General features: G+C 47.6%; 1 long non-coding RNA gene across 1 annotated transcript; it reads right to left on the bottom strand.

Moving 5' to 3' along the window:
• Window positions 1-22,573: 22,573 nt before the first annotated feature.
• LOC138294166 (uncharacterized) lies at window positions 22,574-126,333 on the bottom strand. Its single transcript, XR_011203235.1, has 3 exons — window positions 126,239-126,333; window positions 34,389-34,458; window positions 22,574-22,637 (listed from the first exon to the last, which is right to left on the bottom strand). It is a non-coding gene; the product is annotated as an uncharacterized lncRNA (long non-coding RNA).
• Between the last annotated feature and the right edge of the window lie 17,846 nt (window positions 126,334-144,179).

The following is a 144,179-nucleotide window of genomic DNA, read 5'->3' as shown; positions in this document are numbered from 1 at the left end:
GGGGACTCTGGGTACCCCAACCTGTCGTGGCTACTGACCCCAGTAAGGAATCCCCGGACCAGGGCAGAGGAACGGTACAATGAGGCCCATGGGCGTACTAGGAGGGTGATCAAACGCACCTTCGGCCTCCTAAAGGCCAGGTTTCGGTGCCTGCATATGACAGGTGGATCCCTAATGTACTCACCTAAGAAGGTGTGTCACATCATCGTGGCCTGCTGCATGCTTCACAACCTGGCTTTGCGCCGCCAGGTGCCTTTCCTGCAGGAGGATGGTCCAGATGGTGGTGTTGTGGCAGCTGTGGAACCTGTGGAGAGTGAAGAGGAGGAAGACGACGGGGATGAAACAGACAACAGGGACAGAATCATTGCACAGTACTTCCAATAGGACACAGGTAACAATTCAAACATAATTTTGTTAATGTAAACTACTCTCCTGCATCTCTGCTGCCTGTCTATTTGCCCCAGTGTATGATGACTGAGTTCTGGCTTTTCCCTCCCTATTTCAGATCTGGGGTCCCCACTACGAGTCCTGTGCTTCGTTTCCCCATGGACTACAGCTTTGTGGCAGCTGTTTGTTGACTTCACTATGTACAAGGACATATTTGCACTGTCATGTCAATTACAATATTTTGAATTCACAGCCAGACTCCAGATAGTTTTGTGCAAAATAGGTGTTTATTTCAGTGCTCAAAATGGGATGGGTGGTTTCAAGTGGGTGGGGGCTATGGTGAAGGAATGTCCATGGCAGAGTCCAGAGTAACAGTCACACAGGTGCATTGTCCATAGGCCTGTGGAGAGATGGAGCATGGGCAGTTCAAGGATGGACAGGGTGACAATGTGGGACAGTGGGATGACATCAGGTGGTATCCTTTGCTGGCGGGGGTCTTGACATCCTACTCTGTCTTCTTGCGAGATCTCAGGGCCCTCTTGCGGGGTGGTTCTTCTCCTGCAGGAGGTGGGGGTCTGGTGGGCTGCTGTTGTGCGGGGGCCTCCTGTCCACTAGCGCCGGCGGAGGTGGTTGGCTGTTCTTGGTCCAGGCTAGTGGCAGGGGCCCTTTGTTGTTGTTGAGTGTCCGTCCTGGTGTTGATGAGTTCCTGCAGCAGCCCTACCATGGTAACCAGGGTGGAGGTGAGGGCTCTGATGTCCTCCCTGTACCCCCGATAGTGTTCCTCCTGCAGTACCTGGATCTCCTGGAACCGGGCCAGTACCGTCGCCATCGTCTCCTGGGAGCGGTTGTATGCTCCCATGATGGTGGTGAGGGCCTCGTGGAGAGTGGGTTCCCTGGGCCCGTCCCCCCCCCTGTCGCACAGCTGCCCTCCGAGTTGCCCTGTTTCCCTGGGCCTCTGCCCCCTGGCCGGTGTGCCCACTACCACTGCCCCCAGGTCCCTGTTGTTGTTGGGGTGGTGGGTTATCCTGGGTGCCCTGTAGTGGTAGACACACCGCAGATTGACGCGCCCTGGAGACAGAGGCATGGGCCCGCTGGGTGGGAGCTGTGCTGGTGTTCCCAGAGGGGTTTGGGTCTGTAGTGGCCTGTGCCTGTGTGAGGGGAACCGACTGTCCAGAGGTCCCCGATGGTCCGGGCTGGTCATCAGTGTCCAGGTCGACAGAGCTGCTGTCATCGCTGACGGCCTCTTGGGTGGGGGGTGTGGAGAATTCTGGGCCCTCCGTGGCGGTGTGTTGGCGGTCGGGTCCTGCAGGGGTATAGAGGTATGGTTATAGTTTCAATGTGTGCCATATGGGTGTATCTGTGGGTTCCCGTGTCCCCAAGTGCTGGCATTCGTGTGTGGGGGCTTTGGTGAGGGTGGCTTGTGGGGGGGATGTGTATATGCATTGGGCATGCTTTGGTGATGGGTGTCCATGCTTAGTGGACGCATGCAGGCCTAGGTTTTGGGATGTGTGGGTTGTGATGGTGAGACATTGGCAGGGAATAGGTGTGCTGGGGGTGGGGGTGAGGATGGTGGTGGGGGTGAGGATGGTGGTGGGGTGAGGATGGTGGTGGGGGTGAGGGTGGGGGTGAGGATGGGGGTGAGGGTGGGGGTTCGAGGATGGGGGTGAGGGTTGGGGTATGATTTGGCATGCAGGTGGGGGGGAAGCAGTAGTGAAGCTTCAACTTACCAGAATCCATTCCTCCGCCGACTCCTGCGAGGCCGTCAGGATGCAGGATGTTCAAGACTTCCTCCTCCCATGTTGTAAATTGTGGGGGTTGAGGTGGGGGTCCTCCGCCAGTCTTCTGCACGGCGATGTTGTGCCTGGATACCATGGAACGCACCTTCCCCCCGTAGGTCGTTCCATCGCTTCCTGATGTCTTCCCGATTTCTGGGGTGCTGTCCCACAGCATTGACCCTGTCGACAATCCTCTGCCATAGCTCCGTCCTCCGGGCAATGCTGGTGTATTGGATCTGTGTGCCGAAGAGCTGGGGCTCTACCCGAACGATTTCCTCCACCATGACCCTGAGTTCTTCGTCTGAGAAGCGGGGGTGTCTTTGGGGTGCCATGGAGTGAACTGCCTGGCTGCCCAAAGGACTCACACAGACTGCTTTTCTGTAAAAGACTGCTGCCTTGCTGTTGCCCTGCTGCCTTGCTGCTTTCTGGCTGTGCTGAGAAGTGCTCTCCAAGGGCTTGGATAGAGCTTACCTCCTGTTCCCCGAAGTCTCAGGACCAAAAATACTTCATTCCTGCAAAAGAACTCCTTGTGCTGCAAAAATCGATGCTCAGCCTACAAGAAACGATGAACAGCCTGCATCACGATGAGATAATCACTGAATGCCGAACCGGAACGACGCAGCCCGACTTCGCAAGGAGAAGAACGATGCAGCGCCAGCGTTGCGACCGGAAATTCGACTCACGGCTCCCTGGATCGATGCAAAGCCGAGCCGGAATGATGCAGCCCGACTTCCTGAGAGGAACAGACGTAGCGCATGCCATGCGGTAGAAATTTCCACGCTTAGCCCACCGGATCGACGCAGCCCCATCCTGCACGCCCAGGATTTTGACGCATGATCCCGGGGCATCCGAAAACCCCGCAACCCGAAGAGGATCCCAGTCTCCGCGCCGGAAATCGACGCAAAGCCTGCCACGGGTGAAAACTCAATGACGCATCATCTGTGTGCACCGGAAAAAATCGAGACGCACAGCTCCTCGTTTTCCACGCGACTCCTCCTCTGCGGTCCCTTGCCCGGAATTTGAACGCAAACCAGGTACTTTGTGCTTGCAAGAGACAATTGTTGCTTTTTAAAAGACTAAAGACAACTTATATCATTTTTACAGTTTAATATAACGTATACCTATTGAATCTTGATCGTTTTGACCTGCATCTTACCAGATAAATATTATATATTTTTCTAAACACTGTGGTGTATTTTTGTGGTGTTCTACTGTGTTATTGCATGATTTGTTGCACAAATACCTTACACATTGCTTTCTGAGGTAAGCCTGACTGCTCAGTGCCAAGCTACCAGAGGGTGGGCACAGGTTAATTTGGATTGTGTGTGACTTACCCTGACTAGAGTGAGCATCCTTGCTTGGACAGAGGGTAGCCTGACTGCCAACCAAAGACCCAATTTCTAACACAGGGTATGTGACAATCTGTCAGGGCCAACACTTAATTACAATGGTGATCGCGTCGTGGAGTCCACATTCCGGGAGGAATTAGCCACAAAAAAGCATAGGAGGGCGAGAGAGGCAGGGTAGCAGTAACCCTGGCCCAGTGTATTTTGAATTATAATGGTGCAGGGGGAAGGTACATAGACCAGGGTATCATTCCCACCCTGCACCAAACAAAAACCTGGTGGTCTAGTGCTGGTGCCCCAACCCAGGGAAGATCATCCAAAAACATTAATATCTCGGGTGGGGGCTGTTTAACCCAAAGCCCAACACACAATAATTAATAAGAGAGCAGCAAATGTATGACCTGATCTAGTTGTGCTCCCCAATCCACCCCACCCTACCCCACCAGGTAATATTGTTTTTTTTAAAACAGCCAATCCATCCTCAAGGGAAGTTGAAACCATGGCCAAGTATGTTTTGAATAGTAATAGTGCAGGGGGTGGTAACCATCTGGCAGACTGCTACTCTCTCTTTGCACCAGACAAAAACCTGGGACCTGATGTACAACCATTTCATTTTGTGAGTCTCTAATTGTGATTCATTGTGAATCACAATTAGAAACTCACAAAATGAAATGTACAAATGTGCCTCAGACATATTGAGCGATTCCTAATGGGGTCGCAAATGACCTACCTCATTAATATTCACGAGGTAGGTTGCAATTTGTGACCCCATTGGGAATGGCCGCACTCACAGGGATGGTCACCTGCTGGGTTCAGCAAAACACCATGGGGGTCATTACAACATTGGCGGTAAAAGCCGCTTACCGTCGTGCAGAAGACCGCCAATACACCGCCGCGGCTGCGGAATTCCGCCACAGCTATTATGACCCACATCTCGGAATCCGCCAAAATTCAGACACCCACACAACTCCGCCACACCAAAGGTCAGTGATAAACTGGCGATAACAAAACCTCCACCGTCACCCCAACAAAAACACGCCCATGCTATTACGACCCACGAATCCACGCGGCGGTCTTTCAACCGCGGTATTCCATTGGCGGTACACACCGCCGCGCTCAATATACACACACATCTCCAAAACACGGCCACATTGGACAATTCGAATTACACACACCTGATACACATACAAACACCACTCCAACACACCCAACACAATATAAAACACACACCCACATCACCCACAAACCGCTACGACCAAAAATGAGAGACGAAGGCCAGAGAGACACTACAGCAATAGATAATCCCCCCCACAGAGGCACACAACACCATCACCCATACAACATCCACGTTCAAAACACCCCACATCACCACACTCATCAACACATACACCACCCCATACATCACCTACACCACCCCATGTCACGCCAAAGACACCCCAGGTTTTCCGAGGAAGAGCTCAGGGTCATGGTGGAGGAAATCCTACGGGTAGAGCCACAGCTATTTGGAGCACAGGTGCAGCACACCTCCATAGCCAGGAAGATGGAGCTATGGCGGAGAATCATCAACGGGGTCAACGCTGTGGGACAGCATCCAAGAAATCGGGAGGACATCCGGAAGAGGTGGAACTACCTACGGGGGAAGGTGCGTTCCGTGGTCTCCAGGCACAAAATCGCAATTCAGCGGACTGGCGGCGGACCCCCACCTCCTCCCCCACAACTAACAACATGGGAGGAGCAGGTCTTGACCATCATGCATCCAGAGGGCCTCGGAGGAGTCGGTGGAGGAATGGACACTGGTAAGTCAAATCTTAACTATCATATCCCCCACCCTACCTGCATGCTATCACCCCCCCCACCCTCACCCCCTCCCCTATCAATCCAACTCCTCACTAATGTACTAATAACACAAACCACACATCCAAACACCAAGCCCTGCATGACACAACTAAGCATGGACACCCAGCACTAAAGCATACCCACTGCACATACCCATAACATTCCCCCAACCATCATCATACAAGCCCCCACACAGGAATGCTTGCACTGGGGTACACGCACACCCACCCATTGAACACCATGACACACACACATGCAATAATCATGCTCTTATACCCCTGCAGGACAACTACGTAAAGTCACCACACAGGACGGTCCAGACATCTCCACTCCACCCACAGAAGAGGCCCACAGTGACGACAGCAGCTCTGTCCAACTGGATCAAGATGACCAGCCCGGACCATCGTGGGCCTCGGGACAGTCGGTTCCTCTTGCACAGGCACAGGCCACCACAGACCTTCCACCTTCTGGTAACACCAGCACAGCACCCACCCAGCGGGCCCATACCTCCTTCCCCAGGACACGTCAATCAGCGGTGTGTCCACCACTATAGAGAACCCAGGGTAACCCACCACCCCAACAACAACAGGGACCTGGGGGCAGTGGTAGTGGGCACACGGTCCAGGGGACAGAGGCACAGGAACACAACTGGGAGGGCAGCTGTGCGACAGGGGGCGGACAGGCCAAGGGAACCCACCCTCCACGAGGCCCTCTCCTCCATCATGGGAGCATACCACCACTCCCAGGAGACGATGGCTACAGTCCTGGCCAAGTTTCAGGAGACCCAGCGCCTGCAGGACGAACAGTATTTGGGGTTCAGGGAGGAGCTCAGAACCATCAGCTCCGCCCTGGGCACCATCGTAGGAGTGCTGAAGGACATACAAAAGACCATGAGGGACACCGTAGCACTCCAAGGGGCCCCTGACACTAGCCTGGACGATGAACTGCCCACCACCTCCGCCGGCGCTAGTGGACAGGACGCCCCACCACAGGACCACCACACCATCAAACCACCCCCTGCAGACGGAGAACCACCCCGCAGGCGGTCCCTGAGATCCAGGAACAGGACAGAGCAAGATGGCAAGACCCCCGCCAGGAAATGAGACCACCCTGATTGTCCTCCCACTGTCCCACTTTGTTACCCTGTCCACATTGGAACTTCCCAAGCTCCACTTCCCATGCCCATATTGTATTGTATTGTAATCGTATTTATATAGCGCTTACTACCCCTGACGAGGCATCGAAGCGCTTTTCGATGAGTAGTACGCTACTCCAGAGCCTAACAAGAATAAGTGATGGATTAGTATCATTTAATAATGAGTACAGTTTTAGTATTATTATGAGTTAATGTGAGCCGCGGATATGAGAGTTTGTTAGTTAGAATGACTGGCGTAATGGAGGGGTGGAGGAGGAAAGAACTCCAGAAGTGTTAATTGGGAGTATATCCTTCATTTACTCAACCCAAAGGCTTGGGATGAATAAAGGGGGGCGGAGGGGGAAGAGTATGTGGAAGGGTTAGGGAGAGCATAGTAGCAGGGTGAGATGAATGCAGGAGAATTTAGTGGGGTTGTGTGGGAGGTCACAGAGGTAGAGTGAGGTTTGGTGAGTTAGATCTGGAGGTGGAGGGAAGAGCTTAGGCAGAGATATTTAGGAGGTGAAGGTGGTAGAAGAGATTTGGGATGAGTCAGAGTGAGAACGGATGATAGTTTGATAGAGACATGACATAAGAGTGATGAGTAGATAAGTGTGATAAGATGAGAGCTGGAATTCATAGATATCTAGTATAACAACCCCAAAAACCAGGAGCCATGCAATGATCCACGAACATGCCAAGCACAGAAACAACATATACACATACATACACATATATATATATATACACACACACACACACACACACAGAGGAATATACACACATATGCACATACAATACATAATTAGAATCATGGGTAAAAAAAATACTTAGACAGGTTTAAAGAGTGTATTTTATTGTTATGACAGTAGCAATACATATTTTCCAAAGAAACTATAAATAATTATAAATATACATATAATCTGAAAAAAATATTTATCCACATAGGCATATGCAGTTCATAGTTGTTTGAAAAGGGTGGTTATGAAGGAAAGAGCCAACTCTTGAGTAGTTTTCTGAAGACAAGAAAGTTATCTGTGGCTCTTATAGTTGGGGGTAATGAATTCCATAGTTTGGCTGCTTGGACGGAGAAGGATGTACCACCTACAGTCTTTTTCTTGTATGGTGGTGTTCTAAGGCGGGGTGCCAGTCTTGAGCAGAGGGTTCTTTGTTGGATGTATTTGGTAATTTTCTTTCTGATAAAAAGCGGTCCTGTTCCATGTATAGCTTTGTGGGTGATACAAAGCAGCTTGAAAGTGCATCTTCTGGCAACGGGTAACCAGTGTAGTGCTCTCAAGGCAGGGGAGATGTGGGCTTGCGGCTTTATATGTAGTAGTAGCCTGGCTGCGGAATTCTGGATACGTTGTAGTTTTTTCATAACAGATAGAGATGATCCATGGTAGAGGCTATTGGCATAATCCAGTTTGGATAGCACAAGTGAGATAGTAGCTTGCACCTTGTGTGGAAATCCGAGGTGGGGGAAGATGCGTCGTAAAGTCTTTAAGGTGATGAAGCTTGTGCGTGCTAATTTGTCTACTTGGGCATTCATAGTTAGCTTGGAATCCATGGTGATTCCTCGGTTTTTCACTTCCTTGGATAATTGAGGAGGTGGTCCGAGATCGTCAGGCCAGAAGCACAGAGGGTCATAATTTTTCCAGTCACCACATATGAGTATTTCTGTTTTGGAGGTATTTAGTTTGAGATGGCTCCAGGTCATCCACTGATCAATGGCTCTGAGGCAACTGAAGATTTGTGAATTTTCAATGTTTTTGGGGTCTTCTAATTTAAGTAGTATTTGTGTGTCATCTGCATAGTTGTAGCATGTGAGATGGAAATCATTGATCAGTTCTGGTAAAGATATCATGTAGATGTTGAAAAGCAAAGGTGAGATGATTGACCCTTGGGGGACCCCTGCTTTTGTGAGGTAGGGTTTGGACGAGAAGGGGGGCGAGTGGATGATATTCGCTCTTTTTTGGAGATAGGAAGTAATCCAGTCGAGAGCAGTCCCTTGTATGCCGGCTTTGTGGAGTCTTTGAGTTAGGGTGTCATGGTCAACCGTATCAAAGGCAGCTGAGAGGTCCAAGAGAAGTAGTGCAGCAACTCCATTTCGGTCGACTGTGTTTTTAAGATCGTCCCAGATTGCCATGAGTGCTGATTCAGTGCTTCTTCCTGGGCGGAATCCAGTTTGGAAGTCTGAAAGTATAGAATTGTCTTCAATGAATTGGGACATCTGGGCGAATGCTGCTCTTTCTATCAATTTGCCCAGGAAAGGTCCATTTGTGATAGGTCTGTAGTTGTCGGGGTCTTGCGGGTCTAGGTTTGTTTTCTTTAATAATGGTCGTATGTATGCCTTTTTCAGGTCTGCAGGAAAGGTTCCTGAAGTTAAAGAGTTGTTGATGATTCTTCTTACAGGTGTGGCAGCAGAAGTAGATAGCAGGATGTTCTTGAAGATTTGTGGTGGGCAAGGGTCAGAAGGGCAACCAGAAGGTCTGCTTGCTTTGACCAAATCCATAAATTCATCCTGGGATATTTGTTTGAAGGACTGTAGAGGTTGGGATGGTTTATTCAAGGGTATTTCAGTAAAGGGGTTGGTGCTGATGGTTTTCTTCTGTTTTAAATAGGAGTCCAATGTGTCTGCCTTGGTAGTGTAGTGAGTTGCCAATTTGTTTGTGAAATCTTGAGTGGTGGGATGACTTCCTTCCATGCATGTCGGTTTTCGAAATTCATTGAGAATTTTATAGAATTCCTTGGTTGTAGATTGAGCATTTAGAATTCTGTCTGAGTAGTATCTTTTTTTAGCTTTTTTGATTGATGATTTGTATATCCTGTTAAGTTTGTGTAGCTGCAGTTTGTCTTGACTGTTGTTTGTTTTGAGCCAGGTCCGCTGCAACTTTCTGATTTGTTGCTTTATCTTTTTAAGTTCTGTGTTTCTCCAAGGTGTTGGACAGTGCACCTGTGAGACTAATAGACTGGACTCTGCCATGGACATTCCTCCACCATCACCCCTCACCATTTTGCCACCCCCTCCAATAATTAGTACTTAAATAAACACCCTTGAACCACAAAACAATCTGGAGTCAGTCTGTGATTTTGAAAATGTGTATTAGCAATGACAGTGCCAAAATGCGTTTTCTAATGTAATTCCAACAATCCTATGTCACACATCACAAGTCCATGAAGGATGCAAGCAGATGACACACGTTGATAAACACACCTGTGAAACAGTAATGGAAATGTACAACTCAGTTAACAAATACTGCTACTAATTGACAGACAGGAGAGAGGTAGAAGTGTGAAAGTAAATGTAAAAGTACAAAAAATAATTCACCTGTGTGTCACTGGAAATGTTGCTGTATGACTGACTCCCTGTTATGTATGTCTTCTTCCTCAGCTTCCTCCTCATCACTGTCCACAGGCTCCACAGCTGCCACAACACAGTCATCTGGACCATCCTCCTGCAGAACAAATGGAGCAAAGAAATCCCTTAGATTTCTTTGCGCCATTTTTTGTGACCCTCCTAACTGGGGAAGACCACCCTTGCATACATTATCCCAGGCGCAGGCATAATGTGGCGCAATGGGTTACAAAGTGGTGCAATGCATGCATTGCATCACTTTGTAAATATGGCACAGGGAAAAGGCCACCTTAACACCGCCTTATCATAAAAAAAATGACGCTATGGCAGTGCTAATGTGGCGCAAGGGGCTCTGAAATCTGCCCTTTGGTCCACACACAAGTCAAGCTGCCAGCACCTGCTTTTTCTATATAAAAACCATTTGCAACACTGTTCCTTATACGAATAACAGCCATCACGTTGCCATTGTAAATGCTCTTATCCAGTCATGCATAAACTATATTAATTCCATTCTAATGTTAGCTCCAGTGAAGACTATAAACCAACTTCAGATGATTCAAAATGCTGTACCACGCCTAGTCACTGGCTTTTCCAAATGTCAACATATTTCCCCCAGACGTGGGCCATCCATTAGGGCGGAGGGGCTGCGCCCCCCCTACCTTTTGCCCCTCATGAAGAGTGCCTGTCAGGCTGAGCAAAAGTCAGCTTGTCAGACACTCTTCATTTTCAGATCAGGCAGCCAGGAGAGAGACTTGCGCGATGTGCGCAGACTCCTGGCTGCCTGAGCTGAACTTTGCTGGGCTGAAGAGGTCACAGCTCCTATGGGCGTGACTTCCTCAGCTCGGCAAAGTTGCCTCAAGGCCCTTCCCCTTGGTGACCAGGGAAGCGTCCCCAATTGAATCCGACCTGGGCGCTTCAGGTTTAAGTCCTGAAGCGTCCAGGGCGAGTGTCAATCAGTGACACCTCGTCACAGTGTGGGGTAGGGTCAGCAGTCTAACTGACCCCATCCCACTCTGTGACGAAGCTGGGACTGCTGTCTTTCATCATTGGCTAAGGTCAGCCAGTGAGGGAAGGCAGCAGTCCCAACCTTCCTGGGACCTCTAAGGCAGAGCTAAAGGCAAGTGTGTGTGTGTTTTTTTAAATGAATGTTTTGTGCATGCGTGTATGTTTGAATATTTAATGAGTGTTGTGAATGGGTGTGCGCGAGTGTGTGAATGAATAAGTGCGAGTGTGCTTCCCACCCGCCCCCTCCCTCCTAAAATTATCGGCCACCACCTATTTCCCCATTCTAAAATAATTACATGGACTCCCTGTACGTTAAAGGGTAACATTAAAAGCAGTGACGATAGTCCATTGGGCAATTAATCACCAGTCGCCTGATTTTATAGCCCCCAAATTCAAATGGCATAAAATGTCCTGCATGCTGAGATATCATTATTTATTGATGTTAAGCATTCCCATAACTAGAGCAGGTACTTTCGGTGACCACTCTTTTTCGCTTGACGCTGCAAAAATATGTAATCTATTGGCACTATCTATCTGGAAAGAGTCATCTATTTTGTGCTTCAGATGGCAACTAAAACATTTCTATTACCAAAGTAATTCATTTACTTCATTTAATCAAATTTTAGATACCTCAGTGGCAAGAAACTTTGGTGTGCGAATGAGCAATAAGTATAAATAACATAACATAAGATAACATAGTATTTCCAAAAAGAGGGAATTGTGGAGTCAGAGAACAAAGATTATGCATTGTTACTAGAAGTTGAGCAGCAATACCAGATGGGGCAATGGGGGTTAGGACCTAGGAAGGCACGCTATCATCAGATCAGAATAAATAGAAACTAAATAAAGGTCGTGGCGGAATCTGGATCTCCCTGTACTTTGATAGGGAAGGAGGAGTTTATTCCACAAACTGTGGTGAAAGAACTATGCATTAAAATATTTGTCTGCTTGAGACCACAAGCCGCAGATTCCTTACCTTAAAATATTCCCAGGCATCAGACTGCATCTGTAAATTTCGAGTTCTTCTCTTGTGCGCTGGTAGGTGGCATTGTTTGGATGTGTGTGGCATTGTTAGCGCTGTCTACACCGAAATGACTAGCAAAGTATCTATATAGGTGCCATCCCAGCACGCTGATCTCAGTTCCTTCTTTTCCAAGCCATCAGTGCAGATCTGGATCACGCTCCCCTGGGTCACTTTTTGACTACTTATTTAGACGTTCTGCCGAAGTTTTGTGTGCCTTTTTCACATCTATTTTCAGAGATGTCCCTGAAGAAACCCATTGGATTCTGCCAGCACCGTCCTTGACAGATGTCGGTGACATACATCCACTTTGTGTGTCTGTGGTGCCTGGAGAGGGACCACAACTCTGCATCATGTGCAAAGTGCAAGACTGTTAGAAATTAGGTCTTTAACTGGCAGTCAGTTTACACTCTTTCCAAGCATCGACCCTTACTCTAGTGTGGGTAAGGGAGTTACAGTCCTAAGACAACCCCTGCCCACCCTCTTGGTAGCTTGGCACAAGCAGTCAGGCTTATCTCAAAGGCAATGTGTGAAGTATTTGTACCAAAACACGCACAGTAATACAGTGAAAACACTACATAATGGACACCATACCTGTTTAGTAAAATAGGCAATATTTATTTAAATCAAACAAGACCAAAATGACAAAAACCCAACATACACAAGTCAAGTTATCAATTTTTTCCATAGAAAACAATGGAAATGTTGTTGTTACACAAAGTACCTGGTTTGCATAAAAAAATAAAGCTGCACGGGCAAGCGTGCTGCAGAAAAGTCAGCGATTCATCGATTCCTTACTTGCAAGTGAGGCCGTGCGTCATTCCTTCTACGGTCGGGTAGGCGATGCGTCGTTTTTCTCTCCTGCAAGAAAGCGAAGCCTCAATTTCCGGACAGGGCACCTCGGATCGTTGCAGGTTCATAGTGATTTTGACGCCCATTGAGGATGCATGAGAAATCCAGCACCACAGTGATGGAAAACTGTGCTGAGTGGGGTTCGTGTCAATTTTAAGAGCCGCAAGAGGGTGTTGTGCCAAAATGTTCCTCACATGGCTTCCTATGCGTGGATTTCAGTCCTGGATAGGGCCCCACTTGGCAGGCCAGGAGTCTCAGCAGAGAGTCCAAGTGCAGGCAGAGGAAGTCTTTGATGGCCCTGACTTCAAAACAGGAGGCGAGCTCAATCCAAGCCTTTGGAGATTCTTCACAAGCGGAAATATATGACAAAGTCCAGTCAAAGGCAGAAGCAGCAACTGCAGGCCAACCCAGTAAAGCACACTCACAGCCAAAGGGGCAGTACTGCTCCTTCAGCTCTTCAGCTCTTCTCCTTGACAGAGGCTCTTCTGGGTTCTAGAAGTAATCTGAAATCTGGGGTTTTGGGTCCTCTACTTATACCCCTTTCTGCCTTTGAAGTAGGCAAACTTCAAAGGCATGCCTCTGCTGTTCACTAGATCCTGCTTTGCCCAGGCTTGGCTCCAGACTCACACCGGGGGGTTGGAGACTGCATTGTGTGAGGGCAGGCGCAGTCCATTCAGGTATAAGTGACCACTTCTCCCTCCACTCCAGCCCAGATGGCACGTCAGGATATATAGGCTACACCCCAGCTCTCTTTGTATCACTGTCTAGAGGGGATTCACAAACAGCCCAACTGTCAGTCTGATCCAGACAGGGAATACACAAGCAGGCAGAGTCACAGAATGGTTTAAGCACTTTCTAAAAGTGGTGTTTTTAGACAATTTAAAAACCAATTTTACCAAAAGAGGTATGTTTAAATTGTGAGTTCAGATACCCCAAAACTTTAGATCTCTAACTGCTCCCAAGGGGAAACTGCACTTTAAGGTTAACCTATGAGAGCTAGGCCTTGCAACAGTGAAAAACTAATTTGGCAGTATTTTACTGTTAGGACATGTAAAACACATCAGTACATGTCCCACATTTAACATACACTGCACCCTGCTCATGGGGCTACCTCTGGCCTACCTCAGGGGTGTCTTGCATGTATAAATAGGGAAGGTTTGGGCCTGGCAAGTGGGTGCACTTGCCAAGTCGAATTGGCAGCTTAAAACTGCACACACAGTGTCAAAGCCCAGCTCACCTGAGTCCTTGTTCAGTTCTGATGGAGGTTGAAGACAATCCGACCCCACCCTGAAACTGCTTGTTCCAGCACACTAGTTTTTAAAACAGTGCACTAAGAACAGAAGCTCAAGGGAAGGGGGGAAGTGGATAAAATAAAATAAAGAGACAACAGCGTTCTTGCGTTTCCACTGTTGAAGTGATGCACAAATCTGCGGCCCTCTCTGACTTCGGTAGAAACTGGTGCCTAATGAAACATAAACAAAGAACAGATAAGTACATCCTATTCCTAACTGGGTTCCTGACTATCCCTTTATTTATTAGAAATTTTCTTCTAAAAGTACCTCTTGGATCCTGGTCTCTAGTTTCCAGGTTTGGAATGTGTTACTGCTCTGGGATGTGCTTTCTATTAATCTAAAGCTTCTAAAACATTAAACAAATACCTTTATCAGAATTATCAATATCAAACATTCATCTTAATATAACTAAAGCCTAAATTGCCAATAGCAGACTCACTTTTCCCATATTTCCAGAATCTTTTATAAAACAAATACTGTACTTTTACGTCAAAATACAGCATGTAATTTGTGCAAGTCCTTGATTTACTGTTTGCCTTGCTGTTAATGGTTTCCACGGTTCGATTCTTAAAAGTTCCATAAAAAAATGTTTGCTTCACAAAGTTCCGCAAAGTATTGTTGTAACAAAGAGTTTGAATCACAATGTTCGTGGAAGGTATCTTGTTTCAAATTGTCTATACACGAATCCAGAAATTGTTGTCAAAGTTCTTTCAGGTAATAAAAGTTTTGCACTTACTTGTTGCTGGCAAGAGATACTGATCAGTCTAACCTTGTCTTCTTTCTCTTTTGCAGGTTGCTTGTAGGAGAGAGGCTGAGGCAAGGAGGAACCGGAAACCGGAAGAAGGAAGAGCCAGCAGCTGCGCCCATTGAAGCCAATGAAAGTCTGTAGAGAGCAGGAGTGCCAGCACCGAGGGATCTGTCCTCAGGTAAGCGGGAGGTAGACGAGCACAAGCACTGGGCGAGGCTCGAGGGCTGCCTTTTATAGACAGGGCTGGGTGTGGTCCTCACATGCTGCACATGTTCTTGAAAGGTGTGCAGAGCTGGGTGTGGTTTGAAGAGCTGGGTGTGGTCCTCACATGCTGTACATGTTCTTGAAAGGAGTGCAGAGTTTCAGTTATTATGCAAATGAGTTAAATTAACACATGGCCTAGAGAGGAGTGTTTTAAAGAAGCCTTGGTAAAAGCAAGGCCCAATGTGTAAACAAAACAGCACATTAAACAACATACACAGAAGCCTGGGGGGGGGGAAGGTGAGATAACAAGAAAGGCTTTCAATAGTAAGTTTAAAAGGGAGCTATTACAGAACCCACTAGTGCAGTGAGAGGGGACATGCTCTTTGCTGTGCACAAACCCTAACAGTTGCCCCCCTCAAAGGCCCTCCTACAGGACGGGGTTTTCCTGGATTTTTTAAATAAAACCGTCTAATCAGCTCTGGGGCATGTACATATGATGCTGGTTCCCATGAATTCTCAGATTCATCATATCCTTTCCATTCTACTAAATAAAACAGACGTCCACTAATTCTTTTTGAGTCTTTTATGCTTTTCACTTCATATTCTAGATTTCCCTTAATTGGTATGGGTGGAGGTGGTGGTTCAGGTCGGGTTTTTGGATTGTACGGCTTAAGCAAGGACACATGGAATGTAGTATGTACTGGATATTCTTTTGGTAAATCTAATTTTACTGTTACCGGGTTTACTATGGCAGTTATACTAAAGGGTCCAATGAAACGTGGTTGCAGCTTTCGGGATCCCTCTATGTTTAGGTTCTTTGTGGAGAGCCATACCTTGGCACCGATTTTATATATTGGGGCCTCAGATCTGTGTTTGTCTGCTTGTCTTTTCATGCTTTCCTTGTACTTTAATAAATGTTTCCTGGCTTTGTCTTGTATGTCACCTAACCTTGTTAGTCTATCCGTTACTGTAGGTAGCAGAGAATCTTCCAACAAAATGGGTATAGCTCTTGGATGATACCCCTGCAAGAAATAGAATGGTGAGCAAAGTAGAGCTGAATGCTCAGTATTATTATAAACAAACTCCGCTACAGGGAGAGCTTCCAACCATTCACTAGAATAATCAGCCAATAAACAACGTAGCGTTTGAAGTAAGGTTTGGTTCAGTCGTTCAGTCTGTCCATCTGTCTCTGGGTGGAAAGCAGTGGATAATGCCACATCTATTTTTCAGTTTTTTACATAATTTTTTCAAAAATTTTGAGTTGAACTGGCTCCCTCGGTCTGACACCACTTTGCTTGGCAAACCATGTAAACGCACAATTTCCCTTATAAAAATATCAGCAAATTCTGCTGCCGTGGGTAATTTCCGTAATGGTACAAAATGTGCCATTTTAGATAAAAAAATCCACTATAACCAACACTGTTGTGAAAGATTTTACAGGTGGTAAACCTACAATAAAGTCTACGCTCACAGTGTGCCAAGGTTGCTTGGGTGTTGGCATTGGTATTAACAAACCATCAGAGAAGATTTATGTCTTGCACAAATTGGACAGGTAGTGACAAATTGCTTAATGTCCTTTCTTATAGTGTCCCACCAAAAGTGTTTTTGCACATTTTCCAGGGTTTTTACCCAACCAGGATGACCTGCCAACGGTGAGGCATGATGCCAAATTATCACCTGTGTTTGTAATTCAGAGGTGGGCACTAACAGCATGTTGTCGTGATACAATAAACCTCGTTGTATTGTGTTATGGGAATCTTTTAACCAATCCTGAGGTGCTATTTGCATGTGTGCATTATATAGATCTGTGATGAAATCCTTCTGTTGTACTGGTGCCAAAAACTTTTGGGGAGGAATAATGGTTTCTCCTATTTTATCTTGTTTCATGTCTGAAGTATGTCCGTATCTAGATAACACATCAGATTGAATTTGTTGTGCACCTGGTCTATAGGTTATTACAAAGTCAAATGTGCTAAAAAAAATTAACCAGCGCATCTGACGTGGTGTTAGTGCTTTAAGTGATCCAAAAAACTGTAGGTTCCTATGGTCAGAAAAGATTGTAACTGGGTACTTGGCTCCCATTAAATGGTGCCTCCATTCTGAAAAGGCTACTTTGATAGCTAGTAGTTCCCTTTCAGCCACAGTGTAATTTTGTTCAGCTGGTAATAACTTTTTGGAATAGAAGGCTATAGGATGTAACTGGCCATCTACTGCATCTCGTTGAGAGAGAACTCCTCCTAAAGCTACTTGTGAAGCATCCGCTTCAACAAAAAAAGGCAAGTCAGGATCAGGATGTTTCAGAATTGGGGCTGAAGTGAACTTTTGTTTTAGGAGTTGAAAGGCGTGTGCCGCCTCATCAGTCCAAAGAAATCGTTGCCCTTTCCGCAACAAGGTAGTTATTGGGGCCGCAATGTCTGCGAAATGTGCAATAAACCTCCTATAAAAATTGGCGAAACCCAGAAATTTCTGAATATCTTTTACAGAGGATGGTTCTGGCCAATCAGCAATAGCACTGATTTTCTTTACATCCATAGTTATTCCTTAAGGTGACAGGCAGTATCCTAAAAAGTCCACCTTGCTGACATTAAAAGTACACTTTTCTAACTTAGCAAAAAGATGATTTTCTTTTAACTTTCATAATATTGCACGAACATGTTGGGTATGTTCTTCTGAGTTCTTAGAGTAAATGAGGATGTCGTCTATTTATACTATGACACAAACGTCCAGGAATTTGTGTAGGACCTCATTTATAAAGAACTGAAAGGCCGCAGGGGCATTACATAACCCAAAGGGCATTACTGTGTACTCAAATAAACCAAACTTTGTCTTGAAAGCTGTCTTCCACTCATCCCCCTCTTTTACTCGGACCAGGTGGTAAGCTTCCCGCAGATCTAGTTTAGTGTATACAGTAGAATGTCTTAACTGATCCAACAACACAGGTATTAGAGGAAGAGGATATTTATTCTTTATTGTAGCCTTATTTAGTCCTCTATAATCGATACACGCGCGCAGGGATTTATCCGGCTTCGGGATAAAAAAGAGTGGAGATGACACCGGAGATGTGGAATGACGGATGAACCCAGACTGTAGTAGGTCATCTAGGTAGGTTCTTAAGTATTTGGTTTCTTCGTCAGTCAAAGCATATTCTGTTATTAGGTAAAGGGGCCCCTGGGATAAGATCTATACGACAGTCATAAGACCTATGTGGGGGCAGCACACTAGCCTTTACTGGATCAAAGACGTCTTTAAAGTCAGAATATTCAGGAGGGAGACTTGGTTCATCTTGTATAACACTAGCACAGTGTAATACTGTGCTCTGTTCTGTACCTGCTTCTTGATAGCAATTGGTTCTACAGAAAGAGGAATCCAAAGTAACATTTCTATTCACCCAATCAATTTTTGGGTTATGAGTTGTTAACCAGGGAACCCCGAAATCAAACCAAAATTAGGAGTATCTATCAGATCAAAGCTAATCACCTCTGTGTGCCCGTTCTGACAGACCATAACAAGTGGACTTGTATGTTTTGTGATTAATCCAGAGGTCAATTCTGACCCATCCACTGCACATACTGCTTCAGGACAAGGCTTTAGGCACATAGGAAGTCCTAAGTTTTCAGCTAACTTATTATCCACAAAATTTCCTGTCGCGCCTGAGGCCAGTAGGACAGGGAGAGAATGCCTCACTTGGGTAGTAACAATTAAAACGACCTGAATTATGAAATGTCTAGGTATGTGCGGTACCATGAAGGCTGCAGCATTAGAGGTTTGATTAAGATGTTTTCTCGAACAAGTAACCTCTCCCCTTGTCGAGCTTAATCGTTTCCCGATTCAGTTGAGGAGGTGGAGGAAACAGCACCCTTTCGTGGATTTTTAGGCTTTACTGGACATTCTCTGGCAAAGTGACCTGCCCTTCCACAATATAAACATAATTGAAGTTTTCTCCTTCTTTCTTTTTCCTCTGATGTGAGTGAACCTCTGAGTGTCCCTATTTGCATAGGCTCAGGTTCAGGGAGTTTATTATCTGGGTCTTTCTTCTCGTGTCTAATACAAGTTAACCGTGATTCCAGTTTGTATTTATCTCCCTTTCTTTCTCCTAGTCTATGTTCTAATTTCACAACTAAATCTACAAAGTCCGAATAGTCTTCTGGCAAATCAACGATATGAGCCAGCGCGTCTTTTAACTCGTCTCTCAAACCTTTATAGAAAAGGGAGATACGCTTTTCTTCTGGCCAGTGTGTCTCGGTGAGTAAACGATTAAAACTAGTGAGATAGGTCAATAAATCCTTGTTACCTTGTTTAAGATTTAAAAGCTCATTATCACTTGCCTGCATGAAAGTGTGTTTTGCAAAAAGGCTGGTCATGGTACGTTTAAATTGATTCCAATTATGGAGGATGGTATCATCTCTCTCCACGAAAGGAATTGACCAATTGGCTGCTGTGCCACCCAAATAAGACAAGACGAATGCCACTTTCGTAGCATCAGTAGGGAACTGTTGTGGCGTACAAACGAAGTGTAATTGACATTGATTGATAAAAACATGGAATTTGTTACTATCTCCATGAAAACGTTCAGGTGCTGCTAAGGGCACAGCATTAGGAACATTAACAGTGACCTCAACTGGGGGAGGCAAAGTTGTATGTTTTGATGGCGCCCCTGTCTCTGAGGAGGTTTTAAACAAAGGCGTAAAAGCTGTGTTCCACTGAGATACCCTAAATTTATACCTGCATAAATCCTGTTTTAAAGAGGTATTCTCCATCTTTAATCTCTCTATTTCCTCTTGCATATGTTGCAAGATGCCAGACACTGATTCATTATGAGCCAAGTCCTCATTTAGGGCCTGCGCCATATCCGTGACGTCAATGCCCTCTATTTCTTCCCCGATATTCATCGTCCACCAGAACTGAATTTTTTTTATTTTATTTAAGGCTTGTGCTTCTGTCAAAGCCCAGCTCACCTGAGTCCTTGTTCAGTTCTGATGGAGGTTGAAGACAATCCGACCCCACCCTGAAACTGCTTGTTCCAGCACACTAGTTTTTAAAACAGTGCACTAAGAACAGAAGCTCAAGGGAAGGGGGGAAGTGGATAAAATAAAATAAAGAGACAACAGCGTTCTTGCGTTTCCACTGTTGAAGTGCTGCACAAATCTGCGGCCCTCTCTGACTTCGGTAGAAACTGGTGCCTAATGAAACATAAACAAAGAACAGATAAGTACATCCTATTCCTAACTGGGTTCCTGACTATCCCTTTATTTATTAGAAATTTTCTTCTAAAAGTACCTCTTGGATCCTGGTCTCTAGTTTCCAGGTTTGGAATGTGTTACTGCTCTGGGATGTGCTTTCTATTACTCTAAAGCTTCTAAAACATTAAACAAATACCGTTATCAGAATTATCAATATCAAACATTCATCTTAATATAACTAAAGCCTAAATTGCCAATAGCAGACTCACTTTTCCCATATTTCCAAAATCTTTTATAAAACAAATACTGTACTTTTACGTCAAAATACAGCATGTAATTTGTGCAAGTCCTTGATTTACTGTTTGCCTTGCTGTTAATGGTTTCCACGGTTCGATTCTTAAAAGTTCCATAAAAAAATGTTTGCTTCACAAAGTTCCGCAAAGTATTGTTGTAACAAAGAGTTTGAATCACAATGTTCGTGGAAGGTATATTGTTTCAAATTGTCTATACACGAATCCAGAAATTGTTGTCAAAGTTCTTTCAGGTAATAAAAGTTTTGCACTTACTTGTTGCTGGCAAGAGATACTGATCAGTCTAACCTTGTCTTCTTTCTCTTTTGCAGGTTGCTTGTAGGAGAGAGGCTGAGGCAAGGAGGAACCGGAAACCGGAAGAAGGAAGAGCCAGCAGCTGCGCCCATTGAAGCCAATGAAAGTCTGTAGAGAGCAGGAGTGCCAGCGCCGAGGGATCTGTCCTCAGGTAAGCGGGAGGTAGACAAGCACAAGCACTGGGCGAGGCTCGAGGGCTGCCTTTTATAGACAGGGCTGGGTGTGGTCCTCACATGCTGCACATGTTCTTGAAAGGTGTGCAGAGCTGGGTGTGGTTTGAAGAGCTGGGTGTGGTCCTCACATGCTGCACATGTTCTTGAAAGGTGTGCAGAGTTTCAGTTATTATGCAAATGAGTTAAATTAACACATGGCCTAGAGAGGAGTGGTTTAAAGAAGCCTTGGTAAAAGCAAGGCCCAATGTGTAAACAAAACAGCACATTAAACAACATACACAGAAGCCTAGGGGGGGGGGGAAGGTGAGATAACAAGAAAGGCTTTCAATAGTAAGTTTAAAAGGGAGCTATTACAGAACCCACTAATGCAGTGAGAGGGGACATGCTCTTTGCTGTGCACAAACCCTAACACACAGACACTGCAGTGGCAGGTCTGAGATATGTTTACAGGGCTACTCATGTGGGTGGGTCAACCAATGCTGCAGACCCACTAGTAGCATTTGATTTACAGGTCCTGGGCAGCTCTAGTGCACTTTGCTAGGGACTTACTAGGAAATCAAAATTGCTAGTCAAGGAAAAGCCAATTACACATACAATTTACACAGGGAGCACCTGCACTTTACCAATGGTCAGCAGTGGTAAAGTGCCCAAAGTACCAACAACAGCAAAAAAAAAGTCAAGTACACAGTCAAAACATGGGAAGCAGAGGCAAAAAAGATAGGTGAGACCACGCCAAGAATGCCACGTCTAAAAATGAATATGAACCCATAGGCCATGAAGCTCCTGGCTGCTCGCCATGTGACTCCATGCTGCTCCAGGTCTCGTTTACGTGGGAGGTCTCGGGACTGCTCCTAGAGTGGCTCAGATCAGTCCTCACCACTCTCTTGGAGTTGTTCAGGTATGTCCCTTTAAAATAAGAACAAGAAGTTTAAACACTCATCAACCTCTCTGCATCGCTCCCATTCCTCAGATGATTCAAGAAAATGACGCATCAAATCTCAACCTCACTCGCAGGTGGTTTCTGTCTAGCAAACGTTGGAAACTGGATCTGCTCTGCGCTTCCCCAAATTTCCTGAAGCCGGAGCAACCTCCGCCCAGCTCCAAGAGTTTTTTGAGGCAATGAGCTTGGCAGTCAAGCCCCTGGGAACTGTCATGGCCACCCAGTTTACAGAGTCAGATGTTTCACAGAATATCCCAGGGACTTGGTATTTTTGGGTACATTTATGAAGATGCAAAAAGATGGTTCGCAAAGCTTTGTGGGTGGGGGTGAGTCACATGTGTTAAAATGTAATAGAACTGTAACAAGAAAACATGATTTAAGACTGTTGGTAAAAGGAAACATGGTTGTCAACAAATCTCTTATATAAATGGACTTTAAAAGCACATTGCAATATATCTTGAACAATCCCAAAGTTTCTGGAACAAGCCAGAAGGCTCAGGAACAAACCAGCAGGTTCTGGAACAAGCCAATTAAACAGAACCTTACAACACATGGCATTCTATCTGGAACAAGTCAGAAGTTTCTGAAAACTGCCATGTGATGGTGGCAGCCATCTTTGTTTTCAGAAGGGTATAAATACCACTCCCTTGGACCACACCCTTCCCTATGCAATCAGATGTCCAGTGAAGACATCACCTGTGTTTCTCCTGCTGACCCAGCTTACCTGCGCAGGTAGGAAATCTTCCTCTGTGAACTTTTTGCTTCCTGGAGAGTGTGCTTGATGATCTGCAAGAGACAGAAAAGACAAGAGAAAGCTAAGTACATTTAGGGATAGATTTATGAAAAGTGCAGCACCACTTTTGTAGCGCCCCTTAGAGCCCCCCTAATGCCACCATGGTAGCACCCTATTTAAAACACGGCGCACCATGGTGGTAGTTTCTGTGACTAGCATCATAATTTTTTATACTAGTCCAGCACTTTGCAGGATTAGCGTAAAAATGATTAGGCTAATCCTGCAAAGCACCCAGTGGCCCTTTGTTATCAATGGGAGCCTCTTTTTAACAACTGCACTTAGCCGGCATTACAAACTGCAGATAAAAATGGCGCAAAGGAATCTCAAAGATTCCTTTGCGCCATTTTTATGGGCTTCCTACCGCCAGAACACCCCCTTGCACACATTATGCCTGGCCCGAGCATACAATGGCGCAAGGGGGTACAAAGTGGCGCAATGTAAGCTTTGCTCCACTTTGTTAATATGGTGAGGCGCTTTTCCCCTTCAAATGCCGCATTAATGTAAAAAAAATGACACCAATGTAGCATTGGAACGGCGCAATGCCAGCATAAATCTGGCCCTTAATGTTTAGTCCTTTTATTGTGTGTGCAAGTCAGAAATTTGAGACAAAGAAATCATGATTGAGCATCAGTAAAATAACTTGTTGGACACAAATTCAAGATACTAGATTATTTTCAAGGTACTTAATTATTATTCTGTGAATCGTGCAATCTGCACCAACCAGAGAGGGGCATTAAAGAAACCACACAGCAAGTGCCAAATCCAGAGGCTAGTTCTGTTCTAGTGAAGAACAAAACTAGAAAAAAAAACTAATGTTTAAAGGGATTCTCATGCAAATTCACAGGCATATTGAGTCTAGATTGAGAGAGACAATGTAAATGATTTAAACTGTAAAGCAAAAACTGTAACCTTTTTTTATTTATTTTTTTAGAAAAAATTAAATATTTTGTTGTTGTTGTTGTTCAGACACTTGCACACTGAGAAGCAAATGACAGATGAACCTGAATGGTGACACAGTCATTGGTTGGCTATTTTCTTATTTTGTCCCATTCCCCCATTCTACTTGGTGTTACTCCAGAATGGGTGCTGTGTACAACTCACTTGGTTGAGTATCAGGGGGAGTGGAAGGACAAGCATCACTGCTGCCGAACTGCTTATCATAGGCTAGTCACTGTCTGTTTAGTAACTGTGATATCTGACAGTCACATGCAGCACCACTTTTCTTAAATCTGCCCCCTAGTTCCACTTTGCTGCCCTGCTTGCCCATAGATGCTACTTGCTGTTCTCTGTGGGGCAGGAGCATTATCAGTTTGCTGTGCTCCCTTTTTGCCTCACCAGTGCCCCTCGGGTGTTCACCAAGGTGGTGGCACAGTTGCAGCACATCTGCAGAGGCCCGGGGTTTGAGTATTCCCCTACCTTGACAATTGGTTGTGGCTTGACCCAGGCAGTCATCTCCCATTTTCATATTACGGCAGACTTCCTGCATTCGCTGGGATTAACTACCAATGTGCAGAATTCACACCTGACTCCCTCTAAGACACTCCCTTTCATCGAGCTGTTCTGGACACAGTGCAGTTTTGGGCTTATCCCCTGGAACAGAGAGTCCAAGATACTCAGGCTATGATTCTGATGTTTCAGCTTTTATCCTAGATTTCAGTGAGGTTGACTCGGCGGCTGCTCGGTCTCATTGCCTCCTGTCTCCTGTAGGTAAAATATTTCGGTTGACATATGTGAGCTCTGCAGTGGGACTTGAAAATCCAGAGGGCACAGCTTCAGGGAAATCTCTCCGACCTTGAGGGAAATGCAAATGACTTCAAATGGGTCAACAGCAGATCTCTCTCTTTTCCCCACCCAGAGTTCACAGTGGTGAAAGATGCCTCACTCCTGAGCTGGGGCAGCAATCTGGGAATGGTAGCAATCAGAGGACTCTAGTGTCCAGTGGAATCTGGGCTTCCCCTTAACCTGCTGGAGCTCTGGGGGATCCGGTTCGCATTGAAAGCCTTTCTTTCTTCGATAAAGGGAAAGCTAGTGCAGGAGTTCACAGACAACACCACCGCCATGTGGTACTGCGACAGACAGGGCAGTTGGGGTTGTGGGCCCTTTGTCAAGATGTTCTGCACCTCTGGACATGGCTGGAACATCAGGGCATTTCCCTGGTGGTTCAACACCTGGCAGGCTCTCTAAACGCCAGAGCATACAAACACAGCCATCAAAGCCTGGGGGATCCCAAATGATGTCTTCATCTGGAGGTGGTGCAAGGTCTCTTCCGAGATTGGGGTGAGCCTTGGTTAGATCTGTTCACTACTGCTGAGAACGTGTAATGTCAGTACTTCTGAGAACTGGAGTTTCCAAGATGGCTCTTGCTCAGAGATGCATTTTGTCTCAAGGGGAGCCTAGGATTCCTATATGGCTTTCCGCCTATGCCACTCCTGTCCAGAGTTCTCAAGAAGATCAAAAACGACTAGGTCCATGTCATCTTAGTGGCTCCAGACTGGGCATGGAGAGTATGGTATACCGAACTCCTGAGCATAAGCATCTGTCCTCCAGTCAGACTGCCATTCATAACGATCTTCTGTTGCAGGAACAGGACAGGGTACTGCACCTGAACATGTCCACTCTACTTTAATGCAAGGAGACTGAGCGGTGACAGTTGAGGGTGTTTGATCTCCCTCCCAAAGTATGTGATGCTATTCTGAAAGCCAGGTATTCTTCTGCCAAAGACATCTATGCCTGCTGTCTGCACCCTAGTCCGAAGTTATCCTTTTCATTCTTTCCTTGGCCAGGCAAGGCTTTGCTTTGGAACAATAAAAAAATACCTGTATGCCATGTCTGCTTTCTGAGAGTTGTCAAATCAACTTTCCCTGTTTGAGTCACCTGTGTATCTAGATTCCTCAAATGTTTACTGCATATACTTCCTCCCACTCACTTCATTATGCTCCAATGGGAAATTGAATTTAGTTCTCACCTTCCTCATGTGTTTTCCTTTTGAGCCGATGAATAGCTACCCTTTACGGTTCCTAACAATCAAAACTGTCTTCCTTGTGGCAAGAATATCTGCCAGGAGGGTTAGCAAATTGTAGACACTTTTGATAAATCCTCCATACACTTCCTTCTTCCCAAACAAGCTGGTTCTTAGAACCCTGACCTCCTTTTTGCTAAAGGTGGTCACCCCTTTTCACTTCGGACAAAACATCACCTTGCCTACCTTTTTTTCTCCTCCTCATCCTTCTAAAGAAGAGGAGAGTCTCCATCGTCTGAATCCAAATAGTGTTATTGTTCAATATGTATTGTACCAAAGAATTCTGGGTGGATGATCAACTCTTTGTTGGATTTGCGGGGGCAGAGAAAGGGCCAGCAATTCAAAAGAGAACCATCTCTCTATGTATCATTCATTACAGTAAGATCTGCTACGCAGTGGCCAAGACGCAAGCCCCTGAGGGCTTAAGAGCTCACTCCACCAGAGCTACAGCTGCAACCACTGTGTAAACTAAGAGTCCCAGCTCTGGACATCTGTCAAGCAGCTACATGGGCATCACTGCGCATGTTTGCCAAACACTACTGCCTCAACAGCACTTTTCCTGTTCCGTCCTCCACAACCTTTTAGTCTAAAACAGTCCGCGGACCCACCTCTGAGGAGAGATTGATTTAGTAGCTATACTAAAGTAAGGAGTCTTTGGCTAGAAGTCTCTATCAGATGAACAAGTTACTTACCTTTGGTAATGCCTTATCTGGTAGGCACTCTATCTACCAGACTTAGTGACCCTCCCATCTGCCCGGTTCTGCATCACATTAAGAGATCCTCTGGGACCTCACTCTTGGCACACTAGTCATTTATCCTCAGCTTGGCTCCATGCTTCTGATGCAGAAAAACAGTCTAGAACTGAGATCAGGGTGCTGGGGTGTCATCTATGTAGGCACCACACACATCACTTCTGGCGCGGATGACACCACACGGAGCTGAACGAAGCCACCTACCAGCATGCAAGGAGATTGTTAAAAAAAATTCAGATTCAGTCTGATGTCTGGAACAGTTCTAAGGTAAGGGATCTGGGGCTAGATAAAGTCCAGAAAGAGACCAGAAATGGCCTTACCAAGGGTCAGTAACTTGTTCAGCTATGGGACAGGCACATAGAAGTATTGGAGATATTTGAGGAAGTGGCTATTGAAGGAAGTGTAGCGAAAGGAATAGTGCTATGTAGTGAAGAATGGAGGCTGTCTGTTACTTTGGGAGGAGCAAGGAGAATTGAATATGGTGTTAGGCCTCAATCATCCAGACAAAGTACTATCCAGGTGACGAAAGTTCTCATTCAACTAGGTAGGAATTGGAGAAGCTGGATAAAGAATTACCCATAGTTATTCAGTGATAGTCTTGAAAAGCTAAGAAGATTCAGCCATAAAAATATCTTGAAAGAAGGCACTAATCCGGTTGTAAAGAAGATTTGTAAGGTACCCTGGGTTTGAGAAAAGAATTAAAAGCTTAGTGCGAAGAAGTTTTGCAAATTAGACATCATTTAAAAAAAGGGATTCAGTATGGATGGTGCCAGTGGTTGTGTTACAGAAGCTGGGCAAACAGTTAAGATTATAAGTCGATTTGCATGACCTAAATCAAAATATTTGAGTAGCTTGCCAACCACTTCTGAACATTACAGATATGCTGCTCACGTTAAAGGATCCTGGGTTATTCAACTCACTGGAAATGTCATCAGGTTATTGGTGGACCTGGCCCTTTTTGCAGGGTCATCCCCAAATGGTTTGCCTCCTTCTTCCTATTTTTCTGACATGGTTTTGTTGGCTTTAGGACTTTGGGCACTTTACCACTGCTAACCAGTGCTAAAGTGCATATGGTCTCTGTCTACATTGTATTGGTGATTGGTTTATCCATGATTGACATATTTGATTTACTAGTAAGTCCCTAGTATAGTTCACCATGTGTGACCAGGGCCGGTAAACCAAATACTACTATGGCCTGCAGCACTGATTGTGCCACCCACATGAGTAGCTGTGTAAACATGTCTCAGACTTGCCCTTGCAGTGTCTGTGTGTCATGTTGACCTGGGGAGTGCACCGACGTGCCAGGCTCAAACCTTTGCCCTCTTAGTACATGTAAAGCACCCCTAAGGTAGGCCCAGGGTAGCCCCATGGGCAGTGTGTAGTGTATTTAAAAGGTAGGACATGTACTGGGGTATTGTACATGTCCTGATAGTGAAAACTGCAAAATGTGTTTTTCATTATTGTAAGGCCTATCTCTCCCATAGGTTAACATGGGATTGCCTTGAAATATCTTTTAAGCGTAATTTCCCATTGGGAGCAGATAGAGATATAGAGTTTGGGATCTCTGAACTCACAATTTAAATATACATCTTCTAGTGAAGGTGGTTTTTAAAATGCATGTTTGAAAATGCCACTTTTAGAACGTGTGCATTTTCTTGCTTAACCATTCTGTGCCTCTATCTGGCTTTGGAATACACATCTGGATCAGGATGACAGTTGGGCTGGTTGTGAATTCACTCTAGACAGTCACACAAAGGGAACTGAGGTGTTTCCTGCATATACTGATGGGTCTTCCTGGGACGGAGTGGTGGAAGAAGCTGACACTTGCTCCTGGATAAACCTGTCCCTTTCCTTACACAATACAGTCTCCAATTGCCTGGAGTGTGTCTGGGACCAGGACAGAAAAGGCAGGGTCTTGTGCACTACAAAAACTTTCCTTTGAAGTTTGCCTATTTTAAAGGCAGAAATGAGTATAAGTATTGGACCCAGAACCCTAGACTTTTAGAACACTTCTGGATCAAGAGGAGACTATGACAAGGAGAAGAGCTGAGGAGCTGTGAGGAGGAGTACTGCCCCTTTGCTGTGTGTGCTGTGCTGGGTTGGCCTGCAGTTGCTGCTTCTACTTTGGAGAGGACAAAGACTGGACTTTGCTGTGTATCCTACTTGTGAAGTTTCTCCAAGAGCTTATACTGAGCTTGCCTCCTGTTAAGAAGTCTCAGAGATATAAAAGACTTCACTTCCCAGCCTCTGGGTTCTCCTTTTGAGGACCCTGACATGCCAAGTGGTGCCCACTCCAGTTCCTGGGCCCTTGGGAGTGAAAGCTGGCCTAAAAACAAGAAGAACCAGGCACTTTGACTCTGGACGACCCCAGAACCGGTGCCGCTTCTCGACTACGCACAGCTGCTTGCACCCAAAGTCATGGTCCCCGCTGAAGTGCAGCGACGGATGCCCCTGGCCCGACACTGCCGCAGCACCATTGAAGTCCTGCAACATTGTGAGTCCTGTGTGCCGTGTCACGTACGTCCGTGCCACCCAACTCTGCCGCAGCACCTGCGACCCCGTGGTGTGACAGCGACCCTGTGAAGTCCCCTCATCACGTCTTGATCCACTGGACTCATCGACCCCGGTGGATCGTGAGGAACCGACTCCTCACCTCCCTAAGGAAACGACGCATCACCTCCTGCGTAGCAGCATGAAACCGATGCTGGACTTGCTCCAGCGATGCTTTACCTCCCCAATTCCATGCTACGCCTTTGACTCTGCTTTGTTTCTATGGTACTGTACTTGAGGTCTGTGCGACTCGGTGACGGGTACTGCACTCCCTCGTGAGTGACATCAGACTGTTGGGAATGACTCCGTCATTACACCGTGATAGCACCAGTTGAAGCTATTGTGTTTCTATGGGCTTTATTGGGATTTACTTTTTAAAAATTAATATCTTTGCTTGTGTGTGTTGGATTTTGTCATTTCGGTCTTGTTTTACTTAGATAAATATTGTCTATTTTTCTAAACTGGTGTGGTGTTCATTTGAAGTGTTTTCACTGTGTTACTATGTGTGGGTACAAATATTGAACACATTGCCTTTGATGTAAGCCTGGCTCCTCATGGCAAGCTACCAAAGGGGTGAGCAGGGGTTATCTTAGGAGTGTGACTCCCTTATCCTGACTAGAGTTAGGGTCCCTTCTTGGACAGGGTGTAAACTGACTGCCAACTAGAGACCCCATTTCTAACAGCTTTGATCTAAAATAGAGTTGTATTGCCATTCTTGACATCTCACTTCATTTGTTACCACTTTGGGTGCCTATCGCAACAAGCATATGCCATTCATTTTGGCACCTGCATCTACAGTGTTTCAAAAAATGATAAGCACACTCCTTAATAGTGGGACTGGGATGGCCTTCTTCCAAGATGATATCCTGGAGTAGAGGGCTGATATGGAATAGTATAATTTGAGACTAAAGGTTGCAAAGATATTTTTAAGAAATGTTGGATGATGCCGAAAAAAGGGAAGCAGCAGTTTGATGAAGATGGGGTAGATTACCTTGGACATCACATATCACAAACTGCAAAAGAATCCAAAGGAAGTTTGTTGAGAATGATTGAGGAAGCTCCATGCCCAACAAATAAGGATTAATTATGGTCCTTTCTAAGGCTAGCAGAGTATTGTGCTAAATTGGTTCCTCTCTTTGTAAGTGAGACATCAGCCCTACATAGAGTTATAGAAAAGAATGTGAGATCCGGAAGGAGTGTGGAATGTGAGGATGCCTTAAAGACGTAAAGAAATGGATAGTCACTGCTCAACCCCTAAAACCTTCTAATACCTATGATTTAAGCTTCAGTATTACAGTTACGAGTTGTTTTTGACTGGATGCTGTTTGGATGTGGAAGAAGAAGAAGAACAGGCGTGAAGAAATAGTAACGCTTTCATACAGAGCTGTATGAGGGTCTGAATTGCCTTATTGGTAATAAAAAAGAGTGGTGCTTGCAATGTGGTGGGGAGTGCAATATTCCAAAGCATATCTACAGGGTATGAAATTCAAATATGGATCATAAACCTCTTGTGGATTTATTCAGTACTAAAGTGGAGGAAGTGCAACTCCACGCATAGTTAAATGGCAATATAGACTGCAAGAGTTTCTGTAGCACCTGGAATATGTTCCAGTAGCAAGAAATTTTGCTGTAGATTTGTGGTCACGGCTGCCACTGTGTATGAGTGAGCTCACTGATTATGTGGACGAGGAAATAGTATGCGATTTGAGCCAAATCAATGCTGTGCAAGACAGAAGCCTTCTAGAGGGAGAATGGAGGAAATGTGTAGATGGAGACAAAGTTGTTTTGTGATTCAATTATTGCACAGTTATAGGGATGCCTGTGACCGGGAGTGTAGAAGTAGGGGCGGGCAAAATATTCCTTTCCGTTGGCAGAATTAGCAGAATTTTGCAGACTCTGCTCTTTGCTTGTAACCTGGAATTTTGGCAAAATACCGCCAATCGCTGTGCGGCAGAAGTGTTTCTCACACACAGCTCCAAAACGGTAAGTTGGGAAGTTGGGAGCGAGATTTGGCATTCTCAAGCATGATTTTCAGTTGTTAGGAGGACATCCGGTGAGATTTTTCCAACATGTGCGGATGCGGGAGTCGTGACCATTCGAGGTAGGAAGGCTGCTGCTCAAGTAGAGATCTATTTAAGCGGCAGCAAAATCAACTCAAGTATTTGCACTATTCTGGTGCATTATGTGGGGCTGTTTGCACTAATTTTTCAGCGTGGAACTCACTCCAGGTGTTAAATCAGAGTGTGAGCAGCGCAAAATGTCTTTTTCCGTCCGTTGGCAAATCTCTGAGGAATCTCGCCGAGTTTTTGGGGTAAGTCTGTGGAATTCAGCCCACTCCTGATTAGAAGGTGAACTGTGGGCAGTTAAATGTGTATGTTGAAAGTGTAGATTCTGTAATACAAAGGTTGTTAGTTTGGTGAAAATTGGCAGTTCCACATATTACGTATGCCTATTAACCAGCCTCTAATTTTTTTCACCAGATCGGTGCAAATCTGACAGTCAGTACTTCAGTGGAGTAGAGCAGTATGTTTCATTACTCCAAAACCCTATATTATGCTATCAGTGAAATCCATAAAACCAGATCTCTTTATTAAGAAAGGAAAAAGAATTTGTTTCTCAACATTTTTGAATACATGGAAAACGAGCAAGCATGTTCACGCTTTTTCTGCTCATAAATGTTGCTTGTAAATGGAAGAAGAAACTCAAAGTGTGGGGATCACTACATATTGTTGCACATTCATCAAATCGTCTCCTCTTCTAGTTCCATATAGTACTGGCTGGACTGCACAGCATGTTCATGGTATGTTAGTTAACAACACATTTTTAGTTACTGCTGCGTCCTTCACCGATCCATCAACTTGTTAGAATTGGCAGATTGTGCGGCAAGAGGCCTGGTGCTGCTGACGCATGTGCACAAATTTGGCTGGCATAGGACCTTGGGCTCCGAGGAAGAGCCCCCCTCTTCCCCCTCCCCGTACCCCTCCGCCAATGCACTTGTTTCTAGAAGGAATTAAAAACAAGAAAACATTTTAAGGCGCAGAGATGCTCAGGAGGCTATTCTCTATCGAGGCACTTTTGAGTAGTTAAAGAGCGACAGATGCAGCCGCTGCCCACTTGGGTTCCGATATAAAGCATTTTCCTGTCCTTGAAGGCGGTTTTATTCCCAGATCCATTTCTTCACATTCATTCTCCTCCGTTCCTGTATTCCCTCTGTAGCCTAAGTGCTGTAGGCGTGCCCACCTCCACAGAGCGCAGCGGCTGTGGCTGCCCAGAACTAAGGGGCTCCTGGGCACATACTTGGCACCAGAAGTACTGTGGAATAGGCCACTATCAAGCGCGTTTTTTGCTCACAGATAAATAACTAAGGGGCAGGAAACTCAGAGGGGAGCAAAGGAAAATAACGAGCTGTCATCTGCAAAAAAAGCTGGCACGTATGCTCGTTAAAAGAGACTCTACAAGCATGGAGCCCGGGAGCTACTGTTAGCAGTTCTGCATGGTGCGATGGAAACAAGGTAGCGTCCACTTCATAGGCCTGCGCGGTGGTGCTTCGAAGTGTTTGCTGCAGCTGGAGTGTCGCGACAATATACGTTTATGTCTATCTTCCTAATCGAAAAGTTCATAATATATGAAGAACTCTTTTTTACTTTTTTTGAGGCAGTAGGAAATCTCTAAATCATTCTTACATCGCAGCTGGAAAGCCATCAATCCCAGTTGGGAGCCCCACAATCCCCTCTGTTATCTCGTCAATCGTGAACGGCTGTACCAAGAATTGCCACTGAGCATCTCTCAGCCATGCCAGTGCGATATCTTTCAAATATAAGGAGATCTGGTTATTAGTACGGGACCCCACAGAACAGTAAAGCGTAACAAATTGGTCTGTAAATACCACTAGGATCCGTAGTGTCAGTTATGGCTGTGATAATATTTTCTGCCCAAGGACGTCTGGTTTATCAGCTAACATCTTCCTGGGTCGTTACCCCTCTCCATATAATCGAGCCTTGGCGTAACAATGCTGGAATATTCTGTAAATTTGTCTGCGTATGAGCCACTGCTGTGGTGGAGGGATTTTGTGTGTAATCATGCACTAGGTGTTTGGTTTATATTTCCAGACTTGCTAACTGTGACTGTAATTGTGTGGCCCCATTTTGCTTGGCAATGCAAATGCTCTTGTTACTGCCTTAGAAGCCTCCCACCCGCTACCACACACCCCACCAATCCCACATTCAGTTTAAAATATTCAATAATGTTGGTCTGTATATTGTTGCATGATGACGTATCCGATAGGGCTTCTGGACATATCCACCGGTGTCTGGAGCCAAGCCTGTGCAGTCAGTTTAAGTAATACAGGTGAGGGGCCTGTTAGTGTTCAGGACACATTTTGTACCCCTTGTGTGGTTAACCAATCTTCAGGTCTTGACTACATATTGTGGGGAAAATTAACACAAAAATGGACAAAGAGGGGGGATAGAAAAACAGAATTTGTTTCTCAACAATGACACCATAAATTGCAAATGCATGCACATAAGTTTGCAAAATTAATTATGTATATTGTAGGTACAGAATTAGAAGTTAGGCTCCAACACCATCAACCAAAAGATCAATAAAATGATGCAGTTTATTAAAAAAAAGAATGGTAAAACACATCTCTGTGGTGTACCAAGTTCCTTGTGACTTCCAATTAAATAGTTGTTGTCACCAGTTTTTTTTGGGTGCAAAATTCACCTGAAGGTAGTCCGTATTACGCTGAGGAAAAAGTGCCAAAAATGCTACGTAGACTTCCGGCTAATCCTGTTCTACAATTGCTGGAATTTATAGGACTCCTCCCAAGGCTGTCAGCGTGTTTCGGCCTCTGCTTATTTAGGCCTTGCCAGGACGAGGGAAGACAAGGAATACTCCTAAATCCTACAAACATTCAAAAAACAACCATCAAAACTGGTTATGGAACTAAGATGAGCTACTATCAATGTGGAAAAGCACTTATTCCTGTGCCATAGCACCCCCACTCAATGTCGCCATTGTACTGTGATGTGTTATTCGTGCATATATCGTGTTCAGGGCAAGCCAACAATTCCTACATATCTGAATTACCCTCCAAATGCACACACCATGCTCGGATGTAGTCATGCTGGCTTGCTTATATGGTGATGGAACCATGAACCAAAATACGATGTCAGGCATAGGTGACAGTAATCATGTTGAAGTGTAGAAAGGCATCATCATGCAAGTCAGTACCTGCAAACTTCTTATTCGGGGGAAAAAACACCCATAAACGTTTCACATGGATATTGATATATTATCATATAATCTACGGGGCCAGCTTTGTATCAAAAACAAAAAAAAACACATAGACATTCATGTACAAGAACACATACCAAAAAGGATGCGATTAGTGAGTGGCCTGATTTAGTATTCCCGCTAATTACCTTCTGTGGGCTCCTGGGAACAAATGGATTTCCAGAGCTAAACGGGTGCACACCTCTATTTGTATGGCTCCTAAAACAGAACAATCACAAGAAATTAGCAAGCGTGCCAACCACTAATGCAAAACTTAATCCAAAAGTTTACCAGCACCACTGCTGTCTACTTCCAGTCGGGGATTCGCACATAGGTCAGAATGCCATATAATTCAGGCACCGAGTGCCGATGTATGTTTAAGATGCCAACGGTGGTGTGATCCAGCTAAATACTAAAAATGGGAAAAAGCCCAGCTGGCATACTAAACATAGCGACCAACTTAACCTACGATCAGGGCCCTTTACATCCTTTTTGTGGCTGTGTAGGATGCATTGAGGAACGGCAAACGTGGCCTTCTTAGGCGGAATGTGGTCCCAAGTGGGGGAGAGCCATAAAGCAAACCATGTCTATGGTTCAAACCGTAGAGGGGATGTTATGCTTCATGCAGGAAAACAAACATCAAGAACAAGTGTATACTTCAAATATCCAGTTTTATTTCTAGAAAAGGACTCACGACTTGTCTCTAACAACAGAATCATACGAATGGTGGTTTCTCCTCTCATTACATTGTAAATTACGCATATTCAACAATGTCATGTTTGCATTCCATATGAACATTCTAACTCTAGGTATCTCTAAGTAAACGTATATCTATCTCTAAGTGTCTCTAAGAAAACTTACAAGAAACATACATACTTAAATGCATGTATAACATCATCTTCCTTTTTTAAACAAACAAACAAACAAAACAAACAATATATTATTACATGACATAATCCCTAAATCTAATAGGAATAGTTCGTACTCGCATTTCTTTTATCATCCACATCTATCAAACATCATCACATTTCTACCATCTGACTCTTCTGTCACTTCCGTTCTCTGAGTTGCACGTTCATCCCCTTGTCCTGCTTCTTTTCTCACAACCATTTGTGCATCATCAAAACCCTCCTTCAGCACATCCAAATGAAACCAATCTCTCTCATAACCACCAGCCTCATTTTCCCAATTATTTTTAAGCGTATTCCTAATTACATCAGCTTGCTCTTTACTAAGAGTAACAATATGATGTTTATTCCACCATCCTTTGTTTTACAACAAAACAGTTCTTCTATACACCATTTTCACTTTAATGAGAATAGAGAGCTTAGATTATCCTTTCATGACTTTTATAGTTTTTTTAACCAATACCCAATCACCCGGCACACTATTCTCCTTAACAAGTCTTACTTAGTCAAAGTTTACCTTAACCACTTTCTGATTGTTATTAATCCTCACACGTACTTCTTTTAAATCCAACTCCACACCAACTGTACCACACTTTTGATTCCACCAGTCAGGATTTTAATACAAGAAATAGGCTTTCTTCGTCTCAGAAAAACAAATGGAGCCACTCCTGTGATAATGTTAGGTATGATATTATAATTACACACCTTCAACTGCAATAAGTGTCTGACATTAAGCTTGTTCACTACTGCCATTTATATTCCCCCTTTCAGCATGTGATTTGCCCTCCTAACAAGACCATTAGATGACAAATTATATACAGGAACTCTGATATGTTTCACATCATGTTTTTTGAAAAACACAGACATTTCTTCAGACACAAAGGGCCATATTTATACTTTTTGACGCAAAACTGCACCAATGCAGTTTTGCGTAAAAAATGTTACCGCCGGCTAACGCCATTTCTTTGCGCTGTGTATGTGACAAATTTATAATTTGACGCACGGCGGCGCAAACCACAGGTATGAGTCTTTTTTTTTTACTCAAACCAATGCATCTCGTCGTAAAGAAAAACAACGTTAACGTGGCGAAAATGACTGTGAGCAGGTTTATGACGTTGCAAACCAGAAACACGCCGTTTTTTGACGCAATAGCGTCAAAAAGCGGTGCAAACACAGCAAAATGTGCTAAGGAGAGCCAAAATGGATCCCAGATGCCTGCACAGACCCCAGGAAGATGATAACAGACCAGGAACCAGCCAGGAGGACCCACACAAGACCCAGGACAGGGAGAAGAAGAAAATAAAGTGTCGCTTCAGTGCAGAGGAGCAGGAAATTCTGGTGAAAGAGATGACGGAACACCAGCACCAACTGTTTGTCACCTCAAAGTTGCCAATCAGTAGGAGAGAGGCAATATGGCAACAAATTGTTGACAAGATAAACAGTGTGGCAGAAGTACGGAGAACAGTCATCGAGTGCAAGAAACGCTGGCATGACTGCAAGCACAGCACCAAGGAAAAGATGGCCAGGAACAGGAAGGTAGCACTGCAGTCTGGAGGTGGGAGTCCAGCACACCAGGAGGCCCTGGACCACATGGAGGAGATGGTGGCAGCCATCACCCCTGAGGAGATCGTCAAAGGGATTCAAGGACAGGAGAGCGCAGACTACCAGGAGACAACACAGATGCAGGGTAAGTCGCATGGGGAACTAAAAAGCCTAATTGTTAACTGCAACTGGGGGGGGACATACCCACTACACAATGCATGGAAGTCATGATATTCAGGGAGTGGCATGGTTAAAGGAGCACGGTACAGGGGCATGGTCCGTTCAGAGGAAACCTGGGGCACAGAACTACCCTACACCAACAACCTTTGCATGGGGGTATGCTGCCATGCCAAGGATGTTGGAAAGGTAAAGCCAGGCCAGGAGGGTAGGGTACAATTTAAAACTGGCATGCTGTCACACGTCAGCCAGTATTCTCCCTACATGAACTAGGGCTCAATTAACAACCTCTGGCCATATCTGCAAGTGGAATTTAACATTGACAACAGTTGCCATTACTACCTCTGCTGTGTGTGTAGGTCAAGTAGCTAACGGCAGTAACATCCCCATGGATCAAACAAACCCAAATTAGAGGGTTCAGGATGACAACGTTATCAATACCCTGAAATCAATACAAATGTTCCAATCCTGTCAAATGTTGATGTCCATAGTTGCTACAAACATCAGCCATTGTCATAAACATTATGAGGTACACAGCACTAATGTCATACCCATGCTGCATATGTCAGGGTCCACCCTGTGCCTGGGTCACAATGCAACATCCCAAATGTCGTACTGCTCAGACAACAGCATTGAGGGGGAGGACATATGTAACTGGTTACAAAAATACACCTGCATAGTCAGAGGAGGAAATGGAACACAGCTAGGACCATCAGTGCAATCCAATGTAGCACACATTTCCCAACATCAGCAGTACACACTACCAATGCTGACATCCGTATCGTGCCATACCAATGCAATACATAGTATGTGCTAGATCTCAGCAACATATAGGTGGATGTGAAATATCAGAGACTGGGGCAGTTCCAGAATGTTAAGTGTGGTTCTAGTGCCATTAGAACACCCACAGCCAGTGAAAGGCCTCACCATGAGAATGAAAGTAGACAGAGGGTTGAGTAGGACAAGAAGGTGGCAATTCACAATTTGGCCAGAACCAACACCTAGAGGATGTGATGCTGATAAGTCCACAAACTGACCACAATACATGTGACATGCAGGTGAGGCATAGGCCTGGGAGAATGCTAATATGAAAGACAGGAACAAATAACAGGAACCAAGATCACAATGAGAAAATAATTGGAATGCAGGCACATCACAAATCCCACAACACAGACACACTAATTGTACCATATCTCATTGCAGAGGATGACGGCTCTCCTGCGGATATGCCTGTCCAGGACTACCATGATGACATGGATGACGAGCTGACAAACATCAGCCAGCAGACCCTCCAAGATGTCCTTGTAACCCTCCAGACCCCACCTTCTGTCACAAGGAGGAGCTCAGAACAAGCAGCCATCACAGAGGACCCACCCACAACATCAATTGTAAGACCTGCCAGCTCCAATACAGCTGAGGACTCAGACGACACAGGCACCAGCTTTGAGAGAACTGTAGTTGGAGTACAGCGGGAGCTGGCCAAGGAGGTGCGGGTGGGGATGGAAAATATGGCAGCCAGCCTAGAGGGGGTGCGTTCATGCATGATGTCAACTGCAGAACAGGCATCAGCCATGCAAGGGCGAACAACAATCTTGCAGGAACTTGAAAAAAGGTTGAAGGAAATCAGCACAGCTGTAATAGAGTTGACCCAACACCTACAACAACAATCCTGTCAACGCATGCACAAATGCAATATTGAACCCCTCAGGGCCGACCTGGCTGCCTACCAGGGAGATGTGGCTTCTATTCTTAAGAACCAGCAGCTCCTCCTTGCTGCAGTACTGCCCTTAAGACCCCTACAGTTAGCAGCTAACGGGATGTCTGACTCCACGTCTTCAAACACTGAGGTGTGTGTTGCCCCTTCACAACCACCACCACCAATGGCAGAGGAGACTACACACACATCAGAAGATGAAGACGTGGAGCAGATCATCTTCACCCGTAAGAGTACCCAGTAGCACTAGTCCCTGCCACATGGCCACCTATTGCCAAGGTCTTGTGCTTTGTAACATGCCAGTCTTGCAACAACTGTACTCAAGCACTGTTCTTCAGCCCACTGTTTAACTTGCCACCCTGCCCTGTGTTTGTCTCTCACTAACTCATTGGCAAATCCTGTTCCTCTGCACTGTCTGACACTTCACCCCACCATGTCCAATGACATGTCCTTTTGCACTTGTGTAGGATCACAATGGAAGGTGTCACACTAATGGACTCACAATCATGGACAATGTACATATAGCACTACAGCACTTTAAAATAAATAGCACTTACACAACAACTTTGTCTATGTGTAATGTGACACATCAACCGTGAGGTAGATCGGTGATGTTTACCTCAGGTCAATGCTTATAGATTGTCAATACACCTGACCTGAAAGAATGTTGGTTGATAACTATGCACAGTGGTCTGGATTATACCATCATCTGCCCTTCCTGAGGGTTATTTCTGAGGAAAATAGAAACGATACACCATTATGCTGTGTAGGACAGAATAACGCTTCCTCAGGGATGTGTAAGCCAAAAATTATTGCCTTCAACTTTTTCTTCAAGCCAAAACCTACGTATGTGACATTTGACCCACATTTTACCTAACACACACCATACTGCATGCAGGGATGTGTATGAGTTTACACACAAATAAGTCACCGGTCTGAACATTGTAACAAATGATAGGTGTGAGTCATGTATACCATACTACATGAGAGCATACTACCATTACCTTATAAGGATTCGCTTGGACATCAGTCTGCAGGCAGACTTAACACAGTGTCCTCAATACCAAATCTGGTAGCAAAGTATGTGACATTGAAAACATACATCACAAATTAACCACACTTTGGGATCCATAGTAACCGTGAGTGGTGGGTGCAATGGATGGCCGAATCTTAGCTAAGTAGCTTTGGTGTAGCTGCCAATGTAACAGCTCAGTTGGGATTTGGTTGCAGCATGGGACACAAAAGCTAATACAAAAGAGACACTGTTCACTCATGCCAAGGCCCTGATCTACAAGCATTTGACACATACTGTAAAGGGTTACCTAAATATTTATTAAACAGTAAAAACAGAAGCTAAAACCAGAGGAAACACCTTACCTAACCTACACTATTCTAACTACACATTACCCACAACTGGCCCTAACTAACCTAAGCTAAACTTACTTATCACATTTAACAAAACGATCTAAACATCAACCCCTGACCCCCCTTATAAGACGGGACACGTGGAGGACAACATATACTAACCTAAACACATACTATCTTATATTAAACAAATATATATATTTTTGTAATTTAGTTTTTATATATATATATTTTTTATATATATATATATATTTTTAAAACACTAAAACCCCAACATCGTCCCTCACCCAACCAACCACACACATAATAATAAACAGATATAAAAAGGATCATACCCCTAACCCCCACCCATTACTACTAACTAAATTAACAGCCTATAGTAACCTAACACTAAGGGCCAGATGTAGGTACAAAAAAATTAGCGACTAGCAATTTGCGAGTATGTGCGACTCGCAAATTGCGTGTCGCTAATAGGAATGCAGGTACAATGTCCGTGTACAATTTGCGACTCGGAGTCGCAACGCAGATAGCGGGTCCGCTGTTTGCGAGGTCACTTTTTGCGAGTGGGTGACCCAAATTGCGAGTACCATGTAAATTGATTGCAGGTGCTGAAGAACACTCCAGAAACCACTCCAGAACACTCTGGAAACACTTCCTGGCACATGATGATGACATCACAGCCAGGAAGTTTACAAATACACCTGGGAGGAGGGAGGACCACGCCCATTTTAAACTGCTGAACTGCAAACAGGAGGAACAGCAGCTACAATGGCTGAAACACCAAGAAAACGAAAACTAAAATTCTTTGAGAAGGAGCTGGAGGTGCTGACAGAAGAATGCTGTCAGCACTATGATGAACTATTCGGAAAGGCAGCCCTCAATGTGCCAGAAGCCACCAAAAAACAACTCTGGCAGGAGATCCAAGAAAAAGTGAACTCCCTGGGGGTGAGCCACAGGAGTGTGGAAGAGATAAAAAAAACGGTGGTATGACCTCCGCTCCCGGACCAAGGAGAGGGTGGCAGAAAGGCTCCAGATGATGAGAGGCACAGGAGGGGGACCATCATCCGTACCACCACCTACACCCCTGGAAGAAAGGGTGGAGGAGACCATGGAGCAGGAGATCTGGACACCTCTGAGCCCACTACATCAACCGGTGAGTACCATGTGATATGCCTGTACCCCTATCAATGCCATATCCCCGCCCACCATGTACACAGGGGCATGCTCAACCAAGATAGCTCCATTTCAGGGTAGCAAACACCAGAATGATGCATTATGGGAAATGTAGTCAAGTAGGCAGTTCATAGGCAAATGTTTATTAGGAAGTGTGCAACAAATAGTAGACACTGACAGTCTTTTCCCCATGTCCCACAAGTCTCCCACAAGACACCACCACAAGCCACAGCAGCCAGCCCCATGAGTACAGCACAGGAGCTGCCACCACTCCCACCTGCACGACCAACACCATCCCTGTGATGTCCACACCTGCTGCAACTGTGTTTCAGGAGGCTGCGCCAGCAACAGGCAGGAGTGCCACAGTAGAGCACACAGGGCATCCACCACTGCGCAGGCGACGCAGGTACAGGAGAGCAGGGCTGCAGGCTGCTTCCGGCCGTCCATCTACCACCAACAGCGAGGCACAGCTGCTCCGTGGTCAGCACCTGCAAAACAATATATTAGGGCGGATTAGTGGTGTTATGCACCGCTTTGTCAGAAACAACGAGGCCAGCATGCAGCCGCTAAATTCCCGAATAGACGTGATTGCCACAAACACTGGGGACCTAGCCCTGTCCATGAGGGATCTGGTGGCAGGACTACTGGCACAGGGCGAGGGTGGGCGGCGCAGGGACCATCAGCTGGTACAGAGGCTTGACAGGATAGCCACATCAATTGGCAGACTGGCTGTTAACACCACTGGCCTGTCGAGAAGGACAGTTGGCCTCCAAGTAGAAATGGGCCATTTTGCAGGGGATGTGGCTAGAGGCCTGGGCCGGATCACACACGTGATTGACTTAATGGAGGCACGGCATCTGTCCAGGGGCACAGGGGACACACCCCAGGACAGCGAGGAGGGCTCTACAGTGAGCAGTGTCTCTGCCAGTGACACTAGGGTGCTCCGGAGTGGGAGTACCAGGCAGAGCACTGCAGAACCACCAGGGACCAGCCAGGCTGGCAGAGGCCACCGTAGGACATAGACAAAACCCTGTCCCTGATGTTGGGGCACATGACAGCAATGTGCCCCATGCATGGTTTGCATTTAGATGACCATGAACAGTTAGTATTTGTAAATAGTTGTATTTCTGCACATATTAAATAGTTTTTTTGTTCCACTTGACAAATGGAGTTTTTGGTCAGTAGGTGAGTATGGTTGAAGTTGACACGTACCTTCCAAAGTATTGGTTTGCGATGTGTTCCCGTCTCAGTCTGCCTTGATTAGCTATACTCCGATCCCCATGATGGCGATGTGGTTGCTCTTGCTCTTCATCCTCAGGATCTGGGTCTGCAGGGGTGAGAGGTAGCCCACGTCGGGTGGCAATATTGTGCAGGATGGCGCATGCAACAACAATTTTGAATGCTGTAATGGGGGTATACTGGAGGGCACCTCCACTGCGGTGGAGGCATCTGAATCTTGCTTTCAGTAATCCGAAGGTGCATTCAATCAGGTTCCTGGTCCTCTTATGTGCACTGTTGTATCGCCTCTCTGAATCATTGCTGGGTGTTAAGAACGGAGTCATTATCCATGGCCGTAGAACATATGCACTGTCACCTGTTGGGCACAAACATTACACTGTTAGAAAGTCCTGGTTGGTGTGCACAGTGACCTGTGTGTATGTCTGCAAGGTGTATGCAGCTCTACTTAGGAGGTATCCGTCTCCAAACTCCCCACGTTCCAGGCGTTGGTGTATCCCACTGTGCCTAAAAATTTAGGAGTCATGGGTACTGCCTGGAAATTTTGCAACAATGCCAGTGATGACATAATGGGCATCACAAACAACCTGAATATTGAGTGAGTGGGTACACTTTCTGTTGCGGAACAGATGTTCCAGGTTAGCAGGGGGGCATATTTGAATATGTGTCCCATCTACACATCCTATGACATGGGGAAAGTTGGCAATCCGGTAAAAGTCCAGCTTGGTGCTGTTAATTTCTGCCTCATCCCTGGGTAGGTATATGAAGTGAGACATGTGTGTGAGTATGGCATCTAGGAAGGCCCTGAGGAACCTTGACACTGCACTTTGAGATACCCCACTTGCCACAGCAATGACCCCCTGATAGCTCCCCGAGGCCAAGAGGTGCAGTGAGCATAGCACTTGCACATGCGTAGGGATGGCGCAGCCGCGCAGAGTCTGGTGTTCTAGCTGTGGTTTTAGTAATTCAATTAATTCTAGTATGGCTGCGCTGCTAAGGCGGTATTTATCGTATATCTCTTCCTCAGTTTGCTGGAAAAGGGTCTGCCTTGTTCTATAAATCTTCTCCTGTCTGTGTCTCCTCCTCCTCCTCTGCTGGGCTGCGTGGACTCTCCTCCTCACTGCTATCAGGTATATCTCCACCATCTTGAGAAACCCAGATGCCTTCTGGGTCTCCTTTTATGCTTTGGTAATGATTACCACCTGCTCTGAGTTAGTGGTAAATGGGACATACAAACTGGGCTTTTTGCGACTAGTCGCAATTTGCGAGTTGCAATTGCATATGGTTTGCGACACGCAAATTGCGACTTCCTATTTGCGGGTCGCAAAATGGGGTTGCAAATTTAGCGAGTCGGTAACGGCTCGCATCGCTTTTTGCGAGTCGGAAATGGGATTTTTGCATCCCATTTCCGATTTTGCACAGTCGCAAATAGCGATTCGGGCCATTTGCGACTCGCAAAACTTTGCTACATCTGGCCCTAAGCCCCCTAAACTCACTAATTAAAAGAACCAGGAAAGAGGAGGGATGGGAAGGAATCATGGCTGAGTATAATGTCTACAAGTTGGCCCTCCACAGGGTCCTTTTGATGTCACGCACCCTTCGATTTACTTGTGCCACCTCCTGCTGCAGCCTGGTCATTTTCCGCAACATACGGTCCAAGTTCCGTTGCATCTGTAGAAAAGCTGCTTGGTCTATGACTGCAGCAGGGGTGGTCTGGGTGCCAGTGGAGGAAGTATGAGCCCTTGTCGGTGCCATGTCTGTAGGAGGAGGTGCAGGTGGTGCTGTGACAGGTCCTGGAGCTGTGGATGTTTACGGTCCAGCAAAGGTACCTGCTAATGTTGGTGCCACCTGGGTGGTAGTGGTGGTGATGGTGGCTGTGGTAGACACGGAAGGGCCACCTTGGGCAAATGCCCTCCACACTCTGGAAGCTCTTTCATGGCGATAATGCCTTGCCATGTTGCGGAACCCCGACTCTACATCCAGAATGTGGCGGTAACGCATAGCCCTGCCCTGAAACTCCCAAATCTGAATGGTATTCATATTGGCAGCTGTTAAAACAAATAGAAAACCAAACATTAGGCACTTCATTGTGTGATATGGCTCCAGAAGTAAATCAGACAATTCATCTAGGCCCATATTTATACTTTTTGACGCAAAACTGCGCTAACGCAGTTTTGCGCCAAAAAAATCAGCGCCGGCTAACGCCATTCTGAAGCGCCATGCAGGCGCCGTATTTATTGAATGACGTTAGCCGGCGTTAGCCGACCGGCGCTGCCTCGTGTGCGTGAAAAAAACCCACGTACACCAGGCAGCGCCAGCGTAGGGAAAAATGGCGTTTGGGCATCTAAAAATGGGGCAAGTCAGGCTGAGGCAAAAAAATCGTCTTAACCCGATTTGCGCCATTTTTTTACGACGCCCATCCCCCATTGAAATGACTCCTGTCTTAGCAAAGACAGGAGTCATGCCCCCTTGCCCAATGGCCATGCCCAGGGGACTTCTGTCCCCTGGGCATGGTCATTGGGCATAGTGGCATGTAGGGGGGCACAAATCAGGCCCCCCTATGCCACAAAAAATAAAATAAAAATACTTACCTGGACTTACCTTAATGTCCCTGGGGTGGGTCCCTCCATCCTTGGGTGTCCTCCTGGGGTGGGCAAGGGTGGCAGGGGGTGTCCCCGGGGGCAGGGGAGGGCACCTCTGGGCTCATTCTGAGCCCACAGGTCCCTTAACGCCTGCCCTGACCCAGGCGCTAAAATCCGGCGCAAATGCGGGTTTTTTAGACCCGCCCACTCCCGGGCGTCATTTTTGCCCGGGAGTATAAATCCGACGCAATAGCATCGGAGTCATTTTTTAAGACGGGAACGCCTACCTTGCATATCATTAACGCAAGGAAGGTGTTCACGCAAAAAAATGACGCTAAATCCAGGAACTTTGGCGCTAGACGCGTCTAACGCCAAAGTATAAATATGGAGTTAGTTTTGCGTCAAATTAGCGTCGAAAAAAACGACGCAAATTCAGCGCAAACGGAGTGTAAATATGCCCCCTAATGTACCAGAAACAGGCCATATCATCATACAGATCACTGATTGTCCCTGAGGCAGTACATGCAAAGGCAGCCTACACATGTCCATTCATCAAACAGCACAGCAAAACTCTAAAAGATGGGTAACAACTTGAATAACTTTGGCATCATTGTTCAGCCATTTATCAGGTAAAAATAATGCTGCAAGTCCTCCACCACTGGCAGGCCGACAAATTACTATGTTCTTGATGACAACCAAGGGCACAAGATCTGCGAGTTGTAAATGGAATTGCCAGGATAGAATGCAGGTGCTAATCATGAGTGGGTGTCCTAGATTTGGACAAGTGACTTACAGATTTACATGTCTGTGTACTAAACGTGGATCATCAGTCCTAGGTACACTATTCACAACCCTACGCCTGTGCCTGAGTGGGGGGGGTGGACAAGCAACAAATACTTTCAAACAACAAGGACACCCAGGAAGCTTTGGACAGCTGTACATGGGTTTGGCCAGCCCACCACAGGTAAGGAGGAAGTCCAACCAGGATACACCCAAACCTTGGACAATCACATCCACACTTTTGTTTGGAAATGCAGACAATTGTCAACATCATTTCCTACCAGTAACCCATGACTTAACAACAAGCAGATAGATGCAAGCACACATCTGGCCATGAGCTGCATGCACAGCTAGGCCATTGTACTCAAGAGCCTCATACTCGTAGCACAACATGTGGAGCTACATGCTGCTAGGAAGTCAAACATACAGTCAAACATGTTAATTAGTGAATAGGGAAGCTGAAGTCTGTGGGTAAGACTTTGGCATCCCTATTCTGGGAGAATAAGGGTCTGACTTGCTGACTAAATCCCTAATATGGTCCTCTGCTACATTTTCTGAATTTAAGTTTTATCTACATAACTCATCCCTATTCACATGGCCGTGCCTACAGGACTGACCAACAATCCCAAATTATGACAATATGCTAATGATTGGCCAACTGAAAGATGGGAAAAAATGATACTCCACTGAAGGAACATATCCGATCATTGACCAGCGCATCACACCTTGCTATGTGTCCGACACACACGAGTCAATCACACATCATCAGCAAACACAACACAGAACAGAAATATCAACACTTACTGGAGATGCCTGGGTCCGCAAATCGAGCCACCTCTCCGTTAGCGTAGGGTGCAGGTCCACCTGTAAGGCATGGAAGGGAGAAATGTGCTCAATGTCTGTGCACTGTACAACACTTCCATGTGTAATATATTTCAGAAAGTCAAGCCTCTCAGACATGATGATACTGCATCCTACATACCACTGCAGTGAGCGATACACACATATCTGCACACATGCAGTGGCCCTAACTATCACGTGGTGGCAAACATGCTCCTTCTTTAGTTAGCAGACTAATTCATGGAGTGTATTCCTCTCATCATGTGTATCCGTGAGAGACATGCCAAGCCACTTTCCGGGAGGAGTGCAATACCAGTCACCCATCTATTGTGACTAAGACCAATTTAAAACACACAGGTACAATGTACAGAGGGCCAGGGACAGTTGTTACCCCTCAATGTGTATCATTTTCTTCATTTGATGTGCCACAGCTATGGTAAGTTGTACCAAGCATAGAGATATAAACCCGTGTGCATACCTTTTGGCATCCATCCCTAATTTAAATGTGGCACTACAAACTCAAAATATCAGTCTAAGATGTTACCTGAGGTCAGCTATAACTTGTTACGTATGTGTCAGAATCCAGTTCAGACATGAATCACAAAACATTGAGGTACACTATATTTCCTGTAAAGATCTGGATTTAAAACGTGTTTCCTGATACACTCACAGACCATGCATGAAACATATGTTAGAGCCACATTAGCATCATCAATTGACGTGAAGGCAGCACTAATTTACAGGCTCCTGTTGTGTTTTGAAAGTTAGTCTATCCGTTGCGTCAGCAAATGATGGTAATGTGTAGGAATTATTGTATATCTCACAGGCAACTGTGGTCCATATTTATCCATTTTTTGTGCCGCATTTGTGCTGCTTTTTGACACAAAAGTGGCGCTAACTTACAAAATACAATTGTATTTTGTAAGTTTGTACCGCTCTTGCTTAAAAAAATGACGCAAATGCAGTGCTCATAAAGAAGAAATATGGGCCTGTATGTTTAACTTACATTCCACATGTTCAAAAACATTGCCTGCAGCATGTGATCAAATCAGCTACTGTCACTACAGAGCATTTAAATGTGCACATTACTCTGATTTGTACCCACCAACAGGGCCACCAATCATAATCCCCAGGTGGTCCAGCAGGTCTTGCTCCCAGGCAACCAGATCAGCCCAACGGTGTTTTAGCTGGTGGTCATTGCGCGGTGTGTTGTAGATTCGCTGTAGATGGTACAACACCTTTGCCCACCGGAGACTCCTTGCCTCTGTGTAATAGCCCTGTATCACACGACTACCTGCTTCAATCATTAACGGCAGGAAGTGGCACACCAAATAAATAAAGCCACCCAGCTCTTCCTCTCCCATCCTACCAAGACGAGGCCTACCCAACATACTTACACCAAAAAAAGGGAATAAAGGGGGAGAATAGAGGGAAAGTAGGACAGGGAAATGCAAAATAACTAACAGAACACAGCCCAACTATCCCCAAACTAACACTACCCACAACAGACTCCCAACACTACAAAGACAAATGTTGACACCAGAAATGACCAAAAAAACAATAACACAGGATACCACAGGCACTTATAAAACACTAAACGACAATTTAAAGACCACACTGGAGACAAATTCACAAAATGCACAGAGAGACAAGTCAGAACACAGCCATACAGTCAGAAAATATCACAGACTGCAGAGTAAAAGTGAAAGTACACCCAGTGTACCAATTCTGTAAACAGGATATCCTATTACATCACTTCCTGCCTCAAATGCTGTGCGTTTTTATTGTTATGCGTCAAAATATTATGACGCTTACAATCTGTGCGTCATTTTGTTTTGGACGCACATGCTTAGAAATAACCCTGCATCCACATTTTGAAATATGTTTCATACTTAACCAATTTCAGGGGGTACAGTGTGGGAATTACCGCTCAGGGCCAGTGGATGTTTCATGGCAATGTGTGTCATATTTCAACGCATATGCATAATGTTTTTGCGCATGTGTGTCTTTTTTGACGCATGTGCAACAAAATTTCTGTCTTTAACTGGGTTTGGGTCATTTCTCATTTGTAATAATACATGACAGTTGTGACAATAAAGAGATAGGCTGGTTGCACCAACATTGTGCATTCCGGTGTATGGGCACATGTGACTGCTCATACTACTGCGGACCATGATCCTCTACTTGTTGTACCGGATTTGCACTCTTCACTGATGCAATAGATGGCCAAACGTGTGGAATGCAATTAGGTATTACCCAGTTTGGGCATGTTTTTCGTCAAGAGAGGTTAGCAAGGCGACGCAACTCAATACAGTAACTCAACGCCTATGGGTTAATGTGTGTGATTTTGCTCTTACTATTGTTGTTGTTCCCCTGTGTGAACATCACAAGACGCATTTTGCAAATCTGCTTGTATGCATGTGGAGTCAATGTGTCCAACCCTCAGATGCTATTCAGTGTGGAAATGAGAGGACATGTATTTGTCATAAACATAGCAACAACTGCTGTGTGCACTTCCTAGGTTTTTTGGAACATCAGCACCACCAATGACAAAGCATGCACAGGATAGATAGCAGACGGATGATCATGGCAATGTTCCAAAACTAAGCCATCACATGTCCTGGAATGTTGGATTCTACTTCCTAGGCACTTGTTTGTTCACTCACCATGAGTCAGGCATGGGATAATGCTATGTGGGTACCATGTTTGTGACACCAAGTCCCAAATACAATCCACAAATGTCATGGCACGCCAGAGTTGGAGTCATATAAATGAGCCATGTCTCTCCTGTGGCAGTGGAGGAACAGCAGACCAAGCAGCATGTGTTCACATATTTCCAGTGGTAAAATGGACAAAGGTGTCCGGTTCAAGTGTGTGGGCCAATGTTTAGCCTCTATCATTATTGGGGTCCATGTTGTCACAGTTATGTGCAGGTCTAGTCATGAGTCTGTGGAGCCATTTCCTGCATTTACAAAGTATCCTTCACAGATCAATTGAAGGAAAGCCAATGAGGAATTGACAACACACATGGGGATAGTCCAGCTATGGCACTGCAGATGTGTTATGAGACTGACAACAGGGCAACCTTGGTGGGCTGACAAAGTTAATGTATCAAGATTCTTAAACCAGCAGGTGTCCTCACAACATGTGTACACCGGTTGGCCTCTAAAATTCCCACTGCATCTGGGAACATCAGTGCCTCTGTGCTGATTAATCTCACAGCTATTCACCATGCAAGCCCCATCAATATGTGGGGGGCAATTTGAATCAGCGTGTGGACTGTCACGGTCCTACCATGTGTTGGCATTTCATGCACATTATCTGACGTTGTTTGTTGTGCTGGAGGAACCATAACCAATCCATGCATACAGCCATGGTACACTGTCACTATTTGTAATTCATGCATACATGTAACCCAGACAAGGGATAGGCCATGATTCGGCTATTTGGAGAAGAGTTCCACCCCATGGTACGATAAGTAAACTGATTATGCTATACAATGTATTTGAGTACGCATTGTAGACCCATCTGACACAATACCCCAGGAGTAAAGTGAGGGCTGGGAAAGCAACTATGATACAAATGTAACCACAGGGAACCTTTGTGGTAACACAAAGACAGGAACCAGCCAGGCTAACAGGATGCAGGGTCAATCAGGATCCAGAATTTTAACAAGGGAAATACACAGTAAGCAGACTGAGACTGGTCAAAGGTGGAACAACACTGTGGAAAATGAAAACTGTGTTTCTCCTGTGCGATGGAACGTAACACAAGAACCCAAGGCCTGTGTTACACAGCTGATTTATACAGCAATGCATAACAGTGTTATAGATAAAATGGCAGCTTCTATGCTGTTACAGGCAGCTGCAAGGGCAGGGCATGTTCAAATGGCTGGTCTCCATGGAGGTGCTCACAGGTGTGTGCAGCTTCAGTCTCTCACAAGTCCTATAGGTGAGAATCAAGTTCAAAGGGCAAACAGTACCTTTCACCTGGGAAACAATGTACAGGTGATTACAGGTCCTACAGACTACAAGGCAGTGCATTATTTAACCAGACATCCATGCAGACAGAAGTACAATGACTATGGCATACCATACTAAAGAGTGAAGCACACTGGATTCACATTGTGAGTCTGGGTGTGTGTAGAGGAGGGATTATCTTGGTACACATATTCCCTTTCTAGGGCACTCTGAAGAAGGGTGGGTTGAGACAGGGAACATAGGACATGGGCTGCCACCTGCAGGGGATGTCTTGTGAGCAGTGCTAGTCATACCTGGGGCACTTGTGCTATCCATTTGCTGCTTATATGGACATTTTGTCACACATAGTCCTTGCAAAGATAGATGATGTAACACTTACTGCTGTCAAGGGTCTGTTCATACCTTCTTGTCACCAATGCAATAGCACATCCACTGCCGCATGTATGAGGCATTTTTTTCCCTTATTGACTGATGGTGTCTTAGTTGTGTGCCATATGCTGCGATGATCCATGTTGCCAACATGTATATGTGAAATAGCTGTGGTCCTCTGCTATTGCCCTTCAAATGTGAAATGTACAGGATATATGTCATTTACAGTGTGTGTGAATTTGGCTGTACATTCATATGCATCAAATTTGCTGTGGATTTTTCTGTGTCCTAATCTGTATTTCTGCAATGCTCTATGAGGCTACACTCTGATTCTGATAGATAGGGATAATGTTATGCAAAAATCATTATCCAGACCATGATATAGTGATTAGAATAGGTGTTTATTGACATATGATAAGAAGGTGGTGATGGATGAGTAGAGTTGAAAGAAATTTTGGACAATATGTTGTCTCTGAACCAATCCTGCAGCTGTTTGGATGGTCCCCCTCATGGCGATGGACAGCATCCTCCTCTTCCTCCTCTTCAGGCATTTGTGGGTCGGGTTCATATAGGGGAATGTTCCTTCTTACACATATGTTGTGCAGGACGGCACAGGTCAAAATTATTTTGCACACCATTTCAGGTGAGTATAGGATGCTGCCTCTGGTGATGTCGAGGCACCTGAATCTTGACTTCAGGATGCCAAAGGTCCTCTCGACTATGGTGCGTGTCCTCCTATGTGCCTCATTATAGGCACACTCTTCTGCAGTGCTTGGGTTTGCAAATGGGGTCATGATCCATGGCTGGATCCCATACCCCTGATCAGCTGAAAGAGAAAATGAGTGAGAACATGTTGATGTAGCTTGCACCATGATTATCACTTTGCATGGCAGTTGTTCTCTTGTGTTGTCTGTGACTCATCTGTGTTTGTGTTATTGTGTGGAATCCTAGGCTTCTAGGATGTACCATCAGCATTGGGTTGTTTCCTTATCTGAACGGGTATTTGGCTGATTGACCGGATGTCAGCAGTATTTTTGTTGAGTTGCAGTACAGTGTGTACTCCCTTGCATTCTGCAATTTGAAAGATGTGTCCCTGTGTCTTTACTGGGGGTGAGATGATACTTCCATACACAGAATCCATCCCACAGTGGTGGTAACACGGTTGCATCTATATACCCTGGACATCCCATCCAATTTCACATATGCAATAGAATTATTTAAACATCAGTGAGACCTTTAGATTTGACTAGGTGACAATGTACAACACATCTCCGTACGTTGTCAGCACTGACGTGTTGACAATTGACTATGCACTATTTTCACATGTGTGACAAGTTCACTGCAGACCTATTTCTCTGTCCTTGCCAAGTCGACTCAGGTTGTAACGCGTACCTATACTACTGAACATGTTCTAGTTCAGATGACTAACTTGGTTGTGAGGTTGTCATTTTGAGTGTCAGAAGGTCCGTATGCCTGTACATCTGTAGTGTGTGTGTGAATTTGTCACAATGCTTATGTGTAGGAATGTGCACTTTCAATATTGTCCCATCAATATGTGTTCTTTGCACAGTCCACTTGCTTATTGGTAGTGGGCAATGTGAGAGCAAGAGTGATGTGAGATATTGGTACAGCCTCAATGATTGCATGTCACCTTCATTGTAGTCATCATCATGCTATGTGTGTCATGGTGTTTGACCTGCAGCGAAACACATTACACACCCCTTACACAGTACGTATTGGTTGGAAGGGTGTTTGATTGAGGGTTATTGATGTGATATTGAAAGATTAATCTTCATAATTGTACTGCCAGTTGAGGCCATGTCATTGTCATTGTGTTGTTTTAAATTGTCCCCTTGTGTCTGTGGAGTGGCATCTGTTGTTGTGTGGATCTGTCATTTGTCCATGGGTGTGTATCCTATTGGGTGAGAATATCAAACATGCTTAGCGGTGTCACAACCTCATTGTCTTCCTGGCCATGTGTCGATGTTGTGGTGTATGTGTTGTGTGTCCTAGAAGGTTGTTGAGCTGTGTGTATATAAGTATGTTTCTGTACTTAGCAACAAGTAGGCCATTTCCATAGCGTCAATCCTGGAAGTGTTGATTGTTGGTGCAGTGGCGGAAGATGAATGAATCATGTACACTCCCAGGATACTTTGCCACGATGTTGGTGATCAATCCCCAGTGATCGACAATGGCCTGCACATTGATGGAGTGTATATGTTTCCTGTTGCGGTATAGATGTTCGGTTGCAGCAGGTGGCACAAGGCGTACATGTGTGCAGTCAATGGCACCAAGCACGTGTGGGAAGCCGTTGACTTGGTAAAACCCCTGTTTTGTCTCCTGCTGCTTCTGCTGTGTGTTGGGGAAGCTGATGTGGCAGGGTGTGAGGGAGATGATAGCATCCAGTACCTTGGGAAGGAAGGCGGAGAATGAGGGCTGTGAGATCCCAGCAACCAGTGCACCAGTGGTTTGAAAGGAGCCACTTGCCAACATGTGGAGTACAGCTAGCAGCTTGGTTTCTGGTGGAATGGTGTGGGGTGTCTGCAAGCTGGGTGTCAACTGTGGCTCAATGTTGCGCGGCAGCTGCTGAATGGCTTGCCAGTTGAGCCTGTACCTCTGAATGATGTCTTGTTGGCTGAGTCCCAAAAGGGTTGTCCTGTTGCAGAATATCCCCTCCTGCCTTCTGCGTTGCCTTTGGGGTCCCTGCTGGTGTTGTGGAAGCTGCTGTTGTTGGTCCTGTGCTCTGCCTCTCTGTGCATGCTGGATGAAAAGCACCTCCATGTCTTCCTTTTGGAGCTCTGCTGTTGCTTCTGTGTGTTTTCCTTAAGTACCGGTGTGTTTGCCCCATTTTAATGCCTGCCCTGACCCAGGCATTATTTTTTGACGCAAATCGGGCTGTGCGTCATTTTCCGCCTCCGCCTCCTGGCCGTGCGGGAATTTTGCGTGATTGGATAAATAAGGCGCATGGGTGCTTAAGTCATTTTTTGGATGGGAACACCTACCTTGCATGTCATTAACGCAAGGCAGTTTCCTGCATCCAGAAAATGACGCACATGTCGGAATTTTGGTGTTCACGGGCTCAGGCGTCAAAGTTTAAACATGGTGCATGGTTTGTGCGCCAAATTTTTTGACGCACATTCGGCGCAAGCAGAGTATAAATATGCCCCAAAGTGTGGCTAGAAACAATGTTTTCACAGTTACCCCTGCACATAAATCCGACTATTACAAATTAATAACCCTTTTGCTTAAGGGAAATAAATGGTTTAACACAGTTTTTTCCATGAGAAACTCTGTTTGAAATCCCCCATTGTGTGGGGATTAATACCAACTTTTCCAATCTGCGTTTGGCAGTTGGTAAATGAGACTGTAAGTAAGTACAGGTGGGGAGTTCAGGGATGCAGATGTGATGTGAAGAGTGGCAGAGAAGAGGGAGGATGTGTTCCATCAGCGGGAGCCTTACAAGTTCCATAGTGCACCACAAAGAGGTCAGGCAGTTGTCAGGGATGGGGCCAGCCTGTTCTTGCAGCCCAACCCAAAGCGATTTTTGGGCTGGTAGTATCAGGTCCAATGTTCCTGAACCATTGTGCAGAAACACCAGGCCAATTATGTTTGGGTGGAGGGGTATCACATTCAGTGATTCTATTACAATCTACTTAAATCAGGACAAAGATTTCTTGGGGGCTCTGGTGCCTACCACAGTTTAAAGATCTGTCTAGTTTGTGCAGAGAAATAGCAATTTTAGTTCTGTCTAGAACAATGTTGTTTGTTGATATAGTTGAGGGCTGCTGCATATATATCAAACCATTATCCAAGATAATGGGATGTATATTTGGTGACTGCTGTGAGGACTATCTAAACAGAGCTGAGTGAGTGGAAGTGTAGTGTGTCTTGGGGTTGGGTGGTATGCATCTGAGATCATTTATACTGTCATCCAGAGCTGCAATGTATTCCTGTCTATATTTAAGCATTGTTTCTTGAATTTTAGTCATTAGTCCTATAGGAGAAAAAACAGGTAGTGTCTGTTAAGAGCATTATGTCTAATTCTAAGGGCTCCATAATTTGTCCAAAAGGGAGCAAGATGGCTGTCCTCAGATCCAGTACTATAATAGTAAGACATGATATGCACCATGAGCAAGGTTTATGTGTCACAGTATAGAAATAATAGGATGCAGTGAACTGGAGTTCACTGATGATGAGTGTTGTTCACAGTACTAAAGTAACAGGTGGTTCTTCAGTGGACTACTGGTGCACACTGAACATGCTTCACTGAGAGTCAGTAAGCTCTGGGGATAATTATGTACCTTTAAAGTGAGAGCTTGATTTTGTTAGCGATATTGCCAGGATAATGTGTTGGAAGTATTTTAATAACAGCATTCAAATATGTTGCCTCAAAATTGTTAAGTGCTCTATACATGTTTCAATATAGAACATTTATAAAATACCCCAGACATCACCTAACACCACCACATTTAAATATTGCTGGCCTAGAACCACTGTTGCAATCCCACAAATAAAGTAAAAAAATGAAAATGCAAAAAACAGTCAACCAAATCTTTTTGTGATTTCAACAAATTGAGAGACATACAGCTAAAAATATCCTTACAACTGGTTGGTGCAAAAAGCTGAAATCTGCGGGGAAATTATCAAAATCTGGAGTTATGAGGTTTAATAAAATGGCAATACTTGGTATATTTAAAGCCTAATAATAATTTGATACGTCATTACAAATAGACTCCCAACATGCTGTACTTAAAAAGCAAAAAAAAATGTGGCAATTCGGGAAGAAGAGATCACAACACCATTCAGATGCAGTGTCAACATGAAAAAGGGAAACATGAAGGTGAGAGTTTCCCTAATTGGCGAACATTCTCCCTGATCCCAATGTTTATTTCAAATACATTAAGAATAAAATGAATACATGTTATTTGTGAGTAAAATGAATACATGTTATTTGTGAGCAAATATTGGATGTTAGCCCCACAGTGAATGCTGATGACATTAAGGGATTGTAAACAAAACATTTTAAAGCTGCTAGCTTTTATTTTTATTGAATCTTCAATTACCTCAAACTTTCCCTCTGTTCAGGCCTTGCTCTTCCTAGTTTCCTTAACAACTGAACCTCAGCCAGTCCTGAAATCTACAAACTGCAAGAAAAGAAAAAAATGGCTCATAGAGCTCAAAGCAGCCTCAGACTAAAACATTTTATTTCTTACAAATAAAAATGAAACCTGAAAAGGTTTCAGATTAATTGGATTGCACTGTCTCTAATGTTGATTTTAAAAATGTTCTTTCTACATATGAAACTGAAGCCAGAACGTTTTTTGGGTGACCCGTATAACCCTTTCTCCAAGTGCAGATTTATGGTCCAATCAGGGCCCCTTATCTTCCCCGAATCATCAGAACTTTCTAAAGAGGCCTTAACCTGAAAAGAACTTAAATAAAATTAAATGCTATTCAGCCTTGAATTCACTGGAAGCAAGTGCACTGCTGAATTTCCACTACTCCATGTGCAATGGAAATTAAGAGTGATGGGTGGGAAGCGTGGATTATGGATGAGAAGTAGAGATGAGAAGTAGAAATGATGGATGAGAAGTTGGGATGATGAAAGAAAAGTAGGGAAGAAGGATGAGTAAGAGGGATGAAAATCAGGGAAGAGGGATGCGAAGCAGGGATGAGAAGTAGAGATGATGGAAGAGAAGTAGGGATAATGAATGAGAAGTAGGGATGATGGATAAGAAGAAGGGGTAAGAAGGAGGAATGAGACATATGGATGATGGAAGAGAAGTAGGCATGATGGATGAGAAATAGGGATTAAAAGGAGGGATAAAGGATGAGAAGTAGGGATGATGGATGAGAGGTATGGGTGGTCATTACAACCCTGGCGGACGGTGTTTAAGCGGCGGTAAGACTGCGAAAAGGCCGGCGGTAAAAAAAAATTAATTACGACCGTGGCGGAAACCGCCAACAAAGACAGCCGCTTTAACACTCTGACCGCCACGGCGGTACAAACAAACAGCTTGGCGGTCACCGCCAACAGACAGGCGGAGGACAATGTACCGCCTACAGTATCACAACCTACCAATCCGCCACCTTTTCTGGGGCGGATTCACTGCAGACAAAAACACGGCGGGAACAGAACTTCGAAGGGAAAACGCTCACCTCTACACACCCCACGAGGAAGCAGAACGCCATGGAACCAGAGCTGCAGATCCTGCCAGCCCTTATCGTCTTGCTCCTCTACCAGGAGCACGAACGCCGGTGGCGAAGACCACGGTGAGTATTGCACCTACAACACAGGGGAGGAGGGAGGGAAAAACAGGTCCACACACACGCAATTCCCCCACCCCCACCCTCTCCCACCACAACACACACACCAATACAGCATCATACATTACAGGTACACCCGCCAACCTCCCTGGAAGAATGCAAAGACAAAAGAAAATGAGTGTAATTATTGTAATATATTAAAATCCAATACGCAAAAATATATATCACACCATAAACAAATATATACGTCAACAATAGTAGTCCAGGTAGTGCTCCATTGAAGTCCGTGGAACACTGGGCCCACACAGTATGGGCGAGGCCCACACAAGATCCCCGACCATGACGGAGAGAACACTGCAGGGGCATCAGATACCAATAAAACAGGCACCTCAGGGGGAGGAAAAGGGGGCACGTCAGCCGCTTGAGTGCACGATGCCAAATCCACGAGGGGGCCACATGCCCACTGTTCCATCCTGGGGAGTGCAAAGCCACAGTCTCTCAAGTCTATACAGTGGGTGGTTTGCCCACTGTTCCATCCTGGGGAGTGCAAAGGCACAGTCTCTCAAGTCTATACAGTGGGTGGTTTGCCCACTGTTCCATCCTGGGGAGTGCAAAGCCACAGTCTCTCAAGTCTATACAGTGGGTGGTTTGTCCACTGTTCCATCCTGGGGAGTGCAAAGCCACAGTCTGTCAAGTGGATAACAGTCTCCACTGGTTCTGGAGGGGGCCTTGTGCCCAGAGTGCTTCATCCTGCCAAGGACAGAGGTAGTGGATGTATCTCTCCACTGGTTCTGGAGGGGGCCTTGTGCCCAGAGTGCTTCATCCTGCCAAGGACAGAGGTAGTGGATGTCAATCTCCACTGGTTCTGGAGGGGGCCTTGTGCCCAGAGTGCTTCATCCTGCCAAGGACAGAGGTAGTGGATGTCAATCTCCACTGATTCTGTAGGGGGTCTTGTTCCCAGAGTGCTTCATCCTGCTCGTGGTGGCCTTAGTAGCATCAGAGCTTTTGGCGCTCTTAGGCCTGCGGTGCTTGTAGCGGCGGTTCCCTGTTCAGCGGTGCTTGTAGCGGCGGTGCCCTGTTCAGCGGTGCTTGAGGCGGCGGTGTCCTTGGCAGCAGTGCTTGAGGTGGCGGTGCCCTGTTCAGTGGTGCTTGAGGCGGCGATGTCGTTGGCAGCGGTGCTTGAGGTGGCGGTGCCCTGTTCAGCAGTGCTTGTAGCGGCGGTGCCCTGTTCAGCGGTGCTTGTAGCGGCGGTGCTCTGTTCAGCGGTGCTTGAGGCGGCGGTGTCCTTGGCAGCGGTGCTTGAGGCGGCGGTGCCCTGTTCAGCGGTGCTTGTGGCGGCGGTGTCCTTGGCAGCGGTGCTTGAGGTGGCGGTGCCCTGTTCAGCAGTGCTTGTAGCGGCGGTGCCCTGTTCAGCAGTGCTTGTAGCGGCGGTGCCCTGTTCAGCGGTGCTTGTGGCGGCGGGCTCCTTTGCAGTGGCTCAGTTGCTGATGGTCCTCTCTAGCCCAGCGGGGCTTGTGCTGGCGGTCCTCTCTAGCCCAGCGGGGCTTGTGCTGGCGGTCCTCTCTGGCCCTGCGGGGCTTGTGCTGGCGGTCCTCTCTGGCCCAGGGGGGCTTGTGCTGGCGATCCTCTCTATCCCAGCGGGGCTTGTGCTGGCGGTCCTCTCTGGCCCACCGGGGCTTGTGCTGGCGGTCCTCTCTGGCCCTGCGGGGCTTGTGCTGGCGGTCCTCTCTAGCCCAGCGGGGCTTGTGCTGGCGGTCCTCTCTAGCCCAGCGGGGCTTGTGCTGGTGGTGGCCTCCTGGGCAGCGGGGATGATGGCGGTGACCTCTTGGGCAGCAGGGCAGGTGCTGGCGGTGGCCTCCCGGGCAGCAGGGATGATGGCGGTGGCCTCCTGGGCAGCGGGGATGATGGCGGTGGCCTCTTGGGCAGCAGGGCAGGTGCTGGCGGTGGCCTCCTGGGCAGCAGGGATGATAGCGGTGGCCTCTTGGGCAGCAGGGCAGGTGCTGGCGGTGGCCTCCTGGGAAGCGGGGATGATGGCGGTCTTCTCCGCCGTGCTGCTCTTCCCAGACTTGCTGGGTTTCTTGTGGCCCTTCTCCACCTTGGAAGGTGTTGCAGCTGACTCCACACTCCCACCTGTACCCCTGGGAGCGGCTTTGGTGGCTGGAGTCTTCCCCCTCTCCCGCCGGGCACTGGCCAACTTTTGATGCTTGACAGGTGGGGGACTGTCCGTGCTGTGGCTCCGTGCCACACTGGCTGCCCTGGTGGCCAGTGCACTCCAGATTCCGGTGACTATAGGCACCACTGGTCCCGGAGATGTTGTGGCTGAGGTGCTAGGTTGGGACCTGGAGAGTTGGGCCCTAGTAGACGGACGGGGTGGGGGAGGTGTGGGGAAGAGGTCAAGGTTGGACAGGAAAAGCTTTTTGGAGACACTGGGACGGGTAGCTGGAGGGGGTTTGGGAGTGGAGGAAGAGGTTGTGGTTGTAGCAGGTGTACGTTTGGTGACTTTGGGTGAAGGTGCATGCGCTGTAGGCTGTCGTGAGCTGGATGGCTGTTGGGTGGGTGGGTGTCTGCATTTGTGTATCTTGAGAGGTGCGGTCACAGACACACTGAGAGAGGACACAGGGGTCGTGTGAATGGTAGTGGGGGTGGTGACTGCACGTGAGCGCAGTGTGGTGGTGTGTGTGCTGGTGATGGCAGTAGTGGCTGTAGATGTAGTGCATGCAGGTGTGAGTGTAGACGAGACAGGGAAGGAGGAGGGAGACGAGGAGGAGGGGGACACAGTGGAGGCAGTGGATGTTGGTGTGTCTGCATGTGTGTGATGCTTGTGTGAGTGCCTGTGGGATGTGTGGTGCTTATGTTTGCCTGAGCTTCCCTTGTGTGTTGACGTGTGTGCATGCTGGTCTGAAGGTGTGCTTGGGATAGGCTGAGGTAGAGGGGATTGGGTCTGGGTGGAAGAAGTTGGAGGGGGGAGGCTAGACACAGGGACAATGGCTGCCATCAGTGCTGAGGCCAGAGGCTGAAAAGCTCGCTGACGCGACGGTGTACAACGCCAGCGCAGTTACCTCACATCCCATTGTCCCACTTTAGAGGTCAGGCAGCCGCCATTTCAGGGGCCCACATGGCTTAATTTTTAACTGCGTCACATATACCTAGGCCTAGCCTCAACACACATACAGGCCACTTTTTGGTTTATGAATCGTGTTCTGTGTAAGCTGTGGGTACGTTCCTCTGAGTTGGTTGACTCTGTGCTCGCTGTTGTCCTTCATAGGCACCGTCCGCTGGGACATGTGAGGAGATGACGACATCCTCCGGTGTACAGACCGCTGGTGGACCTGTCGACAATGGAGGAAAGACGTGTGATCATCACCTACAGGCTTGACCGTGCCACAATCCAGGAACTGTGTACCCAGCTGGAGACAGACCTGATGTCAGCTATCCGCCATCCCACAGGAATCCCCCCTCAAGTGCAGGTGCTGTCAGTACTCCATTTCCTTGCAAGTTGGTCATTTCAAACAATAGTGGCCATAGCATCAGGGATGTCCCAGCCTATGTTTTCCAACATGTTGTCCATAGTGTTGTCTGCCCTGCTGAAACACATGCGAAGCTACATCGTTTTCCCTCAGGTGGAGGATTTGCATACAGTGAAAGGTGATGTCTATGCCCTGGGACATTTCCCAACATCATAGGTGCCATTGATGGGACACATGTGGCTTAGGTCCCCCCCCCGCAGGAGTGAACAGGTGTACAGGAACCAGAAGAGTTATCATTCCATGAATGTGCAGATGGTGTGTTTGGCAGACCAGTACATCTCTCATGTGAATGCCAAGTTCCCTGGCTCAGTGCATGACGCCTACATCCTGCGGAATAGCAGCATCCCTTATGTGATGGGTCTACTCCAGAGGCATCGTGGGTGGCTATTAGGTGAGCACCTGGAAGCAAGACAGTGGGAATGGTTGTCTGGGTCTGGGGATATCCCTACAGGTTAGTGTGTGTCTAACAGTTGTCCCTCGCCATTTGCAGGTGCATCTGGTTACCCCAACCTGTCATGGCTACTGACCCCATTGAGGAATCCCAGGACAAGGGCAGAGGAACGCTACAATGAGGCACATGGGCGAACACGGCGGATTATATAACGGACCTTCGGGCTCCTGAAGGCCAGGTTCAGGTGCCTCCATATGACAGGTGGATCCCTATTCTACTCACCAAAGAAGGTGTGCCAGATCATCGTGGCCTGCTGTATGCTTCACAACTTAGCTTTACGATGACAGGTGCCTTTTCTGCAGGAGGATGGTCCAGATGGCGGTGTTGTTGCAGGTGTGGAGCCTGTGGACAGTGAAGACGAGGAAGCAGAAGAAGAGGACATGGACAACAGGAACTCGGTGATCCTGCAATATTTCCAGTGAGACACAGGTTAGAGTGCAGACCTGCCTACTACATGTACTTTAACACTACTACCTCTTTCCTGTCTGTCGTTTTCACCCAGTGTATGGTCACTGAGTTTTCACTTTCCCTTACGATATCACAGATGTGGGTCCCACTGTGTGACATCTGCTTTGTTTCCTAATGGACTAGAGCTGTGTGACATAGGTATGTTGACATTACAATTGAAAGAGCATTTTGTCACTGTAATTGCTAATACACTATTTCAAAATCACAGACTGACTCCAGATTGTTTTGTGCTTTAAGGGTGTTTATTGAAGTGCTCAATATTGGATGGGGTTGTCAAATAGTGAGGGGGATGGTGGAGGAATGTCCATGGCAGAGTCCAGTCTATTAGTCTCACAGGTGCATTGCCCAAATGGGCATAGGAAATGGAGCTGGGGCAGTTTTAGGATGGTTCATACACTAGATAGGTGTATTTAAAGAGGAGATATGGTTCACCAAGGAAATTTCTCAACGTTATATATAAACTATCCAGACTATACGCAACAGTGCACTACTATGGGGAATACACCCTGACCCCAAATGCTGACTGTAACACCAGTCAGCCTACCTCTATACACGCTGAGGCACCCGTTGTCCCAGAGTAAGTTGCCTGCAATAAGAACCACTCATTTGTTAGTAAATATACCACTTTACACATACATAACCAATCATCTATTTAAATAATAAATATTCAAATATATACAAAATGAGCATGTCAAATAGTACTACATTCTTATATTTTAGATATCTAGTTTAATGTTCACTCCCACATTCAAAAAACTCCTTTCATATCAAAATTATACTGAATCAAATTCCTATTCCATCAGTCCATCTCCTTATAAATAAACTGGAAACATCAAGGTTGTTCCATCTGATTCCAAAGTCCATTGAATTTTAACCTCAGTTGTTACCATTAATCCTTAGCGGTGTTTAAAGTTCAAGTAGAAATCCAAAATAGATCAGACAAGTCCAAGTTCTTTATAATGACCTCACAGCCAACACGTGTTTCGTCATTTGACTTCCTCAGGGCTGGAATTTAGTCGCATCTCTTATTTTGTAATTCTGGAACCCAAGAGCCATTAAAAGAAAACACAACATTTGATGTAATATTAATGAATACATTAACCGATACGTAGAGTCTTGGTGTCACCGTGAAAGTCCATCTCCAAAAAGAATTACGTGAGTAGATTAATAATAAGTGACTCAGATAACTCTGAGAGTATTCCATTCTTAATTTAACACGCACCCAATCTGTGATTATCCTATTACATGCACTAAAAATCACCTTGTTGTGGCTTAGAAAGAAAAGACAATATACATGCACTCGAAGTGTCTTTGTAATAAAAGGCCACGTACAAGGAAAGAGAATTAGAGTTAACCATTATGTAAAGCTACACCTCATTTGTTGTCTCAATACAAATAGGCAGATCAGTGCACCCTAGGTAATTAACATGACACCGGGAATAAAAGCCCGGTCTGAAATTACCTCAAAGTATTCCAAAACACTGTCTAAATGGAGTTACAGATAAGTAACGCTTCCGCTGTCACCATTAGTCTATGACTGTTCTTTCCAATCTGCCCGTTTATTCATCACCAAAGATTGTTCTGTAACCAAGAAAATATTTGTAAACTATCTAGAAATTTATCCATGCTGTCACAATCGTGATAGTATACTGTTTCAACGGATAATGATTATATCCACAACTCCTCAATCAATACCAATATTAGGCTTTGCAAGCGCGATCATAACTAATACGATGCCGTCCCCGAATTTTCTTATCACTCATCTCATTCTCCAATAAAGACTTGAGGTGCCGATTGCACCTCGGTAACGTACCTCTTAAGTTATTGGCAAACACACAAATGACTGCCCTACCCGGCGTTTCCCTAATTTTTCTAGTGTGCCTCATATTAACATTTTACCTCGGACACATACCCCGAGCTGTCAGATTCCACTTTCAACATTATTTACCGCTTACCTCAATGCTCAATGCAAAAACGAAATGCCGGTCACACACCGGTATCCTTCCTCTTCCGCTGTTGCCAAACAACCATGTAACCGCCGTGATCAGCGTTGCCTTCCTCCACTTTTGAAGACTCTGCCTCCATCGAAACAATAGAAGGACCAACCTCCTAGAATTTTACTAGAACTAGACAATGGACTACAATAGCTACATCGCCTGTTAACTATACTACTCCAACACAGATAAAATATAGAATATGGAACCTCCTTTTATAAATATAAAGGATAACACTTCCCTCCACCTTAACACCCTGAAGATTACAACCATACCTCTTTGATAACTGTAACCTATAAGCCCCCTAATATACTTCAGTGTATCTATTCAATCAAATATTCAACTAAGATAATGTATTGATATAATGCCACCCACCCATTGGTACTAAGACAACAAACTGTTGTTAATTAGAGCTATGAAAATTAATTAGTGTACAGCTTACACGTAGGAAGTACACAGTAAGAAAGTAAAGTATATCAAGATAAAAAATTGAAGAAAGAAAAAATAAAAAGAAAGGGAAGATTAGGAACTAGTACATAATATCACTACACATGTACTCCACCTAGAAGGTTTCAAGTTATACCTGACAAAGTAGAAACAATCCATTCTATCCCATAATGTCACAATGATTTACAGTTCATAATTAATTTATAGCTGATCTTCCAGAAAACACATCTTCACATAAGCTGTGCCCCATGCAAATCACCCCACAGTAAGATGCCATATTTAACAATGTTACTTATAAAATTCCCTCCACCATCTTTTAGAATAATGCATTCAGTCACCCAGAAAGTATTCCAATTCCCTATCTGTGTTCAATCCATCTTCTACTGCCCTTAATCGCATTATCCACATTGCTTCCCTTCTTTGTAATGTTAATTCCCTATTACCACCTCTCATATCTCTAGATACCTGTTCGCAACCAAAAAAAGTAAATCCAACTCTTGCATTCTGGGATTCACAGTTGGTCATGTGCGCTACCACAGGGTATCTAATATCCTGCTGAGCCAAGGCTCTGGCATGTTCTCCAATTCTTACTTTAAGGGGTCGGATTGTGCTCATTCTGACCTCGGCGGTAAAAGGCCCTTACCGCCGGTCAGAAGACCGCCATAACACCGCCGCGGCCGCGGTTAACCGCCACGGTCATTCTGACCCACAACGGCCAAACCTCCAAAATTCCGTCCTCCACTGCAGCCCGCCACAGCAGCGGGCAGCGATAAACTGGAGATGACCAAACCTCCACCGTCACGCCAACAGAAATACGCCCATGCCATTCTGACCCACGAATCCACACGGCGGTCATTCAAACGCGGTATTCCATTGGCGGTACACACCGCGGCGGTCAGAATACACACACATCACCAAAACACAGCCACATTGGACAATTTGAAATACACACACCTGATACACATACACACACCACTCCCACACAATCAACCAACTATAAAACACACACCCACATCACCCACAAACCCCTGCGACCATAATTACTGAGAGAAGGAGAGAGAGACACAGCAGACAATCCAAAGCAAGACACACTGAGGCACACTACACCATCACACACACCACATAGTAGCACAAAGCACCACTCACCAACATACTCATTATCACATACACCACCCCACACCTCACCCACACCACCCCATGGCACCACAAAGGCACCCATGCTTTTCGGACCAAGAACTCCGGGTCATGGTGGAGGAAATCCTAAGAGTGGAACCCCAGCTCTTCGGCTCGCAGGTGCAGCACACCAGTATAGCTTGGAAGGCGGAGCTATGGCAGCGGATCGTGGACAGGGTCAACGCGGTGGGACAGCATCCCAGGAATAGGGAGGACATACGCAAAAGATGGAACGACCTACGGGGGAAGGTCCGATCGATGGTCTCCAGGCACAACATCGCGGTCCAGAAGACTGGCGGCGGACCCCCACCCACCCCTCCCGAATTCACATCGTGGGAGCAAGACGTCTTGAACATCCTGCATCCTCAGGGCCTCGCAGGAGTAGCCGGAGGAATGGACTCTGGTAAGTCCAATCTCAACTACTATATCCCCCCCACCCCACCAGCATGCCAACCCACACCCCCACCCTCACCCCCAACCCCCCAGCACACATCCTCCCTGACAATGTCTCACCAGCACAACCCACCCATCCCAACACCAACTCCTGCATGCCAACACAAATCATGGGCACCCATCACCTAAGCATGACCACTGCACTAACCCCCCGCCCCCCCCACTAACTACCCTCACAACACCTCCCTCAAGGGAATGCCTGCACTGGGGGACAAGGGCACCCATAACATGCACGCTATTGTACACACAGAAACAATAACCAAACTCTCTTACCCCATGCAGGACCCGAACGACAACACACCAGCCTGGAGGGTCCAGAAGTGTCCATCCCACCACCGGAACAGGCCCACACTGAGGATAGCAGCTCTGTCGACAGTGAACCTGATGACCAGCCCGGACCATCGGGGACCTCTGGGCAGTCGGTTCCCCTCAGGCAGCCACAGGCCACACCAGACCCGACCCCCTCTGCCAACACCAGCACAGCTCCCACCCAGCGGCCCATGCCTCTGTCTCTAGGACAGCTCAATCAGCGGTGTGTCTGCCACTACAGGGCACCCAGGCTAACCCAACACCCCAACAACAACAGGGACCTGGGGGCAGTGGTAGCGGGCACACCGTCCAGGGGACAGAGGCTGGGGGAAACCGGGCAGCTCGGAGGGCTGCTGTGCGACAGGGGGGGAAGGAGAGGCCCAGGGAACCCACTCTCCAAGAGGCCCTCACCACCATCATGGGGGCATACCACCACTCCCAAGAAACGATGGCGACGGTACTGGCCAGGTTCACTGAGATCCAGGTACAGCAGGAGGAACGCTACATGGGGTTCAGGGAGGAGCTGAGAATCATCGGGACCGCAATGGGGACCATCGTCCTGGCCCTCAACAGGATAGAGGACGCGTTGCGGGACCATGGTGCACCACACAGGGCCCCTGTCACTAGCCCGGACCAGGAACAGCCTACCACCTCCGCCGGCGCTAGGGGACAGGAGGTCCCAACACCTCGACAGCCCCCCAGAACCCCACCTCCTGCTGAAGAACAACCACCCCGTAAGAGGAGCCTGAGACCAAAAAAAAAGACAGAGTAGGATGTCAAGACCCCCGCCAGCAGGACATACCCCCTCAAGTCTTCCCACTGTCCCACATTGCCACCCTGTCCAACCATGAACTGCCTATGCTCCATCCTTCCACAGGCAAAAGGACAATGCACCTGTGAGACTGAGAACTGGACTCTGCCATGGATATTCCTCCACCCCCACCCATCACCCTTAGAATCACATGTACCGATATCTAGCACTGTAAATAAATCACATTTTGCACACAAATCTGTTTTGAGTCATGCTGTATTATTAACAAATGTATTACATATTACTGTTCGATTTCTGTTCTGTCAATTAGTCATGACAACATACCAATGTCAATACGCTGTAGTTCATGGGCGAACCAAGCAGAAGTCAGGTACTGAGTCAGACAGCACTGAGAAGGGAAGGGAAAGGCAAAAATTAATGAAAAACATCTGTGGGGAACTACAGAAAGTACAGATGCAGGAGGCTATAAGCAATTGTGAAATGGCGTGGGTGATTCTTACCTGTGTGTTACTGGAAATACTGTTGTATCACTCTGTCCCTATTGTCTGTGTCGTCCTCAGAGTCTTCCTCCTCTTCACTCTCCACAGGCTCCACGGCTTCTACAACACCACCATCTGGACCATCCTCCTGCAGGAAAGGCACCTGGCGTCGCAAAGCCAGGTTGTGGAGCATACAGCACGCCACGATGATATGGCACACCTTCTTTGGTGAGTACATTAGGGATCCACCTGTCATATGCAGGCACCTAAACCTGGCCTTCAGGAGCCCAAAGGTTCGCTCAATCACCCTCCTAGTACGCCCATGGGCCTCATTGTACCGTTCCTCTGCCCTGGTCCTGGGATTCCTCACTGGGGTCAATAGCCACGGCAGGTTGGGGTAACCAGAGTCACCTATTAGCCACACACGCTGTCTCTGTAGCTGTTCCATCACATAGGGAATGCTGCTATTTCGCATAACATACGCGTCATGCACTGACCCAGGGAACTTGGCATTTACATGGGAGATGTACTGGTCAGCCAAACAGACCACCTGGATATTCATTGAATGGTAATTCTTCCTGTTCCTGTACACCTGTTCATCGTCATTTGGGGGGACTAAAGCCACATGGGTCCCATCAATTGCACCAATGATGTTGGGGATGTGTCCAAGGGCATAGAAATCAGCTTTCACTGTAGGCAAATCACCCTCCTCTGGGAAAATGATGTAGCTCCGCATGAGTTTCATCAGGGCAGACAACACTCTGGATAAGATCTTGGAAAACATAGGCTGAGACATCCCAGATGACATGGCCACTGTTGTCTGGAATGAGCCAGTTGCAAAGAAATGGAGGACAGATAGAACCTGCACTAGAGGGGGAATTCCTGTGGGTTGGCGGATGGGGGACATCAGGGCTGGCTCCAGCTGGGCACACAGTTCATGGATGGAGGCTCGGTCAAGTCGGTATCGTAGTATTATGTTGCGTTCTTCCATTGTGGACAGGTCCACCAACGGCCGGTACACGCGAGGATTCCTCCTTCTCATCGCTAGTCCCAGCGGACGGTGTCTAGGAAGGAGAATATGGAGTACAGAGTCAATCCACTCACAGGTACGTACAACACAGCTTGCACAGTACAGGTAAATGTATGGTTTGATATGTTTGTATGTGTGCCATTGCAAGGCCTAGGACTGTGTGACGCATTAGAAATTAAGCCATGTGGGCCCTTGAAATGGCCGATGCCTGACCTGTGAAGTGGGACAATGGGATGTGAGGTCACTGCGCTGGCGGGGCACACCGTGGCGGTCGAAGACCGCTGTGCGAAGACGCATTGGTTAACATTGAAGCCTATGGGTTTCAGGAGCCAATGACGATGTGCGCCGGCGGTCGCGGGACGCACCGCCGCGGTACGCACCGCCGCGGGCGTGACCGCCATTTTCTATCTGCTCAATCATTCGAGACCTGATAATCCACAGGAGAGGACCTATACTGCAAGTGCTGCTGTGAACTCGGTCTGGAAGTGACAATGGCTGCTGCTACTGGTGAAAGGGCCCCCGCCTTCAGTTCAGAAGAGTTGGAGAAGCTTGTGGACGGGGTCCTCCCCCAGTATGCGCAACTCTACGGTCCTCCAGACCAACAGGTGAGTACACTCAGTGCACATTGAATGGGTTATGCCTGTGTGGAGGGGGGGGATGTAAGTTGGTGGGGTGTGGAGGGAATGGGGAGTGCAAAGCACGACAGATGAGAGAATGGGAACCATGACAAGGTTGGGGAGGGGGGGGCATGTACTCCAAACATGCAGATATGTGACGGTTTCTCTTTCCCACCCTGTACATGTCAAACAGGTGAGCGTCCACCAGAAAATCGATATTTGGCGTGCCATCGACGAGGAAGTCCGGAACTTGGGGGTCCACAACAGACGGGGCACCCACTGCCGCAAGAGGTGGGAGGACATCCGCCGCGGAACGAGGAAGACCGCAGAAACACTGCTGGGGATGGCCTCCCGACCTAGGAGGGGTGCCAGTCGCACCATGACCCCCCTGATGTCCCGGATCCTGGCGGTGGCCTACCCTAATTTGGATGGGCGCTTGAGGACAGCACAGCAGACACAAGGGGGTGAGTATCCGCACATTCTCCTATCTGTATGCGCATTGGAGGCGTCTGGGTGGGGGAGGAGGGCTGTGGGTGACATTAGGCCCGGGCGCTCTCTGTAGTGTAGTCCGCTCCCTTAGGCATGGCCCTGTGCCCCCGCCCCCCACCTCTGTAGAGTGCCAAGTGCAGCTACCCATGCTCCAGCATCACACATGTGCGCGTGTGTTGTCCCTAGACCTGTTTGCCTAGTCAGAAGTACTGAGTAGTGTACCCCAAGTTCGCGACTTAGTGCACGAGGCACCTGTGTCTGTCCTCTCCGCAAAGGGTATTGCTAAGGCATGCACTCAACTTTGTTTAATTTCTCCCCCCACCCTAAATCTTTGTCTTCTTGTGTTTTAGCAACATCAGGCGGAGGAGATTTGGCGTCGGAGCAGGAGGGAGCTGCAGGTCACCAGGCCCCGGTGGGCACTGAATCAGACACCGAGGGCACCAGTGATCCGGAGGGCGAGGGGAGCACCACAACGGGGGCCAGTGGAGACACCAGCGACACGGACACGTCCTCGTTTGGGAGCTCCCTAGCGGGGGCGGCACCATCTGTGCCCCCCGCAACAACAGGTACAGCCGCCACCCAGCGCACCAGCACCGCCCTCCCAGCAGCCCCTCAGTCTTCGCTCCGTGGCCGCTCGGCCAGGAAGGCGCGCGTCTCCTTCGCCCCAGGCACCTCAGCCCCTGCCTCTGTTACCCCTGCTGCCCTCAGTGCGGAGCTCATTGACCTGGTGAGGACGCTCATTGTTGGGCAGACTACCCTTCTGAATGCCATCCAGGGGGTGGAAAGGGAGGTGTATCGGAGCAATGCCTACCTGGAGGGCATTCATTCGGGTCAGGCTGCCCATCAACGAGCGTTCACTGCTCTGGCCTCAGCACTGACGGCAGCCATTGTCCCTGTCTCCAGTCTCCCTCTTCTATCTGCCTCCACCCTTTCTCTGTCTCCTGTACCTCAACCTATCCCATCCACACCATCAGACCAGCCTGCACACACCTCAACACCCAAGGCCAGCTCATCCAAACATAAGCACCACAGAAAACACAAGCATTCACCCAAGCAACACACAGATGCAGACATATCAACAGTCACTACCACCTCTGTGTCCCCGTCCTCCTCGTCTCCCTCCTCCCTCCCTGTGACGTCTACACTCACACCTGCATGCACCCCAACATCAGCCAGTTCTTCCACCACCAGCAAACCCTCCACTACAGTCCGCACACCTGCAGTCACCACCCCCACTGGCATTTACACGTCCCCTGTGTCCTCTCCCATTGTGTCTGTCACCCCCTCTTCCAAGACACATAAACGCAGGCAGACACCCAAACAACAGCCAACCACCTCACCACAGCCTACGTCCCAGTCACCTGCACCCAAGGACAGCACACCTGGCTCTCATACAACCACATCCTCTTCCTCCACTTCTCTCACCACTACTCCTACCCCTTACCTTGGTCCCAAGAAAAATTACCTCTCCACTTTTGACCTCTTTCCCTCCCCCGACCCACCCCCTCCAACTGGGAAAAGTCCCAAGGGCACCTCAGCCACCACCAGCCCAACTACTACAGTGCAAGTGGTGCATGGCATGTGGAGTCCACCCTTTGGCGGCAGTAACACTTCGGTGAGCAGCAAGGGGACAGCCAGCCCCCCCCCCAGGCAAGAGGACCCGGAAATTGAAGGGCCGCCGTGAGCGGACAGAGACGGCTGCCCCCAAGGAGGTGACTCCGGCCACTTCACCGGCCACAGCAGCCAGGGGAGGCAAGGGCCCGAGAGCCCCATCTAAGGAGCGGAAGGACAGCAGGGCGGAGAGGACAACCACCAGGAGCGCGGAGCAGGAGGGCCCCACAAGCCCCATCCCGGCTGCAAGGGACGACACCAAAGGGCCCAGGACTCACTCCCCGAAGGGGCCTGACACAGCACGGTCGGAGGGCGAGTGAGCAGGGTGTCCAGGCCAGGTATGACTCCCTTGACATACTACAAGAGCACCGCTGAACAGGGCCCCGCCGTGAAGACAGGTACCGCTGAAGAGGGCCCCGCCGTGAAGACAGGTACCGCTGAACAGGGCCCCGCCGTGCAGAAGAGCACCGCTGAACAGGGCCCCGCCGTGAAGACAGGTACCGCTGAACAGGGCCCCGCCGTGCAGAAGAGCACCGCTGAACAGGGCCCCGCCGTGAAGACAGGTACCGCTGAACAGGGCCCCGCCGTGCAGAAGAGCACCACTGAACAGGGCCCCGCCGTGAAGACAGGTACCGCTGAACAGGGCCCCGCCGTGAAGACAGGTACCGCTGAACAGGGCCCCGCCGTGCAGAAGAGCACCGCTGAACAGGGCCCCGCCGTGAAGACAGGTACCGCTGAACAGGGCCCCGCCGTCTCAAGCACCGCTCCGCTGGGCCCTTCCTGTCAAGCACCGCTCCGCTGGGCCCTTCCTGTCAAGCACCGCTCCGCTGGGCCCCACCGTCTCAAGCACCGCTCCACTGGGCCCTTCCTGTCAAGCACCGCTCCGCTGGGCCCCGCCGTCTCAAGCACCGCTCCGCTGGGCCCTTCCTGTCAAGCACCGCTCCGCTGGGCCCCGCCGTCTCAAGCACCGCTCCGCTGGGCCCCGCCGTCTCAAGCACCGCTCCGCTGGGCCCTTCCTGTCAAGCACCGCTCCGCTGGGCCCTTCCTGTCAAGCACCGCTCCGCTGGGCCCCGCCGTCTCAAGCACCGCTCCGCTGGACATCGCCATGTCATGCACCGCTGCGCTGGGTCCCGCCGTCTCAGGCACTGTTTATGGTTCACTGTGCCCACCATGCCTCCTCCTTGACCACTGGACTCTGTAATCCACCTGAGAGACTGTGGCTTTGCACTCCCCAGGATGGTCCAGTGGGCAACCCACCCACTGCAGAGACTTGAGAGACTGTGGCTTTGCACTCCCCAGGATGGCACAGTGGGCAACCCACCCACTGCAGAGACTTGAGAGACTGTGGCTTTGCACTCCCCAGGATGGCACAGTGGGCAACCCACCCACTGCAGAGACTTGAGAGACTGTGGCTTTGCACTCCCCAGGTTGGCACAGTGGGCAACCCACCCACTGCAGAGACTTGAGAGACTGTGGCTTTGCACTCCCCAGGATGGTACAGTGGGCATGGTGGCTCCTCGTGGATCTGGCGTCATGGACTCATGTGGCTGTGGTGGCCCCCCCTTCCCTTCCCCCTGAGGTGCCTGTAGTTTTGACATCGGATGCCCCTGCAGTGTTCTCTCCAAAGGACTCAGGTCTCGTGTGCGGGCTTTGCCCTTGTTTCGCAGAACCTTGGCCCACGGACATGTTAGATTCGTAGGATGTGCAGGACTTGTTACTTCAGTGATACACTGATGTGTATATCTTTTTGGTTTTTGTAAATATTTTTCACGGTTGCTCAATTATTTCCAGGTGCTTTTTTTGTACATGAAAATTTATTCCAAATTTGGTTGTGTCATTGTATTTTTAAAGGGGCTTTGTGTGGTGTCACTGTGACTTCCTGCTCTGCATTGGTGTGTACATATTGGGGGGGGGGGGGGGGTCGCATATGTGTATGCCCATAACCTTTCTTCCTCTCCCCTCCCGTGTGTCGTAGGTGCAGCACTCACCGTTGACGTCTGCGCCGGAGTTCGTACTCGTGGTAGATGAGCAGGTAGACGAGAGCAGGTATGATGTTCAATTCGGGTTCCATGCTGTCCGGATTCCGCGTGGAGTGTGTCGAGGTGAGCGTTTTCCATTGAAAATGTCTGTTTCCGCCGTGTTTTTATCGGCGGGGCTCCCGCCCCGGAAAAGGTGGCGGATTGGTGGGTCGTGATAGGGTGGGCGGTACATTGTCTGCCGCCTGGCTGTTGGCGGTGACCGCCGCGCTGTTGTTTGATCCGCCGTGGCGGTCGGAGTGTTAATGCGGCGGGCTGTGTTGGCGGTTCCCGCCAGGGTCAGAATTGAATTTTTTTGACCGCCGGCCTGTTGGCGGGTTGGCTGCCGCTTTATCACCGACCGCCAGGGTCAGAATGACCCCCATAGTATTTCTTACACTTACACACTAAAATGTACACCACAAAAGAAGTATTACAGTTCATGCTAAATCTAATGGGAAATGTTTCACCCAATGCATTAGATAATTCTTTCTGCCCATGGCAGGCCCATTTGCATAGTCCACACTCCCCACATTTATGAAATCCTGCCATCCGTGCTCGCAACCAGTTGGCCTTAGGGACAGTTCTAGGAAAACTTGGGCTAAGAATCTCTTTCAATGATCTCCCCCTCCGAAAAGTGAAGATAGGTTTGCTTGTTACAAATTCAGTCAATAATTCATCACAAAGTAAAATATGGCAGTGTTTAGTAATATATTTCTTCAAAATCCCTGTGCTACCTGTAAAGTCTGTGACCAGTCTTACTTTCTCATCCTTGTGCACCAGTGCCTTTGTGTTCTTTGGTGTTAACGTTACGTGTCTTGGAACATGTTTTATTCTATTCTGTGCTTTAGTAATAGTAGTGTCACTGTAGCCTCTACTTCTAAAACGATTACCCATTTCCTCAATACAGTTTTCAAATTCCCTGTCATTACTGCAGTTCCTACGTGCCCTAACCATCTCTCCATAAGGAATTGATTCAATTTGATGTTTAGTATGTGCACTTGCCGCGTGTAATACTGCATTACAGGCAGTAGATTTTCTAAACAATTTACTCTCAATATGACCATTTTCTATGTACAGTTCTACATCCAAAAATTCTATGCTGGTCGAGCTGTATTTACACGTGAGTTTAACATTCATGTCATTAGCGTTCAAATATTCGACACAGTTCAATATTTGATTGGCACCCCCTGTCCATAACATGATACAATCGTCAATATAACGACCCCAATAGAAGATATGAGTGTTGCAGTGGGCAGCACCTGGTCCCCAGACCCACCTTTCCTCGTACCGGCCCGTAAAGAGTCCTGCATACGAGGGGGAGAATCTGGAGCCCATAGCCACCCCTTGTCTTTGTCTAAACCAATCCTGCTCAAAAATAAAATAGTTATTTTCAAGAATCATAGAAATTATTTCCAGTACCATCCTCGTATGTTGCTACCTATTCACAGGTTGCTTATTCAAAAAACACTCTGTGGCTTCCAGACCCACATTATGTTGGATACACGTATATAGAGAGACCACGTATAGAGTAACCAATAACATACCATCTTCCCATTCTACATCATTAAGAATGCTTAATATATGCATTGTGTCCTTAATGTACGATGGTATTTTTTGTACTATGGGTTTCAAGAATATATCCACATAGTCAGACAGTTTCTCAGTTGGCCCACCTATACCTGAGATAATGGGTCTACCCGGGGGAAGAGGTAAATCTTTATGGATTTTGGGCAGCGTGTAAAAACAGGGAAATCTAGATTTCATTATCTTTAAATACAGAAATTCATCCCTGTTCAACAAGTCAGATTGGTACCACATCTCTAGTTTCTCATTAATAATACCACTCAATTTCAAAATCGGATTAAAGTCCAACTTTTCAGAGCAATGTGAATCACCCAGTTGTGACCGAATCTCCTGAACGTAGTCCGTTCTATTCATAAGGACAACATTACCCTTTTGTCTGCCTGCCTTATCATAATCTGATCATTTTCACTCAATTCTTTAAGTGCCCTCCATTCTCCTTGTTTCAAGTTACTAGCAGTTTTAGGAAGCCCATGTTTAGATTTATGCAGGTCCAGATCCCTACACACCAAATCGAAAAAAGTATCTAAATTCCTATTATCCAATGTTTTAGGAATCCATTTGGACTTCCACTTCAAACCACTCATACCACCACCATTACAGGTGATATCTAGGTCTTCTATCACCGGCTCAAAAATAATCGGAACTTCTTCCTGTTCCGAAATGGAAAGCAACATGGCTGTATCGAATACTTCTTGTATAGAGGGTATATTGTCAACATTGGAAACCAAAGTATCCTTACACTTGGTTACAGTAGGATTTAACTTAAAGTATTTTTTAAGTTTCAACCGTCTAATGAACTTACAAAGATCTAATTTTGCTCTACACATGTCTCCCCTACTAGTAGGACAAAAACGTAGTCCTTTTTCCAATAATGATGTACCTTCCACTGATAGTGACACATTTGATAGATTCATCACATTGATATTTTCCCTGCTACCGTTCAGATTTTCTTGTCTCTGGATCTGGTTGTCACGCCCATCCTTTCTGTTGCCTCTACCTTTTCTCCTGCCTCTTCTGATCCTCCTAAATTTCCCCTTCTCTTGTTCATATCCCGTTGTCCTTGTCTCATCCTCAGGATTTACTGTAAAAAACCTGTTCTATTGTCAGATCTGGCCTGTGCAGAGGTGCCTGCTAATCCTTCTGTTTCACTTTCACTAGATATTCTTCCACTCGCTGTTGTGGAGTCTGATGACAATGATGTTTGAGAACCCTGTCTGGGGGAGGGTAATTCACCAGGTGATCATATTTCCTGGTGAATGTGAAGATTCTCCCTGACTGATAATCCTTCTCATCTCTCTTAAACTTCCGAGTTTTCCCTTGCATGATCTCCTCCTGATGTTTCAATAATACTTGCTCCAAAATTTTATAGTTTTTCTCTGTGGCTTCCGGTAGGTTTAGATCCTTAATCTCTCCTTCCAGCGTGTCAATTGCCTTTTAAAGTTCAATTACCTTCCTTTCTGAATTTGTTATAAGAATTTCCATTAATCTCAATGAACTAGCTGTTAATTCTTTATCCCATAAATCAAGTAAATCAGTATCTAAATCATCGTAAGTAGGGAATATCTGTGACCTTAGGCCTCTTGGGATCCTGTTTAACTTTAAATATTGTTTCAACGTAACATCATCCCACCATTTTGAGAGTTCATTTTTCTTTAATCTTTCCAATTTTATAAATTTCATCCTGAGTCCCTGATTCTGAGGACGACTCGAGAACGATATTGTATTGCCTTTCTCGAGATTCCCAAACAGTTCCTCTGCCATCCTTTTCCTATCCATCATATAACTACAATCCTTGTGCTACCCTCCTCTATGCCAAATAATTCGTACACTAGATAGGTGTATTTAAAGAGGAGATATGGTGCACCCCGGAAATTTCTCAACGTAATATATAAACTATCCAGACTATACGCAACGGTGCACTACTATGGGGTATACACCCTTACCCCAAATGCTGACTGTAACATCAGTCAGCCTACCTCTATACACGCTGAGGCACCTGTTGTCCTAGAGTAAGTTGCCTGCAAAAAGAACCACTCATTTGTTAGTAAGTATACCACTTTAAACATACATAACCAATCACCTATTTAAATAATAAATATTCAAATATATACAAAATGAGCATGTCAAATAGCCCTAGATTCTTATATTTTAGATATCTAATTTAATGTTCACTCCCACATTAAAAAAACTCCTTTCATATCAAAATTATACTGAATCAAAGTCCAATTCCATCAGTCCATCTCCTTATAAATAAACTGGAAACATCAAGGTTGTTCCATCTGATTCCAAAGTCCATTGAATTTTAACCTCAGTTGTTACCATTAATCCTTAGCGGTGTTTAAAGTTCAAGTAGAAATCCAAAATAGATCAGACAAGTCCAAGTTCTTTATAACGACCTCACAGCCAACACTTGTTTCGTCATTAGACTTCCTCAGGGCTGGAATTAAGTTGCATCTCTTATTTTGTAATTCTGGAACCCAAGAGCCATTAAAAGAAAACACAACATTTGATGTAATATTAATTAATACATTAACCGATACATAGAGTCTTGGTGTCACCGTGAAAGTCCATCTCCAAAAAGAATTACGTGAGTAGATTAATAAGTGACTCAGATAACTCTGAGAGTATTCCATTCTTAATTTAATACGCACCCAATCTGCGACTATCCTATTACATGCACTAAAAATCACCTCGTTGTGGCTTAGAAAGAAAAGACAATATACATGCACTCGAAGTGTCTTTGTAATAAAAGGCCACGTACAAAGAAAGAGAATTAGAGTTAACCATTATGTAAAGTTACACCTCAATTGTTGTCTTAATACAAATAGGCAGATCAGTGCACCCTAGGTAATTAACATGACCCCGGGAAAAAAAGCCTGGTCTGAAATTACCTCGAAGTATTCCAAAACACTGTCTAAATGGAGTTACAGATAAGTAACACTTCCGCTGTCACCATTAGTTTATGACTGTTCTTTCCAATCTGCTTGTTTATTCATCACCAAAGATTGTACTGTAACCAAGAAAATATTTGTAAACTATCTAGAAATGTATCCATGCTGTCACAATCCTGATAGTATACTGTTTTAACGGATAATTATTATATCCACAACTCCTCAATCAAAACCAACATTAGGCTTTGCAAGCGCGGTCATAACTAATACGATGCCGCCCCCAAATTTTCTTATCACTCATCTCATTCTCCAATAAAGACTTGAGGTGCCGATTACACCTGTGTAACGTACCTTTTAAGTTATTGGCAAACACAGAAATTACCGCCGTACCCGGCGTTTCCCTAATTTTCTAGTGTGCCTCATATTACCATTTTACCTCGGACACGTACTCCGAGCTTTGAGGATGGACAGGGTGACAAAGTGGGACAGAAGGATGACATTCAGGGTGGTCTCATTTCTTGGCGGGGGTCTTGGCATCGTTCTCTGTCTTTGTCCTGGATCTCAGGAACCGTTAGCGGGATGGTTCTCCCTCTGCAGTGGATGGGGTGCTGGTGTGGTGGTCCTGTGACGGGGCGTCCAGTCCACAAGTGCCGGCGGAGGTGGTGGGCAGTTCATCGTCCATGCTAGTGTCAGGGGCCCCTTGTTGTGCCACAGTGTCCCTCCTGGTGTTGAGTACTTCCTTCAGCACCCCTACAATGGTGCCCAGGGTGGAATTGATGGTTCTGAGTTCCTCCCTGAAGCCCAAATACTGTTCCTCCAGCATGTGCTGGGTCTCCTGAAACTTGGGCAGTACCGTTGCCATCGTCTCCTGGGAGTGGAGGTAGGCTCCCATGATGGAGGAGAGGGCCTCGTGGAGAGTGGGTTCCCTTGGCCTTTCCTCCCCCTATCGCACAGCACTCCTCCCAGTTCCCCTATGTTCCTGGGCCTCCGTCCCCTGGACCGTGTGCCCACTGCCACTGTCCCCAGGTCCCTGTTGTTGTTGGGGCGGTGGGTTAGCCTGGGTTCCCTGTAGTGGTGGACACACTGCTGCTTGACGTGTCCTGGGGACAGAGGTATGGGCCCGCTGGGTGGGTGCTGTGCTGGTGTTTCCAGAGGGGGGAAGCTCTGTGGTGGCCTGTGACTGTGTCAGGGGAACCGACTGTCCCGAGGTCCCAGATGGGCCGGGCTGGTCATCTAGATCCAATTGGACAGAGCTGGAGTCATCACTGTGGGCCTCTTCTGTTGGTGGTGTGGACATGTGTGGACCCTCCTGTCCGGTGACGTTGGGTAGGGGTCCTGCAGGGGCATAAAAGGATGTTTATTACATCTGTGTGTGGCATGGTGTGCAATGGTGGGTGAAAGTGTACCCCAGTGCTTGCATTCCTGTGTGGGACCTTGTATGATGGTGGTTTAGGGGGGGGCATGGGTTTGTGCAGTGGCCATGCTTTGGTGATGGGTGTCCATGCTTTGTTGTTGCATGCAGGGCTTGGTGTAAGGATGTGTGGTTTGTGATGTTGGGACATTTTTGAGGAGTTGGAGTGATGGGGGTGAGGGTGAGGGTGGGGGTATGTGATAGCATGCAAGTAGGGTGGGGGATGTAATAGTTAAGAATTGACTTACCAGAGTCCATTCCTCCATCTACTCCTGCGAGGCCCTCAGGATGCAGAATCGCCAAGACCTGTTCCTCCCATGTTGTTAGTTGTGGGGGAGGAGGTGAGGGTCCGCCGCCAGTCCGCTGAACCGCGATGTGGTGTCTTGAGACCACGGAACGCACCTTCCCCCGTAGGTCATTCCACCTCTTCCTGATGTCATCCCTATTTCTTGGGTGCTGTCCCACCTCGTTGACCCTGTCCACTATTCTTCACCATAGCTCCATCTTCCTAGCTATGGAGGTGTGCTGCACCTGCGATCCGAATAGCTCTTGCTCTACCCAGATGATTTCCTCCACCATGACCCTGAGCTCCTCCTCAAAGAACCTGGGGTGTCTTTGCCGTGCCATGGGGTGGTGTGGGTGATGTGTGGGGTGGTGTATGTGGTGATAAGTGTGCAGATATGTAGTGGTGTGTTGTGTGAGGTGCGTGGAAGTTCTGTGGGTGATGGTATTTTGTGCCTGTGGATGCTTGGTAGTTGTTTGTGGTGTCTCTCTCTGGCCTTCTCTCGGTAATTGTGATAGTAGGGGTTTGTGGTGATGTGGGTGTGTGTTTTATTTGTATTGGGTGTGTGGGAGTGGTGTGTGTATGTGTATCAGGTGTGTGTATTTTGAATTGTCCAATGTGGCTGTGTTTTCTAAAAGTGTGTGTATTTTGAGCGCAGCGGTGTGTACCGCCAATGGAATACCGCGGTTGAAAGACCGCAGCGTGGATTCGTGTGTCGTGATAGTGTGGGCGTATTTCTGTTGGCGTGATGGTGGAGGTTTTGTTTTTACCAGTTTATCACTGACCTTTGGTGTGGCGGACTTGTGTGGGTGTCTGAATTTTGGCAGATTCCGAAATGTGGGTCATAATAGCTGTGGGCGGTTTTCCGCGGCCGCGGCGGAGTGTTGGCGGTCTTCTGCACGGCGATAAGCAGCTATTACCGCCAATGTTGTAATGACCACCATGGTGATGAATGAGAAGCAGGGATGATGTATGAGGAGGAGATGATGGGTAAGGAGTAGGTATGATGGATGATTGATGAGGTAAGAGCAGTAGGAACGGTGAGGATGGATGAGAAGTAGAGGTGATGGATGAGAATTAAGGATGATGGGTGAGAAGTATGGATTATGGATGAGAAGGAAGGATGAGAAGTAGGAATGATGGATGAGAAGTTGGGATGAAGGATGAAAAGGAGGAATGATGGATGAAAAGTAGGGATGATGGATGAGTAGTAAGGATGAGTAGTAGGGATGAGGTATGAGAAGTAGAGATGATAGAAGAGAAGTAGGGATGATGGATGAGAAGTAGGGATGAGAAGCAGAGATGAGGGATGATAAGTAGGGAAGATAGAAGAGAGGTAAGGATGATGGATGAGAAGTAGGTATTATGGATTAGATGTAGGGATGAGAAGGAGAGATGAGGGATGAGAAGTAGAGATAATGGATGAGAAGTAAGGATTATGGATGGGAAGTAGGGATGAGGAGGAGGGAGAAGGGATGAGAAGTAGAGATAACATGACGTGTATTTGTGAAGCGCACGTTCACCCAGAAGTGTTTTTTGGTGATAAATAACAGATGATGGAAAAGAAATTGGGATGATGGATGAGAAGTAGGGACGATGAATGAAAAGTAGGGATAAAAATCAGGGATGATGGATGAGAAGTGGAGATTATGGATGAGAAGTAGGTATGATGGATGAGAAGTAGGGAAGGGAAGCAGGGAGGAGACGTAGGGTTGAGGAATAGGATTGATGAATAAGAAGCAGAGATGAGAAGTAGGGATGATGGATGAGAAATAGGGATGAGAAAAAGGGATGAGCGAGTGAGTAATGAGGATGTCCTAAAATGGATACTGTACTTAACAGTATTCTTAGTTCTCTTTCAGGGGAACCCTCTCCAAAGTCATAATCAACCCTTTGACCTCCCCAAATGAGTGAGCGTGCAGCATTTGTCTTATGCCCAGCATCCTCTTGGTCTCATAAAAATGAACTGACCTAATTGTCACCTGTGGGACATGGTGGGGCACAGGAAGAAGGGTTATATCATAAAGGCACAGTGCCAGTTTTTTTTCTCATGTCTACTGAAATCTATCTGTTAACGTTGACTTGCTTTTCCTTTCAACTACTTTTAAAAAAGTTTTTATTGAATTAGTGACAATTTGGCTCAATTGGCTTCTTGTAAAAATAACCATACATGAACTGTGGTCAATGTTTAGCCTTTTATTGGTCTGAAAAGACAGTTTTTCTCTGTTTACAGCACACTTTGGAAATGGCAATGACACCTACATCATTGGAAAATAGTGCAACATACTCAGTGTATCAAAGGTTGAGACGCTGTGGTAATTGAAAGATTATCTGGTCACCTGATGAAAGATATAGATAATTTCTTGTCAATGAGCTTTTCGGTATAAACATTTATGAGCAAAGCTTATATAGAGATCACTTGTCCTCCAAGATTGAGAACACTATGCAGGCATGTGGTTGAGGACGACGGGCAGGAACGCGTGGGTGAAGGCTGACAAAAAGCTGAGGCCTCAATATCCATAGGCCTACCTGAACTGGAAAGTAATGACTATCTGTGCTGATGGTAAGGCATGGAAGGCTCACTTGACAGTAGGAGTCTGAAGACAGCTGGTGGGTAATCAAATCCCTCTACAAACACAGAAGTACCCTAGTGGGTTTAACCTGTATTGTTAATGCAGAGGTACAGCTAATGGGAGGCACATGCATTGCGGGGTTTAATAGATTGTGAATAAGCCTAGGTCTATTATCTGTGATTAAATCCTTCTGCCTTTGTTATATATAGCTGTGTGCTGCATATGTTGTGCAGAAACATTTAGGAAAAGCTGGGCCTGGTGCAGCCGTGTGCTGAAGACCAACGGTACACAGCGTCACAATACTGTCTAAGCCTGGTGTGCAATGTTACCCCTTAAAGGTGCCAAACTGCCACCTGGCAAGGAAATCCGGAGAAAGCCAGTAATAAGGGTGGCGAGGACCAGAAGTGTGCAGACATGAATCTCAAGGCCCACACAGAGCACTGAGAATTGTCACAGTGATTAGAAAAACTAAAATCACACTGAAAATAAATTTGGTGCAGTGGCTCTTGATGTCAGAGTGCTCAGGGCTGATAGTAAGAAATTGGCGGAGTATGTGGCAGAAACAGAATCCATAATGGCAAATGTGCGACCAACAGTATCTGAGGTACAAACCTGAATATAAACCTTTCCAAAAAAGGTACATTTTTTGACAGAGAAGCTTGGTTATGTGGAAGGACATTCTTGGTGCAATAATGTGGACCTTGTGAGAGTTCCCTGAGAAATCATAGGGACCGAGCTTTAAATTGCTTGTGGAAGATTGGCTTTTGACAACAGTCTGGAAAGGGAAAGTTTCAAATTATTTACAGTTGAAAGGGCCCATAGAGTCCCTGGTAGACCACTGGCGCCAGTAGCCCCTCCTCAGCCTATAGTTGCAAGAGTACTCAACTTTAGTGCCAGAGACTATATATTACAGACTGCATGATCTCATGGGCCATGGCAGTTAGAGGGGGCTAGATTAAATGTGTCCCCGGACCATACAATGACAAAAGATAAACCTTCCTTGATGTGAAGAACCCTTTGCATCAACTGAACTTGAAACATACTTTATTCTTCTCAGGGAATCCATGCATTAGTGACCAAGATGTATGATATAAAAGGCAGGTGTCATGCCCACCACCCCTATGGCCAGCACAGAGGACAAGGGTCCCCTGGGCATGGCCGTTGCATCCTGAGCCATGTATGGGGGCCCATTTCAGGGCCGTCTATGGCACTTTCAAAAATAAAATGCAATCTTACCTGTACTTACCTGGGATGGGGTCCCCCATCCTCCACAGTCCCTCTGGTGTGGGTGGGGATGCCACTGGAGCCAGGGGAGGGCACCTGTGGGCTTATTCCATGGTGTTCCACCATGGAAATAGGCCCTCAGATCCCCTAATGCCTGCCCTGACACAGGCTTTAAAAAATGGGACAAAGCAAACTTTGCACCATTTTTTAGACCTCCTCCCTCCCTTGCACCATTTTTGCATGGGAGTATAAATATGGCTTTATGGTCATAGAGTCATTTTTTGCACGTGAACGCCTACCTTACATCTCATTTAGGCAAGGTAGGTTTCCACTTCCAAAAAATGACTTTAAATCCATAAATTTGGCGCTAGACGGATCTAGCACCAAAGTATAAATATGGAGTTAGTTTTGCACCGAATTAGAGTAAAAAAAAAAAATGATGCTAATTCAGTGCAAACAGAGTATAAATATGCCCCTTAGCGTCAAAAAATTACGCTAATCTGGTTAGAGTCATTTATTTTTACCCTAACCTGCCTAACGTAATTTTTTTTACGCTAGCCTACCCTTTGCACCGGCTTGCATCATTCCATAAATATGGTGCCCAGCTGGTGCTAAAAAATGGTGCAAGCCGGTGCTAAACTTTTTGGTGCAAAACTGTGTTAGTGCAGTTTTGCACCAAAAAGTATAAATAAGGCCCTCAATGTCACCAAAATGACAGGAACAAAGATTGAAATGGTGAACTTGGAGGACATTGAGGGCTACCCCTACAAAGGTTCAGGCACTTTTAGGCTTGATGCATGAAGCAATATGGTGGGGGGGTTCACAGTTGGGGGAAAGCTAATTTGAATCTGGCGTAGAAAGGCAGACATGGAGTATAAGCAGGTGAAGCGTGGGTGGGTGTCCACCTGGAGATGTCAGTTGATGAGTGACACAAAAGCCCATATTTATACTTTTTTAGCGTCGCACGTGCATCGTTTTTTGATGCAAAATCGGCACAAACTTACAAAATACAATTGAATTTTGTACGTTTGCAGTGATTTTGCGTCAAAAAACGATGCAAGTGCGGCACTAAAAAAGTATAAATATGGGTCAAAGTGTCATGGGGTGCATGCACAGTCCCATGCCTCTTAATCTCACTCTCAAAGTCGGTCAACATCGGAGCCCATCCCTCAACTTGTCCCTGCAAAACCCAAGCTTCTGGGGCCATCTTTGGCACAGAGGCAGATCCAAGTGTTCCAAGAGGCCGTGCTCCAACTCTTCAAATCATTTCCAACTCCCTCTGGTGTGCTTTTGGGTACCATAAAAACTGAGGCCTTCTATCTGGGTTTCTGCTGGTTGGTCACCCTTGGCGCCAGTTGGACCCTCTGGACCCATCACCAGGCCACTTCCAGCACACATACTAACTCTCCTGCAGGTTCCCGGAATGTGGATGCTGTTTCCTTTGACACTGGAAGAGGAGGTGGCCATTGTGCTATCTGACTCTGTGCTACTACCACCCTGACCATGACCGTGCTTGGGTGCTGTCGAACCACAACCTGCACCACTTGAAGTCCCATGTCCACAAGGAAGATCTCACACATTACATTCCTTGTTTGGCACAGACTCAAACAATGATTATGGTACAGGTAATGAAACGGACCAAACTTGTCATTAAAACAACTGCTATGATGACCTACAAGATGCCGGTGGCCTCAACACCACATCTGACTCTCACCTTCTCACATCCCCTTGTCCTGACTCTGAAGAGAGTGCTTCTTTGGCTGTAGTCATTTGGGAAGTGGCTAAGGTTCTTGACCTCCACCTCCCCACCCTAGCGGTCAAAACGAATGTCTTGACTGAAGTTCTCCAGCCAGAGCAAACCTCTACTGAGTCCCTATCACCTTTTAGTGAGTGCCTCCCTGATACACTCTTGGGGGCCCGGGCCAAGCCTTGCTCTGGACCCCCAGTAAACCAACAAATTGCACAAGGCCACTGACCTACCTGTGCGACCCTTCAATTTTCCCTCAGCACCCCTCTCCTGAGATCTTAGTGCTGCAGGCATGTACTAGCTGGACAAACCCAAACACTTTTCTGACGTCACCCCTGATAGGTATTCCAAAAGGTTAGAAACCTTTGGGAAGAGGGTATTTTCTCCCTTGGGACTGTGTGGCTCAAGTCCTACCAGATGTCCCAGAAGACCTCCGACTAGTCCTCCCCCAAGCTGTAGAGGACGGTTGTGACAATTCTTTGTGGCCTAGACACCACAGATTCCACCTGGTGAGCCATTGGTACTAGTGTCAGTACTCGTTACCATGCCTAGCTGTGGGCAACAGGTTTATAGGCAATGTTCAGTCGTCCCTTATGGACATGCCCTTTGACTGGACTTGCCTTTCTTGGGACAAGGCAGATTCTGCTCTGGAGCACTTCATCGAAAGCAGGGCCACAATATGCTCCCTGGGCTTTTCTGCCCCACCTCACCAGCCACATCAGTCCTATAATTCTTTTTGTGGCTTCAGCAGAGGCACACCATACTGGCTACCATTATAACCTCAGCAAGGTGCCCAGCTGTTTTGCAGCCATGGCACCAATTGACCCCCAGGTCTGGGACAAAGAGCCAGTAAGACTACGTTTCCCCCGTGACCCCACCTTCCAAACCATTTCCTAAGGGAAGCACCGCCATCCAGTTGGAGGCAGGTTTCTGGTGATTCTTGGGTGCCTGGTAGAGCATAAAATCAGACAAATGAGCCCTGCAGATCATCCAGTAGGGGTATGCTTTGCCTTCCTTGGCCACTCCGCTGCACCATCCACCACCCCCAGAATGACTGATAGAGACATTTTGAAGGAGAACGTGCAAGTCCTTTTGGCCAAGGGAGCTATCAAGAGGTTGCCTGCATCAGAAGAGTCATGGTTGCTACTCCGGCTACTTCCAAGTGAGAAGGCAGGATGGAGGCCTTTGTCTTAGTTAAGACCAGCGCCATCTCAACCCCTTACTCCGGAAGGACAAATTCAAGATGCTCACTCTGGCCGGGTCTTCTCTGCCCCTAACCATGGAGACATGATGGTGGTGTTGGACACCAGGATGGCTATTTCCATATACCCATACCGCAGGCATACCAACTGTGCATATGGTTCATGGTGGACAAGAACATTTTCAGTTTCCTGTGTCTCAGGAGTGCCCCTCAGGTATTAACTAAAGTGATGGCGGTGGTGGCAGCACATCCTTGGAGGTCAGGGGTTGCAGATATCCTGTATCTCAATGACTAGCTGTTGAAGGCGGGCTCAACACAGGCAGTCATTTACCATCTCCATGTCTGTCCTGACGCTGAATCTTCTGTTTTCTTTGGGGTTCACTGTCAACATGCCGAAGTCACACTTTACCCCTTTTCAAAGGCTCCCCTTTATCAGAGCCATTCTGGCCACTATTCAAATTCAGTCCTTTCCCCAACAAAGGTTAGTCCAAGACATTCAGGCTCTGATCTTTTAGCCTCTGTCCTGGGTTTCAGTGAGGTCAACTCTGAGGATACTGAGACTGATGACTTCCTTCATCCTGCTGTTCTAGTACTCCAAGTGGAATTTTCAGACTCTGAAGTGGGCCCTGAAGCCTCAGTGGGCACAACATCAAAGGACCTTTCCAACCATGTCCAGATTTCAGAGGAGACTTCAAAAGACCTCCAGTGGTGGTTAACAGACTGCAATTGGGTCAGTGACAGACCCCTCTCCATACCCTATCCAGATCTGACAGTAATGATCGATGCATCGCTTCTGGGTTGGGGTGGCCACCTGGGAAAGGTGAAGATCAGAAATCTCTGGTCTCCGGCGGAGTCCCGGCTCCATATCACCCTTCTGGAGCCAAGGGCTTTTTCTCATCCATCTAGGGGATGCTGGTATAAGTGTTTATGGACAACCCTACCGCCAAGTGGCATTGCAACAAGCTGGGTGGAATGGGGTACAGGGCCCTATGCCTGGAGGCACTACACCTCTGGAAATGCTGGACCATCAAGAAATCTTCTTGGTTGTTAACCACCTAGCAGCATCTTTGAATGTCATGGTGGATTAACTCAGCTATCATCTTCGGATGCTCAACATGGATTGGTGCACGCATGCAGAGGAGTAGGTATATAAGACTTGAGGATGTCCCCAAAAGTCAACTAAAAGACTGGATCGTGGGATAATGTAGATGGGAATGCTTGATATTGTCGGGAGGAATGAGGATGGTAATATTTGTTGTCATGATATATGTAACGATTACAGTACTATTCAGGGTGTGGGTCACCACCCTCAAAACATGGGTAACAGAGGGTAGCCCTAGGATTATACTTAAATTTCTGCTTTGTATCACACTGTTTAAAAATTATTTTTCATTTTGACGAACCAGTAAATTTTGTGGTTTAAAAGTTAAATGTTTAGTTATGACTTTGGTGATCTGCCTTAAAAAAACAATAAAATACATTAAAAAAAGACTGAGACACTACACCTGTTACCCACATTGTTTGTGTATGAAAATGTCTTGTTAATCATGAATGCACATAGAAAAGCAGTGTGTGTGCACTGTGAAGTGGCCTGCCTCTGTTCAGTGTAAACAGGCAGCGGGGCTGGGGAACGTGGGAAGGGAAGTTAGTTTTAAGTTCTATAATTTTGTTTACAATGAGAAGGTTAAACCCAGAATGACAAGATTGGACAACAATACATTCAACTCACTGACATTCCATAGCACAATAAAGTCAAATTAAATTTTAAAAATTACATTTTCCTGTGACATATGTGTTCTACATTGATATAAGTATTTTTTTTAAGAAAATAAATTTCACCAATCCACTACTGTGGACTGGTGGGACAGGTCAGTGAAACATCTCCTTAAGACTGATCTAGAGTTTCTACCAAATATTTATCTAAAAAAAAACAAACAGATATGTATCTCAGAGCCCATCTCTGTTTTGGGTTAGGTCCAGTTTCAGGGAACAGTGCCTCTTTCACACAGGCTGCGCAGTCAAATTTCTTTGATCTACAGATTTGGCAGGAAATAGTAGAGGTCAATAGGAAACTCTCACACCGAAGGCAACAGATTATAAGGCTTGCTGTATCTTCTATAATCACTGTTTGAACATCTCTGCCTGGTCGGATGACAGTAATCAGTCTAAAAATAAAAAGAGGTACACTAGGTGCGTCGTTCCAGATAGCAGAGCCTTGTTCTGTTTTATGTCATCATTGTTGTGTGTGCTGAGGTGAAAAATCATATACAGATACTGGCATGCTGCAAGGGAAACTTAGGACAGGAGTGCCTTGCAGTAAGTGGTACCTTCCCATCCAACACATACTTTGCTCATAAACATCCTCTATGTCCTGAAGGCTGCCACCTAAGTAGATGGCATTTTACCCTAATCCGTTATCATCCATTATGCACTAACTACATGGAGAATCCCTCACACCTTGCCTCAACTGCATTAATGCCTCCCTCAATTAAGGAACTTTCCCAGATTACCTCAAAACAGAACATATTCTCCCCATCATGAAAAAAACTACTGAGTACCCAGGCAATCTTCACAATTACCACCCCATCATACATCCTCCATTGATTGGTAAAATCATTGGGAGAGCAGCATCCATTCAACACCAGAACCTGATCAAGAACAGTCTCCTACATCACTGCCAATCTAGCTTCAGACCATAAAGAGTTAGCTAACCTTCAACATAGTTGATGATGGACTCCCAAGGACTTCATCTTGTCCCATATCATCTTCTGCTTCTACATTGAACCCGGCTGGGTGCTGAACATTAGTACTTTATTTGAAGCCCAAGATATTTTCTTCCTGCCAGTGAAGTGTGACACTGATTATTAAACTATTAACTCTGTTAACATACATTTTTCTCAGCAAGTGAAGTACCACAGTGATGTCATGCATGATGCATAAGAATACCCCATCCCATAACCCACTCACACTGGCCTGAGCCACCTCATAATTGTATGATACAGGCAGGCAGACTTCATCCTTCTAGGTCCAGAAACGATCAACATCCAGTGGGTCATGGACAACAGCCATATTCTGGCCCGCCACCTCCAAAGACCAACAGTCCATTCCTATGCATGCTCCCTGGCTCAATGTGACTGGCATTGTGGTGCAACCCTAGCAGATGGCATGGGTGAGTAACTACAGGAAACGGAAGGCCAGTGTTTCCAACTAACTCCTTCCTAAATACTGTCTCTGCTCATGCTCAACTTCTGAGGAGGTCCCAACCCTTCAGAGGGCCCACATGAAGCCCAGGTCCAATGTATATCTGTGGGATATGGGAGCCTCTGTGGTCCCTCATCACAATCTGCGCGGAGCCCCACAATTTTGCATTATGCCACTGAACATAAAGTTCAGCATGTCCCTAACAGGCTGAAAGATTCAGCCTATACCAGAGAAGTTATTCAAAACTTTACAGTTCACCATTTTGTAATTATTTTGCAGATGTGTCTAGGGGTCTTTAGGAGCATACCCTTTGCATTACAAAACTATTATATTGTGTTTAAAAGTTTGCCATTTAAATGGTGCTCCACACCCTCGAGACAGTCATTTATTTAAAGAGAATGTATATCAGTCAGGAAGCTAAACATTTCACCAGGCTAGTAGAAGATTTTTGCTGACAGAGGCCTAAATTTATGAATTATCTCTGAGCACAAGAATGGCTCTGTTGTCTGAAGCAAAAGCATAGATGAGCTCTTTACCACTGCTTTAGATGATTCTATACGAACGGTTTAACTTAGTCTGCAGTCATATGCCTGAGTTTATAACGGAATAATATGGGGATTGCTCCATTATCAATGCTTCAGGCTGTAAAATCGCTGCTAGATTCCTGAACCTGTAATGAGTGTACACCTTAAGCAGGGGTATAGCTTGGTTAGTAAGATTGGAGGGGGTATGTGCTCCAAATTTCCCAGTAATTGCAGTGGTCAATACACCGTTTGAGAAGCAGGGTAGGAGGGGAACTTACGAACAGTAGGAAGGGAGAGGAGTGCAGAATGTGAGAGGTGCTGAAAACTCAGGGACATATTTATGAAAAGTGGCACTGCACCTAGTGCAGCGCCACATTAGAATTTTTTATGCTAGTCCGGCGCTTTGCCAGATTAGCGTAACAAATGAAGACGCTAATCCTGCAAAGCACCCAGAAGCCCATTGAATACAATGAGATCCTCTTTTTAACGACTGATTTTAGCAGGCGTTAAAGAATGCAGATAAAAATGATGCAAAGAAATCTCTTTGATTTCTTTGTGCCATTTATTTGGCCCCCCTAGCGCCCGAACGCCCCCCTTGCATACATTATGCCTGGTGCAGGCATAATGTGGCGCAAGGGGTTACAAAGTGGCACAATGCTAGCATTGCGCCACTTTGTAAATATGGCGTGGAGTTTTTGGCCTCTCAACGCCACATCAGCGTAAAAAAAATTACGCTAATGTGGCGTTGGAATTGCGCTAGGCCCACATAAATCTGGGCCTCAGTATTTTGTAAAATAACTGTTTTTAGGACCTTTACAACACAGATGAAAGAGTGTGTTTGTTTGTCTGCATGTGTTTGTAAAAATTACAAGTGAAACACCTCACCATTCCCAATTTAAAGCACCTGTACCCAGCTATTTACTACAGAATACATTTATTAGGGGGGTGTAACACCCCAAACACTCCTCCAGAAACTACGCCCCTGACCTTAAGTGATAGCTTCGCTACTTGCCTGTGCCGCTGTGCTGATACTAACCTTAGAGCTGTCATCAGCCAACCTGCTCTGCCCTCTTTTGATCTCATTTAGCCTCTCCATCAACATGCCATAGCTTCATGTGTAATCACTGCATATATATGGGATATCTCAATAACCCATGTCAGTTTGCATGTGCATACCCTTAATGCGCGCTTCGATGCCAAGGCCGGAACGCGCTCTATAAATGCCCATATACATACATACATGTACATAATTAGAGGAACGGAGAGGGTATAATAATGAGAAAGTACTACACCCTCTGAAACAACAATGCGGTCATAACAAAAGACACTACTCTCTCTCAACAACTTTGTTAAGGATCACTATTTTTTCCGTACCAGCCATTGGTCATGTTAGATTGGCTGAATGATGCTATTCTATTAAAAGGGCGCCAAACCCTCACCCACTTCATTTGCCATGCTTCATCGTTTGGTTTGCTTCTGTGGAAATTGACACTAGTTTCAGTGGTGCCAGAAGGATGGCCAAAGGGTATGGACAGAGGTCACTGTTGGGTAGTTTTCGTACTTGATTTGTCTCCTTTTGCCTCCCCTGATTCCTTAAATCTAATTGGCAGTGTCCCAAACTTACACTAATCTAGTGTCACCCAAATCGTGGCCCTCAAACTTAAATTTGTGTCCAGGCGAACTCCTTCATCTTATTCCTTCCCCACCTCTGTATGTTAAATAAACAGGGCATCAATTATATCCCCACCTTTAGCCAACAGTGGCAGTTTTGGGACAATGTTGGCTTATAAAGAATGCCTGTCTGTTTTAAATGTGGGGTAGAGTTTGACATTCCTATAATAGATTATTTAGCATCACCTAGTCAATCACACATTACCACTTGTAGGGGACATGTTGAGATCCTTAAGAAAGTGAGTGTGATTTCCAAGGAACTGAGTAGGTTACTGGTGTTTGAGTTTCAGGACCGGAGAGCTACATGCAAGCTTTATGTTACGGACAATGATCCTTCGGTGTTAGGACGGAAGGACCAAAGAGAGCTACATATCATAATTGACACTATCGGTCCTGAACAAGCTTTGGTAGCATATAATGGTGAGGACTCTAAGAAGTGGGTTCTAGGTGAATTCCAGGATGTGTTTAAACTGAAAGGGTTTACACACCGTATCAGACCAAAATCATCAGCCATACCAAATTCACAAAGTACGTATTACACTCTGTATCAGACTCAAATCATCAGCCATACCAAATTCACAAAGTGCTCAATGTCCCAATTATGGTTAGAGAGGAAGTCAAATTGGATCTTAATAAGTTACAAGAAGTGGGTATTAAATGAACCAATAGAAAAATCTGAGTAAACTTCTACGATTATTATAGCAAAACGATCTAATGGGAAGATTCGACTTTGTGTGGATCTTAGATGTCTAAACGACAGTACAGTAGTGGACCAATTCCCATTACCTAGGATTGATGAGAAGCTTTTGTTAAGTAGGGGTGCCAAATGGTTTTCGAGAATTGATCTTTCCTCGGCATATCACTAAATTTCATTACATCCATCTGGTAGGAGTGCCAAGGCATTCCGCACACATTTTGGTTGCTATGAATTTTGCTGCATACCTTTTGGTTTCGCCTCCTCGGTGCTGTGTTTCAAAGACTTATGTCACAGTTATTTGGTGATATGCGTGGCATTGTGTTTTTTCAGGATGACATTCTCATTATGGGACGCAATAAACAGGAACATGATAACTGGTTGAGAAGTGCTCTAAAAGTTCTGAGTCAAAAAGGACTAACAGCGGGGTAAGTGGTCATGGGCTAAAACCTAAAGAAAAATTAGTTTATGCTATTGTCAATGTCCACCACCCAAATCCAGGATGATTTGCAGTCACTCTTGCATTTGGCTGAGTTTTTTTTATGAAATATGTGGCCACATTTTTGGATAAAACACATACCATGAGAAAAGTAAAGTTAGCTTAAATTAGTCTAATGAATGCCAGCAAGCTTTTGATGTGATTAAAGATAATATTAGTAAGGCACCTAATTTACAAGGTTTTGATCCTGTTGCTAGAGCCATAGTAACCACTGATGCTAGTAGTAAAGGTTTAGGTTGTGTTCCTAACCAGATAGAAGAAAACAATAAGGAAGTAGTGCTTTTGCTTCCAGGCTGCTAACACCTACAGAGGAAAAGTACTCTGTCATCGAGAGAGAGACAAAAGCTTGCATTTGGTTTTTGGAGCACTTCAGAAAATGTTTGTGGGGTAGGAAATTTACCTTAAGATGCAACCATAAACCCCTTGCAAAGTTGTAACCACAGAGGGGTTATTCGAAGCAACTGCAAGAGTAGCAAGATTTCAATGAAATTGCAGGACTTTAGATATGAAGTCCAGCATGTTCCTAGGGCAAGGAGTATAACAGCAGATTTCCTAAGCATGATTTCTCTACCATTCACAGAGGTTGATAAAGATTCATGTAATGAATGTTCAGTAGCTACCATTTCACAAGCAAACATTGTGAGGGAAAATTTGACCAGAATGAATGGTTAGAGGCTCAAAAAACTTAAAGGCCCTCATTACAACCCTGGCGTTAAATCCCGCTTACCGCCGTGCCGACGGCCGCCAACATACCGTGACCGCAGCGGAAATTCGCTACCCGTGTTATGACCCACACATAGAAATCTGCCACTATACAGACACACACACAAGTTCGCCACACCAAAGGTCAGTGATAAACTGGCGATAGCAAAACCCACACTGTCACGCCAACAGGAATACACCCACAGTATCACGACCCACAAATCAACGCGGCGGTCTTTCAACCACAGTAAACCATTGGTGGTACACACCGCTGCGCTCAAAATACACACACATTTACAAAACACAATCACATTGGACAATTCAGAATAAACACACCTGCCACACATACACACACCACACACTCACACCACTATAAAACACACAGCCACATTACCCACAAACCTTTACATGCAACAATTTTGAAGAAGCAGAGAGAGAGAAAAGCAAAGACCACACCATCATCCAGAGGTACAGAACACCATCACACATACACCATCCACGCACCTCACACCACACACCTCAACACATCACCCCACACATCACACATCACACACACATCATGGCACCTCAAAGACACCCCAGGTTTTCTGAGGAGGAGCTCAAGGTCATGGTGGAGGAAATCATCCGGGTAAAGGCACAGCTATTCGGATCACAGGTGCAGCAGACATCCATTGCAAGGAAGATGGAGCTATGGCATAGAATTGTGGACAGGGTCAACACAGTGGGACAGCATCCAAGAACAAGGGATGACATCAGGAAGAGGTGGAACAACCTACGGGGGAAGGTACGTTCCGTGGTATCAAGACACCAGCTAGCCATACAGAGGACTGGCGGTAGATCCCCACCTCCTCCCCCACAACTAACAACATAGGAGGAGCAAGTCTTGGTGATTATGCATCCTGAGGGCCTCGCAGGAGTAGCAGGGGGACTGGACTCTGGTAAGGCACATCTTTACTACTATATCCCCCACCCTACCTGCATGCCATCACATACTCCCACCCTCACCCTTGCTGCCATCACTCCACCACCTCCCACATACCTCACCATCACAACCCACTACTCCCACAACCAGGCCCTCCATGCAACAACAATGAATGGACACCCATCACAGACATGCATGGACACCCATCACCAAAGCATGTCCAATAGAGAGACTCACCCAGGCCTCAAAATCACCACTCACACAAGGGCCAAGGCGATAGTGCAAGCACATTAATACAGGGAAAAACACCCATTGCACAAGATGGCACACACAGATACAATAACAATGCATTTATATCCCAACAGGACTCCTACCCAACGTCACCGGACAGGAGGTGCCAGCCATATCCAGTCCCCCCACAGAAGAGGCCCACAGTGATGACAGCAGCTCTGCACGCCTGGATCAAGATGACCAGCCTGGCCCATCAGGGACCTCTGGACAGTCGGTTCCCCTGCCACAGTCCCAAACCACCACAGAACCTTCCCCCTCAGGAAACACCACCACAGCACCCACCCAGTGGGCCCATGCCACTGTCCCCAGGACACGACAGTCAGCAGTGTGTCCACCACTACAGGGACCCCAGGCAACCCCACTAACCCAGGACGATCAGGGACTTGGGGTCAGTGGCAGTGGGCACACGGTTCAGGGGACAGGGGGAGGACAGGCCCAGGGAACCGACCTTCCACGAGGCACTCTCCAACATCATGGGAGCATACATGGGGATCAGGGAGGATCTCACCAACATATACACCATCCTGGTCACCATTGCAGGGGTGCTGGCTGACATAGGCAAGACCATGAGGGAGGCAGTGGCACAACAAAGGGCCCCTGTCACTAGCCAAATCGAGGAACAGCCCCCCACCTCTGCCGGCGCTAGTGGACAGGAGGCCCCACCACAGGACCAACAGGCCACCAGCACCCCACCCCCTGCAGAAGGAGAAACACCCCACAAACGGTCCCTGCAATCCAGGCAGAAGACAGAGAACATTGCTAAGACCCCAGCCAGGAAATAAGACTCTCCTGATTGTCACCCTTCTGTCCCACTATGTCATCCTGTCCAAACTGAACTGCCATTACTCCCCTTCCTATGCCCCATTGGACAATGCACCTGTGATACCAAGAGACTGGGCTCTATCCTGGACATTTCTCCACCATCACCCCAGCCCCTTGCACATATCCCAATACTCATTAGGCCCTAAATAAACACCCTTTAAGCACAAACCAATCTGGAGTCAGTCTGATCTTTCACAAATATATCATGACAACATTAGTAACAAATAGCAATGTCAATGTCCATTTACTCATACCAATGTATGACAGTTGTTGGGCAGCAGTACATATAGCAGAAGGCAGAATGGGGTACCCAGATCTGAAAAAAAGGAAATCCAAAGTGAACTGTCAGTGTCCATAGACAGAGGTTAAGAGGCTGACTCATACAATGTCCTACAGTATTCTGAAATGTGAGGAGGAGTTACACTCTTTTACCTGTGTGTCACCGGAAGCACTGCATGATGATGTTGGTTCGGTTGTCAATACCTTCTTCCTCTGCCTCGTCTTCCTCACTGTCCACACGCTCCACCGCTGCCACAAGACCATCACCAGGCTCATCCCCCTGCAGAAAAAGCACCTGGGGTTGCAATGCCAGGTTGTGTAACATGCAGCATGCCACGATTATCTGGCACACCTTCTTAGGTGAGTAGTATAGGGAGCTACCTGTTAGATGGAGGCACCGGAATCTGGCCATCAGGAGGCTGAACGTCCTCTCAATAATATGCCTAGTTCACCCATGTGCCTCATTGTAGCAGTCCTCTGCCCTTGTCCTGGCATTCCTCACTGCGGTCAGTAGCCATTAGAGGTTGGGGTAACCAGAGTCACCTGCAAATGTCGAGGGATACCTGTTAGACACACACTAACCCTTAGGGACAATCCCATACCCAGACACCTACTCATACTGTGTGGAGACCTTGGCCTCACCTACTAGCCACACCCGGTGCCTCTGGAGTTGGCCCATCACATAAGGGATGCTGCTTTTTCTCAAAATGTAGGCGTCATGCACAGAGCCAGGATACTTGGCATTCACATGAGAGATGTACTGGTCGGCCAAGCACACTATCTACACATTCATCGAATGGTAGCTTTTTCTATTTCTGTCCATTTGTTCATTTCTGCGGGGTACAAATGCCACATGTGTACCAGCAATGGCACCAATGATGTTGGGGATTTGTCCCAGGGCATAAAAGTCAGCCTTCACTGTGGGCAAATCCTCCACCTGTGGGAACACAATGTAGCTGCGCATGTGTTTTAGCAGGGCAGACAACACTCTGGTCAACATGTTAGAAAACATTGGCTGAGAAATCCCAGATGCCATGGCCACTGTTGTTTGAAAGGAGCCACTTGCCAGGAAATGGAGCACTGACAAGACCTGCACTAGAGGGGGGATTCCTGTGGGATGGCAGATAGATGGCATCAGGTCTGGCTCCAATTTGGCACGCAGGTCTTGGATTGTGGCACAATCAAGTCTGTAGGTGATTATGATGTGTCTGTCTTCCATTGTCGACAGGTCCACCAGGGGTCTGTACACCGGATAATGCCGCCATCTCATCATCTGCCCCAGCGGTTGTGGCCTATGGAGGAGAATGGTGAGCAGAGGGTCATGTACCACATAGGTTGCACAAGTGTGTCTGCAGTAATGTTAGTAAATCCGTGTGTGACGTAGATAGTCCGTATATGTGCCAATATGTGCTGTGATGCAGTTAGGTGCCATGGCATGTGCCCCTCTGAAATGGCAGCTGCCTGACTTCTGAGGAGGGTCAAGGGGAAATGAGGTAACTTCACTGGCGTTGTGCTGCGTCGCGGTAGGTGGTCGATGACCGCCCCTGTAATTCAGCATTGGTTATCATTGGGCCCTATGGGTTCTAGGAGACAATGGCCATGTACGACGGCGGTGACGGTATGCACCGCCACGGACGTGACGACCATTTTCTATCTGTTCACTCACTTGATACCTGACCTTCAACAGGAGAGGACCTACACTGCAGGTGCTGCTGTGACCTCAGTCTGGAAGCGACAATGGCTCGAGTGTCTGGGGAAAGGGCCCCTGCCTTCATTGCAGAGGAGTTGGACAAACTGGTGGAAGGGGTCCTCCCCCAGTACACGCTACTCTACTGTCCTCCAAACAAACAGGTGAGTTCACTGTGAGCATGATGCACGTGCAATGCCTGTTTGGAGTGGTGTGGATGGAAGATACATGTTGGGGGGGGCTGAGGGCTGCATGTGAGGATGGTCAGTGTATGTGCATCAGGGCATGGTTGAGAACTGCTGGGCAATGAGGATGACGGTCCAGACGGGTGAGTAATGTCCTTTCCTCCTGTACCTTTCCTCTAGGTCAGCACCCACCAGAAGAAGGGTATTTGGCGTGCCATCGCCAAGGAAGTGCGGACCCTGGGGGTCTATCATAGACGGAGCACCCACTGCCACAAGAAATGGGAGGACCCGTGCCGCTGGAGCAAGAAGACGGCGGAGGCTCAGCTGGGGTTTGCCTCCCAACGTGGAAGGGCTGCCCGTCGCACCATGAACCCCCGATGTTCTGCATCCTGGCGGAGGCCTATCTAGAGTTGGATGGGCGCTTGAGGGCATCACAGCAGGCACAAGGGGGTGAGTACAGTGTTATACAGCTGACTCTGCACGGTTTAGGAAGTATCTGGGTGGGGGATGTGGGCTGTGGGTGCCCCTAGGCCAGGGCAAACATGGCAATGTAGGTCCCTTCTTGGGCACGCTCTGAAGCACTCCAACCCCAAAAGTGTTAATGGGCATCTACTACTGGGCAGGGTCCTGTGGGTTTCAGGTGTGCAGCTAATGTCGTTAGGCATTGTACCCCATGGGCTGGTGACTTTCCTACTAACTGGTAGTTCATGTCCAAGTGCATAGGGCAGCTCTGTGTGTGTTGTGTCCGCCAATGGTAGTGGTATTGCTGGCATTGACCATGTGTGTTCTCTGTCTTCCCTCCTTCTTGTTTTGTTACTCTGTCCTTGTGTGCATTAGCATCATCTGGCGGAGGAGCAGAGGCAAAGGTGACGGAGGGAGCTGCATCCCACATGGCCCAGAAGGTTGAATCCACGGAGGGTGAAGGCACCAGTGGGATGGAGGGTGAGGGGAGCTCCACGACAGGGACAGGAGGGGATACCAGCGACACGACTCCTCCTCTGATGGAAGCTCTCTGGCGGTGGTCGGACACTTCTGTGCCCACCCCAACAACAGGTACAGCCTACACCCCTGTTCCAGCACCGCCCTCCCAGTAGCCCCTCCGTGAGTTTCCCGTGCCCGCTCACCCAGGATGGTGGACATCTCCTTCGCCCCAGGCACCTCAGGCCCTGCCCCAGTCAGCCCTGCTGCCCTCAGTGAGGAGGCTATTGACCTCCTGAGATCCCTCACTGTTGGGCAGTCAACCATCCTGAATGCCATCCAGGGTGTCAAGAGGCATTTGGAGCAAACAAATGCATACCTGGAGGGTATTCATTGTGGCGTGGTGGCCCAACAGAGAGCATTTCAGGCTCTGACCTCAGCACTGATGACAGCCATTGTCCCTGTGTCCAGCCTCCCCCCTCCAATGTCCACTACCCAGACCCAATCCCCTCTACCTCAGTCTATCCCAAGCACACCATCAGACCAGCATGCACACACATCAACACACAAAAGTGGCTCAGGAAAACATAAGCACCACACATCCCACAGGCACTCACACAAGCACCATACCCATGCACACATACCAACAACCACTTCCTCCACTCTGTCCCCCTCCTCCACATCCTCCACCTCCCTCCCTGTCTTGTCCTTACTCACCCCTGCATGCACTACATCATCAGCCACTGCCTCCATCACTAGCACGCCCATCACAACACACCGCTCACGTGAAATCACCCCCCACTACCATTCACTGTCCCCTGTGTCCTCTCCCAGTGTGTCTGTGAGCCCTCCTCCCAAAGTACACAAACGCAGGCACACGCCCACTCAACAGCCATCCACCTCACAACAACCTCCAGCCCATGCACCTTCACCCAAACTCAGCAGACATACACCTCCTACAACCACTACCTCTACCTCCACTCCAACACCCTCTCCATTTTCCCATCCCAGTGTGTCTAAAAAACTTTTCCTAGCTAACATTAACCTCTTCCCTATACCCCCCCTCGTCCTTCCCCTAGGGCCAGGATGTCTAGATCCCAGCCCAGCACCTCAGCCACCAAATCTGCATCCGCTGTGGTCCTAGCTAATCCAGTACGATCGAAGGGGGCACCCGTTAGAGCTGCCAGTGTGCCACAGACAGATATAAATGACCACCCTATTCCGCCTCCTGCAAAAGTCAAAAAGGGGTAGGCTACCAGCAGGGGAAAGTCACACCACCCACCCAGCAAGGCCTTGCCCAAACACAGAGAGGACAGTGCCAAGGTCCCTGTAGCGACCACCAAGGTCAGGAAGGGCCACAAGCCAAAGGGCAAGTCACCTCAGGGCTCGATGTCTCCTGGTGAGGGGCTGGTGACCACTATATCATCAGGGATGGCAGCGACCGGCACCACAGTCACCAACGCCGCTCCGACCACCATCTGCACCTCCACCTACACCACCACCTGCACCGCCGCTGCCACACCGTCAGGCTGCAGCATCCTCCCCAAGGATCAGCCATCTGAGGCTGCCAGAGAAGGTACGGTGTTTCCATCCACCACAACAGAAACTTGCACCATGGGCAGCACTGGCAGCATTTCCGCCGCAGCCAGCGCCACCTGCACCACCATCAGCACCGCCAAGTGCACAGCCGATACCTCTCTGTTGGACATCAGCACCATCCCTAGTGGGCACTCATCCGAGTCTGCAGGTGCTGTCCTGGACCCTGGACACGCCACTTGAGACACCACCTCCAGCACTGACACGAACCAGCAATTGGCAGCCTAAGTCGCCACAGGATGGAGTGTGGGTCTGCCTCCATGGAGTATCATACTACCTGTTCCAGGTGCATCGCGTGGCTAAGACACCCAGGTGAGAGGATGTGAACTGCCACACCCCAGGTGCAGCATCACTGGGCACAAAGCCCCCTCCTGAACCAGTGGAGATATGCATCCACTCACCCCCTCCTTGGCAGGATGAAGCACTCTGGGCACAAGGCTCCCTCCAGAAGCAGTGGAGAAATGCATCCACTCCCCCACTCCTTGGCAGGATGAAGCACTCTGGGCACAAGGGCCCCTCCAGAACCATTGGAGAAATGCATCCACTCCCCCAATCCTTGGCAGGATGAAGCAGACTGGGCATAAGGCCCCCTCCAGAGCATGTGGGCAACCCATACACTTGAGAGACTTGAGAGACTGTGGCTTTGCACTCCCCAGGACCAGGCGGTGGGCAAACCACCCACTTGAGAGACTATGACTTCGCACTCTTCAGGAGCAAGCAGTGGGCAAACCACCCACTTGAGAGACTGTGGCTTTGCACTCCCCAGGACCAGGCAGTGGGCATACCACCCACTTGAGAGACTTGAGAGACTTGAGAGACTGTGGCTTTGCATTCCCCAGGACCAAGCAGTGGGCACGGAGCCCCCTCGAGGAGCAGTGGCATCGTACCATCATCCGGCTGAGATGTGCCCCCTCCCCTTCCCCCTGAGGTGCCTGTTTTTTTTCCAACCTGATGTCCCTGCAGTGTTCTCTCCGTTTTGAGGCAGGTGTCATGTGTTGGCTTCGCCCATGCTTTTTGGGACCACTTGTCCACAGACATTTACATGGGACAGTGTACGGACTTGTGTACTTGATGTAAATATTTGTGTTTACTGATTATTTGCTTTTCTCTTGATCTATCTGATTGTTCCAATATAACACTAGTTAAACTCATTTCGTTTTATCCTTGCATTCTTCCAGGGGATGACGGGGTGGACCTGTGATGTTGTTGGATATGTGTGTGTGTTTATGTTGTTGTGGGTTGGGGTGTTGCGTGCCGCGTCTGTGTGTCACTCTCTTTTTCCTCCCCCTCCCCTGTGTGCTAGGTGCAGTACTCACCGTTGTTGCCGCCCCGCCTTTTTTCTACTTTGTGGTGTATTAGTAGATACACCAACATGGGTAGGATCTGCAATTCGGGCTCCATGCCGTCCTGGTTCTTCATGGAGTGTCGAGAGGTGAGTGGTTCCCCTTCGTTGTTCAGTTTCTGCTGAGCTTTTGATGGCGTTGGTACCGCCCCGGAAAAGCTGGCGGATTGGTGCCTTGTAATAGTGTGGGCGGTACATTGTCTTCCGCCTGTCTGTTGCAGGTGATTGCCGCGCTGTTTGTTGCTACCACCATGGCGGTCGGAGTGTTAAAGTGGCTGTCTGTGTTGGTGGTTTCTGCCATGGTCGTGATCCCATTCTTTTTACCGCCGGCCTGTTGGCGGTATTACTGCCACTTTAACACCGACCGCCAGGGTTGTAATGAGAGCCAAAGTGTTGAGTGAGGTGAAATCTAAGGTGGTGAATAGGTGGGGCAATGTAGAAAAAAAGTGTATTAGTGATGATTTAAGAGCACTTTGGGAGGTCAGGGATGAATTAAGTATGTCTGATCGTTTCATTTTAAGGGGATAAAAAGTTTCCCTCACAGAACATTAAGAGAAAAGATTATACATGTATGTCATGAGGGACATTCTGGCATCATCCGTATCAAAGGAGACTTAAGGACGTATATTGGTGGTCTGGTGTAAACTGTACTGTTGGAAGATTTATAAGCAGTGCTTAATTTGTGCTTGTTGTTTCCGGTGCTGAGCACCAGCACTTATTTTTCAGCGCCGGCGCTTATTCTTCTGCCTCAAGCATTTGCTGAGAGCAAAAGACACATATGGGAAAGACAGAGGAAGAGAAAAACGAAAAAGCGTCACAAAGGAAAAAAGCAGAAAGCTGCTAGAGTGCACTGAAGGGGCGGTGAGTGGCTTTAAATAGATTGAAGAGGCCCGAGATGGCTTCAGGATTACGCTGCCTCAGTATTCTGTGCTCGCACATTTAAATGCAGCAGCCGCATGTTTTAGAGGAGGGCTTTGAGCACCGGCACGTTTTAATTTACAAATTAACCACTGTTTGTAAGGGTGTGTGAGGTAGCCTATAAATTTTAAAAAAAACTTTATTACTCCTTTAGGTACATTGAGTTGCCATAATTTACCATAGGACAACGCAGCTTTAGATATAATGGTACCTATCAATTAGCAGGATGGTAGTATCAAGTACATGTTATCAGGGTGGTTTGAAATACGTATTACAGAAATAATTTACACTAAAACAGTAATTTAATTTTAAGATATCGTATTTTTGAGAGAGGGATTTCCAGCCCCCATTCTCACTGACTATGGGGTGAAACTCAGATCTAAGGAATTATTTATTATCTTAATGCTGCAGGTATCAAACAGAAACTTACAGCTCTTTATCATCCCAGTGAAAATGGTGTGGTGGAGAAAATAAATAAAATAATTAAAGGTATTCTGCAGCTTTCTAATAAAGCAACTTGTTCATGGGAAAATGATCTTAAAAATGACATGGCAGTAACTTGCCATAGTTCTATTGAGAAAAGTATATTTTGCTTAATGAAAGGTAGAGTTCCTTTCTCAAAGATTAATTCAGGATGGATGAGGAGAAGTTGTGTCGTGGTTTGCAATGTAGAAGAAGTGAAAAGAAGTATTAAGAATTCGCAAATAAAAAACAAGCAATATTATGATGTGAAACATGGTAGTAAACAAGTTAATTTACGTGTAGGTCAATGGATAAGTATGACATGTGCAAGGGAAGTTGCCACAGGCAAGAGCAAATTCACTGACCCAAGAAGAGACACACAGGTTAGAAACAACACTGCTGTGTTAGATAATGGTGAAGTATGGCACATGAGCCGACTTCCATTAGCCGGTAATGGTGTTTGAAATAAGAAAGAAAAAGGCAAACCATGCTGTGATTTCTGGTGGTTAACTGTGAGTAAGCTTCACCTAGTGCAGGCAGAGCTGAATATGGATAAGGAAAGGCATTCTGAAATAAATAAATCTGGGAATCGAGGTGAAGGGGAAAGTGGTTCTCACTGTTCATCTGAACTTGAACAGTTATCAGATAGTTCTCATTGTTCATCTGAATTGATATAATTCATGGAAGGGTTCATAGTCAGCACGCCCAACACTGATTTTCAAGAAGGTTGTTGTAGTATGGGGCCCTATGCCCTCATGCTGGTAAAATGAGGTGCCGCAGACACGTGGTAGGGTGGTACTAAACTGGCCTCAGGCACGTGCGCCCGGCCCCTTTTATTGGCAGGGTCACCTGACTGGTGACGCCTGTGTTGGGTGGGTGTGGGTTACACAAGTAAGACCAGCCCTCAGCAGAGTGGCTGACAGAAACACTAGAATGAGTCCAGCTGGACTCTACATCCCTCCCAAACTTTATTGAGAAACCAAACAAAAGTCCAACCTGTAAAAGAAACAATAACAAAGCACCACAATCAGTCTCTCGGCCTCGAAAAGGCAGACTGCAGAATTGCAGTGGACATGGTGCAGCTGGGAGCACCCGGACACCTCCGCACGAGTCCATAATTTAACCAGGTACAGCTGGGCACGAACACAGTGTGGATGAAGTCCAGATACCTCAGTCGCTTGTCCACGACCTCACAGTTCTCTGGATATTGTCGATCCGGTCCTGCCTGAGCTCATGTGGTCAAAGTCTATTTACAGTTTCTGATGCGGGTGCATCTGGAGCAGTGGTGAGTCCACTGTACACAGTTCTGGACGGCATTCTGACTCTGGAGATTGTCTACCTTCTAAGACTGCAGATGACGTGACGGCCTGGGGCGCCTGGGAGTCCAGCGGCAGATCAGCGGCAGTCTGCCCTCTCATGCCAGACCTCCATCAAGCAGGAGTCTCCTCGAGGCCCTTCCGCGGGCTTCCACAGGACTGTGTGGGCTGTGCTTGCCTATCTCAGGCCCAGCAAAGACGTCTCAGAGGAACAGCCTACAGGACCACATCCTAGTCTCGCATGGAGCCACAAGGGTGGTTGATGCAGGGTCCGCTTGCTCGAGCCATCTGGATTCAGATGCTCTGGCCATAGTGCAAAGTCTTCAGGTGACCAGTCTCTCGATATGAGACCTCCGTGCTTCCGGATGCCAGACGTGGAGCTCTCTCAGATGCATTCTCTCTCAGTGATATTCTGCTCACACAGGAATTTGTTGGAGGCCCTTGTCCCTGGATTGAGGCGGGACTGCGTGGGCTGTGTGGGCCAACGTCGGCCACACCAAAGGAGTCTCCCTGAACTCCCAACAGGGCCACGTCACCAATGTAGTATGGGGCCCTAGGCCCTCATGCTGGTAAAATGAGGTGACGCAGACACGGTGGTAGGGTGGTACTAAACTGGCCTCAGGCATGTGCGCCCGGCCCTTTTTATTGGCAGGGTCACCTGACTGGTGACGCCTGTGTTGGTTGGGTGTGGGTTACACAAGTAAGACCAACCCTCAGCAGAGTGGCTGGCAGAAACACTAGAATGAGTCCAGCTGGACTCTACAGTTGTAACTGTTGTTGTCACACGCGTTGTGCTGCGCGTACCTGTCAAGATACTAGGGACTCCTTGCGCGTTCATCGGAGCGCATTGCCGGCGTTTTTTCTTTCACTTCAAACGTGCCGCATTGAATTGTAAGGCGAATGCACGTCGTCATAAGATCACATTGCATGACCTTTATGTGCTTCCACTTTGTTTCCTCATTCAAAGTTAGTTGCAGTTGTAGTCAGTGCTTCATGATCCTGACACAGGATTTTGTTAAATTGCTTCGTGCATCAGGCCCCCCCGCTACAGGATTTTATTAAACCGCTTCATTTCTTCAACAGTCTTACACCTCACACCGCAAGTATTTTCACTTGCCTTATATTGTTGTCTTGGGCAAAAACTAAGAAAAAAAAGTGAACTATTCTGCTACAGTTCTTTAACCTTTTGGATATTTTACTATAACACACAAAATGGGGACAGTATCCTTTTCTCCGGCATTAATATCTGTGTTAACATGGAAAGTAAATCAGACAGATCTAGTAACACAAATGCAGTAATTGTCTTACTATCAGAAAGGAGTGCCAATGTTATTTCTTCTCAGAGTGGGATCCTTTCACTCAACAAAATATAAGAAGGGAAAAAGGGAAACATGTGAACCCAAAGAACACATAGGTTATTGTAGAGAAATGATAGTACCTATATACAAAGGCAGCACATGTCCTCCCACCTCCGTATCTTCCTCCATCATCCCCTACAGCTCCACAGAATATATTCACATCACGCTTATTATTACAGGCACAGAATTCTAAAATTACCGGTTACTACAGATCACCTAGTCAATCACACATTACCACTTGTAGGGGACACGTTGAGATCCTTAAGACAGTGAATGAGAAAGAGTAGTATGTGGAGTAGTCTGTCAATCCCTAAGTTACCTCCATAGGTCATTCAGACCCTAGTGAGAGGTCTTCACACCCACTGTGATGGTGGGTCAGCGGAGGACTACCTGCTGTTTTATAAGACTGATGCCTGCCAGGTGGGGATATATTAGCCAAAAATGCATCTGCTGGTACAAAGTGTGACATGGTGGGCCACTTGGCATTCTTTTTTTTGCTTTTTTCACAAATAATTCCTACTTCACAACCCCACTTGGCTAAGCTTGGGTTTGTTCATGAAAAACAAAAAACAATGTCCCTGCACTACTGGAAGTTTACTAACTTCATGTGGGGGGAGCATTGTTTTGTTTGTCCTATACAGGAGACCTCAACAGTAAACATCAGAGGTGGTAGCTCCATCCTAAACAGGGCAGAGTTACAAGCAGCCCTCTCATTGATGGGTGCTGGATGAAGGGTTTCCAACCATGGAACAGCCGAAGCCCTGTCAGTAACCTGCTATTTTTTCACTTTTCAATAGGGCAGGGAAACTGAGTTTTTTTGGGACGGGAAAAGGACTAATTTAGTGTGAGTTTTCTGTCCAGCCAAACTTCAAATGAGTATCTTGGACTTCTCACACTTTGATAGTAATTTCCTGCCCTTCTGTCTGCCTGACACCAGGCATCATATGCACTGCAGCACTCTTCATCATGCAACACTCAATTAAAGTCCTGAAGAAGTTAAACAATATCACCAATACCCATTGGTTCCCCCATCACAGCCAGCATCATCTTCGAAACCATCAGCAGCATCTTAAAGGCCTCCATAAATGGCTCTCGTAGGTGGCATAAAAAAGGACTCATCAGGCATACAGTGTCATACAAGAAGCAAGGATATTTTTAGAGTGGGAACAAAAAAACTTGAAAAAAGAAAAAAACAGAAGTCATTCCTACCTAGAACAACATGCCCATAAACATGAGAGTTGCCACAACGCTCCTACAGTTCACAAAGGACATTAAGGCCCTTCACTTCAGAGAACTTTACATCACGACATGATAAGAAAACCTACTAACAAATATGTTTCAATGTAAATGACTCTGAAGCAAATTTCTGTGCTTCTTATATTCCGTGGTCTGGTGCTCTCCAGCCACATTCATACCATACAAATACCTGTACGTGCACACATAAATACTCTTTACTCTCTTTCCCATCTTTCTACTCTTCCTTCCGTCTTTCCATCACACCACTCTTACCTGATCAATTCTTTTTCTTATACTTCTTTTGAATTATTTATTCTTTCTGCCTGTAACTTCCCCATTTTTCCCAACCTCCACTTCAATTCTGTGATCTATTACTTTACTTGTCCTTTTTCCCATCTCTAATTGTTCTCAAGTTGAATCCACTATATTGTGGCTTAGATGTCGTAGTACAGTATGTTGGACTAAGGTTGTTGTTTGGCTACCAGAACAGATTCAGCTTCTTCTTCCTCTTTTTCTGAGAATTGCTCTCTGTGTGGAACTGGTTTGTGGTCTTAGGCATCCAGAGTCTCATGGGCTTCAACTGTGTAAACTGGAGTCATTCACCTCGAGTGTCCTGGGGCCACCTTAAGATTCACCCCCAAAATTATTCACCAAGTACCCCTGTAGTACTTGATGCTGAATGTTGTGAGGAAGTGACTTCCAATGCTTATTCAGGGAAGTGGTGTGGGCTACCAACTCAGCAGAGGTATCAGCTATCAATAACTCTACCACTCTAGCAAGGGTGTACCCACAGTTACACATCTTGCATGAAAATGTAAACTAACATGAACATAAAAGCAGGTTGAAACAGGCTTTTCACAATAAACAGTTCTATTGCCTTTAACACCAAGATTTCACAACCAACCAGACTTTGCCATGGTGTTTTAACAAACAGTAAGCCACAGTGTATTATCAACGTAATTTTCACAAACATTCTTCCACTGCCAATGCACCTTAACAACTGAGTTTATTTGGGACACTAGGTAGTTACTGACCCTACCGGAATTCTGGGATCCATGGAACTTCACAGGTTGGTTTACTTTCACTTGAACATTTTGGGTGCTGTGAGCTGGTGAAAAATCTTTGTGTAAGACCAGCGCAGAATGTTTAGTTATCATGGGAATCAGTCCCTGAATTACTGATTCCCTTGGTAATTCAATCTTTCTCAATGGATCCTCAGTGTCCAGCTCTTAGTGAGCCAGATTTCCCCTTTCCAATTTCCTGCACCAGTCATAAAGAGGGTATTAGGTTCACACCACAAACACAGGGTAATCTTCAAAGTGATGTGTTCATTTAAGATTAAAGGTGGTGACTAGACTGGGCAAGCTCCAAACACAACTGCCTCATGAGTATTCCAATTCCCCTAGTACCATCACATTATAGAATATTAAAATTCTAATGCCATATAAGCAAAAACATACACATCCCTTTTTCCATAAAATGAACAGCTAAATGATAAAATATTACTGCTTAGCTAATATAGAGAATAAACACATTCACACAAAAGAATCAATATAAATTGATATCCAAAGCATGCAAAAGAATTATATATATATATATATATATATATATATATATGAAACAAGGAAGTGGTGTGTGAAATTAATAATGACATTATGAAGTAGAAAAGTTTGCAGACGTCAGGCACGTTTGGAAGTAAGAATGATAGTAAACTAAAGTTTTCAGGCAGTTTGGACAATAGAGTGTGTTATAGAAGTGGCAGTATTAAAGTTGAGGGCTGCTGTGTCCCAGCCTGAGGTGAAGGCTTCTGTGTCCCAGCCTGAGGTGAGGGCTGCTGTGTCCCAGCCTGAGGTGAGGGCTGCTGTGTCCCAGCTGGAGGTGAGGGCTGTTGTGTCCCAGCCTGAAGAGAGGGCACCCTGACCACTGCTGTTGAGGGGGCCTCTTGCCCCTCTTAGTTGGTGGAGTGGGATCCTTCCCTTTCCTGGCTGGCAGAGTGGGATCCTTCCCTTTCCTGGTTGGTGGAATGGGATCCTTCCCTTTCCTGGCTGGGGGAGTGGGATCCTTCCCTCTCTTGCCTCCACAACAAGGAGGTGCCTCCACTGTCCCCGTTGACTGTTTGGCTGAGGTGCTGGTCTGGGTCGTTGGGACCCTGTTCTTATGGGCAGGATGGGGGGGGGGGGTGAAGGGGGAGGGAAGAGTTCAAGTTGGGCAAGGAAAAGCTTCTTCAGGATTGTGTGGTGGGATGAGGGAGGAGGGATGGGAGTAGAGGTTGAGGGAGTGGTTGTCAGGGGTGTACGTCTGGTGGACTTGGGTACAGGTGCATGGGCAGTGTGCTGATGTGAGGTGGATGATGTTGGGTGTCTGTGTGCATGCATTTGTGTCTCTTGGGAGGTGGGGGCACACAGGGTGGGAGTGGACACAGGGGATGCGTGGATGGGTGTTGTGGAGGTGTCCGCAAGTGAGGTATGTGTGCTGCTTGGTGTGGTGATGGTGGTGGTGGCTGTTGATGCAGTGCATGCAGGGGTGAGTGCGGATGTGGCAATGTGGGAGGAGGAGGAGGAGAAGGAGGAGGGGTAGACAGTGGAGGCAGTTGATGTGGTTGTATGTGCAACTGTCTGTTGTTTGTGTGAGTGCTTGTGGCCTGGAGTGTGCCGACTGTGTTTGTCTGTACCATTCTTGTGTGATGGTTTGTGTGCATGCTTGTCTGTATGTGTGCATGGGATGAGTTAGGGTTGAAGAGATCGGGACTGGGAAGTGGTAGTTGGAGGGGGGACGGGAGGAACATGGCCAATGGCTTCCATCAGAGAGGAGGCCAGAGCCTAGAACGATCTCTGTTCGGCCGCCAATACACTGTGAATGCCCTCCAGGAGTGCATTGCATTGCTGCATCTGGGATGGCATCCCCTGGATGGCATTCACAATGGCTGGCTGCCCTACAGAGATGGTTCTCAGGAGGTCAATAGCCTCCTCACTGAGGACAGCAGGGCTGACTGGGGCAGGGCCTGAGGTGCCTGGGGCAAAGGATATGCCCACCCTCCTGGGTGAGCGGGCACGGGCAACTCGGTGAGGGGCTACTGGGAGGGCGGTGCTGGTATGGGGGTGGCGGCTGTACCTGGAGCTGGGGTGGTCCCAGAGGTGTCCTCCACCACCAGGGAGCTTCCATCAGAGGAGATATCAGAATCAGTGTTGACAACTCTTATCCCCACCGTGGTGCTCCCCTCGCTCACCGTCCCACTGGCCCCCTTGGCGTCGGTGGACTCTGCCTCCTGGGTCCTGTGGCATGCAGCTCCCTCTGTCCCTGGTGCCCCTGCTGCTCTGCCAGATGATGCTAATGCACACAAGGACAGGATGACAGAAGGAAAAAGGGTGGGTCAGTTACAGCACCAACACCACATATGGCATACACATTACCGTCACACACAGGGATCAGGATTGTGTCCCATGCATTTTTTATTTATTTATTTATTTTATTTTATTTTATTAATAGTGCATCATACTGGCATTACATTTGCTAGGTACCACAGCAAGATTAGAGCGAAACACCGCCAACTGCACCCCTCCTGAGACCCCCTACACCCTGTCTGACATGTTATGCAACCTAGCTATGTTACCAGATTTAGCAATAAACCCATTACCCTTAAGCTTGATCACACTGCATTCTCTGAGCTGGCATTAAAGGGCACCCACTAACTGACACCCACCACCAGGTTCCCATGCTACCTACCAATCATAGTTGTAACGGACACTGTACTCACCCCCTTGTGGCTGCTGTGACGCCCTCAAGCGCCCATCCAGCTCTGGGTAGACAACTGCCAGTATGCAGGCCATGAGGAGGGTCAGGTTCCGATGGGCATCCTGCCCTCGTTGGGAGGTCATCCCCAGCTGGGCCTTCGTGGTCTTCGGGCCCAGTGTCTCAGGTCTTCCCACCTCTTCCTACAGTGTGTGCTCTGCCTGCTGTAGACTCTCAGGGTCCGCATGTCCTTGGCGGTGGCGAGCCACAATCCCTTCTTCTGACCTGCAGAGGAAACACAGACAGGAGGACACCATTAACCAGACAATCCAGCCCACAAATCCCCTTCCTTCCCATTGGCGCACATATTACTCAGCGCCCACCATGTACACTACCAACAGACATATGACCCCCCCATCTGACACAATTCTTGCACACACATCTCCATGGAACTCCGTCACATGCTTCGTGCCCAAGGTGTACTCACCTGTTGGTCTGGAGGCCAAACAGCTGCCCATACTGTGGTAGGACCCCATCCACCAAACACTTCAACTCCTCTGAAGTGAAGGCTGGGGCCCTTTCCCCGGTCACACTAGCCATGGCAGGATTCAGATACACGTCACAGCAGCACACGCAGAGGGGGTGTTGTCCTGTGGAAAATCAGGAATCGAGTGAGGTTATGGACAAAAAATAGCAGACACGTCCGTTGGGGTGTGCACCGTCACTGCCGCCGGTGATCCCCATTGGCCATTGTACTCTATAGACCCCTTGTTATCCAATGAGGAATAGCACAGCATTTTGAGACTGCCTTCCGCCATGACGCTCTACGCTGCGGAGTTACCTCACTTCCACGTGTCCCTACATACATGACAGGCTGAGGGCATTTTATGGTGGTGGACAATATTCAGATAATCGAAAACTGCGCCATTTCAATTATTTGCACATACATTGCCATTCCCAATGTCCCATAACGTTCCTGCTATATGTACACTGAGGTGGTGGTTCCATTGTTTAAATTGTGACAGCATACTCACTCTTGTGTCCCTCAGATCCCTACCACTGCAGAGCAATCGGATGACAAGACAAGCCCCGTGTACAGACCCATTGTGGACTTGGCTACACTGGAGGAGAGGCATATAATACTCACCTATGGAATGGACAGGGCCATGATCACAGAGCTATGTGCTCAATTGGAGCCTGATCTGATATCTGATATCCGTCATCCCACTGGGATCCCCCCTCTATTGCAGGTTCTATCAGTGCTCCACTTCCTGGCAACTGGTTCATTCCAAGTGACAGTGGGCTTTGCAGCAGGAATGTCACAGCCAATGTTCTCAATCGTGCTGGCAAGGGTTTTGTCTGCCCTGGTGAAACTCATGTGCAGCTACATCGCCTTCCCCCAAGTGGAAGATTTGGCCACTGTGAAGGCAGGATTCTATGCAATAGGACATATACCCAACATTATTGGGGCGATAGACAGTACACATGTTGTGTTTGTCCCCCCCACCAGAATGAACAGGTGTTCAGGAATTGGAAGAGTTTCCACTCACTCAATGTGCAAATGGTGAGCCAGGTGGACCAGTACATCTCCCACGTCACTGCCAAGTATCCTGGGTCAGTGCATGATGCCTTCGTCCTGAGGAATAGCAGCATTCCATATGTGATGGCACAACTACAGAGTCACAGGGTGTGGCTAATTGGTGAGGCTGAGTCCCCACCCAATGTATGTCAGAGTATGCCTTCTGATGTTGACCCCATACCATTGTGTAAGGCTAATGTTTGTCCCTCAGTACTTGCAGGTGACTCTGGCTACCCAACCTATCGTGGCCCCTGACCCCTGTGAGGAATGCCAGGACAGGGGCTGAGAATCGTCATTATGACACACATGGGCGAACCAGGAGACTTGTTGAGAGGGCCTTCGGCCTCCTGAAGGGCAGGTTCAGATGCCTCCATCTAACCGGTGGATCCCTGTGCTACTCACCCTAGAAGGTCTGCCAGATAGTAGTGACATGCTGCATGTTGCACAATCTGGTCCTCAGACGGCACGTGCCTTATCTGTAGGAGGAGGAGACTGGAAATGCCCCTGTGGCAGCCGTGGACTCCGAGGACAGTGAGGATGAGGAGGCAGAGGATGAGGATGTGGACAACAGAAAATGAGTTACACGTTAATACTTCCAATGACACACAAGTGAGACAGTGTGTAGGAAGCTGGCTCTGTATATACTATCTCAAAGTAAGAGAGAGTGTGCATAGTGTTCAAGGGTTCCCCTTAGAGGTAAGATAGTGGCAAAATTTGATAATTCTAATGCTCTATTTTGTTGTAGTGTGGTCGAGCAGTAGGCTTATCAGAGGGTAGTGTTAAGCATTTGTTGTACTCACACAGGCAATAAATGAGGAACACACACTCAAAGACTTAACTCAAGGCCAATAGTTTTTACATACAAAAAAATATTTTTTACATTTATTTTAGAACCACAAGATTCAAGATTTGAAGTAAATACTCAAAATGTAAGGTACTCGACACAGGTAAATGAGGAACTTTGAATTAGAGCAGTTACATACACAGTTTTAGTTAAAATGGCAATAAGCTATTTTAAAAGTGGACATAATGCAAAAATCAACACTCCTGGGGGAGGTAACTTACAAGTTCAAGTTCCTGGGCATAGGTATTCCACCGTTGGGGTGCTCAAGGAAACCCCAAAATCACTGCACCAGCAACACAGGGCCGGTCAGGTGCAGAGTTCAAAGGAGGGCCCAAAACACATAGGTGCCTATGGAGAACAGGGGTGCTCTGGGTCCAGTCTGTCAACAGGTAAGTACCTGCGTCTTCGGAGGGCAGACCAGGGGGGTTTTGTAGAGCACTGGGGGACACAAGTAGGCACACAAAACACACTCTCAGCGGCACAGGGGCAGCCGGGTGCAGTGTGCAAAGCAGGCGTCGGGTTTTGAATAGGAATCAATGGAGGGACCCAGGGGTCACTCTAGCGGTGCAGGCAGGGCACAGGAGGGCTTCTCGGGGCAGCCACCAACTGGGCTAGGCAGAGGGTTGCCTGAGGGTCACTCCTGCACTGGAGTTTGGTTCCTTCTGGTCCTGGGGTCTGCGGGTGCAGTGCTTCGTCCAGGCGTTGGGTTCCTTGGTTCAGGCAGTCGCGGTCAGGGGTAGCCTCTGGATTCTCTCTGCATGCGTCGCTGTGGGGGTCCAGGCGGGTCATCTCGGGTTACTCACGAGATCGCACTTGCCTGGGAGTCCTCCCTGTAGTGTTGGTTCTCTGGATCCCAAACCAGGGGCGTCGGGTGCAGAGGGTGAAGTCTCACACTTCTAGCAGGAAAAGTGATTTCTTTAAAAGTTGCAAGAAAGTTACAAAGTTGTTGCTGTTTGTGAACAGTGCTGCTGTTCTCTGGAGTTTTGTGGTCCTTCGGGTTCAAGGCAGTCCTCTGACGCTTCAGAGGTCGCTGGTCCCTGTCGGATGAGTCACTGTGCAGGTTCTTTGAGTCTGGAGATAGGCCGGTAGGGCTGGGGCCAAAGCAGTTGTCGTCTCCTTCGTCTCTGCAGGGCTTTCAGGTCAGTAGTCCTTCTTTGTGTAGGTTGCAGGAATCTGATTTCCTGGGTTCTGGGGTGCCCCTAAATACTGAATTTAAGTGTGTGTTTAGGTCAGGCGGGCAGTAGCCAATGGCTACTGTCCTTGAGGGTGGCTTCACCCTCTTTGTGCCTCCTCCCTGAGGGGAGGGGAGCACATCCCTAATCCTAATCCACATTTAAGATGGAGGATTTCAAAAGGCAGGGGTCACCTCAGCTCAGGACACCTTAGGGGTAGTCCTGACTGGTGGGTGACTCCTCCTTATTTTTCTCATTATCTCCTCCAGACTTACTGCCAAAAGTGGGGCAGTGGCCGGAGGGGTGGGCATCTCCACTAGCTGGGATGCCTTGGGGTGATGTAACAAAAGGCATGAGCCTTTGAGGCTCACCACCAGGTGTTACAGTTCCTACAGGGGGAGGTGAGAACCACCTCTACCCAGTACAGGTTTTGTTCCTGGCCACAGAGTGACAAAGGCACTCCCTCCATGTGGCCAGCAACTTGTCTGGTGGTGGCAGGCTGGCAGAAACTGGTCAGCCTAGCACTAGGAGTCAGACTGGTATCCAGGGGACATCTCTAAGATGCCCTCTGGGTGCATTTTATGATAAATCCTAACTTCCCAGATTTCAGTGTAGCCATTATGGAACTGTAGAGTTTGTATTTGACAAACTCCCAGACAATATACTCTTTATGGCTACCCTGCACTTACAATGTCTAAGGTTTTTGCTTAGATACTGTAGGGGCATAGTGCTCATGCACATATGCCCTCACCTGTGGTATAGTGCACCCTGCCTTAGGGCTGTAAGGCCTGCTAGAGGAGTGACGTACCTATTCCACAGGCAGTGTGAGGTGGGCATTACACTCTGAGGGGAGTGCCATGTCGACTTAGTCATTCTCTCCCTACCAGCACGCACAAGCTGTGAGGCAGTGTGCATGTGCTGAGGGAGTGGTCCCCAGGGTGGCATAATACATGCTGCAGCCCTTAGAGACCTTACCTGGCATCAGGCACCATAGCCTGCAGGAGGGGTGTAAGGGCCCCAAAAGTGCTGAGGGTCCATCAATCTATACTGGTGCCTTCAGACAGGCCTATATGCTGTGGTGCGGTCTGAGCCGGGGACCACGGGTCGACAGCGGTGGCCTCTGGGACCTGGCTGCACGCCTAGACCATGAGAGGTGAGCTGTGGAGGTGCAGAGTACTAAAGAGTCTGCAAGCAGGAGGAAGGATGAGTTGTCCATATCTGACTGCTGTGGCTTCATTAGACAATGTCCGCTGGCTGAGGCCTGCAGATGGTCGGGAGTGCCGACACAGAGGCTATGGCCCCGGAAGACTCAGCATCCTATTGTGGACGGGGCGCTTGAAAGACATTGGAGCAGCGACCCCATCAACAATGGAGTGGGGATCTAACACACCCCAGGGGACTTCTCATTCTAGCGCCCAGAACCCAGTTCATAACACAGAGACATTCACAGGTGCCTTGAGGCCTGAAAGTGCACTCTATAGGGGCACAACTGTCCCGTTTAGCTGTATATTTTGGCATGACTGCAGACACTGACCTGTCGCACCATTATGAATTCTGCAAGGCAGGATTGCGGCCTGTAAGCATGCCTCGATCAGGCCCTGCGGGATGCTCCTCCCGGTGAGCCCACCATGGGTAAAGACAAAGGCCCTCATTATGACATTGGTTGTAAATCCTTCTTACCGCTGCGGTGACGGCCGCCAACATACCGCTGCGGTGGCGAATATCCGTTCGCCATATTATAACACACACACACTAAACCGACAGAATACTGACACAAACACAAATCCGCCAGCCCAAAGGTCAGTGCTAAAGTGGCGGTAACAACAACCATACTGTTACGCCAACAAAACAACCACATTATGACCCACGAATCACCACAGCGGACATTCAATGGTGGTAAACCATTGGCGGTACACACCGGCGCACACAGAATGGCCACCCTAATACAAAACAAAACAGCATTGCCCAAAATTAAAAACATACACCACACCCACCCACCCAGAGCACTATAAAACACACACCCACATCACATACCACCCTTTACAAATACCAATAAGCGCCACAAGACCAACACGAAGACCACTGAGACAACAACACACACACACCTCAAACACCCATACATCTGTCACACACCCCACATCCCACACCCCACCACATCACTCAACACCCTCTGCACAACACACACCACACAAAACCCATGTCCCCACAAAGGCACCCCAGTTTCACTGATGAGTAATGCAGGTTATGGTCGAGGAAATAGTCAGGGTAGAGCCACAGCTGTTTGGAGCACAGGTATAGCAAATATCCATTACCAGGAAGATGGAGCTGTGGCGGAGAATCGTGGACAGAGTGAATGCCATGGGACAGCATCCAAGAACAAGGAACAACATCAGGAAGAGGTGGAACAACCTACAGGGAAAAGTACGTTGTGTAGCAGCAAGGCACCAGCTCGCCATCCAGAGGACTGGCAGTGAACCCCTACCTCCTCCCCACAGCTCAAAGCATGGGAGGAGCAAGTCGTGGCAATACTGCATCCTGAGGGACTCACTGGAGTAGCCGGAGGACTGGACACTCGTGAGTCAACATTTACTACTTATCACCCCCATACCTGCATGCCATCTCACCCCCTCACCCTCACTCCCATCACCCCACTCCATCCCACACACTGCACCTACACATATGACTAACCCCAATGCCAAGTTCTGCATGCCATACCAATGCATGGACAGTCCTCCCAGCCCTGCATGGACACCCATCACCAAAGCATACACAGCATGGAGAACTAAGAAGCACACAATACATCACCATACACAAACCCAGGTGGCAGGACAACAGCAACAGTAGAGGGGAAGCAAGGTTGTACAATATGTCACAGACATGAAGTATAATACATCACTTACATCCCCACAGGTGCCCCAGCCAATCTCAGTGGAGAGGAGGTGCCATGACTAACCAGTCCACCAACAGAAGACACCCCCAGTGATGACAGTAACTCTGGACTTCATGATCTGTATGAACTACCTGGCCCATCAGGGACCACTAGTCAGTCGGCCACCCCAGCCCACTCACAGTCCACCACAGAGCCTCCCCATCAGTATCAAACACCACAGCACCCACTCAACATCCCCATACCTCTGTCCCCAGAACACGTCAATCAGCAGTATGCCCACCTATACAGGGACCCCAGTCCACACCTTACACCCAAGACAATCGGGGACCTCGGGTCAGTGGCAGTGGGCACACCGTTCAGGGGACAGAGGCACAGTGGAACAGGGACACTGGGAGGACCACTGTGTGCCGGGGGAAGACAGGTCCAGGGAACCGACTCTCAAGGAGACACTCACCAGTGTCCTGGGGGCTTACCAACAATCCCAGGACAAGATGGGCCAGATCCTAACCAACATGCAGGAGAACAAACGGCAACAGGAGGTACACCATCAGGAGATCAGGGAGGATTTGCAGGCCCTCAACACCACCATGGTCTCCGTAGCAGGGGGGCTGGCGATATGGCCAACATCATGAGGGAATGGACCGCACACCAGCGGGCCTCTACCACTAGCCAGTCTACTGGCCAGCCCACCACTTCTGCTGCAGCTAGTGGGTAGGAGGCCCTACCACAGGACCCACAGGCCACCAGCATCCCTCCTCCTGCAGAAGGTGAACCACCCGCAAATGTTCCCTGCAACCCAGACAGAAGCCAGAGACACTTGCCAAGACCAAGACCACCATCCGGAAATTAGACCCTGCTGAATGTCCCCCTTGTGTCCCACCTTGTCACCTTGTCCACTTTGAATTGCCTTTGCTCCCCTTCCTATGTCCACTTGGACACTGGACCTGTGCTACAAACAGACTGTAACAATACCCTGGCCTTTCCTCTACCATCACCCCATTCCATTGCACTTTTCCGTCAATTATTTGCACTACAATAAACACCCTTGAACATAACCTAAGTGAAAGTGTTTTATGTGATGAAAGTGTGCATATATGGGAACAGTTACATCTAGTGCAAATACTCTGAACACTGTGATAGCATACATTTTAAGACCTGTATCTGTCTGCAGACATCATATCAGTACACTGTTGTCATATCACCAACATCTGCAAAATGAGAAGCCACAGGTGACAGTAAGTAGAGATGCAAAGGAAGTGAATGCCATCCTGCTACAGCCACACAGAACACATCAATAATATGAGGAATGGTCAGTTCTACTGTGTAAGGAAATGCCTCCTTGCATCGTTACCCCCTGACTTTTTGCCTTTTGCTGATGGCAGTTATGATTGAAAGTGTGCTGAGACCCTGCTAACCAGGCCCCAGCACCAGTGTTCTTTCCCTAAACTGTACATTTGTTCCCACAATTGGCACAACCCTGGTACCCAGACAGTCCCTTGTAAATGGTACCCCTTGCACGCACGAGAGGAGGTGGGCCTTAAAAAATGGCACCCAGCCAGATTTGTGGCGTTTTTTAACGCCTGGGTGAGGGCAGGCGTTTAGGGACCTGTGGGCTCATTTCCATTGTCTCTGACCATGGAAGCAGTCCACAGGTGCCCTTCCCTGCCCCCAGGGACACCCCTGCCACCCTAGCCCACCCCTGAAGGACACCCATGGATGGGGGGACCCATCTACGGTAAGTAGAGGTAAGTTATTCTTTTATTTTTTTTAGGTGGCATAGGGGGGGCTTAATTTGGGCCCTCCTACATGCCACTGTGCCCAGTGGCCATGCCCAGGGACAGAAGTCCCCTGGGCATGACCATTGGGCAGGGGGGCATGGCTCCTGTCTCTGCTAAGACAGGAGTCATTTCCATGGGGGTCAAAAAATGACGCTAGTCAGGTTAGAGTCTTTTTTTTTTTTACTCTAACCTGACTTGCACCATTCTTTGATGCACAACCCCCAGTCTTCCCTATGCCTCCGCTGCCCGGTTAGAGTCATTTATTGACGCTAACCAGGCCGCAGCCCTGGCTACCGTCATTCCTTAAATATGACGCCCGGCTGGCGCGTTGGAATGGCAGAAGCCAGCGTTAAACATTTTGACGCAAACGTGCACTGGCACAGGTTTGCGTCAAAAAGTATAAATGTGGGCCCTAATGCGTGGTCGATATCATAAATTCAGTAGGAGTCACTACCTACACAAGTTGCAGTAAAAGGACAAAACAGAATCCTTGTTATGCCTGAAAACCCCCATACCAAGTTGAAGAGATGGGATATATGTAAACTGAAATGTGTGTATGCTTTCTCATGGAACAACATTTACAGGCCCTCCACATATCAAGGAAATTGTTGCTGTTGAGATCAGACATTCACCTAGTTGCATGTTGGCTATAACTTTACCAGCATAATCAGCCATTTTTCCAAAAAAGAACTGTCATCAGAATTTACCCTCATCCATTGCAGTGGCAAGAAGGCCGACATGATGTTCCATGAAATCTACCTGAAATTGAATTAGTATTACTGACAGACAAATTTGGGCCTTATGTCTGGTTTTTATGGAAATTACGTTTTTTAAAGCTTTATTTTTCCAATTTAGAGCTACCGAACAGCAACAAATAAGAAACTACATATTTAACAACATCATACAATTATTGAGCATTACATTTGATCTCCCCAGCTAAGATGTAAAATAAATGCACTTACAGAATAGAGAATCAACATCTGATAATCCGATTTGTCCGAAACAGTTCATGGCATCAACCCTGCACTACACAAATATGGGAACAGAGTCTCGTGCCCATCCTTCCCATGGGCAGCTCCACCCACCCCCACCCCAACCACTCCTGCGGTTGTTTCAGAACGGCCCAGTCAAGTTGTCCACTTACTGCCTTCTTCTGGCACTTCATGGTTGTTATTTTAGGGTCCTAGTCAGTCTGATTCTTCTTCTCGGCTGTCCAACGCTCCCTCCCCTGAGGTGCTGAGGTGTTGAGTCTGTCAATTGTTGTCCATCTCTCGATGTCTACCAGTGAATTATCGTCACGCCTAACCGCCCTCAAATGTCTTTTCTAAGCCAGTGCCCATTCTGCAATATGGCTGAGCCAAGGCCAGTGAACAGCGATGCGCCGCTTCCTTAGTAACAACCACTGTGCGGCAAACTTGTATGGCATCTTTAACTTCTTGAGCCTTGGATCCCTAAAATACACTGCTTCGAGCCTTGCACGAGAGGGTTGGCAGGAATTACGTTTTTCTCAATTGGGATGCTGTTTTTCTGTAACTATTTTGTTTTCTAGTTTTCTGGGGTTGTTTCTGGATTGTAAACCAGTTGCCTTAAAGTGCAATGACCGTATTAGGGTAAATTCCAAAGAATGCCACAAGGCTCTTTGATGTTATGTTCCGTAGTAGATAGCAATTGCTATGAGAAGGCCATTAAATAGACAGGCCAAAGCTTACATCTGATTTCCTGTCAGCTTGCTATAATTATCCCATTAATAGGTCCTCTGAGATCACATCTGTTCCCAGAACAGGCGGAAGCAGCCTGAATCTTTTGGTCACTTTAGCTTGCCCTGGAGAACTTCAGTAAGGACATATACAAGTCTCTTGACTCTTTTGGAGGCGTAATCATCTTTCAGTACACTTCCATCGCAAAACAATATGCAGCAAATATCATTTTAGAAGTCTTTCTTTAACAGAAGTCATTCCCATCCCCTTTTAAGTTTTGACAAACGCACGTTTTTAGTAATGAGGAGTGGACCACAAGCATCACAGGTCTCAGTATTGTGTTGGCTAAGCTTGTGTGAGTTCTTCTGACAACATGCATAACTCTGAACATAGGCCCTCATTATGACATTGGTGGTAAGTCCCGCCTACCGCCATGCCGGCTGCCACCAACATACCGCTGCCGCCGCGGTTCACTGCCACCTATATTATGACCCACACTTAGCAATCCGTCACTATAGAGCTGCCCACAAAAGTCCGGCAGCCCAAAGGTCAGTGATAAACTGGCGGTAGCAAAACCCACACCGTTACGCCAACAGAACTACACCCACAGCATTATGACCCACGAATCACCACAGCGGACATTCAACCGCGGTAAACCATTGGCGGTACATACCGCCGCGCTCAAAATAGACACACACATACAAAACAACACTACATTGGACAATTCAAACTACACGACACACATACACACACCACACCCACACCACTATAAAACACACACACGCACATTATCCACAACCCTTTATGACTCAAATAAATTGACAACAGAGAGATACAAAAAGAGCACCCACAGAACCAGAGGCACATAACACCATCACCTATACACCATCCACACACCTTACAGCACACACCCTTACACACACCACACACACTACACCCATGGCACACCAAAAACACCCCAGGTTCTCAGAGGAGGAGCTAAGGATCATGGTGGAGGAAATCATCCGGGTAGAGCCACAGCTATTCGGATCACAGGTGCAGAAGACATTCATTGCAAGGAAGATGGAGCTATGGTGGAGAATCGTGGACAGGGTCAATGCTGTGGGACAGCACCCCAGACAAGGGATGACATCAGGAAGAGGTGGAACGACCTAAGGGGGAAGATACGGTCCGTGGTTGCAAGACACCAGATAGCTGTACAGAGGACTGGTGGTAGACCCCCACCTCCTCCCCCACAACTAACAACATGGGAGGAGCAAGTCTTGGCAATACTGCATCCTGGGGGCCTGGCAGGAGTAACAGGAAGACTGGACTCTGGTAAGTCAAATCTCTATTACTATCACTCCCCTACCTGCATGTCATCACATACCTCCACCACTACCCTCACCCCATCACTCCACCACCTCACATACACCCCACCATCAGAACCCACCCATCCCAATACCAAGCCCTGCATGCACCACCAATGCATGGACATCACTCACAGCCCTGCATGGACACCCATCACTAAAGCATGCACATTAGAGAGAATCACCTAGTCCATAAAATCACTACTCACACAAGGCAAAGCTGACAGGGCGATCACAACCATACAGGGCAACACACCCATGCACAAGATGTCACATGCAGAAACAATAACACTGCATTTACATCCCCACACGTCCCCCACACAACGTCACCGGAGAGGAGGTGCCAGCAACATCCAGTCCCCCTCCAGAAGAGGCCCACAGTGATGACAGCAGCTCTGGACGCCTGGATCTGGATGATCAACCTGGTCCATCAGGGATCTCTGAACAGTCGGTTACCCAGGCACAGTCCCATACCACCACAGAGCCTCCCCCCTCAGGAAACACCAGCACAGCACCCACCCAGCGGGCCCATACCTCTGTCCCCAGGACACATCAATCAGTAGTGTGTCCACCACTACAGGGACCCCAGGCAACCCCACAAACACAGGATGATCAGGGACCCGTGGTCAGTGGCAGTGGGCACACAGTTCAGGAGACAGAGGCACAGGACAACAGGGAAGCTGGGAGGACTGCTGTGCGACAGGGGGACGACAGGCCCAGGGAACCGACTCTCCAGGAGGCACTCACCAACATCCTGGGAGCATACCACCATTCCCAGGAGACGATGGGACAGATACTGGACAAGTAGCAGGAGACCCAGCGGCTGCAGGAGGGACAGTACCTGGGGATCAGGGAGGGCCTGAAGGACATCCACACCACCCTGGTCACCATTGCAGGGGTGCTGGCAGACATGGCCAACACCATGAGGGAGGCCGTTGCACACCACAAGGCCCCTGACACTAGCCACACTGATGAACAGCCCTCCACCTCCGCTGCCGCTAGTGGAAAGGAGGCCCTACCACAGAAACAATAGGCCACCAGCACCCCTCCCCCTGCAGATGGAGAACCACCCGCAAACGGTCCCTGCTATCCAGTCAGAAGCCAGAGAACATTTCCAAGACCCCCGCCAGGAAATAAGACTCTCCTGATTGTCACCCTTGTGTCCCACTCTGTCACCCTGTCCACATTGAACTGCCACTGCTCCCCTTCTTATGTCCCCTTGGACAATGCACCTGTGATACAAAGAGACTGGACTCCATCCTGGACTTTCCTCCACCATCACCCCAGTCTATTGCACATACCCCTCTACTTATTAGCACTTAAATAAACACTGTTTGAAAAAATACAAGTATGGAGTATGTCAAATGATTTAATTATGTATTTGTTTAACAAGGTTTAAACACTGCAACACAACTGTACAGTAATGTATACATAGGAATGACCTGTAGTTGGCTGCAGTCAACACACCAGGTGCCAGAATGGGGCACAGATATCTGAAAATAGAGATGCCAAAAGGTACAGTAAGTGGCCGTAGAATTAGGAGAATCTGCCTGCCATGTACAATGTCAAATACAAAACTGTCAATGCAAAGTGAAGTTACAGTGTCTTACCTGCGTGTCACTGGAAGTACTGTCGTATAATAGCTGTTCTGTTGTCCTCATCTTCATCCTCTGCCTCCTCATCTTCAATGTCCACAGCATCCACTACTGCCACATGCACATCTCCAGCCTCACCCTCCTGCAGAAAAGGCACCTGGCTTCTCAAGGCAAGGTCATGCAACATGCAGCTCCTTCTTGGGTGACTAGTACAGGGATCCACCTGTTAGATGGAGGCAACAAAACCTGGCCTTCAGGAGGCCGAATGTCCTCTCTATTATTATTCTTGTTCACCCATGTGCCTCATTGTAACGTTCCTCTGCCGTTGTCCTGGGATTCCTTACAGGGGTCAGTAGCCATGAGAGGTTGGGGTAACCAGAGTCACCTGCTAATATCGAGGGATACCTGTTAGCCAAACTCTAACCCTTATGGCCAACACCATACCCATACACAAACATATACAGGGTGGGAACCATGGGCTCACCTATTAGCCACACCATGTGCCTCTGGAGTTGAGACATCACATACGGGATGCTGCTATTACTCAGGATATAGGCATCATGCACAGACCCAGGATACTTTGCACTGACATGTGAGATGTACTGGTCCCCCAGGCACACTGTCTGCACATTCATCGAGTGAAAGCTCTTTAGATTTCTGAAGACCTGTTCATTTCTCTTGGGGGGACAAGTGCAATATGTGTACCATCAATATCCCCAATAATGTTGGGGATATGCCCCATTGCATAAAAATCAGCTTTGACTGTGGCCAAATCCTCCACCTGGGGGAAAACAATGTAGCTGCACATGTGTTTAATCAGGGCAGCCAACACTCTGGTCAGCACTATTGGGAACATTGCCTGAGACATTCCTGCTGCCAAGCCATTTGTTACTTCGAAGGATTCATTTGCCAAGAAATGGAGCACAAGGGGGGGTTCCCAGTGGGCTTACCAATAGCAGATATCAGGTCTGGCTCCAATTGGGCACACAGCTCTGTGATAGTGGCCCTGTCCAGTCTATGGGTAAGGATAATATGCCTGTCCTCCATTGTTGCCAAGTCCACCAGGGGTCTGTACACTGGGGGATGTCTCCATCTCTTATCCATCCGCAGCGGTTGTAATCAGCAGATGGTCAGTATTCCACATTTCCAAACACTACACTGCATTGCATGTTGTGACTGTAACAGTATGTTGTTGGATAGGCCCAAATGGTGCCTATGTGTACTGTGACGCAGTTAGGTGCCATGGCCTGCCACCCCCAAAATGGCATCCGCCTGTCCTGTGTGGATGGACATGTGGAAATGAGATAATGCCACTGACGTTGTACGCCTTTGCGGGAGGCAGTCGAGTACCACTGTGCAACTCCTCATTGGTTGTCATTTGGCCCTATGGGTTACAGTGGCCAATGGTAATGTTTGCCGGCTGTCCCGGTACGCACCACCGCGGACTTGACCGCCATTTTCTAGCTGTTTACTCACTTGCTATCTGACCTTCAACAGGAGAGGACCTACACTGCAATTGCTGCTGTGACCTGTGTCTGGAACCTACCATGGCTCATGTCAGTGGGAAAAGGCCCCTGCCTTCACCGCTGTGGAGTTGGAGAGACTGGTGGATGGGATCCTACCCCAGTACCGAATGCTGTATGGGCCTCCAAACCAACAGGTGAGTACACTGTGACCACGATGCAAGGGGCATGGATGCATGGAGTGCTGTGTGTGAGGGCCTCATGTGGGGGGGGGTTGGTGGAAGGGTTCTGGGCAGTGTGCTGCATGTATGGTGGGCAATGTCTGTACGTAAGGGGATTTGAGGGCTATAGTGGACCATGAGTGTAACAGGCTGGACGGTATGACTGATACCTTTTTCTATGTTTATTTTTCTGCAGGTCAGCGCCCATCAGAAAAAGGGTATATGGCGTGCCATTGACCCTGGGGGTCTACCACAGGCGGAGCACCCACTGTCGCAAATGGTGGGAGGACTGAGATGCTTGGCAAGGACATGGCAGAGGCCAAGCTGGGTGTGGCCTCCCAACAAGGAAGGGGTGCCGGTCAAACACTGACCCCCCTGATGGCCTGCATACTGGTGGTGGCCTATCCGGAGCTAGATGGGCACTTGAGGGCATCACAGCAGCCACAAGGGGGTGAGTACAGCTTCCCAATATACTACTTGCACATGGTGGGGGGGTCTCCGGGTGGGGGAAGTGGGCCTGTGGGTGTCCCTAGGCCAGGTCGGACATTGTAGGGTAGGTCCCATGTTGGGCGTGGGCTGAAGAACACCACCTCCTACCAAGCTAATAGGCATCCATTACTGGGCAGTGGTCTGTGGGTATCAGGTATGCTGCTATTGGCGTTAGATATTCCTGTCCGTGGGCTGGTGACTAGCATTGTGACTGGTAGTGCTTTCTTTGCCTAGTGCATAGGGCTGCTCCCTGTGTGTGTGTGTGTGTGTGTGTCGTGTACGCCAAGGGTGGTGTTGTTGCTGCCATTGACCAAGTGTATCATTTCTCTCTTCCCCCCCTTTTTGTTTTGTCACCCTGTCCTTATGTTCATTAGCATCATCTGGTGGAGGAGTGGAGTCACCGGCGATGGAGGGAGCTGCATCCCATAGGGCCCCGGTGTTAGGGTTTGTACACAGCAAAGAGCATGTCCCCTCTCACTGCACTAGTGGGTTCTGTAATAGCTCCCTTTTAAACTTACTATTGAAAGCCTTTCTTGTTATCTCACCTTCCCCCCCCTAGGCTTCTGTGTATGTTGTTTAATGTGCTGTTTTGTTTACACATTGGGCCTTGCTTTTACCAAGGCTTCTTTAAAATACTCCTCCCTAGGCCATGTGTTAATCCAACTCATTTGTATAATAACTGAAACTCTGCACACCTTTCAAGAACATGTGCAGCATGTGAGGACCACACCCAGCTCTTCAAACCACACCCAGCTCTGCACACCTTCCAAGAACATGTGCAGCATGTGAGGACCACACCCAGCCCTTCAAACCACACCCAGCCCTGTCTATAAAAGGCATCCCCGAGCCTCACCCAGTGCTTGTGCTCGTCTACCTCCCGCTTACCTGAGAACAGATCCCTCGGCGCTGGCACTCCTGCTCTTTACAGACTTTCATTGACTTCAATGGGCGCAGCTTCTGGCTCTTCCTTCTTCCGGTTTCCGGTTCCTCCTTGCTTCAGCCTCTCTCCTATGAGTAACCTGCAAAAGAGAAAGAAGACAAGGTTAGACTGATCAGTATCTCTTGCCAGCAACAAGTAAGTGCAAAACCTTTTATTACCTGAAAGAACTTTGACAACAATTTCTGGATTCGTGTACAGAACTTTGTGAAGCAAACATTGTTTTTTCTCATGGAACTTTTAAGAATCGAACTGTGGAAACCATTAACAGCAAGGCAAACAGTAAATCAAGGACTTGCACAAATTACATGCTGTATTTTGATGTAAAAGTACAGTATTTGTTTTATAAAAGATTCTGGAAATATGGGAAAAGTGAGTCTGCTATTGGGAATTTAGGCTTTAGTTATATTATGATGAATGTTTGATATTGGTAATTCTGATAACGGTATTTGTTTAATGTTTTAGAAGCTTTACAGTAATAGAAAACACATCCCAGAGCAGTAACACATTCCAAACCTGGAAACTAGAGACCAGGATCCAAGAGGTACTTTTAGAAGAGAATTTCTAATAAATAAAGGGATAGTCAGGAACCCATTTAGGAATAGGTTGCACTTATCTGTTCTTTGTTTATGTTTCATTAGGCACCAGTTTCTACAGAAGTCAGAAAGGGCCGCAGATTTGTGCAGCACTTCAACAGTGGAAACGCAAGAACGGTGTTGTCTCTCTTTTTTATTTTATCCACTTCCCCCCTTCCCTTGAGCTTCTGTTCTTAGTGCACTGTTTTAAAAACTAGTGTGCTGGAACAAGCAGTTTCAGGGTGGGGTCGGATTGTCTTCAACCTCCATCAGAACTGAATAAGAACTCAGGTGAGCTGGGCTTTGACACCCGGAGGCTGAATCTACCGACGGTGAGGACACCAGTGGGACGGAGGGCGAGGGGAGCACCACGGCGGAGGTAGAAGAGGACAGTTTAGACAGTGATACCTCTTCCAATGGAAGCTCCCTGCTGGTGGCGGACACCTCTGCGCCCACCCCAACTATAGGTACTGCCACCACCCGTACCAGCACCACCCTCCCAGCAGCCCCTCAGCGAGTTTCCCGTGCCCGCTCACCCAGGAGGGTGGGCATCTCCTTCGCCCCAGGCACCTCAGGCCCTGCAGCCCTGCTGCCCTGAGTGAGGAGGCTATTGACCTCTTGCGATCCATCTCTGTTGGGCAGTCAACCATGGTGAAAGCCATCCAGGGGCTGGCAGCCCATTTGCAACAAACAAGTGCATTCCAGGAGGGCATTCACTCTGGTATGGTGGCCCAACCAGATCAATCCAGGCTCTGTCCTCCTCCCTGATGGCAGCCATTGTCCCTGTCTCTAGCCTACCCCCTCCAACTTCCTCAACCCAGTCCCATTCCCCTTAACCCCAACCTATCCCAAGCACACATTCAGACCAGCATGCACCCAAGACAACACACAGGAGTGGCTCAGGCAAACACAAGCATCCCATGGGCACTCACACAAACACCATCCAGATGCAGACATACCAACATCCACTGCCTCCACTGTGTCCCCCTCCTCCTTCTCGTCCACCACCCTCTCAGTAGCATCTCCACTCACACCTGCATGCACTACATCCTCATCCACTACCCCCATCACGCCTATCACTACACACCCCTCACTGGCAGTCACCACCCCCACATCCATGCACATGTCCCTTGTGTCCTCTCCCACTGTGTCTGTGCCCCCTCCTCCCAAAGTACACAAACGCAAGCACTCAGACACCCAACAGCCATCCACCTCACAACAGCATCCAGCCCATGCATCTGCACCCAAACACAGCAGACAGACACCTCCTACAACCACTCCCTCTTCCTCCAATTACGAACCTTCACCCTCTTCGCGCCCCAGTGTCCCTAAAAAGCTTTTCCTCTCTGCCGTTGACCTCTTCCCTACCCCTCCCCATCCTTCACATCCGACCAGGGTGGTCAGAACCCAGGCGAGCACCTCAGGCACCCAGTCCACGGCCACAGTAGTGTCGACAGCTACTGCAGGTGGGAGACGCTCCAGGGAACCAGCCATCAGCACTGACAGTGTGCCTGTAGCAGCTGCCAAAGGGAAGAGCAAGGAGGCACCACCAGCTTCCAAGGGGAAGGGCAAGCAGTCACCACCAGCTGCCAAGGGTAAGGGCAAGGAGGCACCACCAGCTGCCAAGGGGAAGGAGGCTCCACCAGCTGCGAAAGGGAATGGCAAAGGGCCTGCACATGCAGGCAGGAAGGACAGGAGGCCTGGTGCTAGGACTGATTCTGAGCCCCCACCACCAACCATGGTGGTTCAGCCATCCGAGGCTCCAGGGGAAGGGCTGGAGCCTCCCCCCACCACTGGCATCCCCGACACCAGCACCACCACCAACAGCAGCAGCCCCAGTGGACAACCGTCCAGGGCTGCAGGGGAAGGGCTGGAGCCTTCTCCCACCACTGGCATCACCGACACCAGCACCACCACCAGCAGCAGCAGCCCCAGTGGACAACCGTCCAGGGCTGCAGGGGAAGGGCTGGAGCCTCCCCCCACCACTGCCTGCACCGCCACCAGCACCACTGCCAGCAGGAGTAGCCTCAGTGGGCAGCCGTCCGAGGCTGCAGGGAAAGGGCTGGAGCCTCCCCCCACCACTGGCATTCTTGACACCAGCACCGCCACCAGCACCGCCACCAGCACCACCACCAGCAGCAGCAGCCCCAGTGGGCAGCCGTCCGAGGCTGCAAGGGAAGGGCTGGAGCTGTCCCCAACCACTTCCTGCACCGCCACCAGCACCACTGACAGCAGCAGCAGCCCCAGTGGGCAGCCTTCCAAGTCTGCAGGGGAAGGGCTGGAGCCTCCCCCCACCACTGGCATCCCGACACCAGCACTGCCACTACTGAGCACCCGTCACCGCCGGTGGGCAGTGTGTAGTCCTGCCTCCACTCGTCCTGGACCCTGAAAATCCTGTAGGTTAGACACCCAGGTGAGAGACTGTGACCTTGCAATCCCCAAATGCTGCACCCTAGGGCACAAGTCCCCCTCCAGAAGCAGTGGAAGAAGCCATCCACTCACCACCTCCATGCCAGGATGAAGCACAGTGGGCACAAGCCCCCCTCCAGAACCAGTGGGCAAAACCACCTACTTGAGAGACTGTGGCTTTGCACTCTCCAGGACCAAGCAGTGGGCAAACCACCCACTTGAGAGACTGTGGCTTTGCACTCCCCAGGACCAAGCAGTGGGCAAACCACCCACTAGAGAGACTGTGGCTTTGCACTCCCCAGGACCAAGCAGTGGGAAAACCACCCAAGTGAGAGACTGTGGCCTTACACTCCCCAGGACATCGCACAGGGCATGTAGCCCCCTCCGGGACAAGTGGTGTTGTACCATCTGAAGGAGGCTGGTCTGATTTGTAGTGGGTACCTTGGGTACTAACACCTTATACCAAGTCCAGTTATCCCTTATTAGTAAAGTAGTAGAGTACTAGAGGCCAGATTTCAACCAGCACAATATTGATAATAGGATTGAGGCAGCCAACCTTATACCACCTCTGTCATCTGTTACAATGAGTACTTGACCTTGCAGCAGGCTAATGTCTATATGCGTTCTCAGATGTAGAAATGGACTGCCCTCAGGGCCACTTCCACCTTATGTTGCATCATTTCATGTGCTAGCAAACATCTGATGTCCTCGAACTTCCTTTACCCACCGTCAATCCTAAGTCCAACATCTTTACAGAGATCCTGGAGTCTATAGCTAACACCTCTTTACTACCCTCTAATGAAGCCCTTATTGACAAAGTGTTAGCAGAATAGGAATAGCAATCATCTGCTTCAGCAGTAAACAGACTACTCACCAGACAGAACAGGCCAACACTACCAGGTGACCCAGTTTTTCTGATGGTCCACCCATCCCCAGAAAATATAGTCATACAAGACATGTCATCCACTAAGCGATATATGAGATCCTTTCCTGTAGCATCCCCAGAGATAGAGTCAAAGAAGGCATTTTTTGCGGCCAGCCTGTCATTGTGGTCTCTGAATGCAACCTCCTTGCTGGAAAGTTACTTCAATACCTTATAGGACATAGCACAAATGGAGTTCCCAACTTACCTGACCGTCTTCTGGACCACTTTGCTAAGGTGGTTTAGGACGGCCAAGATGCCTCTAAACAAGTCATTAAAGCAGAGCTGATTAAGTCAGATTCTGTTGACAGGGCCATGGGGTCTTATGTGACTCCGAGGAGGCATGCATGGCTCCAGTCGACGGGCTTCTCTGGAGATGTCCAGTAAGCTTTGATGGACATGCCATTTCATGGAGCAAGGTATTGGGGTCAACACACATTTCACACTTAAATGTTTCAAGGCGGGCAGAGCCATAGCCAGACCTTTGGGCCTTCAGTCCCCGGCAAAGGATTACCACTGGTTTTGTAACTTTTGGGAATTTTCAAAAGAAGTACTTTTTTGTCAGGCTCCACCTCGCAGCCTTCTTTTTCTCAGGCTTCAGCCATATAGGGGCAGAATCAAAGGTAGGGGTTGTGAGACATAGCAACCCTGCTCCTCATCCTCCCCTTCACTCTAGGAGGCTGGGCTGGCTTATGGTGGGTACCTGATGGTACTTACACCTTGTGCCAGGTCCAGTTATCCCTTATTACTAGATTAGTGGTGTTCTAGCATCTTAGGCTGATAGAGGTAGCTATAGCAGAGCAGCTTAGGCTGAAATAGGAGACATGCAAAGCTCATGCAATACCATTTATAGTTACACAGTACTTATACACAAGTCAAGACAATACTCAGTGCTACCACAAATAAAGGTGTTTATTTGGGTGACACAGTACCAGAAATATCTTAGAGACAATACTCCTTCTGGAGGTAGGTATCATACACAATATATACACTAGACGCCAACATTAGACAAGTAAATAGTCATAGAACAATGCAAACAGTAGGAAATCCTATAGAATGCAATGGGAGAAAATAGGTCTAGGGGCAACACAAACCATATACAATAAAAGGGAAATGTGAACCACAAATTCCCCTCTGGACAAGTGTAGTGTGTGCAGAATAGCTGGGAGAGTAAGAATACAGTAAAGGTAAGTAAATTACCCCACCCCAGAGCCCAGAAAAACAGGAGTAAATTACTGGAAGCTTCCTTAGGACACACTACACCTCGTTTTGGGGATTTTGCAGCAGCCAACCAAGTCTGCAAAGAACAACTGCTGGATTATTGGACCTGAAGACCTGCAAAGGAAAGGAGCCAAGTCTAGAAGTCGAAAGAAGTTCCAGGAAGGACAGGAGCCCCTGCCAACCCAGAAGTGGGTGCAAAAGAAGAGTCACTGGTTAGTTGAAGACTACAGAAATGCACCCTATGAAGATGTCAGTGGGTTTCTGCATGATGCAAAAGATGTCCCACAGCGTGAAAATTGTTGCAGATGAGATTTCGTGTTGGAAGGGGCCACCAAGCCTTGGCTATGGCAAAAGTGCATTTTTCATCAAAATGGCAAAGGATGGACCCAGGGGGGGACCTGGGAGCCTCAACTCTGTGGGAGAAAGAAGAGAGGGCTCTTAGCACTTTAGAGAGCTCTCTGGATGCCAGCCAGCACCGCCATAAGCTGCAGGATCTGGGTTCAAAGGAGGTGCAAGATGCAGCACAACAAAAGAAGGTTCCACACCGCTGGAGAACAACTCAGCGAGTTGAACATCACAGGGTATAGCACTGGGGACCTGGGCCAGGCTGTGCATGGCATTTTGCAAAGAGTGCATAGAGGCCTCAGGAGGTAAAGAAGACACAGAACACAGGGGTACCATCGTTCTCAGGGAAGGCAAGGTCTTACCTTCTCCAAATTGCATCAGCAGGACCTCAGGACAGTCAAAGTCGATGATGTTCAGCCTCTGTGTCCTTAGGAGCATGCTCATTGCCTTGAGAGGAGTCCCAGGGTACTAGTCGTTGTCTTGGAAGGTGCCTGCTTGGAGCAGGGGAGTGACTCTGTCACTCCACAGGAGATTTCTTCGGTCCTTCTGGTGCAGGATGAAGACAGGGAGTCCCCAGAGCATGCACACCATGGAAACTGTTGCAGTTGCTGCGGTTGCTCTGAGGTCAGTGGATGCTGACATTGTTGCAGAGGATTCCTGAAGGAAACTTGCAAGCAGAATCTGAAGAGAACCCACAGGAGAGACCCTAAATAGCCCTGAAAAGGGGATTGGCTACCTTATCAGATATGGACCTATCTAGAGGGGTCTCTGACATCACCTGCTGGCACTGGCCACTCAGAGGCCTCCAGAGTGCCCCCGCATCTTGCAAAGCAAGATGGCTGAAGTCTGGGACACACTGGAGGAGTTCTGGGCACCACCCCTGGGGTGGTGATGGACATGGGAGTGACCACTCCCCTTTCCTTTGTCCAGTTTCCCGCCAGAGCAGGGGAGAAGGGGCCCTGAACCGGTGTAAACTGGTTTATGCAAGGAGTGCACCATCTGTGCCCTTTAAAGCATATCCAGAGGCTGGGGGAGGCTACCCCTCCCCAGTCTGTAACACCTATTTCCAAAGGGAGAGGGTGTAACACCCTGCTCTCAGAGGAAATGCTTTTTTCTGCCTTCCTGGGATTGGGCTGCCCAGACCCCAGGCAGGCAGACCCCTGTCTGTGAGGTGGCAGCAGCTGCAGTGCAAGCCTCAGAGAGTTGGTTTGGCAGTACTGGGGGGTCCATGGTGGAGCCCCCAGGATGCATGGAATTGGCTCCCCAATACTAGATTTGGAATGGAGGGACAATTCCATGATCTTAGGTATTGACCCATATGTCGTGCACGTGTGTAATGGCATTCCCGCACTCACAAAGTCCGGCGAATTGTCCCTGAACTATGTTGGGGCACCTTTGCTAGTGAAAGGGTGCCCTCACACTTAGTAACGTTTCACCTAACCTTCAGCAAGTGAAGGTTAGACATATAGGTGACTTATAAGTTACTTAAGTGCAGTGAAAATGGCGTGAAATAGTGTGTGCACAATTTCACGCAGGCTGCAATGGCAGTCCTGTGTAAGGGTTTGTCTGAGTTCCTTATGGGTGGCACAAGAAATGCTGCAGCCCATATGGATCTCGTGGAACCTCAATGCCCTGGGTACCTAGGTACCATATACTAGGGACTTATAGGGGGGGGTCCAGTGTGCCAATTGAAATTGGTAAATAAAGTCACTGGCCCACAGTGACAAATTTAAAAGCAGAGAGAGCATAAGCACTGAGGTTCTGATTAGCAGAGCCTCAGTGACACGGTTAGGCTCTATACAGCCACACACATTAGGCAACAAACTATGAGCATTGGGGTCCTGGCTAGCAGGATCCAAGTGAGACAGGCAAAACTTACTGACATATAGGTTTTTATCTATGAGCACTGGGGTCCTGGCTAGCAGGATCCCAGTGACACAGTGAAAACACACTGACACATACTCACAAACAGGCCAAAAGTGGGGGTAACCATGCTAGAAAGAGGCTACTTTCTCACAGCGGGTTTCGAGGTAGGTGTGTCTCCTGCAGGAGGACAACCCCTGGGACACGTCTCTTGATGTATCTGAGTACTGCGGTCTAGGAGCCTTTTAACGTTCCATGAAATGATCAAAATCATAGTGAGTGCAAACCTTTATGTGTCTGGCCTACAGGGCACCTTTACAGTCAAGGGAAAACTTCCTGGGGCGGCGGACCACGTAACCAGGAGCTTTCACTCCATCACCCATTCTACGGCTGTGTCTCAGGACATATTTGTGTGAAACATCAATGGTGCACAAAGTCTGCATGTAAACTTGAAAACAGCATGCAATATTAACTACTGTACTAACAGAAAAAATACCCTTGCCCCCCAACTCCCCACCACCCCACACTTCCACCCAAGAAGCATCTGTTGCCCCTTAAACATCCTAATCTAAGGTAACTTGTGGAGGTGTTAGGCGATCTACATCTGGATATCCCCTGCTCATGTACGGATAATCTGCCTGACAGCTTCAATTACAGTAATACTAAACATATAATGGGAGCCATTCCCAGCACATGCTGGCCCACCCATGAACAGCAACACAATATTTTCCCCAAGCACTCTCAGGATGAAAGGACTGAATGCAGCTGCACTTCTGTCTGGACATACTACAGTACTTGTTGCAGTGACAACCACAGTTCCATAGGTCAAGGCCGGTTCCGGGCACCAATCAAGGAGGACACCTATCTGAGTTGAAGATGGCCGGAGTGTCCAACAGAGAGAAGTCACGGATCTCCATCTGCGGCGGATCCAGGCCCGGGGCCGAGCTCACCGAGGCGTCTCTTCCACATAATGCAAGGGGTGCCTCCTTTTGGACCTCTGCCGGCATTTGCGGGCCTCCCTGTTAGGCCTCGGCGGCCAAGCATCAGCACCATTCACGAGATGCGCCACAAATCTACTCCTGGGATGCAGCTCTCTCTGTTCCATCGCCCACTCCCATGCCTGCTGCAGTGTTTAAAAAAACAAAGAGGAAGTACCATAGGTAACCTTCAACTTGGCTGGAAAAAGAAGCAGATTGTGCACATTCAGCGCCAGTAGTTTCTGCTTAACTTCCTTGTACCATAGTTGGCGTTGTTGAACAGAACGAGAATAGCCTGGGAGAATCAATTTTTTTTTAATTAGAATACCGTGTCTCCCCCTGAGAGCGAGCCTCCCGCAGAATAGTATATCGGTCTCCGTAGCTGAGGAGTCAGACCACCACTGGCCGGGGAGTGGCACCCAGCACCCGTTTCACCAGAAAGCAGCTCGAGAGCTTGCCCTCAGGGACCCAGGATCGGAACCAGGTTTCCATAAGTTCTTCCATTTTGTCTGCTGTTATCTCCGCCGGCAACCCACTAGGTGAAAATTGTTTCTACGCAACCAATTCTCAGCGTCCTCTGCCTTCTCCTCCAGGCCGGCCACCTTCGAGGTGTGCTGACATACTTTGGTCTGGAGGGTAGTCACTACATCCTCCACTGTAGAAATTCGAGTCCCTGTCTCAGTCACTGTTTCAGCCACTCGCCGGAGATCCTGATGCACCAGGGAGAGGTCAACATGTACACCATCCACCTTGGACTCCACTGCCTCCCTTGAGTCCTGGATCACCTTCAAAAGCGTTGCCATATCTGGTAGGCTGCCTCCTTCATCGCACCCAGTGTTTTGCCGGTGCTAGAGTCCCTGGGCACTGTGTACTGATCCATTTTAGTCTGTGCCGCCTTAGTCTGGTGGGGTTTGTCTCGCCCCATTTTCGGGTAATACTTGCTCGCCCGACGGCCCTATCAGAAAGAACTGCCCATCATGGGAGAAGGGCCTGGTACCCCTAAAGCCGATGGCTGCACCAACACTCACCAGCCCGTACCATAGCCCCCCCTTGAATGGGAGTCTCACAGTAGACTTCTCTCACCTTATAAATTGATGAGTGCCAGGCCGTGACATGAAACATGTTTGTGGACTCACGTGCAGTTCACCAAGTACATCACAGTTATATCGGCTTGCTTCTCCGGAACTCTGAGGCCATGTCTGACCCCATCACATGACCTCCGTAATACCACCTCACAATCAGATGCAGGCCTCGCCTCGCAACAGGTTCGGGCCCCCGCTATCACCAGCGAGGCCGTGCGGCGTGATCAAACCAGACCCTCCTCAATCTGCCACAGGGCAGCCTGCCTCCAAAAGGGAAGAGATCCCCACTCCCGGCATGTCTACAGAGGCAACTTGTGTCCCCGGGGGGCACTGGTCCCCACTCCACACTACGATCTCCTGGCGTGGGAGTAGAGTTTTGGCAGCCTCTCTCGTTCCTCTCATCCAGCAGTGGCCCACAGTGGCAGCAGGCAACCACGTCCTCTCGCCGCGTGGGCACATCACAGGCCGCCTCTCTGGTGCATCCCCAGCGGTGTGCGACCCTCTCCACAGCGTCTCAGCCAACAGGCGATGCTACCAGGAGAAGTGCATCCTCCTCTGGGCCCCGGTGCTGCCTACCTTGATGCTTGCCTCTGGATCGCTGGATTCCCCCCACTCCGGGCCCCTCCCAGGCATCCCCCTGGGGCCACACGCACCCCCACTGTGGCGAGCCCCCAACTCCAGTGGTGGGGCCCACTAGGCCCGAACAGCCAGAACTGCAGTCCCAGCTGGGGGACTGATCTAGATTATTGCCGGTGGAGGGGCACCAGTTCTACACATCCCTACTAATTTATATTATTTTACTGATTTATGCAGATTTTCTGGTATAAATTAAGGGTGTTGTTACAATATTTGTAATGCACCTTTATGTTACAAATATGTTTTTATTTTACCTTTGATCCATATAATTTAAACATAATTTAAATATAGAAATATAATAATTAAAATGTTTCTTTTTATTGTATATTACTTTGTTTGTGTGATTTAACACACTTAAATAAAATATCTTTTATTGTTAAGAATTTTTTGTTAGTGTTATTTTTATGTGAAAAATTGTATTTTCAATTTGTTTTATTTTCTCCTGAGATCTTTTTTGATTATGTTTCTCAAATTAACATATTTCCATAATTTGACAGTGGTTGGAGTGTGAATAGTATATTGGACCCCTCTAATGGTCCAACATTTACTGAATTGTGGTTATGTTTGTGTGGGAAAAAAAATGTAAATCCTACAAAGTCTGACAATTTCCCCAATGTGGGTAAGTTTGGAGTTAGAGTAGTAAATCTGACACCACTCGCTCCAAAATTCAATAAATTCTTTACTGGTCCCAAAAGTGGTTATGTTTGAAGTGAGTATATTGAGTCTTAACTCTCCCCAAAATGCAGTAGTTGCTGCAGTGTGGCCAAGTTTGTAGTGAGGACAGTAAATTAGATTTTCATAAAATGGTTAATCAATCAATCAATCAAAAAATGTATTAAGCCCACTACTCACCCGTTAGGGTCTCAAGGCGCTGGTGGGGGGGGAACGGTTGTCGTTTACTGCTCAAAAAGCCATGTCTTGTGGTACTTTCTGAAAGTTAGGGGGTCCTGGTTCTTGCGTAGGTTGGTGGGGAGGGAGTTCCAGGTCTTGGCGGCGAGGTGGGAGAAGGATCTTTCGCCGGAGGTGGTTCATTGGATGCGGGGGACTGTGGCGAGGGCAAGGTCAGCGGAGCCGAGAAGTCGAGTAGGTGTGTGGAAGTTAACTCGTTCGTTAAGGTAGGCTGGTCCAGTGTCGTGGAGGGATTTGTGAGTATGGATAAGGACTTTGAAGATGATCCTTTTGCTGATGGGCAGCCAGTGTAGGGATCTGAGGTGAGTGGAGAAGTGTTCGTGGCAGGGGAGGTTGAGGTTGAGGATAAGACGTGCGGCTGCGTTCTGGATTCACTGGAGTTTTTGCTGAAGCTTGGCTGTGGTACCTGCGTAGAGGGCGTTGCCGTAGTCCAGTCTGCTGCTGATGAGGGCATGGGTGACCGTTTTTCTTGTTTCTAAGGGAATCCATTTGAAAGTTTTCCGTAGCATGCGAAGGGTGTTGAAGCAGGAGGACGATATGGTGTTGATTTGCTGGGCCATGGAGAGAGATGAGTCTGAGACGATGGCGGTGGGCCACCAGGAGTCGTCCCATTCTGTCTTGTTGGGGCCGAAGATGATGATTTCTGTTTTGTTGGAGTTAAGTTTGAGGTGGCTTGCTGTCATCCATTTGGCGATGTTGAGGAGTCCGGCATGCAGGTTTGTCTTGGCGGTGGAAGGGTTCCTGGTGAGGGAGATGATGAGCTGGGTGTCGTCTGCGTAAGACGGTGATTCCGTGGGGGCAGAGGATGTTGGCGAGGGGAACCATGTATATGTTGAAGAGGGTGGGGCTGAGGGAGGATCCTTGGGGGACCCCGCAGATGTTCTTGGTGGCTGGGGACCCGAAGGGAGGGAGGCGAACTCTTTGGGTTTTTTCGTCGAGAAAGGAGGTGAGCCAGTCTAGGGCCTTGTGTTGGATTCCTGCGTCAAAAAGGCGTACGCAGAGGATTTGGTGGCATACAGTGTTGAAGGCTGCGGAGAGGTCCAGAAGTATGAGAGCGACAGTCTCGCCCTTGTCCACTCTGGTTCTGATGTCGTCTGTGCAGGCTATGAGGGCGGTTTCAGTGCTGTGGTTCTTGCAGAATCCAGACTGGGAGGCATCGAGTGCGTTGTTTTCCTCTAGGAAGTGAGACAGTTGGGCATTCACTATTTTCTCAGCGACCTTGGTGGGGAAGGGGAGAAGAGAGAAGGGACGGTAGTTTGTGAGGTCTTCCGGGTCTTCTTTGGGTTTTTTGAGGAGCGCGTTGACTTCAGCATGCTTCCAGATGTCTGGGAAGGTTGCGGTGTCGAAGGAGCTGTTGATTACGGGGCGAAGCTGGGGAGTGATGATTTGACTGGCCTTGTTGAATATGTGGTGGGGGCAGGGGTCTGAGGAGGAGCCTGAGTGGATGGAGTTCATGTTTTTTTCGGTTTCTTCGTCGTTGGTTGGGGTCCAGGTGTGTAGTTGGTTGGTGTGGGGGGGGCGTTGTGCTGTCAGTCGTGTCAGTGGTGGTGACGGTGGGTGCTGATGCTGTGAAACTGTTGTGTATGTCTATGATTTTGAGGTGAAAGTAGTTGGAGATGGAGTTGCAAAGGTTTTGGATGTGAGGGGGGTCGATGGTGCTGGATTTGGGTTTGGTGAGCTCTTTGACAATGGTAAAGAGTTCCTTGCTGTTGTGTGAGTTATTATCTATGCATTCTTTGTAGAATTACCGTTTGTTGGTCCGGATGAGTTGTTGGTGTTTGCGTATGGTTGTTTTGAGGGCAGAGAAATTGCTCATTGATGGTTCTTGGCGCCATGCTTTCTCAATTTTGTGGCTTTCACGTTTGGAGGCTTGGAGTTCTGTGGTGAACCAGGGGCCGGTCATGATGATGCGGGTGTTGTTATTTTTCTTCATTTATATATATTTGCTTAGGTATTATTTGTTACATTGTTTGTTGTAATTTTTTTGTTATGTCACTAAAGACTGCTTTCGCCTTTTGAAAGGAAAACACACATACTATGATGACTGATGAGTGACCTGAATTTATGTTACTTCATGAAGCATCTATAACCCTGATGAAGTTCTGCAGCACAACACCTCAATCACTGGTCAGGGAAAGGAAAACCCTGCTGACATACATAGTATTACAAAAAGAGTGAAGAGGAGAAGGACTAATACTGAAAAAGTAACTGGACATGTGAAAGTTCACATTTGAATGATGTGGAGCTAATAAAACATATAAATATATATTTATATATATATATATATATATATATATTATATATTTAAAAAAATATATATATATATATTCAGAAATAAAGATTAAAGCTTAGTTATAGTTAAAAAAACTTAATGTATTCTTTCTTTACAAACCAAACTTAAAGTGTATTAACATTAGAAATTGTAACCTGTATGACTTACATTTCTACGCATACCCTCAAATTACTATAATTTGATTCATTTTTCCTATACAAACCAAACGTAAACTGCAAAAACATTAGAAATGACAAAGTAATAGTTATACCATAAATTAATAATTTACATATCACCTTCAAATTACCGTAACTCGCGCACCTTCGTACACAGTGTTGGCATCTCGTTAGCTAGCCAGACTACATTAACTACAGCTTGCGTCTTTACGATTCACTGGTTACATCTTTTTATATTACATCACATATACTATGTGAAATCATAGCATTCATAACAACACTTATGACATCTCAAATTATATTATTTGTAAGAACAGTGTGCATGGTAGAGTGACAAGTTATAGTTCTTGTACTATGGCTAGTAAGTTGGCAACACATTGTTCAGAATTGTACACGTTATAGTAATTTGAAGGTGGTGCCTAAATTATAAATATAAGGTGTTGGCCCTGGCCTTTCCTGCTGGGTCATTCCCAAAGTTTTTGCATCCTTCCTCCTATTTTGTCTGACCTGTTTTTGTTGGCTTTAGGACTCTGGGTACTTTAACACTGCTAACCAGTGCTAAGGTGCATATGCTATGTTACTAAATTGTATTGGTGATTGGTTTATCCATCATTGGCATATTTGGTTTACTGGTAAGTCCCTAGTAAAGTGCACTATGTGTGTCCAGGGCCTGTAAATCAAATGCTACTAGTGGACCTGCAGCACCGATTGTGCCACCCACATGAGTAGCCCTTTAAACATGTCTCAGAACTGCCACTGTAGTATCTGTGTGTGCAGTGTTGCACTGCCAATTTGACCTGGCAAGTGTACCCACGTGCCAGGTCCAAACCTTCCCTTTTACTACATGTAGGTCACCCCTAAGAGATGTCCTAGGTAGCCCTAAGGGCAGGGTACAGTGTATTTAAAAGGTAGGACATGTGCTATTGGGTTTTACATGTTCTGATAGTAAAATACTGGCAAATTAGTATTCAGTATTTCAAGGCCTATCTCTCCCATAGGTTAACATGGGGATTGTCTTTAAATAGCTTTTGAGTGCAGTTTCCCATTGGGAGCAGATGAAGATTTGGAGTTTGGGGTCTCTGAACTCACAATTCAAAACTACACCTTTTGGTGAAGTTGGTTTTTAGTTTTTCTGTTTGAAAATGCCACTTGTAGAAAGTAGGCATTTTCTTACTCAATCATTCCATGCCTCTGCTTGGCTACTGAATACATGTCTGAGACAGACTGACAGTTGGGCTGTTTGTGGATTCACTCCAGACAGTGACACAAAGGGAGCTGAGGTGTGTCCTAAAATCCGTGATGAGTCTTCCTGGGCTAAACTGGGAGGGTGGAGCTGACACCTACACTTGAAAGGGCCATGCCTGTCCTCCACAATGTAGTCTTCATCCCCCTGGTGTGTGTCTGGGGCAGGTGTAGGAAAGTACCATCTTGCCTGGCATGTTACCCCCATTTTTACTTTTTTGTATGTTTCTTTTTGCCTATGTCACCCAAATCCTGCTAGCCAGGACCCCAGTGCTCATAAGTTGTGCCCTGTATGTGTTCCCTGTGTGGTGCCTAACTGTATCATTGAGGCTCTGCTAACCAGTACCTCTGTGTTTATGCTCTCTTTGTTTTTAAAATTGTCACTGCAGGCTAGTGACTACTTTTACCAATTCTGATTGGCACACTGGAACACCCTTATAATTCCCTAGTATATGGTACCTAGGTACCAAGGTTATTGGGGTTCCAGGACATCCCTATAGGCTGCAGCATTTCTTTTGCCACCCATAGGGAGCTCAGACAATTCTTACACAGGACTGCCACTGCAGCCTGAGTGAAATAACGTCCACGTTATTTCACAGCCATTTTATACTACACTTAAGTAACTTATAAGTCACCTATATGTCTAACCCTCACTTGGTGAAGGTTAGGTGCAAAGTTACTAAGTGTGAGAGCACCCTGGCACTAGCCAAGGTGCCCCCACATTGTTCAGGGTAATGTTCCCAGACTTTTTGACTGCGGGGACACCATTACATGCCTGAACTACATATAGGTCAATACCTATGTGTAGCTTCACAATGGTAACTCCAAACATGGCCATGTAATATGTCTAGGATCATGGAATTTTCACCCCAATACCATTCTGGTATTGGGGGGACAATTCCATGCATCCCCGGGGCTCCAGCATGGACCCTGGGTACTTCCAAACTAGCTCTCTGTGGTTTTCTCTGCAGCCACCGCTGCTGCCAACCCTCATATGGGTTTCTGTCCTCCTGGGGTGTGGGCAGCCCAGTCCCAGGAAGGCAGAACAAAGGATTCCCTCTGAGAGAGGGTGTTACACCCTCTCCCTTTGTAAATAGGTGTCAAGGGCTGGGGAGGAGTAGCCTCCCCCATTCTCTGGAAATGCTTTGAAGGGCCCTCCTTGCATAAGCCAGTCTACACCAGTTCAGGGAGCCCCCAGCCCCTGATCTGGTGCGAAACTGGACAAAGGAAAGGGGATTGACCACTCCCCTGTCCATCACCACCCCAGGGGTGGTGCCCAGAGCTCCTCCAGTGTGTCCCAGACCTCTGCCATCTTGAATGCAGAGGTGTTAGGCCACAATGGAGACCTCTGAGTGGCCAGTGCCAGCAGGTGACGTCAGAGACCCCTCCTGATAGGCTCTTACCTGGTTAGGTAGCCAATCCTCTGAGGGCTATATAGGGTCTCTCCTGTGGGTTTCTCACCAGATAACGAATGCAAGAGCTCACCAGAGTTCCTCTGCACTTCTCTCTTCGACTTCTGCCAAGGATCGACAGCTGACTGCTCCAGGACGCCTGAAAAACCGCAACAAAGTAGCAAGAAGACTGCCAGCAACATTGTAGCGCCTCATCCTGCCAGCTTTCTCAACTGTTTTCTGGTGGTGCATGCTCTGAGGGCTGTCTGCCTTCACCCTGCACTGGAAGCCAAGAAGAAATCTCCCGTGGGTCGATGGAATCTTCCCCCTGCTAACACAGGCACCAAACTTCTGCATCACCGGTCCTCTGGGTCCCTTCTCATCTTTACGAGCGTGGTCCCTAGGACACAGGAGCTGGATCCATGTGTCCCCGACAGTCCAGTGGCCCTTCCGTCCAAATCTGGTGGAGGTAAGTCCTTGCCTCCCCACACCAGACAGTAATCCTGTGTACTGAGTGAACTGCAGCTGCTAGGGCTTCTGTGCACTTTTGAAAGACTTCCTTCATGCCTAGCACAGCCAGGTCCCCAGCACTCCGTCCTGCATTGCCCAACTCGCTGAGTTGACCTCCGACTTCATGGGACCCTCTTTTGTTGTGCTGAGTCGACCACAGTGCTCAGATCTTCTGAATGCCTGTTCAGGTGCTTATGCGGGTGCTGCCTGCTTCTGCATGGGCTTTCTCTGTTGCTGAGCGCCCCCTCTGTCTCCTCCTCCAAGAGGTGACCTCCTGGTCCTTCCTGGGCCCTGGCAGCACCCAAAATCCTCAACTGTGACTCTTGCAGTTAGCAAGGCTTGTTTGCAGTCTTTCTGCATGGTAACAACTCTGCATCCTCCAGCACGCCGTGGGACATCTTCTGACCAAAGGAGAAGTTCCTAGCACCTTCTGTTGTTGCAGAATCTTCTGCTTCTTCCACCCGGAGGCAGCCCTTTTGCACCTTCATCTGGGGTTTAGTGGGCTCCTGCTGCCCCCGGACACTTGCGTGACTCTTGGACTCGGTCTTCTTCCTTTGCAGGTCCTCAGGTCCAGGAATCCATCTTTAGTGCTTTGCAGTCAGTTGTTGTCTTTGCAGAATCCCCTATCTCGACTTTACTGTCTTTCTGGGGTAGTAGGGTAACTTTACACCTACTTTTCAGGGTCTTGGGGTGGGGTATCTTGGACACCCTTAGTGTTTTCTTAAACTCCCAGCAACCCTCTATACACTACACTAGGCCTGTGGTCCTTTCGTGATTCGCATTCCACTTTTAGAGTATATGGTTTGTGTTGCCCCTAGGCCCATTTTCTCCTATTGCATTCTATTGTGTTCAACAGTGTTTGCACTACTTTTCTAAGTGTTTTACTTACCTGATTTTGATTTGTGGGTATATTTTGTGTATTTTACTTACCTCCCAAGGGAATATACCCTCTGAGATACTTTTGGCATATTGTCACTAAAATAAAGTACCTTTAATTTTAGTAACTCTGAGTATTGTGTTTCTTATGATATAGTGCTATATGATATAAGTGGTATAGTAGGAGCTTTGCATGTCTCCTAATTCAACCTAATCTGCTCTGCTATAGCTACCTCTATCAGCCTAAGCTGCTAGAACACTACTAATCTACTAATAAGGGATAACTGGACCTGGCACAAGGTGTAAGTACCACAAGGTACCCACTACAAGCCAGGCCAGCCTCCTACAGCAGGGCAAGGTGGAGGCAGCATGTTGCACACTACAAAGACTTTCCTTTGAAGCTTGCCTGCTTCAAAGGCAAAAATGAGTATAAATATTGGACTGCCGACCCCATAAGTTTAGATTACTTCTGGATCAAGACGA

This window comes from Pleurodeles waltl, chromosome 4_2, assembly GCF_031143425.1.
Source record: "Pleurodeles waltl isolate 20211129_DDA chromosome 4_2, aPleWal1.hap1.20221129, whole genome shotgun sequence".
NCBI lineage: Eukaryota > Metazoa > Chordata > Amphibia > Caudata > Salamandridae > Pleurodeles > Pleurodeles waltl.
This window is presented reverse-complemented; position numbering and strand designations above follow the sequence as displayed.